Source organism: Coregonus clupeaformis, chromosome 20 (genome assembly GCF_020615455.1).
Source record: "Coregonus clupeaformis isolate EN_2021a chromosome 20, ASM2061545v1, whole genome shotgun sequence".
Classification (NCBI taxonomy): domain Eukaryota; kingdom Metazoa; phylum Chordata; class Actinopteri; order Salmoniformes; family Salmonidae; genus Coregonus; species Coregonus clupeaformis.
The window spans coordinates 866973-1007699 of NC_059211.1; the positions used below are offsets into that span (position 1 = coordinate 866973).

A 140727-nucleotide genomic window follows, 5' to 3' on the forward strand; every position below is an offset into this window, starting at 1 on the left:
GCATCACATCACACACATGTCTCCTACAAAATAACATACAACCCACAACCCACAACCCACGCCAGCCCTTCCCATCCCCACTCTGCAGCCCTCTCCTCTCCTCTCCTCTCCCCCTAAGTGCTGACAGCAATATAACTCAGCCCATTGCTCTCTGTCCTAAACTCAGCAAAAAAAGAAACGTCCCTTTTTCATGACCCTGTCTTTAAAAGATAATTCGTAAAAATCCAAATATCTTCAAAGATCTTCATTGTAAATGCTTTAAACACTGTTTCCCATGCTTGTTCAATGAACCATAAACAATGAATGAACATGCACCTGTGGAACAGTCGTTAAGACACTAACAGCTTACAGACGGTAGGCAATTAAGGTCACAGTTATGAAAACTTAGGACACTAAAGAGGCCTTTCTACTGACTCTGAAAAACACAAAAAGAAAGATGCCCAGGGTCCCTGCTCATCTGCGTGAACGTGCCTTACGCATTTTGCAAGGAGGCATGAGGACTGCAGATGTGGCCAGGGCACTAAATTGCAATGTACGTGCTGTGAGACGCCTAAGACAGCGCTACAGGGAGACAGGACGGACAGCTGATCGTCCTCGCAGTGGCAGACCACGTGTAACAACACCTGCACAGGATCGGTACATCCGAACATCATACTTGCGGGACAGGTACAGGATGGCAACAACAACTGCCCGAGTTACACCAGGAACGCACAATCCCTCCATCAGTGCTCAGACTGTCCGTAATAGGCTGAGAGAGGCTGGACTGGGGGCTTGTAGGCCTGTTTTAAGGCATGTCCTCACCAGACATCACCGGAAACAACGTCGCCTATGGGCACAAACCCACCGTCGCTGGACCAGACAGGACTGGCAAAAAGTGCTCTTCAATGACGAGTCGTGGTTTTGTCTCACAAGGGGTGATGGTCGAATTCGCGTTTATCGTCGAAGGAATGAGCGTTACACCGAGTCCTGTACTCTGGAGCGGGATTGATTTGGAGGTGGAGGGTCCGTCATGGTCTGGGGCGGTATGTCACAGCTTCAGCGGACTGAGCTTGTTGTCATTGCAGGCAATCTCAACGCTGTGCGTTACAGGGAAGACATCCTCCTCCCTCATGTGGTACCCTTCCTGCAGGCTCATCCTGACATGACCCTCCAGCATGACAATGCCAACAGTCATACTGCTCGTTCTGTGCGTGATTTCCTGCAAGACTGGAATGTCAGTGTTCTGCCATGGCCAACGAAGAGCCCGGATCTCAATCCCATTGAGCACGTCTGGGACCTGTTGGATCGGAGGGTGAGGGCTAGGGCCATTCCCCCCAGAAATGTCTGGGAACTTACAGGTGCCTTGGTGGAAGAGTGGGGCAACATCTCACAGCAAGAACTGGCAAATCTGGTGCAGTCCATGAGGAGGAGATGCACTGCAGTACTTAATGCAACTGGTGGCCACACCAGATACTGACTGTTACTTTTGATTTTGACCCCCCCTTTGTTCAGGGACACATTATTCCATTTCTGTTAGTCACATGTCTATGGAACTTGTTCAGTTTATGTCTCAGTTGTTGAATCTTGTTATGTTCATACAAATATTTACACATGTTAAGTTTGCTGAAAATAAACGCAGTTGACAGTGAGAGGACGTTTCTTTTTTTGCTGAGTTTAGTATTCACTTCCTCTCTACACACATAAACAGATATTGATTAGCTAGACAAGACCCTAGCATTCCATTATCTCAATATACTGTAGACAGTCATTAAATAAGTAATGGCTTGTAAAAAAAAAAATGAAAGAAATATAGAAAGAATACATGTATGTCTGGCTGACTAGTGGCCTGGGGGGAGCTATCTCTATACCTTCTTCCCTTGAAGGGTGATTTAGGGAATGGCTGAGTGGTGGTGTTTTGATGCTAAAATATTTACCAGGCATCTGCAGCAAAGTGAATCACAGTCATGCCATTGGATAGGGTGGAGGGATGCGTGTGTGCGTGTGTGCGTGTGTGCGTGTGTGTGTGTGTGAGTGCGTGCGTGAGTGAGTGTAAAGTGTGAAGTGTTCTATGCTCTGCAAGCCCCCATAATTAGAGAGCGGCGGAGTGATCGATCGATAAAGCAGGGTCTGGTATTAAATTAAAGGTAGCTTAGAGAGGCTTGTTCTGTCAGCAGGTGGGGCAGTCAGGGAGGGGTCATATATCACTGTCTGTCTTCCTGTCTGCCTGCCTGCCTGTCTGTCTATCTGTATGTCTGGGTGGGCCAGGGTGGATAGCCAGGATATTAGGCTGACTGGATCAAGCAATGCTAGCAGTGACTCTGCAGGGTATGGAAGTGACTGGCAGAATGATAGACGGTGATAAGAGATTTTTAATCATCGTCTCTCACTACTCAATGTATTTTAACATTTACATTTACATTTTAGCTATTTAGCAGACGCTCTTATCCAGAGCGACTTACAGTTAGTGAATAATTTTTTATTTTTTTATACTGGCCCCCGGTGGGAAACGAACCCACAACCCTGGCGTTGCAAACGCCATGCTCTATCAACTGAGCTACATCCCTGCCGGCCATTCCCTCCCCTACCCTGGACGACGCTGGGCCAATTGTGCGCCGCCCATGAGTCTCCCGGTCACGGCCGGCTGCGACAGAGCCTTTTAACCATTGCTCTATCACTAAATAGTCATCATCTTGACCAGCTGAAAATCTTGCACAGAGGATCTCATACCCACACACCAAGCCAGTTTACCAGACAGATAGAGAGATTCCTAATTGATCCCTGAAACTGTTGCTCCAACCTGGCTTTGAGAGCCAAGATGGATGCCAACTTCACTGTTAAATGTGAAATACGCCTTGTCTCTCACTGTAACTGTCTTCTCTGCCTCATGAAATCCCCCATAGCGCTTCATTTTGACACACACAGTGTCCATCATCGCTAGGGGATATGCAAATAACATGGTAATCATTGTGACTTAGAGTTTTGCCAAGATCTGAGTAGAGTAGGCGAATTTCATTAATATACATATACAGTTAATGTCTAATAGGATGAGAGTTGCAAATTGTGCAATTAGTCCATAGCCACAGTCTCTCTCTCTCTCTCACACAGTCTCTCCACTTATTATAATTATTCGTAATATAACATTTAAATGCTACAAACATGTTAGCTAAATATATACACTACCTGTCAAAAGTTTGGACACACCTACTCAATCAAGGGTTTTCTTTATTTTTACTATTTTCTACATTGTAGAATAATAGTGAAGACACCAAAACTATGAAATAACACATATGGAATCATGTAGTAACCAAAAACGTTTTAAACAAATCAAAATATATTTTAGATTTTAGATTCTTCAAAGTAGCCACCCTTTGCCTTGATGACAGCTTTGCACACTCTTGGCATTCTCTCAACCAGCTTCACCAGGAATACTTTTTCCAACAGTCTTGAAGGAGTTCCCACATATGCTGAGCACTTGTTGGCTGCTTTTCCTTCACTCTGCGGTCCAACTCATCCCTAACCATCTCAATTGGGTTGAGGTCAGGTGATTATGGAGGCCAGGTCATAGGATGCAGCACTCCATCACTCTCCTTCTTGGTAAAATAGCCCTTACACAGCCTGGAGGTGTGTTGGGTCATTGTCCTGTTGAAAAACAAATGATAGTCCCACTAAGCGCAAACCAGATGGGATGGGCGTATCGCTGTAGAATGCTGTGGTAGACATGCTGGTTAAGTGTGCCTTGAATTCTAAATAAATCACTGACAGTGTCACCAGCAAAGCACCCCCACACCATCACACCAGCATCGCACCCCCACACGGTGGGAACCACACATGTGGAGATCATCGTTCACCTACTCTGCGTCTCACAAAGACACGGCGGTTGGAACCAAAAATCTCAAATTTGGACTCATCAGACCAAAGGACAGATTTCCACCGGTCTAATGTCCATTGCTCGTGTTTCTTGGCCCAAGCAAGTCTCTTCTTCTTATTGGTGTCCTTTAGTAGTGGTTTCTTTGCAGCAATTCGACCAAGAAGGCCTGATTCACGCAGTCTCCTCTGAACAGTTGATGTTGAGATGTGTATGTTACTTGAACTCTGTGAAGCATTTATTTGGGCTGCAATTTCTGAGGCTGGTAACTCTAATGAACGTATCCTCTGCAGCAGAGGTATCTCTGGGTCTTCCTTTCCTGTGGCGGTCCTCATGAGAGCCAGTTTCAATATTGCGCTTAATGGTTTTTGTGACTGCACTTGAAGAAACTTTCAAAGTTCTTGAAATGTTCCGTATTGACTGACCTTCATGTCTTAAAGTAATGATGGACTGTCGTTTCTCTTTGCTTATTTGAGATGTTCTTGCCATAATATGGACTTGGTCTTTTACCAAATAGGGCTATCTTCTGTATACCACCCCTACCTTGTCACAACACAACTGATTGGCTCAAATACATTAAGAAGGAAAGACATTCCACAAATTAAATTGAAATGCATTCCAGGTAACTACCTCATGAAGCTGGTTGAGAGAATGCCAAGAGTGTGCAATGCTGTCATCAAGGCAAAGGGTGGCTACTTTGAAGAATCTCAAATATAAAACACTTTTTTGGTTACTACATGATTCCATATGTGTTATTTCATAGTGTTGAAGTCTTCACTATTATTCTACAATGTAGAAAATAGTAAAAATAAAGAAAAACCCTGGAATGAGTAGGTGTGTCCAAACTTTTGACTGGTACTGTTTATTTTTTTATTCCCTCTTGCCGTGAAATGTTTCTCAGCTGAATCTGTAATAAGCTATTTGATGCTTATTTTCCTCTTTTCTTTTCTTTGAGCGTCTAATTGAGAAAAGGTTCAGGTGTGAAATTATAATTGGTTTGAATATGTGAAGATACTGAATGAACATGGAATTCGATTGGATGAGTGAAAAGAAGAGAAGAGAAAAGGAGAAAAGACCTCAGAGCAAATGGTACCCTATTCTCTATGTAGTGCACTACTTTACCCTATTCCCTATGTAGTGCACTACTTTACCCTATTCCCTATGTAGTGCACTACTTTGAGTGCACTACATAGGGAATAGGGTGCCATTTGGGACAATAAACACTTAGTGAAAAGCTTGTTCTGGCTCTTTCTGTCTGTGCCGTTGTATTGCTGTTACTGTAATGTACTGCTCACAGCTTAGAAGAAAGATAGGGATTTTCCAGAGCTGTATTTTGATCCATTCATACCTGAGGCTGAAATTATACTGTGATGCAATGTGTTTGAAAGCCCAATGTCTGTGAGCGTGTGTGAGCATATGTGCATTCTCAACAGATATGTGGCCGCAGGGGGAGGTAGGGGGACAGGACAGCTTGGACAGACAAAGGTGAGTGTGTGTGTCTGTGTGTGAGACATAAAGGACCCGCTGGTTTGACAGTCACACTGTTTACACAGGATGGCTGGTCACTAGGGACAACCCCTCCTCTCCTTCAACCTCCCCTCCTCCCACCTCTCCTTCAACCTCCCCTCCTCCCACCTCTCCTTCAACCTCCCCTCCTCCCACCTCTCCTTCAACCTCCCCAAATGACTTTGCATGTTACTATGGCAAACCAGATGCTGCAAACACTCACACACACACACACACAACACAGAGGGTTATATTACCTTGAACAAAAGACTCTCTCATAAATATCCTCCAGCATGTGTGTGTGGACTGGGAATGATGAGTTACTGTTGGCCCATGAAGCAGCACAGGCAGCAGAAGCCAGAAAATTTATACATCTTCTGTAATAAAATGAAAAGGTGTCCCAGATGACTCCTCTGCAGTAGGCAGGGTGTGTGTGTGTGTGTGCGTGCGTGTGTGGGTGTGGGTGTGTTTGTGACAGCCATAGAGAACTGATTGGATTTTTGTCCCTAGACCAGCCAGGCGTGACATCCAGAGACCCATTTTGCTGGGTTGGGATCTACAGCAACCTGCCCCCCTCTGAAAGTTTCCTGGTTGACTTGGATTGTGGATCCCCAGACCCACCGCCTGATTAGGTTATCCCCGTCAAGGTGACACAAAGCTGGGTAGGGCAAGGACTTAAGCCCTATAGTCCTGGGGGACAGTGGGGTGGAAAGCCTACTGTCTGTTCTGCTCTCCACCTGACTGGTTTCAGTTTCTGTAGCCCTTTTTACACTGGACTAGGTTTTTCCAGGGAATAACATGGGATTCTAAACCCTAGCTGGTAAAAGCAGAGTTTCTGGTAAAAGCAGAGTTTCTTGTAAATGCAGAGTTCCTGGTAAAAAAGCTGCCTTTGAAAAACCTGGCTGATTATTACAGTCTGCCCACATATAATGTAGGAACATTAAATAAACCACCTACACTGGGTCAGATGTTATTACAAATAATTAGTACTTGACGTGTGATGTGTCATTGCACCATGAAAAATATATGGATTTGAACAAACATAATGAACCTACACTCATAATTCTCACAGATACAGTTTTCCAGTACTTCAGTGATCTTTTTTTTTTTTACACACTGTATTGATTTATCATCGACTCAAGGTTTTCCATAGAGAAAGGCTCTAAGTAGCAATGTTGTGACATTTGAACATTTATTCCAGTCTCTCCCTCTTATCTCGTCCTCACTGCAGCTGTCAATCAAGTAAGGAGGAGATAAACCATTATCTTTAGACAGTCACTAGAGCATAGAAAGGCCCAATTTAAAAGGAGCTATCAAATGAGTGTGTGTGTGTGTGTGTGTGTGTGTGTGTGTGTGTGTGTGTGTGTGTGTGTGTGTGTGTGTGTGTGTGTGTGTGTGTGTGTGTGTGTGAGAGAGAGAGAGAGAGAGAAAGAGAGAGCTATCTAAAGAGACTGTAAGTGTGGGACAATAACCTCTATACGCTCCAGGATGTCATTTCAACAAAGCGGCTCTCTGTAATAACAATGTTATTAAATTGAGCAGGGACGAGGTTTTGTTAAAACCCAAGGGAGCCTGGATGTCAGTCTTGTTACACATTTTAGCAAGTCACTGTCTGTCCAAACATGACACGATAGTGGAGCAAAATGGCTAACACAGACTCACAGATAAATACTTCCAACTTAGATAAGGAAACACAAGAAACAAGGTAAAAACAAACTGAGAAACTCAAAATGTAAATGGTTTGGAATGAAAAAGTCACAATACTGGTGCTGTGATCCTTCTGTAAACTGTGTTGTGTCGTGGTTCTGTGATGTCGTGCGGTGCACTGATGTAGCGAGGGGGCCTTATTCATTTTAGATGCATTATTCAGAGTAATGAAGAGACTGGGGAGATAAACATTGTGTTCTGAAGGACCCGTGATAGTGAGGGCAGGGAGGGGGCTGTCTAACTGAGTGCCTGGTTGGATCTCAGTGTGTGGGAGGGAACAGAGAGACAGAACTACAGAGGGAGAAAGAGAGAGAGGAATTACAATTCTGCAAAAACTTAAGTTGACAAACTAAGGCAGGTAGGGAACAATTTATCCCACTATATCAGACGTTGTCCTTCACAATCCAGTACAAACCCAAGATCACCGACCATGAAGTCTATTTAGGTCCTCTTGCTTCATCATAATTGATTTAAAGCAGGTACTACTATCCTACCATGCCCCCATCATTGTCTTTTATACTGCGTACCCAGCTCCAGCTCTGTCTTGGGTTGGGCTGCTACTGAATAATGTAGGCTCCCCACATTTTCTCCTGAACAGAGCGGAGAGACAAATGGTCCCAGAGCTCTCCCTGACAGCCATTATCACGCTACACTGGGCAAAAGGCCCCTACACACACACATGCACACACACACACACACACACACGCATGCAGGATAAGAGCAGCCCTGGATGATGATGCTGTGAGGGGAGAGAATAGTTAAGGAGAGGGGAGGAGAGAGGAGAGGGGATTGGAGAGAGAAGGAGAGGAGAGAGGAGAGGGGAAAGGAGAGGTAGAGGAGAGAGGAGAGGGGATTGGACAGAGAAGAGGAGAGGAGAGAGGAGAGGGGAGAGGCAGAGGAGATGACAGAGGATAGGAGAGGCAAAGGAGAGGAGAGAGGAGAGTGGGGTAGGCCAGACAGGAGCCACTCAAAGGGAGGTTAGGGAGTGTCCATCGAGTCTCAGTTTTAATCAGTCCCGAATTCAACAGTATTTGTTTTCTTTCAGCATTCTTTGAACGTTTGAGTGAGACTGCCTGGTGTGCCAGATGGGAGTGCTTTGCACTTTTGGGACTAATCCATTGTTTTCATTGCGCCAGGCAAGCTCAATCAAGTTCAGCTTGAATATTTGAAAGAAAACAGATACTCTATGAACCTAGGTCTGGTGAGAGGGCTAGCCCAGGGCCATACAAGAGAGATGAGGGAGTGTCCTTCGAATTTCAGTTTAAATGTACCCTCTTTACCAACCTCAAAGACAGACCTGTCTTTGAGGTTGACATGAAACGATGTGGGGGTTGGATGGAACAGTAATTGGATGTGGGGGGATATGGAGTGGGTTGCCAGATTGACAGATGAAAGGGTTCATATGAACACTGGTCTGCTGGTGTCTCAGGTGCAAATGTGAGGGGATATAGTGTGAGTTGCCAGGTGGGGGATATGGAATGAGTTACCAGATTGGCAGATGAAGGGTTAATAAAACTATCCCACCGGTCACCTGTGTGACTCAGGTGCAAATGAAAGCCAAGGGGCTGGGATCTGCTGTGATGTGAGGCAGCTATGTGGAAGGATCTGTTGGGCATTGAGGGGTTGCCCTGGTAACCATAGGTGAGGGTTTATTTTCTCTCCAATAGGTTTTGATTAGGGAGGATGGGGGCTAATGAAAGAGGTGTGCCTCAGGGTGAAAGAGGGAAGGCCTCTTGGGTTCTCTCTCTCTACCTCCCTCCATATTTTCTACATCCCTCCCTCTCTCTCTTTTCTACTGTATCCCCCACATGCATCTCTCTCTCTCTCTCTCTCTCTCTCTCTCTCTCTCTCTCTCCGTCTCCCTCCCTCTCTACTACATCCCCAACTTTCACCTATCTACATACCCCAACTCCACTCCCCTTTACACCCCTCTCTCTCCTTCCTTCCTTCCTTTCTTCCTTCCATTCCCCTCTCTCTCTTCCCTCTCCTTCTTTCCCTCTCTCGCTCTCTCTTTCCTTCCCTCTCTTTCTCCTTCTTTCTCTCTCTTGGGGTGTTTTCTGCTTCATCTGTGAGTCACACCTCATTAATTATTGAATGTGCAACACAGTGGGGGGTGAGGAGCCACACTCTCACCATTCGCACACACACACACACACACACACACACACACACAGTCTCGTTTGCCAAAGGTAAGCAGTGCTTCGAACACTCACGATTTTGGCTAAAAGCTATGTTCAGTGAGCAGTAAGGACATATTACTTTTGGCAGCATGTATCATCCTCTCATAGAAGACCTAAATAAATGTTTAAAAAAAGAAGTATAACATAAAATCTGTTATCAGGATTCACTGTATCTTTTTGCAAGTCGTTGTCAGTTCCTCGTTCTCTGCGCCATGTGCTTTCCCTGAAACACACACAGCTAACAAGAGGGGGAAGGGAAGTGTGGTTGTACCACGCCCTACCTCAGTCCTCCTCTGTCCCAGCATGGGGTTACATTGTTCTCCTCTGCCAAGGGGAACACGCGCATGCACAGACGCAGATGCGCGCACGCACGCACACACACACACAACTCAAATACACACCTCAGCAGAGACCTTTCAAACAGCCGATGCATGGACTCTCGTTTGCCAAAGGTAAGCAGCGCTTCGAACACTCACGATTTTGGCTAAAAGCTGAAAATCTGTGCTCAGTGAGCAGTAAGAACAAGTTTTATGATAAACTACAGCCCAGCACTAAGGAAGGGCAGCGTACACAAGGCAACCATCATCTTATCTTTGGAGAAACAGCTTGAAGAACTAGTTCACTTACTAGGGGCTTGAGCAATGACAGAACGAAGCTATCACATAGTCTGAAGGCAGTTAAAGACAGCAAAGCAAAGGCCTCCTCTCACAGACTGAATGGATAGGGAAGGAAAAAAGACTGACAATATTTCATGGCCACCATTTTACACAAGGTGCCAGAGAATAAATTACTTTTGGCAGCATGTATCATCCTCTCACAGAAGACCTAAATAAATGTTTAAAAAAAGAAGTATAACATAAAATCTGTTATCAGGATTCACTGTATCTTTTTGCAAGTCGTTGTCAGTTCCTCGTTCTCTGCGCCATGTGCTTTCCCTGAAACACACACGGCTAACAAGAGGGGGAAGGGAAGTGTGGTTGTACCACGCCCTACCTCAGTCCTCCTCTGTCCCAGCATGGGGTTACATTGCTCTCCTCTGCCAAGGGGAACACGCGCATGCACAGACGCAGATGCGCGCACACACACACACACACACACACACACACACACACACACACACACACACACATACATACACACACACCCTTCACACATTTCAATCTAATAAGAAAGAAGACTATTCACCAGACTGGGCATTGAAGGGAATTATATGATTTATGTGAACTCAGAATGACTGCAGATTGATATCAAACTAATTAGAAAACCCTAGCAGGGAAGAGTGCTCTAGAGAAAAGATGGCTTTAGTGCTTTTTTGTCATCAGAGTACCTAGCTAGCACCTGAGTCTGACAAAGGATATCTCTTTGGCTATATCCACCAATGCTGCAGACTGCAGTGCACTTAACAGACAGTCGTTTGCTGTAAAACTCCCAAACGATCTCATCGTCAGGGCAGCATTTTACAAACAGGTTAAACAAGATCTTTTAAAAATGTTCAGTTTGGCATTTAAATGTGGTTTAGATTTACGCAGTGCTACTGAACTGTACATAAAACAGTCCATCTTGTTTCTTGGAGTGCTGGTGTGTGTGTGTGTGTGTGTGTGGTTGCGTTTGTTTGTTGTGCATCGTTGGTAGTGTTTTTGTCATGCGGTGTGACGGTGGTAGTGCCACACCCTGTTGTGTTTCCACACAGTCAACGTGAGGGATGTGTTGCAAATGCAGGAGGGATGGAGGGAGGGAGAGGTGGAGGGAAGGAGCGATGAGGAGAGAAAATAAAAGAGGAGAGAGAGCATGGGCTTGTTCTGACACCCAGCGTGTGACTAGGGGAGTTGTCACTTTCCTCCTGTGAGCTACTGAACATGTGAACCCTCCCCCCTCACACACAACCAGCGGGCATACACACACAGACGCTCATAAAAATATGAGAGTGTGCACTGCACATGTATGACATGGAACAGCACACACACAATGGTATTAAAGCACTTAAACCAGCGCACACACACACACACGCTCACAGAGTACTCCCTGAGTATTCATAGAACACTAAACCCAACAGCACTGCAAGTTTGGGCACAGACCACATGACCGTATCACATTACATGTCTACATACAATACATCCAGTTTCTCTCAAAGTATAACGCTTTCAAATGACTTATCCCACAGAGAAAGAGTAGCAAACTGTAGAAAGAGTAGCAGAAAAGCAATAGAAAAAATCTGGGGAAAAATACACATTGGCATTGGTTACCTCTTTAATCAGTTGGATTCATTCACAAGATATACTGGCGTCCAGGGTGTGTCCATTTCACAAATCAATCTGGCACTGAATGTCTTGAAAATCAAATGACTCCGTTTTATTTTAAATCACTGGCAGCCGCAGTGCCAACTGCCAAGATACTTTGCAAGCTCTTAGACAAGCATCTGGGTTACTGCCATCCAGAACATCATTCATTTGTTTCTACCAAACAAAATTTCTGTTTCATTTCCTATTACAAACAAACAAACTACTACATCCATTCCCCAACAGTGTTGTATTTTGTAATGGCAGGAGCAAATTAAACTACTAACGAACAACAGACTCTACATATTGAGAGCTAAAGGATGGGCGGGTTTGAGACTGACTACATTGCAATGTACTACACATCATCACTGATCTACAAATCACCTTGCACACACACGGACGCAAGCACGCACACATCACACACAATGTCACTGATGCACCACATGGACATTCAGGAAGAGAGAAGCTGCTATCTGTACATTGATACTATAGGATGTCTGCAGTATGTCTATGTCACGTTTCAGGAGGAGGCAGTTGGCAGATTACGCATTAATTAAGACTACACGCTGCAGACGCTGTCTCTGGTAATTGCTATTGGAGGGGAGGGCCAAACAGCCATTGATCTTACATCGAAAACCTCGTCCCCTTTTATGTGTGCCAGCATTAGTATGGGCAGATCTACAGTTCTATACATTATAGATCTATCTGGGAGGGGGGAAACTATTAGCAACAAACATTAGGATTTTGTTTTTAGGTGATGAAGAAAGCATTAATATCGCTATTAATATAAACCGTAACTCATCTAGGGAAGTTGAGCTTATTTCTAAGGAGTTCTCTACGTGACAAGTTCCTCCTCATATCCAGCAAACTACTGATTTCTCTATAGACTGCTGCTACAGTAGCTCATACCTACATGGTCCTTGACAGGGGAGGAGGAGGTGTAGCTGTAACACTGTGTTTGTTGCATAACAGCTGCAGCAGCGTAGGGCAGTGTGGGGGAGGAGGGGGAAACGCACACGTTAGCATTACACAGCCCAGGGTGTGGCCATCAGTGCTTGACTTGGCCAGGAGCTGAGTACCGGCACCTCAAATGTTCTACTGCTTGAGCTCCTGTTCCTCTTATAGAATATTAGCTCAAAAGTACCGACACCTATTTCAGTCCAAGTCAATAATAATAATAATAATAATAATAATAATAATAATAAGTCAAGCATTGGTGGCCATGCATGTGGACTCACAGTGCTTTAGTACTGTAGACACATACACACATGCTGTTCCTCCTCCACATAGGAACGCAGAGGAATAACTTGCAATCTTTTTACGTGGTTTCTCACCTATCAAATACACCCATGCAGGAGCAGATGTGGAACTGAGAGTCTGTTCTAATACTCTCATCTTTATTCCCCAAACAATCTCTCTGTTGCATGATCCAGGACTGACATTCTAAATGTTAAATGCTTGTGTTTCACTAACTGCTTCTAATATCATAATAGATGCAGTGGTTAATTCATTCATTTATGACCAAAATGGTAGCCTAGCGGTTTAGAGGTTGGTCCAGTAACCGAAAGGTTGCTGGTTCAAATCCCCAAGCTAGGTGAAAAATATGCCGTTGTGCCCTTGAGCACGGCACTTCAACCTAATTGCTCATGTATAACAAAAACCTATTGAATTCATACCTTATGCTGACAAGACTTCCTGGTATGATATTGTATACGAAACATACTAGTTTGCCTTTCAACTGAAATGGTGCATTCTCTTCCTGTACTACATCTATGTAATTGGTAATGATATTTGGTGTGTAGCACAGACCGAGGAGTCTGGGGGATTCTGTAGGAAGGACTATAGTGCAAGCTCAGCAGGTGTGCTGCAGAAGGGGGTCTGATAACCCCCTCTTCTTCCACAGTTCCTCTCCTCCCTGTAACACAAAATACATAGCAATAAATCACCTTATTCAATAGAGGTCCCCCAACTCACAGGGTGCGCCCAAAATATCACCGTATTCCCTATATAGTGTACTACCTTTGAGCTGAGGGTCCTGGTCAAAAGTAGTGCACTACATAGGGATTAGGGTGCCATTTCAGACTCAGACAAAGTCTCCTTTCTCCGTGCTCGTAAATGCCAAGTTAATTATCAGTATTTACTGGCCCCTTCTGTGTTCATCAATAACGACTGACTTATCCTTGTTTAAGATGCACCGCCACATACACACACACAAAACAAAATATATACATATATATAAATATATAAAAAAACACAGTAATGGGAAGCACAAATAAAACATCACAAATCACTCAGAAAAAAAACAATTCCATTTAAGTACCCAATCAATGCTTTAAATTGCCCGAAAGGCATCAGAACATCACAATGAAATGTACAGTGGGGAGAACAAGTATTTGATACACTGCCGATTTTGCAGGTTTTCTTACTTACAAAGCACGTAGAGGTCTGTAATTTTTATCATAGGTACACTTCAACTGTGAGAGACGGAATCTAAAACAAAAATCCAGAAAATCACATTGTATCATTTTTAAGTAATTAATTTGCATTTTATTGCATGACATAAGTATTTGATCACCTATCAACCAGTAAGAATTCTGGCTCTCACAGACCTGTTAGTTTTTCTTTAAGAAGCCCTCCTGTTCTCCACTCATTACCTGTATTAACTGCACCTGTTTGAATTCGTTACCTGTATAAAACACACCTGTCCACACACTCAATCAAACAGACTCCAACCTCTCCACAATGGCCAAGACCAGAGAGCTGTGTTAGGACATCAGGGATAAAATTGTAGACCTGCACAAGGCTGGGATGGGCTACAGGATAATAGGCAAGCAGCTTGGTGAGAAGGCAACAACTGTTGGCGCAATTATTAGAAAATGGACGAAGTTCAAGATGACGGTCAATCACCCTCGGTCTGGGGCTCCATGCAAGATCTCACCTCGTGGGGCATCAATGATCATGAGGCAGGTGAGGGATCAGCCCAGAACTACATGGCAGGACCTGGTCAATGAGCTGAAGAGAGCTGGGACCACAGTCTCAAAGAAAACCATTAGTAACACACTACGCCGTCATGGATTAAAATCCTGCAGCGCACGCAAGGTCCCCCTGCTCAAGCCAGCGCATGTCCAGGCCCGTCTGAAGTTTGCCAATGACCATCTGGATGATCCAGAGGAGGAATGGGAGAAGGTCATGTGGTCAGATGAGACAAAAATAGTGCTTTTTGGTCTAAACTCCTCTCGCCGTGTTTGGAGGAAGAAGAAGAATGAGGACAACCCCAAGAACACCATCCCAACCGTGAAGCATGGAGGTGGAAACATCATTCTTTGGGGATGCTTTTCTGCAAAGGGGACAGGACGACTGCACCGTATTGAGGGGAGGATGGATGGGGCCATGTATCGTGAGATCTTGGCCAACAACCTCCTTCCCTCAGTAAGAGCATTGAAGATGGGTCGTGGCTGGGTCTTCCAGCATGACAACGACCCGAAACACACAGCCAGGGCAACTAAGGAGTGGCTCCGTAAGAAGCATCTCAAGGTCTTGGAGTGGCCTAGCCAGTCTCCAGACCTGAACCCAATAGAAAATCTTTGTAGGGAGCTGAAAGTCCGTATTGCCCAGCGACAGCCCCGAAACCTGAAGGATCTGGAGAAGGTCTGTATGGAGGAGTGGGCCAAAATCCCTGCTGCAGTGTGTGCAAACCTGGTCAAGACCTACAGGAAACGTATGATCTCTGTAATTGCAAACAAAGGTTTATGTACCAAATATTAAGTTCTGCTTTTCTGATGTATCAAATACTTATGTCATGCAATAAAATGCAAATTAATTACTTAAAAATCATACAATGTGATTTTCTGGATTTTTGTTTTAGATTCCGTCTCTCACAGTTGAAGTGTTCCTATGATAAAAAATTACAGACCTCTACATGCTTTGTAAGTAGGAAAACCTGCAAAATCGGGCAGTGTATCAAATACTTGTTCTCCCCATTGTATTTTGAATTTTGTTCCAGCAATACGGTGCTTTAAAACTAAAAGCTGATTTATTTAAATGCTGACATATATGAGACCAAATTGCTATGAAACTATTGAACCATGTTAACACACACTGACATGTGGTATAGGCCAAATCTAAAGCACTAGTTACAGATGTCTGATCACTCGTTTGTTGCTAAGAATTTTCCTGCCACCGCAGGAAATGCAGATGAGCTTTGTGATTTAAATAAATTGACTGAAAAACTCCACTAACAAACGGTTATATGAACAGTATTGCACTTTTCATGTAGCCTAATTTTGTGCCAGCTAATAGCCTAACCACAGTTTAAGTAACATTATAGACTAAATGCTCAAATACTGTTGCTGCAGGATTATTTTGCTGTGACTGAATATAGGTCAAATTAAGATCCTACATCTGTATGTTATTCCTTAAAATAAGCAATATCTTAAATGAAATCTCTGTATGTACAATGTCCTTAGGCAAGATGGCTAGTCTGGCTAAAGTCAGATAAGCAGTGTACAATATAAGAGGATATACAGGGATTAGTGAAGGACAAAGATACCCATCAGAAATCTTGCTGGGAGAATGATTGGACACAGGGTGCAATAGCATGAATCCTTGTGGCTCAAAAGAGAGAGAGAGAGAGAGTGTTTGTTTGTTTGTGTGTGTGTGTGTGTGTGTGTGTGTGTGTGTGTGTGTGTGTGTGTGTGTGTGTGTGTGTGTGTGTGTGTGTGTGTGTGTGTGTGAGTTGGCCACACTGTAAAGGGGTTACCATAAATTGGACAGTAATTAAAGGCAGCTCGTGGCAAGTAAAATTCTGTATTAAATATTACTGTACACCTACTGTAATATAAACATGGTATCAAAAAGTACTGTGTAATGACACACATTAAAATACTGTAAAATATGCATTCTCACTCATGGGTGCAACAAATATAGCCTCTTTCAAGACACACATCAAAACATGTTAATGAGCCAGAAACAACAATACCATGCACCCACTAGTGGTCAAAAGGTTTTTAGCGCTCCAGAGATATGGTAAGGTACCCTATTCTGTGGGGTGGAATTACAGTACCATTCGAAATACAGCAATTTTCCCACACTGCACCATAATTTACAGTATGCTGCAGTAAAACGTTAGAGTTTTTTTTTACTGTTGATAATACCTAAAATTACCGTAGACAGTTTCCGTTACAGTGCAGAGAGAGAAAATACAGTGGCGCACTTCACACACACTGTAACAAAGAGTACGTTTACATGCACATGGTGGCTGTGGTAGAAAGTAAAAAAAATTCTCTGCATTTATTTAAAGGAGAAGTTTACCCAAAATCCAGAAACTTCCAAGTGATTCCATACATTGAAACTAGTTCAGTGAAGTTTGCCCTCTCCCCGTCTCTCTCACTGTAGCGCTATGCTGAAACAGCTGCAAAAATGGGTCACGTGACTCGTGACGTTGCTGGGTGCAGGCCTTGCTCTGTTCAATTGCCAGTGACTTCATGTATTCAGAAATCCAAGAAGTGTGGACAAATTTGTTGTTTTATTGAAAGCCTCTGGCCAAATTAGCTATTTTTGTCAAAAGTACTTTCGGTTTTGAGTCAGGATATGCGAACTTATTAACTTAAATTCCTCCTTTAAGTCCCATCAGGTAGCCGGATTTACATTTTTACATTTTAGTCATTTAGCAGACGCTCTTATCCAGAGCGACTTACAGTTAGTGAATGCATACATTTTTTTTTTCATACAGGCCCCCCGTGGGAATTGAACCCACAACCTTGGCGTTGCATTGTTGAAGGAGCAGCAGGTAGCCTAACGATTAAGAGTGTTGGGCTAGTAACCGAAAGGTCCCTTTGTCGAATCCCTGAGCCGACTAGGTGAAAAATCAGTTGATGTGCCGTTGAGCAAGGCATTTAACCCTAATTGCTCCTGTAAGTCACTCTGGATAAGATCGTCTGCTAAATTACTAGAATTTAAAAATGGATCGCTTTTTCTTTCATTTTTTACACCATTTCAATGAAACATCAGCAATAAAAAATATACTGGTATTGCTGAGTGCCTGATAGGAGATTTGATCACTCTCTCAAACGTCTGGGAAAGTGATAGTGGGCCCAAAGTGCCACCTACTGGTACAACTGACACGACTGGCACACATAGATCCCCAGTCAAGGATAATCATTTTTGTATATTTTTGTGAGCAGGTGAAAAAGATAAACTAACTAAAACTAAAAGCAATACAAGTAATGCAAAACAGATTTACCACTAAGCTATTAGCTGTCCTCTTCAATAATGTTGACTAAGTTTCAAATACAAGATTTTCATATGATACAAAAATGGAAACCTCATAGCACTATATTTCTACAAGCAAGAAATATGAGTTGGCCATAATAAATCGTTTCAAAAAAACAAAAAAAAAGAATTGTTATAAACTCGAATTTTGATTGGCTGTTGTACATGAATGACAGTGATCTAAGGATCCGCCTACATCACTGAGAACCGACGAAACTACAATTTGTTCTTTGAGAGGACCAATCAGAATGCCAGATATTGTGCGGTCCACTTTTCTTTATTTTGCCCGTACATGCGCACTTCATTTCGAAAATGGCGGCTGTGCAAGATGGTCAGCTCAATCTGGAGGTCGAAAAAGACATAAAAGCAGAAATAACAAACGATGATTCGGGAAATATCAATGCAAACTCTTCGTCACCCGGTTCTACGTCTTCGGGCGGTAAATCGAAATCTCCGGCGGGATCAGGAGAAGATCAACAGACACTGCTCGCGGTGCTGCAATTTCTCAAGAGGAATAAATTGACGGAGTCAGTCGACATTTTGCGGCGAGAAGCGGGCTTATCTGCAGATGCAGATGATTCCCCGATATCCGAGTCGGCGGGAGCTGGATCGAGTGGCGCGCCAAATGTCGGTGCTGATGGGGGTGATGCCAACTCTCTCCTCAGCCGAGTGTCAATCGCCACCCCCGCCGCACTCCCGGCCACCGCACCCCTCGCGCCACCAAAAGGTCTCGTGCGATCATGTTCAAAAGTCATGCGTATTGTTTTTATTTGACTTGTTAGCTAGCTACCCAGCTAAGATACCAAATGCATGATTATAACTTTCATATTCACAAGGGCATGCGATGCAATTGATTTGTTATTGCCAGTTTGCTTACTGTTGAATGAATGAGACACTAGAGAGCTTGACAGGCAGTCCTGAAACTGCTGTTTTTGTTCCTCATAACAGTTGCTGGTAGATGTATGAAAACAGTTATTGCGATAAGACCATAGCCGCGGGAAGTAAAAAAACTGATATTATTTTAAAACAATAGTAAAAAATAGTAATATTTTTTATAAAAAATATTTTCCCACAAAAGTAGTGCACTCGGCCTTTACTAGTATAAGCGGACTGATATAGAGGTCTGTAATGTGGGGCAAACATTTTTCTTCCAGAATCTCTGCTTTGGCAAAAAAGGTAGTTGTATAATTAAGAACAGTATATTGCAGAATTCAATAGTTGGAATTGTAAGAGTTGTTGTCCTGTCTCTTTCTCTGTGATAGTCATTCTAATGGAATCCAGAAAGAACAAAACCCTGTCCTCAAACATTTACATCAAAATGTGCAAAGTTATGGGCAAAGACACAAAACATCCAGATCAAATTAAATATTTTCTTGATAAAATAAAATAGAAAAACCACCATTTACCATCCTTACAAACCAATTAATGTAAATGTACATTACTGTATTGTACATAGGCTGGTCATCTAGGTTTGTACCTGTAGACTTTCCATCACCATGAAGAAAAACAATGAACAATACAGTAATTGAGTACATTGAGACATCAAGTGGTTTCTGATGATGTGGCTCAGTTGGTAGAGCATGGCGCTTGCAATGCTAGGATTGTGGGTTCGATTCCCATGGGGGGCCAGTATGAAAATGTATGCACTCACTACTGTAAGTTGTTCTGTATAAGAGTGTCACCTAAAATGGAAAAGGAATGAATAGACCATTTCAGTTTTCACATAGAAGTAAGTTGCATTTGTATTTCAATAAACTGGAAAACATATTTCAAGCAAGTATTTCTATGTTCCACAAATATCAGATTAACTGTTTTGTACAGATAATGATCAGACTCAAGTAACAAATGCAGGTAAACACTCAAATACATTTAGTTTAAATGTTTTCACAAAGTTAGTGCACTGGGCCTTTACTAGTCCTGTCGGCAAAAAAGAATCGCAGCACCCCATCCCCAAAACGACTTCCAGTGGCTATGGATAAGACCATTAGTTATATTACTATTAGTTAGCTACTCTAATAAACTCAAAAAAATAAACGTCCTCTCACTATCAACTGCGTTTATTTTCAGCAAACTTAACATGTGTAAATATTTGTATGAACATAAGATTCAATAACTGAGACATAAACTGAACAAGTTCCACAGACATGTGACTAACTTAAATTGAATAATGTGTCCCTGAACAAAGGGGGGGTCAAAATCAAAAGTAGCAGTCAAGTATCTGGTGTGGCCACCAGCTGCATTAAGTACTGCAGTGCATCTCCTCCTCATGGACTGCACCAGATTTGCCAGTTCTTGCTGTGAGATGTTACCCCACTCTTCCACCAAGGCACCTGCAAGTTCCCAGACATTTCTGGGGGGAATGGCCCTAGCCCTCACCCTCCGATACAACAGGTCCCAGACGTGCTCAATGGGATTGAGATCCGGGCTCTTCACTGGCCATGGCAGAACGCTGACATTCCTGTCTTGCAGAAAATTAAGCACAGAACGAGCAGTATGGCTGGTGGCATTGTCATGCTGGAGGGTCATGTCAGGATGAGCCTGCAGGAGGGGTACCACATGAGGGAGGAGGATGTCTTCCCTGTAACGCACAGCGTTGAGATTGCCTGCAATGACAACAAGCTCAGTCCGATGATGCTGTGACACACCTCCCCAGACCATGAAGGACCCTCCACCTCCAAATCGATCCCGCTCCAGAGTACAGGCCTCGGTGTAACGCTCATTCCTTCGACGATAAACGCGAATCCGACCATCACCCCTGATGAGACAAAACCGCGACTCGTCAGTGAAGAGCACCTTTTGCCAGTCCTGTCTGGTCCAGCGACGGTGGGTTTGTGCCCATGGGCAACGTTGTTGCCGGTGATGTCTGATGAAGACCTGCCTTACAACAGGCCTACAAGCCCTCAGTCCAGCCTCTCTCAGCCTATTACGGACAGTCTGAGCACTGATGGAGGGATTGTGCATTCCTGGTGTAACTCGGGCAGTTGTTGTTGCCATCCTGTACCTGTCCCGCAGGTGTGATGTTCGGATGTACCGATCCTGTGCAGGTGTTGTTACACGTGGTCTGCCACTGCGAGGACGATCAGCTGTCCGTCCTGTCTCCCTGTAGCGCTGTCTTAGGCGTCTCACAGTACGGACATTGCAATTTATTGCCCTGGCCACATCTGCAGTCCTCATGCCTCCTTGCAGCATGCCTAAGCCACGTTCACGCAGATGAGCAGGGACCCTGGGCATCTTTCTTTTGGTGTTTTTCAGTAGTCAGTAGAAAGGCCTCTTTAGTGTCCTAAGTTTTCATAACTGTGACCTTAATTGCCTACCGTCTGTAAGCTGTTAGTGTCTTAACCACCGTTCCACAGGTGCATGTTCATTAATTGTTTATGGTTCATTGAACAAGCATGGGAATCAGTGTTTAAACCCTTTACAATGAAGATCTGTGAAGTTATTTGGATTTTTACGAATTATCTTTGAAAGACAGGGTCCTGAAAAAGGGACGTTTTTTGTTGTTGTTTATATTCATTCTTCTAACAACTACTTCTGTGCTTTTACAGTGGTGGCAGCATCAGGTGGGGAAGACCAACCAGACGTCAACGTTGTCTTGTCAGCCTATAGCCAGCAGGGAGACCCTGTCCTGTACCCACTCTATTATAATGGCCTGAAGAAGTTTATTGAGTCTGTCCTGGACTGTCACAGAGCCGAACTCTCCCAGGTCTTCTACCCCCTGTTTGTCCACATGTATCTGGAGCTGGTCTACAACAACCACGAGAATGAAGCTAAACAGTTTTTTGAAAAGTAAGTGTTGTGGACTGGCAGTGATTTTGCTCCCTTGCAGCATCCCCCAAGTTCCAAAGTGCCTGCCTGTCAAGTACATGTCTTTATTGATTTTAGGTCCAACTGGTGTATTGATTTGTCAGGGACTTGTATTGTTCCACAATCAAATGGAAAACAACCTGTTCTATTTCTAACGGCATAACTTAGTGATACTGTTACACTATGCATGCATTACTTAGATGTTAGATCCACTAACTCTTCTCCCCGCTGTCTCTCCCTACCTCAGGTTCAGCGGGGACCAGGAGTGTTACTATGAGGAGGACCTCCGCATCCTCTCCAGCATGTCCAAGAAGGAACACATGAAGGGAAATGAGACCATGCTGGACTTCAGGACCAGCAAGTTCGTCCTTCGCATCTCCCGAGACTCCTACCAGGTAGGTAGCCATGGTGGGCCAGCAACCGGAGGGTCGCCGGTTCGAATCCCAGCACTGACTGGGGGAAAAACAGAAATGTCAAGGTCTCTGTGGCAGTTGACAATAACGTATTGTATGTTATCTTACCAGCTGCTGAAGAGGCACCTGCAGGAACGTCAGAACAACCAGATCTGGAATATTATACAGGAACATCTCTATATTGATATATTTGACGGGATGCCTCGGAGTAAAAGTCAGATTGATGCCATGTCGGGCAGTCTGGCGGGGGAGGCCAAGAGAGATGCCAACAAAGCCAAGGTGGGTGGGGGTATGTGTGTGTGTGTGTGTTGGTGTGAGTGAGTGATGCTGGGTTGTTTTAAAGGGATAGTGTTATCAATGTATGTGTGAGCAAGCCAGTGAGCAATACTTTATTTTAGATATGCAGTACTGTATATGCTGATTGAGAGAATGATACTATCTGTACTGACTACCACTCCTGGATGTTGTTGTGCAGGTGTTCTATGGTCTTCTGAAGGAGCCAGAGATCGAGGTACCTCTGGATGATGAGGATGAGGAGGCAGAGAACGAGGAGGGCAAACCCAAGAAGAAGAAACCTAAGAAGGACAGCATGGGCTCCAAGAGCAAGAAACAGGATCCCAATGCACCTCAACAAACTAGGTACATCACCACTGACACATATTTATTAGTCAGGGGTCGTATTCATTAGTGCACACCCTAGCGAAACGTTTTGCTAGGGAAAATAAAAATGTGTGTTTCTTATTGGACCAGTCCAGGTAGTCCCTGTTTCAGTTAGTTTTCATTTGGTGCCTAATGAACACGACCCAGATTTCCTTATGTTTCAGAGACCACAAACAACATTTGTACTGTATTCTGCACTAGAGTTAGCTACGAAGCTTGTTAGCATTTGCAGTCCCTCCCCATTGAAACAACTGTTACTGCCTGACTATGAATGATGAATAAATTGACCATGTTACTTTTTAATATCCTAGAATCCCCCTCCCCGAGCTGAAGGACTCTGACAAGCTGGACAAGATCATGAACATGAAGGAGGCCACTAAGAAGATCCGTCTGGGCCCAGACAACCTACCCTCCATCTGTTTCTACTCCTTCCTCAACGCTTACCAGGTCAGCCATGATTGGATATGTATTTTGAATGTTTGAATGACAAAACTTTATTAGTGTTCAAGTATTACTTCATTTCCATTTAGAAAAAAACCTGTTATTTAATATTGTGAATAAAACTTTTATTCACAGTATTATCACAAAACAGAGGTAACCAATTTGGTCTTGACCTTTGACCTGTAGGGTCTGACAGCAGTGGACTTCACAGATGACTCCAGTCTGATCGCGGGGGGCTTCGCTGACTCCACCGTGAGGGTGTGGAGCGTCACACCCAGGAAACTACGCCGGGTCAAATCTGCAGCAGGTAAATGACAGTGGTGACCACAGAGATAATATACAATACATCACATGTTCATCTAAGCACATGTTATAACCAAGGCTGAAAGTAGAATTCCACAAGCCATTTATAAACATTGTTGAAGTTGAGAGCTAAAGCTTGCACATAAGTTGATAGTAACCATGTCTTTAAATCTGCTCCCTCCCTCCCTCTCTTCTCCCTGTAGACCTGAGTAATATTGATAAAGAGTCTGATGACGTGTTGGAGAGGATCATGGATGAGAAGACGGCCAGTGAGTCTAAGATCCTGTATGGACACAGTGGACCAGTATACGGCATCAGCTTCAGCCCTGACAGGTAAGATGTTATAAAGTGATAATTGGGCGGACACTTTCCCAAACTCGGATTAAACCTGGTCCTGGACTATGAAGAATGCTCAATGGAGAATGTCTAAGGCAGGGGTGTCGAACTGATTTTGCCACTGGGGCCGCATTCGGTCTTCAATGAGGTCTGGAGGGCCTCACTGAAAATGTCTTATTTCCTTGTCATCAACATGTTCTAAAAAATAGAATTTTAGTTGCTCCCTGACTGTCTAGTGATTATTAGCGAGCTGGACAGTCAAGAAACTACACAGTTTTGATGTTTTGTTTGACACCCCTGTTCTAAGGTCTTTTTAGTCCAGGACTAGGCTTGATCTGTGTCTGGGGAAACTGGACCTGGGTGTATCATGTAGTGTGGTGTATTGGACTAATGTTAAAGGAGAGGCAAGGATCCATAGTTTGAATGAATTGTTAACTTCATAGAGATTTAAAACACTAGAGTGACTGTCCTTTCTTGTGTTCTTATTTCTACAGTTAACTTCAATTCTCCTCTAATCATGTATTTTAGGAACTACCTGTTGTCCAGTTCTGAGGACGGTACGGTCAGACTGTGGAGTCTGCAGACATTCACCTGTCTAGTGGGGTATAAAGGACACAACTACCCTGTCTGGGACACTCAGTTCTCACCCTATGGGTACTACTTTATCTCTGGGGGACATGACAGAGTCGCTCGGTAAGAACCCCTTATTAATACCATACCTAATGCTTATATTATATATATAATAAATTAATGTTTTAATGCAACTGATGAATGGCACTCTTTGGGCCTGTTTCCTGGACACATTAAGCCTTGTCCTGGACTAAAAAGGATGTTCAATGGAAATCCTCTATTGAAAGTGCTTTCAAGGCTTAATTTATGTCTAGAGAAAAGCCTGAATGTAATTTGGTTTTGTTTACCTGATGGATCACAAGAAAACAGCCACTGGTCTTTTGAGGTTATGTGTTGTCTTCTTCTGCAGTCTGTGGGCGACGGACCACTACCAGCCCCTGCGTATGTTCGCTGGTCACCTGGCTGACATCACGTGCACCCGCTTCCACCCCAACTCCAACTACGTGGCCACAGGTTCAGCTGACCGTACCATCCGCCTCTGGGACGTCCTGACTGGCAACTGTGTCCGCATCCTCACGGGTCACAAGGTACAAGGAGTTCAAGGTCACCTGGTGATCTGTTCTCTCCCAATAGAATGTCTCATCTCCCAATAGAATGTTTATAGGATGGTTTGGTGTTGTTCAAGGTCATGTTCAGTAGGCATCAAATGGGAGACAACACCTTGAAAGGGAAGAACTACCTGAATTCATTTTATTTCACGACCCTGAGTAACATGTCCTTCTGTACAAATGTATACTGTATGTATATTTTTTTTTAAAGTTATGTTTGTTGCATACTGTACACAACATGAGAGTAATGTGTGATGTTACTGAACCTCCATCTCAATAAACTGGTTTGGTTCCCAGGGCCCCATCCATTCCCTGGCCTTCTCCCCCAATGGGAAGTTCATGGCCTCGGGAGCAACTGACAGCAGGGTTCTACTGTGGGACATTGGTCACGGCCTGATGGTCGGAGAGCTGAAGGGACACACTGACACCATCTACGCCCTCAAGTTCAGCAGGGACGGAGAGATACTAGCCTCAGGTTGGTGTCCCTTTAGTCTACTAACAATTTAACTGGTATACAATATCCTTTTCACATTACTGAACCCTGTATTGTGCTGGCCTGGTCATGCATCCACCATACTTGAAAGGACAATGTGAAAAGAATATCTGAGCAAGCACAGTATGGTTTAGGAGTAATGTATGTTTGTAGTTTTCCCCCCTTATATAATTAAATATTTTCCAGGCTCAATGGATAACACTGTTAAACTGTGGGATACACTGAAGGCCTTTGATGATGTGGAGCTGGATGATTTCACCGCGGCAACGGGTCACATCCATCTACCAGAGAACTCACAGGAGCTGTTGCTAGGCACCTACATGACCAAGTCCACCCCTGTCATTCACTTGCACTTCACCCGCAGGAACCTACTGCTGGCTGCAGGGGCCTACAACCCATGAGGACATTCAGAGAACATTCTTAGAACCCCCCCCAAAAAACTAGGGTTGTGTGATGAAATTATCAATATCCAACCATAGTGAAAGACGGTGGATCAAAACAAATGCCCAACCAGTTGAATCCGCTAACTAAAGTTAATCTACTGTGATGCAGCCCTAAGAAACATGGTTATTGTTCCAAAAGCTGCAGCTCCATCAAGCTGATCTAGGATCTGATTCTAACCCCACCCTGCCTAAAATGGCTCTGGGGTGAAGTTGCCCCTAGATACAGATCCAGGATCAGCTTGTCCCCACAAATCTTAATCCTTAGTAGGGAAATGCAAAACTGACCCAGGACCAGTGTCTAGAGGCAACTTCACCCTACTCCGCTAAAAAGAGTGCCATTACTAGCCTATTAAAGAGACCATGTTTTTGTCACTGCCACAAAGACAGCTTTATGACAAGTCATGCTGTATAGATAGTATTTTATACCAGTGCATATTGTGTAAATAAAACACTTTTTAATGACTTGGTGTGTTAAACTTGACATTGTTTTTATTGTTAATAACACGGTGATGCCAAATAATATGGCCTTATTTCTTACAAGCACATCCAGCTGCCGCTAAACTTCCGACCACTATACTACAGAACAGTCAGGACACCTGTGGGGAAACAAGAACATATGGGAAATATACAGTTAGCTTTCCACCAAGCAGGTACATACAAAGACTCCTTATACCTGATTATAGTCAACTACACATCTAAATAAAATGTCTTCACAAAATGATCCAATCTTAACAGCTCACTGGACAAAATGGGTATGAGAAAAAAAACTGATCCTATCCAATACACTCACATCACTTTGCCGTGACAGCCGCCTGTTTCTTGGGCTTCAACTTGAAGAAGAGGACGATGGTGGCTATGCTTGCATATGTGAGCAAGACACACTGTGGACAGAATATCACATGCATGACCTTTCTGAGAATGTCAAATGATTGTCAATCAACTGTGTAAGATGGTGTACAATCACAACTCCACATGGCAGCATTTCATTCATGCATGAACTTACGTTCCTCCTGCCTGTGATTGTGTATGCATTGAAGTACTTGGCAAAGCCAGTAAACTGGTGACTGGTTCCTGCGTCGTGTCCGCCCATGTTGGATAGTAGCTTGTCCTGAGGGAAATAGATTACTCAGTCAATGACAATGTATTGGTCCATGGGGCGGCGCACAATTGGCCCAGCGTCATCCAGGGTAGGGAATGGCCGGCAGGGATGTAGCTCAGTTGGTAGAGCATGGCGTTTGCAACGCCAGGGTTGTGGGTTCGTTTCCCACGGGGGGCCAGAATGAAAAATACAAATAAATAATGTATGCACTAACTAAGTCGCTCTGGATAAGAGCGTCTGTTAAATGACTAAAATGTAAATGTATTGATAACAATGACAATAGGAGGATTGCAGAGGGCAAGTAAAAAGTAATGCCAACCACTGAAATTATGGATAGGCCTATTGGTAGATATCCAACACCGATGTGCAAGTAGTACTTATTGTACTGGGGAAAAATGATTACTCAAGACAGTTTGCCTGTCAAACATTGAAGCCCAGTAGCCCTAGTTGACAAGCCTGACGGCCTGCAAGCCAGCCAGAAGAAACAAATAGTCTAGCTAGGTACAGCAATTATATAATGCAATTGTATGGTACTATTCAACCCAAAGCGGACAGCTATATTTGTGTTGGTATTGCTTGTTTGTTAGTCGGTTGACTTTCATTCAAAAACAGTAGCTGGCCAGGCAGTAGCTGGCTACCGCCAGAAGCTAGAGGTTAACGTTAGCAAACTATCTGGTTTGAGCTAGCTCGCTAACGTTAGCAATATATTGGCTAGCTAGCAAGATTAGTTGGTACTGACAAACAACTAAACTGGTATTTTAGAGACACCACAAGCAACAGCTTCCTGAACAACGCTGTTATAAAACGTAGGGAAGTATATAAAGCCAGATTTTATATGAATTGTCACTATTCTTACCTTCAACACACAACCCTTGCGCACCGAATTGAACAAGTGCCCTTCAACGAGAGAGGCCGAAATGCAAAATTTACCAGGAAATCCCGCCTACTCTCTACAACGCATGTTCAGTGGTTAGCATTTATTTAACCAATATGTGTGGACGAAGCTAACGTCAGTCAAGGGATAACCCCGCATTTTAAACTAAAATTGGACAATGATAGGTTTGTTGAAACGCCAATCATTCGAAAGACGGACCTGAATGGACAATTAGGGAAACGCCCACTGAAGTCAGTTTCCGGTCTGAAAACATGGCGTGCTTCTGATCCACACATGTGAGCTTGCATACCAACTTCTGAACTGGATATTTAAAAGAAAAAGGTATAATTTGCTGGTGGATGTTACATTTTAATAAACATGTACAATCGAGGAAAACGTTGGCACTTGTTGAATGTTGTATATATATATTTTTAACCGATTGTCTGGTTTGTTTAGCTTGCATGCTAATTTACTGTAGCTTACTAGCTAACGTTAGCAATGCTGCTGATGTTTTGGAATGTGCTAGTGGATGTAACTAACTAGCAAGCCATCAAGATTCTAGCTAAATATTTTGTGAAGCAGAAGGTAAATAATACACCCGATGTGCATGTAACAATGCCAAAGTGTTCACAATCAAAAGCTTTATCATAGGTGTATTAGAAATAGTCGATATATGAAACTGTACAATCATACAATGCTTGACATGTGTTCTAAAAGAGCCCTTGTCACCCCCTTTCTTCTCTGATTGATAACATTCACTGTGTAATTGGTCTCTGTAGACATTTAAATCAGTAAACTACCATGGCATCAACGGAGGAAGACTTCCCTCGTGGAGGGAAAGCCAAGCAGACCACTGAGAGTAAAGCTGAACCTGTGAGAAGGCATACAGAAGTGGACAATCTGTTCGAGGTAAAAAAAAAAAAAAGTGTAGCCGATTGACACCCTGGACCAGAGCTAAGCTTAAATGTGCATCTCAAACAGTATTCTGTCTGTCAGTAAAGATACTATTGTGGTTGACTTTTAAGACACATGAACCAGAAGAATCCAAGAAAAGGAAGGGACAGAAAGAGGATACCTTGAAGAAAGCTAAGAGGCAAAAGACGAGCAAAGAGGAGGCTCTGAAGCTCAATACAACAACCTCTGTAGATATCCTACAGTTAAAGGTAAGTTCAATCAATAACATACTTTTTAACATTTGATATTTCTCTGGCATCTCCTTTCCTTTGCACACACTTTGAATGTGATCTGAACCTGGGTCATGTTCATAAGGGCACACCGTAGCAATAAAAAAAAAAAAAACTTTGTTCAGCAGGGAAGAAAAAACGCATTTCTAATTGGATAAGTCCAGGGAGTCCCTCCCTGTTTCAGTTAATTTTCTTCTGTTTGATCACTAATGAACACAATCCTGTTTTTTTTACCCCCAGAGCCTGAAGGTGGGTACCCTACTGCTGGGCTGTGTGAAGGAGGTGGCAGATTTTGAGGTGACAATTAACCTGCCCAGCGGCCTTTTGGGATACCTGAACATTTCCAATATCTCGGACTCGTACACCAAGACATTGAGTGACCAACTGGACTCTGAAGAAGCAGAGGTAACACATTTAATGTAACTCCTACGAGGGGATTGGGTCTGTCTTATATAGGTAAAATACTATGCAGTTGTTTTGACATGTCTAATAAGGCAGTTCTGAGGGCATGTCTACACTTGACACATAGATGCTACTTCAGAATACGATAATCATTGGAAAGACAAGTCTAGGCGCACAAAAGTTGCATTGAGGTCACATTGGGTTCATATAAGTCTGACCACCACAGAGACGCATTGTGTGCGGATTTCTCCTCAGTCTGGATGCAATCAGGCTACTGAAAGCGCATACAGAGGGCGACGTCATCAGCATTCTAACGGCAAGTCTTTAGAAACTTGTTTTTTGGGAGCGAGAGATACCTTTTCATTATCTCTTAGGACCGACTGACCCATGTTCAACTGCTAGCTTGCTAGCTAGCTACAGAGGCTAGTTGACTAGTTACAGTATTTTGCTACTGCCATCAAGTTGGTGTGTTATCATCTTTTGCCTATGCCACCGTTTGCAGAATGCTTACTGGCGCAGGAAAGGGAATCCGGACACAATGTCGACACGGTAGACACATTTAATTTTAGTGTAGAGTAGATTCATGATGTGTTCGGAATTCCATGATCAAAACTCCTTGATCAGAATACAAAAACTGAATTACCTGTAGTCTACACACGGCCTGAGAGGTCTCATCTTCACATTACATGATCTTTTGAAAAACGATGTGCTCCGAGTTCAAAAAGCTTATATACAGCTTTAATAATTATTTTTTTGCTTGGTGCACCGGGGTCTCCCGACCTCACGGAGTTCAGAAAAAAATACCTGATACTGTACGAATGAGGTGTGAACAACACACCCTAACTGATCCACTTTGTTCTTTCTCTCCAGGAGATCTTCTCTCTCCCCAGCCTCTTCTCCCCGGGCATGCTGGTCAGGTGTGTGGTAGCCAGGTTGGACACTGCCAAAGGAGGATCGGTCAGCATTCAGCTGTCAATCAATCCCAAAGAGGTCAACAAGGGCTTGAGTACTAGCTCTCTGAAGGCTGGCTTGGTGAGTCAACACATACTGTATACGTGATATAGTACAAATTAAAAACAGGCACTCCTCTTCAGTGATGATACGATGACGAGTCGGAACGGGGCACAGTCTGTCTCGGGGGTCACTGAGTCAGGGTCACGTTCTGTGTCTCTGGGTTCAGTTCCCCAGAGCGGTGTGTCTCTTCAGTTGAAGACATAGAGGCATTTGTCTGAGAAGAGCTAAATATGGAAAGCAAAGAAAAGTTGTGATATCCTGTATATGATTTGAGGTAATGTTTTAGGCTGATGTGTCATGTTTTTGTTTCAGATCCTGAGTGGTTGTGTGGAGAGTATTGAGGATCACGGCTACCTGGTTGACCTCGGCATCAAGGGAACCAAGGCCTTCCTGCCAAAGCAGGCAGCCAAAGACAAAACCAATAGTCCCAAAGGTATCTAAAGAGTCTCCTTTCACATAAAATATAATACACATTCTATTCCATGTCATGCTGTCAGTTTCTCCAGAAGTCTTGATACATTTTTTCAATGTACTCAGTAGACGTAAAAAGTTATTGTTATTAACTGCGTTGATTGTGACTTTGCTGGGTCATGTTCATTGTGGCTCGCAACGGAAAATTAGAATTTCTTATGGGACAAGTCCCGGTAGCCCCTTTCTGTTTTTTTCCCATTTGGTGCCTAATGAACACAACAACCCTGGCGTTGCAGAGCTGAAGGTGGGCCAATACGTGACTTCTCTGTTGGAGGAGGTGAAGAACGATGGGCGTGTGGTCCGTCTGTCCGTCAGCCCCACGGCGGTGGCTCAGACTGTTGCCGACACAGAGCACGGCTGGACCCTTACCAACCTGCTGCCTGGCCTACTGGTCAAAGCCCAGATCAAAAAGGTACAATGATTTAAAACTCTTACATTCTAACAACAATCTTTATACATATTACCTGGTCAAAGCATAGAGATGTGTTGGCTTATACCTATAATTATAAATGAACAATTATACAGTTTTGTGGCTTAGTATTGTTGGCAAATGTCTCTTGTTGCTTGACGTATAAACTTTTTGTAATATTTATAGCAACTAGAGAACTTGCCATTTAGTATATCTGAGATCTCTTTTTTTAGGTCAATAATATGTTAATGTCCTGTTTCATTGTGGTTGACCCTGTGGTTCTAGGTGACCCTACATGGTCTGATCCTGGAGTTCCTCTCCTCCTTCATCGGCCTGGTGGACTTTATGCACCTGGAACCAGAACAGGCCTCCACATTCAACGAGGGAGACAATGTAAGAATTTACAGTCTATTAGGCTACTGTCAATCAGTCTGTCACACAGTTAGATGAGACAGAATGGTATAGAATGTGTCAGAATTTGCATCATATGAAAGAGTTTCTCAACAGTAATCGTACATGCACATCTGCAAGAGTTGTACATATTTCTACCTCAAATAACAAAACAAAAACAAGTAATTCATGAGGATTTCATACTGCCGAATTATGACTGTAATCTAGTTCAGATGTTACATTCAGCTGACCTTTGACCTCTTACCCCTTTCTCTCTCCCAGGTAAAGGCCTGTGTCCTTTATGTGGAGCCATCCACCCGGCTGGTGGGCCTTTCCCTGCGCAGCCACTTGCTGCAGCCAGGGGGCGACGTGGAGCTGGTGGCCACTGAGAGGATAGGGGAAGTGGCACATGGCTGCAAGATGACCGCTCTCCATCACCTGTCTGGAGCCATGCTGGAACTGCCTGACCAGACTGTGGTGTTTGTACATGTGAGTCCATGTTAGTAGACCATACTTATGTTGTGTCTTGTGAGTTTAAGTACCAACTCGGGTCTTCGTACATGTTAGTTCCTATTGTTGGTGGACCATATTGGTGGTGTACCATACTAACTATAGCCAAGGCCCTATTTGTAGACCTGGTAGAGCACCTTACTACTGCCAAAGTGCTATAGATTAGCCACTATAGGGAAAAAACAGCCCTATGTGTTGTAGAGAATGTTGCTACTGTTTTGGATGAGGAAGTTCAGCTATGGTGAGAAACTAATGATGAGCCCATGCCCCTTGGATCATGTAACAAAACCAACATTAAAAACAATGCAAAACCTCAAACCCATGACTGTTTTGACCAGACCAGACCTGGCCCAGTGACAGTGGACTAATGTGGTCTGTGACTGGCCTAGTGGCAGTGGTTTGATTTGATCCCTCTGTTTCTCCCGTCTCCAGAGGAACCACATGAAGGAGCCCAGGGAGGCGTTCAACCTGAACCGTGTCATGGCCAAGCCTGAACACACCTGTAGGATCATGGACTTCAGCCCAATGGAGCAGGTGCACCTGGTCAGCCTGCGCCAGTAAGTGTGTGTGTGGATGGACATCCTGTAGTCTAATGATTTACATCAACACTTATTATTATATTATTATTAACCTTCAATTCATTATATTTAAATATTTTCTATCAAAATTAAGAGAACCCAATGAATACATTTATTCAATTAAATTGTATTTTTCAAATTATCTTTCTCAAAAATGTTTGTATATTGTCCCATATAATAATCTGTATTCTTAATTGTTTGTTTGGGGTGACCCCACTGCAATTCCCAAGCGACCCCACTAGGGGTCACGAACCCGACTTTGAATAGCACTGCTGTAGTGTGCGCGTGAAAGCCCTGTTGCAAATGTGTGTGACGTTTTCAATTTCATTCAAGACATCCGTTGGAAAGGATGTATGTTTGTAACCTTGCGGTCTTACCTATAGGAGCATCATTAATGCCCCGTTATTCAGAAGATACCATGACATCCAACCTGGACAGATTGTTCAGGTAAGATATTTTTAGTTTTTCTCTCTCTCGCACAACACCTCTGAAAGGTCTTCAAAAAAAGATACCACATTAGCCCATTAAAGCACAATTGTAATATAATGTGTGTGTGTGTGTAGGGTTGCAAAATTCTGGTAACTTTCCTAGGTTTTCTAGAAATCCAGGTTGGGGGATTCCAGATAATTTCCTCCAGATTCCAGGAACCTTCCAACTGGAATTTCTGGAACACTAGGAATGCACAATTCCCAGGTTGTGTGTGTTTAACAGAACTTGTCCTCCCTCTCTCCCAGGGCACAGTGACGTCCCTCCAGAGCCATGGCATGATGGTGAAGGTGACAGACTACATCAGAGGCCTGGTTCCCCGGACACACCTCTCTGACATCATCCTCAAGAACCCCGAGAAGAAGTACGCAGTGGGCATGACCATCAAGTGCCGGGTCAGTAGTGCTGTGTAACATCTCACCTTTAGAAAGGGTCAACTGTGGTGACCTTTAACCTTGGCGAGCCAACCATTTATTAAATAAACAGATACTCATTATTTTTGTTGTTGCGGATATTAGCTGTGTTTGTGTGTGTACGGTGTAGGTTAATCTATCTAATAAGTAGATGAAAAAGCATCTTGTTAACTTCGTGTGCTTGCTTGTCTGGTTTACTGTGTAAGCCCTTATTTCAAAAGTGTGTGTAACTGTGTCCCTCCCATCTGTCTGTCTCAGGTGTTGTCGGTGGATCCACAGGAGAAGAAGCTGACCCTAACCAGGAAGAGGGCCCTGGTAGACTCCACCCTCCCCCTGTTCCTGACCTACGAAGACGCCCGCCGTGGTCGCGTCTCCCACGGTTTCATCGTCTGCGTCAAGGACTTTGGCTGCATCGTCCGTTTCTACGGCGAAGTCAAGGGGGTGGTGCCCCCCAACGAGCTCAGCACGGAGCCGGTGATAGTTCCTGAGAACATGTTCTACGTCGGACAGGTGAGGGGAAACAAAATGGCTGCCTGGAACTTTTCTGTTTCTTGATCATTTTTATGTGTTGTAGCTTTATTATTTGTATGTGTTCAACTTGCGATATAGGCTAATTGTCCTCTTGAATAACTTTGAAGTAGCCTACTGACAGCTCTTGAACTTTGACACATAAAACAGTCACTTTAAGTAAAGTTCTTCCACCAGTTTGTCTTGCCGGTGTCAGAAAAGGTTGTACTTCTGTTTCAAACTTCTGTATCAAAACAGGGAAGTTTAGACAGGCAGCCAAATTCTGATCTCTTTTTCACTAAATGGTCTTTTGCCCAATCAGATCTGAAAAAGATCTGATGTGATTGGTCAAAATACCAATTAGTGGAAAAAATATCAGAATTGGGCTGCCTTTCTAAACGCAGTCTTAATGGCTACCTTGGTTCTCTGTTCTATTCAGGTGGTGAAGGCTAAAGTGCTGAACTGTGATGTGGAGAAGGAGAAGCTCCTTCTGTCCTTCAAGGCAGTGGCAGGAGGAGACACTGAGGGACCGCCTAAAACCAAGTTTGACTTTGAGGTTGGGAAGGTAGGAAAATGGCAGCACATCCTTTCATATTGTTAACACATATAATCATATTTTTTTTACAAATTCAGAAATGGTCTCTCTTTAAATAGTTGCATGTTCTATGCAGTTGTTAAATGTTTTAGGTTAATCTCGGTTGTTAGCTTGGAGTCTAAACTGATCTTTGCATTCTGTTTTTGTCTTTTTATTGTTTTAGAAAGTGGAGGTTAAGGTGGTGAGTAAAGTCCTTACCGGTTTGGAGGTGTCCATTCTGCCAGAGGAGACCACCGCCTTGCTACCCACGATGCACTTCTCCGACCACGTGTCCAACTGCCCATTGCTGTGGGAGGGGCTGCAGGAGGGTGACATCATCTCTAACATTGTCTGCCTCAGCAAGAACAGACAGAATATTGTATCCTTTTCATACTCTTTTAAACTTCAGATTGTTCACTTACCTTCACACATTGATTTCAGACACAAAGTCGAAAACGTAACAGAACACTCATAAGTGTGGCTGAATGTTGTGTTTGTCTCACCATTGCTGTTGGCTGTCGTGGTTGGTTGTGTTTTCCACCTAAGGCCTGTGTTTAGAATGTAATGGCTATACCAAGGAAACGACTACCTCATACTAAAGGACATCATAACCACTTTTCACTTGTACAACCACTTAGTACTTTAACCCTGCCTGTCTCAAGACCCTGACCAAAAAGCCCACTGTAAAGTCAGTCCTGGAGGAGGGGGACGTGGTGGCTAAGGAGTTCTCTGACATCACAGTTGGGATGCAGCTGATTGGCTGGGTCAAGAACATCATGCCCTATGGAGTGTTTGTGGAGTTCCCCTATGGCCTGGTGGGCCTTGCCCCTAAAGCGGTGAGTTAGTAGGGAAGGAGTTACTAGTGAGCGTTAATGAGAGTTAGTGTGAGTTAGCCACAGGCAATTGGAGTTAGTGGGAGTGCTATGGCATTAGTGGGAGGACATTGGAATTTAGTAAGAGTTAATGGGAGCCAATGGGAGTTAGTAGGGGTCAATGGGAATTAGTTGGCTAAGAATATATTATGCATTTTAAGTTTGTTGAAAAGGTGTAATCACTGTGACAAAGATCCACAAGGATCTGAAGCTCAATCATATGGTGGACCAAAGAAATACAGTCGGAACAGATTTTCTTTCAGGATTCCTCTCTATGTAGAATTTATGCAGCTCACCTCTCCTTTCTCCTTCAAATCATTAATATTGTCTAAAGTCCATTAGTATAGAATAATTTATATTGACATACTCTTTCTCCTCTAGGCCATGAGTGACAAGTTTGTCAGCGACACGGCTGCTCACTTCCTGCTGGGCCAGACGGTGGTTGCCAAGGTGACCAACCTGGACGAGGAGAAGCCCAGGTTCCTGGTCAGTCTCAAGGTGTCAGAAGTCACCTCCCCTGAGAGAGACAGCCAGGCCAGGCTGATCCGAGGCCTGCAGGAGAGGAAGGCCGTGATGGAGATGATGGCAAGCAGAGGTACCTGTGTCGAGTTAGAACGTTGTCAACTGCTCTAGGAACTATTACTTTTCTTACATTCGCTAAATTCCCTTTTCCTAGTAGGTTAAAAAGAGCTATTCCAATCAAGTTGGATCAAATGTATAATGCTAAGAGTTACCTTTAACTCTCGCTCATTTCATGTTCCTCCTCTCTCCTCCCTATGTCTCTGACAGGTGACTCTGACCTGCTCAAGCAGCTGTCTGCGGTGACCATAGGCCAGAAGATGAAGATGAGCGTAGATGAGGTGAGGGAGGACGGGAGTGTCACCTTCAAGTCAGACGAACTCAGCGCAGCCACCGTACTGGCCAACAAGGACCATGCGCCGGGTGAGTATTCACTATCCGTCCAATCAGGGTTGGGCTCAATCCCCTTTCAATTCAGTCAATTCGGGAAGAGAATTCAAATGACAATTGTTTCTCCTGCATTGACTACATTTAAATGGAATTGACCCTGCACCCATTGGAACTACCATTCTTTACTCTTCTACCAGACATAACATGGGGAATGTTTTGACTGTTACACCTTAGTCATCGTGATTAACCCAATAATAGAGCTTTGTTTACCCTTCTACCAGACACAACATGGGGAATGTTTTGACTGTTACACCATAGTCATAATGTAAACTAAATGTGTGTAATGTTTCAGGTAAATTGGTGATGGGACAGAAGTGCATGCCGGTAGTCCTCCACATTGACCTCTTGACCTCTCAAGTCTACGTGTCCCTCTTGGTTAAACTGACCGGCAAGAGGAAAGAGGTGAGTGATAGGCTGCATCTCAAATGACACCCTATTTCCTATATAGTGCAAAAAAAATTTGACCAGGGCCCGTAGGACTCTAGTTAACCTCTATGGGATCGGTGTCCCGTATACGGGATGGTTGAGCTAACGTGCGCTAATGTGATTAGCATGACTGTTGTAAGTAACAGCAAACTTTCCAGGACATAGACATGTCTTCTATTGGCAGAAAGTTTAAATTCTTGTTAATCTAACTGCACTGTCCAATTTACAGTAGCTATTACCGTGAAAAAATACCATGCTATTGTTTGAGGAGAGTGCACAACAACAACAAACTTATTACGGCAACTGGTTTGATACATTCACCTCTGAAGGTAAATAATGTACTTACATTCAGTAATCTCGCTCTGATTTGTCATCCTAAGGGTCCCAGAGATAAAATGTAGCATAGTTTTGTTGGATAAAATCAAGTTTTATATTCAAATGTAGGAACTAGGTTCTACAGTTTGAACCCTGCTGTCTCTGGCTCCACACCCACCTCGCCCGGCCATCTAGATGTGTGAAAGTTAGTGTATAAGCTAATGATCCATCATGTATGACATTCCTGGGAGTGTGTAAACTTACATTTTGTATTACTATATCATTTTTATATGTTCTCTATAGTTATGTACTTGAAAATGTATCAATTGACCAATTTGGCACATTTGGGCGACTTGATACAAAATAGTCCAGTATTGTAATGCTTCACTGGATCAATCTGAAATTTTGTGGTTGGGAGGCTGAAAAGTCAATAGTGGATAATGTGGCTTAATCTGGTATATATGGGCAACTGTTCAATACAATAGATCTGTATTATCCCTCAAGTGGAAACTCCCTGCATCCTTATGGACTAACCAATCTTTTACACTTTGAAAAGCCTTAATCTTGATAGTTCATAAAGTCATAATGATTTTTTTCCTCACTGTGTCCTTATAGGTGGAGGCAGGGTCCACACACACTGCCACAGTGCAGCACGCCGACCGCGACTTCGCCGTCATCTCATTGGGCGACACGGGTCAACTGACAGTCATCCAAACCACCAATCACCCCAACGAGACTTTCCGCTTTGACTCGGAGAAACTGACCGCCGGTAAAACCCTGACGATCACTGTCACCGAATCCTGCTGCGAGGAACTAGAAGGGCTCCCCCTAGTGTCCTGGGAACTCGCCGCGCCCAAACGTGAGAGGTTAATCTCTGACTCCAAGGGGTCAAAGGGCACATATCGCTACGGCGATGTGGTCAAGGGAAAGGTGAAGACAGTGAAGCCTACGTGCGTGCTGGTGACGCTAGATGACGGGAGCACGGGGTGCGTGCACGTGTCGGAGATACAGGAAGTGGTGTGCGTGGGAACGTTCCCCACGTCCCTCCTCAAGATAGGAAGTGAGGTCACCGCCCGGGTCATCGGAGGACGGGAGGGCAACAGTCACAGGTAAGGATAACAATGACTAGGTATCCCCCTTTCCTTTCCTTTCAATATAGTAACATATTTAGGAGATTTAAGTAGACACATTTTTATATAGTTTGATCATTTGAAGGATATTTCAGAATTTATAGGTATTCTCTGTTTTAAATATTTGCGGTATTTCAGAGTTGCAAATGAAATAATATTGTCTTTCTTTTTTAGGTTCTTGCCGTTCTCCCATCCCAACTTCACTTACTCCATGCCTGAACTCACACTTCTTCCCAGGTAAATGTTCTGAACATTTTGAAAAACGTATTCTGTTATTATAGTGCCTTTTTGGTTTCTTGTTATATAATCTTTCCCTCTCTGGTCATAGTAAGCTGAAAGAAGATGCAGATGTTAAGCCTGTCAAGACCAAACAGAAGCTGAAGAGTTATCAGGTCGGAGACAACGTCATTTGCTTTGTGTCAAAGGTGAGTTTGAACAAAAGTTAATCAAAGTTAAGTAACTTGTTATACAGTATGTGTGAAACATGTTTAGTAGTAGTACTGTAGTACTAGTTGTGTTAAACGTGTATGTGTGTGTATTTCTTCCTCAGTACTTTCCAGAGAGGAAGTGTCTAGAAGTGACCACTGGTCCCTCAGTAACTGGAACTGTTGAACTACTGGCCATGACCTCTGACCCTAAAGTACGTTTTATATACACTTAATTCAATGTTTTTCTAATTCCTTCTATGGGAAATTCCCTCAATGACCTCTACATTTTTGTAAAGCTGCAAAATGAAGATGGTGTCATCCCTCAGTTGTCCCTTATACTGTATGGATCTGTATTCACCCTAATTGGTTCACTAAAATATACACTACCGTTCAAAAGTTTGGGGTCACTTAGAAATGTCCTTGTTTTCCATGAAAACATACATTAAATGAGTTTGAATAGGAAATATAGCAAAATGCATAGGAAATAATGATTTTTAATAGAAATAATAATTGTGTCCTTCAAACTTTGCTTTCATCAAAGAATCCTCCATTTGCAGCAATTACAGCCTTGCAGACCTTTGGCATTCTAGTTGTCAATTTGTTGAGGTAATCTGAAGAGATTTCACCCCATGCTTCCTGAAGCACCTCCCACAAGTTGGATTGGCTTGATGGGCACGTCTTACGGTCAAGCTGCTCCCACAACAGCTCAATAGGGTTGAGATCCGGTGACTGTGCTGGCCACTCCATTATAGACAGAATACCAGCTGACTGCTTCTTCCCTAAATAGTTATTGCATAGTTTGGAGCTGTGCTTTGGGTCATTGTCCTGTTGTAGGAGGAAATTGGCTCCAATCAAGCGCTGTCCACAGGGTATGGCATGGCGTTGCAAAATGGAGTGATAGCCTTCCTTCTTCAAGATCCCTTTTACCCTGTACAAATCTCCCACTTTACAACCACCAAAGCACCCCCAGACCATCACATTGCCTCCACCATGCTTGACAGATGGCATCAAGCACTCCTCCAGCATCTTTTCATTTGGTCTGCGTCTCACAAATGTTCTTCTTTGTGATCCGAATACCTCAAACTTCGATTCGTCTGTCCATAACACTTTTTTCCAAACTTCCTCTGTCCAGTGTCATTGTTCTTTTGCCCATCTTAATCTTTTCTTTTTATTGGCCAGTCTGAGATATGGCTTTTTCTTTGCAACTCTGCCTAGAAGGTCAGCATCCCGGAGTCGCCTCTTCACTGTTGACGTTGAGACTGGTGTTTTGCGGGTACTATTTAATGAAGCTGCCAGTTGAGGACCTGTGAGGCATCTGTTTCTCAAACTAGACACTCTAATGTATTTGTCCTCTTGCTCAGTTGTGCACCGGGGCCTCCCACTCCTCTTTCTATTCTGGTTAGAGCCAGTTTGCGTTGTTCTATGAAGGGAGTAGTACACAGCGTTGTACGAGATCTTCCGTTTCTTGGCAATTTCTCGCATGGAATAGCCTTCATTTCTCAGAACAAGAATAGACTGACGAGTTTCAGAAGAAAGTTATTTGTTTCTGGCCATTTTGAGCCTGTAATCGAACCCACAATTGCTGATGCTCCAGATACTCAACTAGTCTCAAGAAGGCCAGTTTTATTGCTTCTTTAATCAGCACAACAGTTTTCAATTGCAAAAGGGTTTTCTAATGATCAATTAGCTTTTTAAAATGATAAACTTGGATTAGCAAACACAACGTGCCATTGGAACACAGGACTGATGGTTGCTGATAATGGGCCTCTGTACGCCTATGTAGATATTCCATTAAAAATCAGCCGTTTCCAGCTACAATAGCCATTTACATCATTAACAATGTCTACACTGTATTTCTGATCAATTTGATGTTATTTTAATGGACAAAAAAAGTGCTTTTCTTTCGAAAACAAGGACATTTCTAAGTGACCCCAAACTTCTGAACAGTAGTGTATATATTTTTTTTCTTCAGGATGCCAAACACCCAGAGAAGCTGTTCAAGTTGGGCCAGGCGGTCAGTGCAAAGGTGGTGACAGTCAGCTCCTCCAAGCCCTCACGCCTCTCATTGTCTCTCACTGGTAAGAACACAAAATAATTGTTTAAATAAAAAAACAACCCTCTTCTAACCGTCAATACAGTGAATATAAGACCCTTCCAACCATCAATAGTACCTTGAATATTACATCAATACATTGAAAAGAGGCCCTTCTAACCAACAATACAGAAATATAAATGTATAACCAACTTCTAAACTTTGAACCATCAATTCAGACATGTCAACTCACCATTTACAGCTCTCTCGCTATGTTGTGGTTGCATTTACTCACTCTAATGTTGGTTGTCAATCATTGTCAGGTGTACACAAGTTGGAGAAGGGCAGTGTAATCATAGGGTTGGTGCAGAAGCTAGATCCCAACCTGGGTCTGCTGGTGAAGCTGCCATTCAGCGCCATGGGAACGGTTGCCGTGGAGGACCTGGCCGACAACTATAAGCCAAAACCTCTGGAGCCGTACAGCAAGGATCAGCTGGTCAGGTCAGTGGCACACTTTAAACCTGGGTTAAAGGCTAACTGAACCAGGCTAAAAGTTAGTCAAGTTAACAAGTTAAAATGGTTTTGGAGTGTTAACTGTAAAGCTGGACTTTATTTATGTAATTCTTCAAGTTCTTTCAAGGTTATACTAAAAGTAACTTAATGTTTTTGTTCTTTCTCTAGGTGCTGCGTTGTAGGCGAGGAGAAAAGCAATTGGCAGTTGTCCCTCCGCCCTTCGAGGTATGATTCCTTCTCAGACTTGGTTTTCATGGACAAAGTGAATTGAAGAGTTCAAGTGTATTAGGAAATGACTCCCAAAGCAATAACGACACCCTATTCAACCCTATACATTTCTCACATCATTCTTCTCCTCTTTTCTACTGGTCCATTCAAACTATAATCATATCTTATGTAAAGTGCTTTGAGCACTGAAAAAGTGCATTATAAATGAATCATTTGTATTATCTTTCAGGATGAACCCAGAGAAGGCCTCAGTAGTGGACCCAGAGATTGTGTCTTTAGACGACCTGACAGAGGGCCAGATCATCAGAGGCTATGTGAGAACTGTCAATGCACAGGGAGTCTTTGTTAGGTAACTCAGTCCACTATCCCTTTATAGAAACTAACCCCGTTATTAAACATTTACATACCTTTATATATAATGTCCTGGAAAGATATGAAACGATGAATGAAAAATATTGCCATATTCTCCTTTTCTCATTACATGTTATACATGTAAGGTATTCATTACTTCTGTATTATACTTAGACAATATATCTCAGATTCACAGTCCCTTTAGTATACATTTACAATGGTCTGGGAAGATATGAAATGATCATGCAGCTTTTTCCTGAAGATCGATTATGAAAACCCAACGTAGAAAAGCTGCTGCTATGGTAATGCAGCTAATTGGAAATGTTGCGTTTTGTTTTTGACAGTTTGTCTAGATCCATAAAGGGCAGAGCCCAGTTCCAGAAGGCCACCAAGTACTTTGTGGCTCGCCACCAAGACTATGCCAAGAAAGTACCACAGACCACACTGCTCACCACGAAGGTCCTCAGGTAAGACCCCCCCCACAATCTGTTGGTACAACCCCACCACCACTGCTAGGGGAATGGTCCGGAAGGGCCGACCCATCTCATTCTAGAATAGGGGTGTTCCATAAAACAAGGAAGTTGTTAGACAAATGTTTTTGGTCACTTTGTGGTTTACATTTTTGCATAATAACCTATATTTATTTGTTTTATTGAACATGTTTGTGACCCACACGGTTAATATGGCGCAAACGAGCGCCAATGTGTAGAAGTTTTTCGTTTTCTACATTTAGGTTTTTAACACAAATGTGTTGTTCCTCTCAGCATCAACAAAGAAAACGGGCTGGTAGATCTGTCTCTGCTCCAAGAGGATACTGGGAAACCAGACGTGCTCCCAGAATCCCTGGGGCTGCATCTACGCCTGACAGGAGAGGCCAAGGAGAAGCGTGATGTCATCAAGAAGAGGAAACGCACAGAGTCAGAAAGCAAGCAGGTGAGTCTATTTATCCCCCTTTTCTTAATACAAGGTAACCTAACGTAGCAGGTGTAAAAGTAACGCCTGAGCGGGCTCACCACATCCAGTTTTCAGAGGAAAAGGAAGCTACGTTGGAGATACTCTATCCCTGAAAACCGGATGTTTCCATTTTCTAGTGACCCCACTGAGCTAATACAAGCTAATCCTTTTTAGTTTGAGTAGACAAAGTGATACGACACCTGCAACAAGAAAACTGAGATGTGCGAGTGCTTTTTATAGTTTTTTTATACAGGTGATAAAATTGAGATGATAAGCTATTTTAAAGGGGAACCTGTCCTCTTCCATTACATTTACATTTTAGTCATTTAGCAGACGCTCTTATCCAGAGCGACTTACAGTTAGTGAGTGCACACATTATCTTTTTTTATTTTTCATACTGGCCCCCCGTGGGAATCAAACCCACAACCCTGGCGTTGCAAACGCCATGCTCTACCAACATCCCTGCCGGCCATTACCTCCCCTACCCTGGACGACGCTGGGCCAATTGTGCGCCGCCCCATGGGTCTCCCAGTCGCGGCCGGCTACGACAGAGCCTGGATTCGAACCAGGATCTCTAGTGGCACAGCTAGCACTGCGATGCAGTGCCTTAGACCACTGCGCCACTCACTGATACTAATACTACTACACAGAATGGCGGAAGCACTGATCACTATATAACTTGGATTACCCTAGCAGTTTGACTGGGGACTGGAATGTCTAATCCATATAATCACTTATCTTCTGTCTTAATGTAGGGACCTGCAGAGAAAGTTTCCAAGAAGAAGAAGACTAAGAAGAAGGGGAAAGGGGAGGACAGTGACAGCGGAGTGGAGGTGTACTTCAGAGAAGAAGAGGAGGATGACGAGGAGGAGGAAAAGAAGTCAGAGCCTGCGGAGGTAGTGAAGCCTGTTCCAGTGCAACCAGCCAGACTGCAGGTGACCGGAGGGTTCTCCTGGGATGCAGCGCTGAGTGCCCTGAAACCAGCCTCCGCTGCCCTGGGGGCAGAAGACTCCAGCGATAGGGAGGACGACGAGGTGAAGACTAAGGTAAGGAGTAATGCTGGGCTTGTACTATGAGTGGCACCTACTAAAGGAAATCACTTAGTAAAGGAATGTTTGCATTGCATTTACTATGAGGGTTATAATGGCTGTACAGCCTCCAAAATGTTCATGGAGGTGTATGTTCGACTTCTCCCTTGGATTATTTCTAGTACTGGTGTTGTTCTTATGACCTTTCTCTCTGTATCTCTCTTTCCTCCTCCTCCTCTTTAACTGCCACTTTCTTCTAATCCTTTCCTCCTTTCTTTCTTTCCTTCCTTGCTTTCATCCCCCTCTTCCACCCAGCCCCAGAAGAAGTCTCGCCACGAGCAGGAGGTGGAGAAGCGGGAGGCTGAGAAGGCCCTGACCAAGCTGGAGACGGAGCTGATGGACCCAGGCCTGCGACCCCAGACGGCGGCCAGCTTTGAGCGCCTGCTACTCAGCTCCCCTGACAGCTCTCTGCTCTGGCTGCAGTTCATGGCCTTCCACCTGCAGGCCACACAGATAGAACAGGCTAGAGCGGTGGCCGAGAGAGCCCTGAAGACTATCTCCTTCAGGTTAGTGGTGGGGAAAGGTGTGTGTGTGTGTGTGTGTGTGTGTGTGTTCATAACACGCTCCTTAGATCCACCTCTGGAGGGTTCTCCTGTGCTGGTGCTGTGGTCTCTCTCTGCGTGCTGCAGCTCCAGCCTGGAGGCCCTCAGCAGCTTTCTGGCTGTACAGTTGGAGGTGCTTGAGTCATTGGTGTGTGAGAGCAGTCTACCTGCCTCCCCAGCCCCCCTGCTGCACTGGCAACCCTCAGTCCTACTGGGGGGGACTCTACCAGCGCAGCTAGGATGGGGGGCGGACAACACAAAGAAGAAGAAAGCGGGTCCTGTGGGTGGGTTGGCGTGGGGGATATGAATGTGTTGATTAGGGCTGGGTGGTATACCATATTTTACGAAATACTGGTATTGATGCACGGACTGGTTTGGGTGTTTACTTTGCCTTCTATAACGGTATTTGAATGTTTGATTTGTTAAATGGGATACGCCTTGTGTAACGTCCATTTTTATAGTTTACTTCGCTACTTGGGTCATCTCTTTCCGCTCTCTCTCTCTATACCACTTTCCACAGACCTAGCCCCGCCCCCTGTCACTCAAGGAGCACATTTGTTTACCACGAGACACTTGCGTTCAGTCTGCATTGGTTAAAAAACAATGTTGATGACAACAATGCTGTTTTTTTCACTTTGCTTAATATAAATCCACTAGCATTCTATAATTACACTTAAGTTTGTTTCTTACATCTGCAAACAGCTAGTTTGTCTTTTCTTAATCTTGTTAGCCGCTAATGCTAATCTCCAGTTAGCTGGCTAGCTAATGAATGTACTGAGTCAGAGCAAATGTAACTAGCTATATAGCCTGATAATACCAGAAGATTATAGGGTCCCCTAGGAAACTTGTCAACACTTTGGTTCCTACCCTGTCACAGTAACTCCTTCCTGGCATTTCCATTTGTTGTCATGTCAAACAACACTATTCAAAGTGCCCACTATTATATTCTAACTATAGAATTAGAATAATCCATTCTATTTCCATGACTCCAACAGTTCACCCAAGTGTTTTGCTCTAAATCACAAGTCAAATCGCAATTGCAACATTTGGTAAAAAATAAGGCCTAGATTGTTAACCCATATCATGCAACCCTATGTGGCAGTGTGGAAATGGTCTGAAATGAGTGCAGGAAATGCAGAAATTGATAAATGCTGCACATTATTTTTGGTTGAATTGAACAGTATAACACAATCAGAATAGAGAAAGACCCATTGAAATCACGTAGAATGTATGTGTTGCTACCCTAGGGTCACGCACTACTCATAAAGCAAATGTAGAACGTTTATAATGCAAAAACATAAAATACCGTCATAACATAATTGTTTTAAAATACAGTGATATTATATTTTGGCCGTATCGCCCAGCCCTAGTGTTAATTGTGTGTAAAGTCCGTGTCCTGTCTGTCATCAAATAATTTCTCATAGAGAAGGAAAGAGGGGGTGGGTGTAAAACGTGTGTATTTCTGGATGTATTCTATAACACGTCTGTATTCTCCCTCAGAGAAGAGCAGGAGAAGCTGAATGTTTGGGTCGCTCTGTTGAACCTTGAGAACCTGTATGGGACAGAGGAGAGTCTTCAGAAGGTGTTTGAGCGGGCCGTGCAGTATTGTGAACCCATGCCCGTCTACCAGCAACTGGCTGACATCTACGCCAAGTGTCAGAAGACTAAGGTAGCTAATACCAGGGCTCATACACATTCATTAAAACGGCTAACATTCCTCAATGAAAAAAGTGATATACGTCACGTATTTACTCGGATCGTATTAGAGCACATTAGATGTTGTATTGTGAGTTTTTTTTCCTGAGCTTCTTGTAAGTTTTCTGTTATTGAATGGTCCTGCTATCTCACTGTTTGTACCGGTACGGTGTGGTGTAGGTTCTCATAAATTGTGTGTATCTGTGTGTGTAGGAGGCGGAAGGTCTGTATAAGACCATGGTGAAGCGGTTCCGTCAGGATAAGGCTGTGTGGCTGAGCTATGGGACCTTCCTGCTTCAGCAGGGTCAGAGTGACGCGGCCAACGCCCTGCTACAGAGGGCCATCAAGAGCCTGCCTATCAAAGACAGTAAGACCCCTGTTATTACCTTTAGGACCCTTACACACCTTTTGGGACCCCCATACCTCAACACTTGCCCTATTCGACATCTAGCTCCCATCCCTCCTCTGGACACTGGGTTGGATAGGTGTAAGCAAGATGGTAATAGCTCCAACTTGTGGAATTTTGGCTGTATTGCTTACGCCAATCCTTCCTGTCCCGATTCTACTCAGTCCGTTGATCTTTCAACAGATCTACTCACCAAGTCATTTTCCAGGTTGACAGCTCTTAGTACCTTTTGTCATAGAGTCAAAAGGTACTAACACCTTACTTACAGTATCTCCATGTTAACCATCCACCTTCTCCCTCCTCCTCTTCTTCAGATGTGGATCTGATAGCTAAGTTTGCCCAGCTGGAGTTCCGCTACGGAGACGTAGAGCGAGGAAAGACCATGTTGGACAAGATCCTGACCAGCTACCCCAAACGCACCGACCTGTGGTCCGTCTTCATAGACCTCATGGTCAAACACGGCTCCCAGAAGGAAGTCCGGTGAGTGGGCCGACGGCACCTCACTGGTTTTGTTTTGTTCATGAAATTACGTCGAAATAGCCTGATCCCAGGTCTGTTTGGCATGACAATGACCATGGGAGTTGGAAATAAAGCACCAACACATCTGGGACCAGGCTAACCTGGTAATATTTCATTTATGAAAACATGTAATATTTGAATATTAAATATTTATCAACTTTAGTATATAGGAAACATGTACATGTAAGTTATTCACCACCTCAACTGCCAAACTTGTATTTACTCATTTGACTTTGGTAACACATAACTAGTCATGAATTGAGGTATTATTGGAGACATATTCTAGCTACCATATACAGTGCATTCTGAAAGTAAAGAACACAACTACCCTGTCTGGGACACTCAGTTCTCACCCTATGGTTACTACTTTATCTCTGGGGGACATGACGGAATCGCTCGGTAAGAACCCTTATTAATAATCATTATTAATACAGTGCATCCTTTTTCCACATTTTGTTACGTTACAGCCTTATTCTAAAATTGATTAAATAAATGAAAATCCTCATCAATCTACACACAATACCCCATAATGACAAAGCGAAACAAGTTTTTAGAAAATGTTGCACATTTACATAAGTATTCAGACCCTTTGCTACGAGACTCGAAAATTGAGCTCAGGTGCATCCTGTTTCCATTGATCATCGTTGAGATGTTTCTACAACTTGATTGGAGTCCACCTGTGGTAAATTCAATTGATTGGACATGATTTGGAAAGGCACACACCTGTCTATACAAGGTCCCACAGTTGACAGTGCATGTCAGAGCAAAAACCAAGCCATGAGATCGAAGGAATTGTCCGTAGAGCTCTGAGACAGTATTGTGTCGAGGCACAGATCTGGGTAAGGGTACCAAAACATTTCTGCAGCATTGAAGGCCCCCAAGAACACAGTGGCCTCCATAATTCTTAAATGGAAGAAGTTTGGAACCACCAAGACTCTTCCTAGAGCTGGCCGCCCGGCCAAACTGAGCAATCGGGGGAGAAGGGCCTTGGTCAGGGAGGTGACCAAGAACCCGATGGTCACTCTGACAGAGCTCCAGAGTTCCTCTGTGAGAACGTTCCAGAAGGACAACCATCTCTGCAGCACTCCACCAATCAGGCCTTTATGGTAGAGTGGCCAGACGGAAGACACTCCTCAGTAAAAGGCACATGACAGCCCGCTTGGAGTTTGTCAAAAGGCACCTAAAGGACTTTCAGACCAGAGAAACAAGATTCTCTGGTCTGATGAAACCAAGATTGAACTCTTTGGCCTGAATGCCAAGCGTCACGTCTGGAGGAAACCTGGCACCACCATCCCTACGGTGAAGCATGGTGGTGGCAGCATCATGCTGTGGGGATGTTTTTCAGCGGCAGGGACTGGGAGACTAGTCAGGATCGAGGGAAAGATGAACGGAGCAAAGTACAGAGAGATCCTTGATGAAAACCTGCTCCAGAGCGCTCAGGACCTGCTTGAGTGGCTCAGCCAGAGCCTGGACTTGAACCCGATCGAACATCTCTGGGGAGACCTGAAAATAACTATGCAGTGACGCTCCCCATCCAAACTGACAGAGCTTGAGAGGATCTGCAGAGAAGAATGGGAGAACCTCCCCAAATACAGGTTTGCCAAGCTTGTAGCGTCATACCCAAGAAGACTCGAGGCTGTAATCACTGCCAAAGGTGCTTCAACAAAGTACTGAGTAAAGGATCTGAATACTTATGTAAATGTTATATTTCTGTTTGTTTTAATTTTATACATTTGCTAACATTTTAAAAATCTGTTTTTGCTTTGTCATTATGGGGTATTGTGTGTAGATTGATGAGGGGGAAAAAAACAATTTTAATTTTAGAATAAGGCTGTAACGTAACAAAATGTGGAAAAGGTCAAGGGGTCTGAATAATTTCCGAATGCACTGTATGTCATTGGAAGCAAGGTGTTTCCTGTCATGTGACCTGATCTAACTTCCTGTGTTCAGGGCTGTGTTTGACCGTGTGATCCACCTGAGTGTAGCGGTGAAGAGGATCAAGTTCTTCTTCAAGCGTTACCTGGAGTATGAGAAGAAGAATGGCACGCCAGAGAGCATCCAGGCTGTCAAGGAGAAGGCCCTGGAGTACGTAGAGTCTAAAGGGCCAGAGGCCGCCAGCTAGACACACATATACACAGAGACACACACACACGTACGTCATTTTGGGGGATTTTCCAACAGCTGTTGTGCAACTGTGGGAAAAGAAGCAAACTGGCAAAGAGCTCAAGGGAAGCCTGACCTGAGTGTCATAACAGCCTCCACACACACACACACTGAGATACACACCCTGCTATTGGATAGTGTTGTTGGATGTTCAGAGAATACATTTATTAATTGCTTGAAAGCTTTCAAATGGTGACATGAGTCACACATGATATAAATAGGTGATATGACTTGCCTGAGTGGCGCAGTGGTCTAAGGCACTGCACGCGTGCTAACTGTGCCACTAGAGATCCTGGTTCGAATCCAGGCTCTGTCGCAGCCGGCCGCGACCAGGGAGACTCATGGGCGCGCACAATTGGCCCAGCGTCGTCCAGGGTAGGGGAGGGAATGGCCGGCAGGGATGTAGCTCAGTTGATAGAGCATGGCGTTTGCAACGCCAGGGTTGCGGGTTCGATTCCCACGGGGGGCCAGTATAAAAAAAGATGTATTCACTAACTGTAAGTCGCTCTGGATAAGAGCGTCTGCTAAATGACTAAAATGTAATGTAAATGAAATGTGGGAGGTCATTCTACCTGGTCGTTTCAACCCATTTTTGTATAAATAGCACAATTTAAACTGACTGGATTTATTAGTTAAAAAAAATGGTGTATGTATGGGTGAAAAATCATGCTGACCTGACTGAATAGAATGACTATCATTTTGTAATAAATAAAAAAGTTACAAAATAACCTTGTATACCATCTACTAATATTTAATTTACAGAAGATGCACCACAGCGAGGATACATTATATTTTATTTAAAAGCAACAAACGATACAAAATTACAAGATGGGGGTCACAACGTTACGTACATACAGGCAAGACTAGCTGTCTATCAGTCTTCGGGGATATGGACCTGGTTTGTGTCTGAAATGGCACCCTATTCCCTATATAGTACACTACTTTTGAACAGGGCCTGCATAGGGCTCTGGTCAAAGGTAATACACTGTTTGGGAATAAGGTGCCATTTAAAACACATTCCTGGATATATAGTTCTGTACATCAGAGTGCTGCTGTGTTGTTGGTATTGGACTGGTCTTGTGGTTCCAGCCCAACTACATCGCAGTCGCTTGCAAGATCTCATTGGCTGCGTTCAAGACCGACTACATTGCAGTCGCCTGCCAGATCTCCACGCCTGTATAAGTGTTTTAACATGTCAGCTAACCGCATATGATAAAGCAATCCGATGCCCGACTGCGCAGTCGATGACGTGGCATAGCACCATCGGTTGCTGCGTGCGGCGCGACTGCAATATAGTCGGCCTGGAACGTGACCAATGTTTTGACTACCTAAGTACAGTGTTACCTAGGTTGGAGTTGGCAGTATTGGACATGTTCTATGTGTGGCACATGGTTTTGAATGGCATGTTTGTGCTGGCTTGTATTGTAACACCCCTGAGGTATGAGAGGTATCCATTTACATCAATCCTGATTCTTGACCAATGACCTTCTCAGAATGCCTGACGTGTCGTTTGTGTTTGGCTGTTTCTGGCAGTGTTGTACCAGGCATCGTCCAATGACTGGGAGGACTCTGTATTCTAAAGTGGCTCCCATTCTTATGTCACTTTCCTCACTGGAGATAATATTAGTACATTTCTGACCTGCAAAATGAATATTCAGGTCAGGAGTGACCGTATAGCCTTTTCCCATTCTCACTGATCTAAAGGGGGAGGATAGACAGGCGCTTTATAAAGCTCCACTGCTAAGCTAGGAGGGCCCAATCCCAAACTGACCTGTTGCGCCCTATCCCCTACCCTATCCTTCATTTCTTGCAGGAAGCCCCATTGGTATGCTAGTAGGGCCACATTCCAAACCCCAAATCCTGATCCCTTGTACCCCATCCCTCAGGGTTAGGGTTATCCTTTCGTTTTTAGGTTCCATTGGTAAACTTAGTAGGGCCAGATCTTGAAACACTCCCTTGCGCCCTATCCCTCAGTCATCGCTGACTTTCTTGATGATCTGAAAGGCCTGGACGGGTGTAATCAACATCCATATACAGCACCCAAACCCCAGCCATATTGATTAATGCTCATTCAAAGACTAACACCAAGGAAGCCACTTTAAGAATATAATCAACCCTGTGTGATGTCCATAAAATGACCATGTCAATAAGATGACTATCAATTCCGTTGTGTGTAAATGTGTGTATGGCGGTCCTGGTGGGCCCTGGGGTCCTTCACACCTCCTCTGGGTCCTGGGGCCCCTCAGTTCCCTGTGTGGGGTCTGGGTGGAGCCTGAGGATGGGCTTGTTACACATGGGGCACACGCTACGGATCTCCAGCCACTTCAGCAGGCACCTGGATGGGACACATAAGAGACTGAGATTTCTTCAAATCTAATAATTGATCTGACAAGGATGTTAACTTCAAGGAAGGGAGGATGGAACCAGAAGGATTTATGTATCATGTTAGTATCAGCTGCCGCTTGAACATTATGACCAAAGATGCGTTGACGTTTCGTAAGCTCTGTCTATAAGGAAAGCAGGATGGTTAACTCACTTCTTGTGAAATGCGTGCGAACACGGACACACAGCTAGCTCATCTCTGGTCCGAAACTCTTCCAAACATACTGCACACGTTTGCTGTAAGGGCAAGAAGAAGGTGTATTAGTGTGTGTGTGTAAGAGCAAGAAGAAGAATGTGTGTGTGTGTATGGGCAAGAAGAAGAATGCATGTTAGTATGTGACTATCATCTGAGTTCACATTCAAACACTCAACACCAGGTTAAATCAAAGGCATTGCATAGCCACGGGGGTTTCCCCAAGTAGCTAACACGAGCCACACAGAAATGGTTCAGAAAATGGTACATTCTTTTCCAAACAGAATCTATCTGCATTGAAATAAAAACATCAGAGAGAATGACATGACTTACTCCTAGAAGGCTCAGCTTCTTGCCTGCCCCTTTAAGAACCACCTATTGAAAATGAAGAAGGAAAAAAGCAGTTGTTTGTACATGTGTTACAGTGAGCTATAAGCTACTTGACACACACAGGTATTGGTACAAATCCAGGTCTAGGGTTGATGTAATGAAGGTTAACTATAAAGAGTAGTGGGTGTTGTGTTTCACACACGCTGACAACAACAGACAGTGTGAAATACTCTGGTAGTATTTTAACCCTGGACAGACCCCAGAGCTACATGTACTGCTGTAGTGATAGGCCTACCTCATTGTAGCTGAACTGCTCCCTCGTCCCTTGCTGTTTCAACCTACAAACAGACAAATACAAAATGGCCGTGTTTAAAGATTAAGTCTGGGATCTAAAGCACTTATGAATTTGAAACATTGTACGAATTGGAATTCATAACATTTCTTATTTGGGGGTGTAACGTACACGAAATGGATGACGTAGTACACAAAACTACTGGCTGGAATTATACAAAACCTCTGTAGCATCACTTTAAAATGCAGGGAATTCCAATGGCCTATCTTATACAGTGCCCTCAAAGAATTCACACCCCTTGACCTAGACAGGCACTGTATGTCTGGCTTGGTATTTACTGCTTACATTGCATGGTGCTTTGTTAAAATGTAGAATATAACAACTGATGCATTAACAGTATAATATACCAATATAATGTAATATATATGTATATAATATCATAGGCCTATAATATGTAATGAAATAAAGGCTCTTGAAGCATAATAAGTAAAGCCTCCATGTGGATAAGTCTACATGTTAATATCCTGATTGCAATGGCAACCGGCCAGCGGCCATCTTTGTTTGGGTCCTTCCCACTACGGTTTCCAATTGCTGGCACAGCCACAAAGTCAAAATTCACTACATCATAGTTCACGAGCACAAAAATTAGCTTTTTGGTCTTAATTTAAGGTTAGGGTTAGGCACAAGGTTAGGTTTAAATTCAGTTGTTAAATTGTAGAAATAGGCAGGGTTTATCACTGTGCTGTTCCAGCTAGTGATGACCCTACATACCTGAAGAGGTAGCAGCAGAAGATGAGGCTGAGCATGAAGACGAACAGGCCGATGCCCAACACTATGACGTAGACATTGAGTGGCAGGCGGTAGGTGGTATCCATCTTGCTAAGTCCACAGTACTTCTCAGAGCGCTGGAGACCTAAACCACAGGCTACCTGGGAAGAAGAAGAATATTTCCACACAGCTTGTTGTCATGAAAGAAGTTGTCAAAACAAAACAGTAGAGGGACTTGAATGAAAACATGTCATAGCTTACCTCTCTTATAATATAATGAGAGTTATAAATAGTAAGATGTTTAACCCTCTCAAAACAGAGGATCCGGGGACATATCCCCACATGCAAACGGCTCACAGCTTCTTGTTTACACACCTTTTAAAACAGAGAGAGAGGGACACTAAAATAGAACACTGATTCTCTCACTGATTCACTTCTCATGGAGGTGTTATAACTGGAGACAAATTTATATATGGAAATATATATTTCAATCTAAATATAGGGCTCTTGTTATAACTGCATTGCTAACTATATGGTATTCCTCCCTTAGATAAATCACCATTATATCCATTATATAACACAAGAGCCACAAACATGTGTTTTATTATCTAGGGCTGCATGTTAGAAAGCCTAGTATTGACAATTCAAACGACAAGGTAAATATTCGGCGAGGAGGGAGGGGGAAGTGACTGCCTGGTATTTGGCTCACATCCCACCCATACTGCTTTGTATTGCTCTGCTCTGACTGGAGCCGAGGCACATAATTGGCAGCAAACTAAACCAACATGGAGTACGGTGGCTCCACTTCCGCCGGTACGCCATCTGTTCCACAGACTCCCCTTCACAGACTAGGTGGCTGGCTGGCCTGTGTGGGTTGTGTGTGTGTGTCATGGGTGGGGGTTGGTTGGGGCTTTAGCTAGCCATTTCATGAACAGACACACGACACTCTAGGGACTGAGGCACCATTTGGCAAGACAATGGTAACCAGGAAGCACCACTTCCACCCATATGCCCCATGTGTTCTGTTCTTATTAATTTGCCTCACCACGGATGAGATGCCCCCTTACCCCCGCTCTTTGCCAGTCTGTTTTAACGGCCATGGCCGTGTCACTTCATTTAGAGTGATTGAATGGGTACAGCTTGAGCACCGTGGGGGGTATGGGGTTATTCATTTGACATTGGGGTAAAGGGGAGGGAGGGGGGAATGGGCATGGGGGGGGCCTTCGAATTGAAACATGGTTACCGGTACATAGACAGTTTATTTTCTCAGATGTAGAATGGACCATATGCAGAGACCGGCTAGGTATTGAATAGTTACACCACTTTTAGTAGTACTGTTAGTTACAGTTACATGATGGTTGCTATGTAGCCTATATACAACTAACTAAACATGACCCTGGAAAATCTTGAGTGCTGTTTCACCATTTCGACAAACCCAACTGAACCCACATGCAATTTCGTCATTTCTAATTTCTCAAGCATATCAATTACAGAAACCCTGTTAGCAGTAAGTAAAGAGTTGAAGGGAGAGGGGAGAGTTATAGGGGGAACACACAGGCTGTGTAAACTACAGACTGCATTACATTGACTTGGCAGAAGGTTGAGGAAAAACACTTACCGTTACACCATTGGAATGGTTGCATGAAATCGGACTCCCAGGACTGCAGCAGTAAATCCAGGCCCTGTCAGGAGAAGGCTGGACCTGGGTGAGGGCCAAACTACCAGGTTACCCCGACGCTCGGAGCCTGGAAGCCCAAAATCAGTCTCTAAACTTGGGCTAAAAGAAGACAAACGAGCCGGTGGGGTGGTTGGAGGTTATCGTCCAAAAACAAAACCATAAAGATTCCGAGAAGAAGATTCTGCAAATTCTGGATGTGCGGTTTTGTCCACTCAGCAGTCCATGTGCGACATTCCCAAATCTGGATTAGCTCCCGAGGGTTAGGATTGTGAGATTTGGGATTTGGAGTGCTGCAGTCCTCATGTGTGCTTCTTCTCCTCTCTCAACATTGACGATGACGTCCAAGTGATGACTGTCAGAGAGAGACGAAGAAATCAGTTTAGTCACATGGCTCTTACCTCATGTGAATGTCCATTGTTGAAGTGGTGAAATCTGCTCTCAACACTGAGCAAAACAACACACATTTCCTTTCCTCACAATCAAAACAACTTGTATTCAGGATAAAAACAGCCACATAACAGTTGCCATCCGATAAACAAAAACCTATCCAGTTCATCACAGAGACAGAAAACCATTCCAAACGACAGTCCCTGCTCTTATTCCAGTGAGGGAGGTATTAGTCCCTGCTTTGTCCCCCTCCAAAGCCTTCTGAACAGATGGATTTTCACAAGCCTTATCCCCTCTGTCTGCCCTCTCTTCTCCTCTACTCCTTCAGTGCTCTGATCTACTAGGGGGGTAGAGCGTACTCTTCACAGCAGCAAAAACATGATTCTCCCAAAACAAACAAAGAACAGTCTTTTAGCTGCGATATTTTGCTAGTGTGTGTGTGTGTGTTTAGGAGGGGGAAGTTCCTACTCTCCCTCAAACCATCTGCTGCTTCGATTGAGAAAAATTAGAGACAAAGACAGTCTCCCACCTCCAGCTGGCCTGATCATGGTGGCAAGGTTCCCTCTCCGTCTCAATCCATAATGGTGGTCTAGAAATCTGCCTCGATCCTCCTCTGCTGCTTCTGCTATTGCTGCTGCTGTTCCTATATTTCTGCCTCTCTCGCTCTCTGGTTTGTAAACAGAGCTCTGGCTGCTGGTCATGTGACCAGTCCTTTGCCTCGCAACTCTGGTTTCCCTCCTCCCCCTCCCTCTCCTCTGGGCCCTCCCCTTCTCCCTCCGTCCTCCAATCCCTGTCTCTCTCCCTCTCTCACTGGGAGAGATTAAAGCAGGCATAGGCAGGAGGGGAGGCAGGGGGGCCAGACGTTGACGAATGAGACGGCTGGATACAGTGTGTGTGTGTGTGTGTGTGTGTGTGTGTGTGTGTGTGTGTGTGTGTGTGTGTGTGTGTGTGTGTGTGTGTGTGTGTGTGTGTGTGTGTGTGTGTGTGTGTGAGTGTGAGTGTGAGTGTGTGAGTGTATGTGTGTATGTATGTGTTTCTCCCTCTGTGTGTGTTGGAGTCTTGCAGGAAAGACGGGGAGGGCCCGGTCAGTGACAGGTGCACTGCTGCTGTCCAGACAACCAAAACAATGCCAGGCAGGGTGAGGGGAAGGCCAGCAGCCAGCCCTTTTAGTCATAACAACAAAACTATCACTGGGCTACAAAACCAACATGGCTGTCACAGCCAAAGAATATAGGGGGATTGGGAAGCTAGCTCCGTCAGTCGAAGCTCTGGTTATTTTCCAGTTTTGTTTATCTTGATCTATATATAAACGTGTTGCTATCATGTTGGTAGAGAGACAGAGCATGGTTGGAGAGAGAGAGAGAGAGAGAGAGAGAGAGAGAGAGAGAGAGAGAGAGAGAGACAGAAGATAAAAAGAGAAAGAGAAAGAGAAAGAGAGATCAAGAAAGACAGCAGAGAGAAAGAAAAACAAATACTAGAGAGGGAAAGATGGCCAGAGACATCGATTCATCCACCCCCACACCGTCAGTCCTGCCAGACCAACAGGCCAACAGGCCTCAGAGACAACAGCTGCAGGATTTGGGTTGTAGGGTAGGAAGCTAGGAGGGAGGAGATGTGCTTTCCTGGCTCCCTGGTTCCCTGGGCCATGTTCATTAGGCACCAAATGGAAGAAAACAGATTAAAACAGCCCTTATGGAAAAAACACATACGAAAACCAAAAATACGTTTTCATGTTATCATGTGATCTTATGTGAAGTTAATGTGATAATGTGACAACATGAAACTACACGTGAAAACGTGATCAAGTGAAGTGTTCCAAAAACACATGAAATCATGTGTTTTTTCTGTAATCTTTTTTAAAATAAAAAAGAGCAAGCAATGCAGATGTAGAAGCATGATGGCTCGGAAAAAAACTCCCTAGAAAGGTAGGAACCTAGGACGAAACCTAGAGGGGTGACCACTCCTCTTCTGGCTGTGCCAGGTGGAGATTATAAGAGTACATGGCCATTATGGCCAGATCGTTCTTAAAGATGTTCAAACGTTCATAGATGATCAGCAGCGTCAAATAATAATCACAGTGGTTATTGAAGGTGCAACAGGTCAACACCTCAGGAGTAAATGTATATTCAGAGGTCGAGACAGCAGGTGTGGTAGAGGAGAGCAGAGAAGAGAGAAGAAAAGAGAGAGAGAGAGAGAGAGAAGAGAGAGAGAGAGAGAGAGAGAGAGAGAGAGAGAGAGAGAGTCGAAACAGCAGGTCTGGGATAAGGTAGCACGTCCGGTGAACAGGTCAGGGTTCCATAGCTGCAGAAAAGCAGAAACTGGATCAGCATCCTGAAAGAGGGCTCGAGAGGCACCTATGCCCTCAAAGACCTGGCAGCATGGTTGCAGGTGAAGGCGAGGGTGAAGAGCATCGCTCACCAGGCCTCAATCACAGCCACAGCCTCTGGGGTAAGGAAGGAGTTTGAACGCTACCATGTACTTAAATAGTGTAGGCGGGGAGGGACCCAGAAGGGAGGAACCCAGGAAGACCTCTCTCAAGAGCAAGAACATCAAATTCCAGCCCTACTGCCCCTATTGCAATTGTAAGGGGCACTTTCTGGGCTCATACCCCAAGGTACAAAAGCTCACTCGACCCGAATTGAAGGCCTGGATAACTTCAGGTGAGCGATGCTACAAGTGTGCCCGTTGCCATAAAGCGGAGACCTGCACATTGAGGAAACCCTGCAATCGATGTAAGGAAATCCATCTCACAGTATTGCATGATGTAATTCCCCAAGCACCGAAGGAACAGAGTATGCTCATGGTAGGAGCCACCTACCTCGACCAGCCTAATCGATCTCCAAGGGTCATGTTTAAGGTGGTAAAGGTCACTCTGCAAAGCGAAGGGAGGAGCAAGGATACATTCGCCGTTCTAGATGATGGGTCTGAAAGAACAATCATCCTCCCAGCTGCCGCCCGGCTGCTTCACCTGAAGGGGACCCCTGAGACCCTTAACCTCACAACGGTGCGACATTATGTTATCCAAGTGAAAGGCTCTGCCATGACCTTCTGCGTTTCACCTTCAGGACAGAGGGACGTGGCCTACAACATCACTAATGCCTTCATGGCAGATGGCCTGAATCTCGCAGAGCACTCCTGCCCGGTGAGTGTTCTACAGAAGCAATATCTTCATCTCAGAGGACTGCCTCTTCCCAACATGGCCAGGGTTGCGCCACTCATCCTGATAGGGTTAGACCACCCACACCTCGTCACCCCGACCGAGCCTATACGAGCTGGACCAGAAGGAGGGCCCGTTGCTGTCCATACATCCTTGGGTTAGGCTGTGCAGGGTCCAGACCATCTACTTCTCTCGACCCAAGCTGTACAGTCACAGCAAGTCCTCTTTACCAGAAGCAGTCCAGCTCCATCTCCCTGTCCAGCCACTGACCTCCTTCGGAATGTGGAGATGCTCTGGAAGATGGACACCTTCTCCAACCGGAAGCTAAAGGAGGTCACCTGCTCAAAACATGACTCCTATGCATTAGACCTTGTGGAGAAGCATACCACCACCACTGAAATGGATGGCGTTCAGACGTGCGCAACCCCACTGCTACAGGTGCCCAACCATTCTACTCTGGCAACCACAACAAGGGCTGTACTCCCACTACTCTGCGGAACGTAGCGGCGACTGGTGAAGAATCCTGAGCTTGCTGAAGTTCATAACCGAGAGATTCATAACCTTGTGAAGGCAGGATATGTCACCAAAGTGACAGCTCATGAAGAGGGAAACCCACTCAGCGATTCCTGGTATCTCCCTCACCATGTTATCCAGCAACACAGTGGGAAGTACTGAATTGTCTTCAACTGTTCATTCCAAGCCGCTGGTCAAAGCCTGAATGACTGTCTGCTCCCCAGACCAACCTTAGGTCCTTCCTTGCTCGGTGTCCTTCTCCGGTTCCAGCAGCACTCAAGAGCCATCAGTGGAGACATCAAAGCCATGTTTCATCAGATTCGTCTTCTGCCTTCTGGCACCACACTGCTCCAGAACAAGACGCAGAGCCCACAATCTATGAATGGCAAGTACTCCCATTTGGCACCACATGCTGTGCCATATACCCTCTGCAGAGACACGCCCGGGAGCACCCAGACAGTGACCAAGAAGTCTGGGATTCAGTGGAGAATGCCTTCTATGTGGATAACTGCTTACAGAGCGTCCCACCCACTGCTGAAGTGAAAGCACTCCTCGACAAAGTCCGGAATCTCCTGTCCAAAGGTGGAGAGGTCAAAGTGGGGAAAACAGAGAGGTTATCCAGCACCTCCCGCCACAAGCCAGGTCAAGTAGCAGTGAACTATGGCTGTCGCAGTCTGGCGCTAACCCACAAGAGTTCACTCTAGGACTGAGATGGATCTACATACTGGATACCCTTGGGTGCAAGCACCGCTCTGCCCTGAATACCGAAACCCCCACTCTGCGCACCATCTATCGGACCCTAGCCAGTCAATACGATCCCCTCGGGTATATCCTGCCATACACAACCCGGGCCAAAGTCTTAGTCTAGGACCTGTGGCAGACCAAGAGGGACTGGATTGAACCAGTATGAAAACGTATGCACTCACTAACTGTAAGTCGCTCTGGATAAGAGTGTCTGCTAAATTACTAAAATGTAAAATGTAACCAATCCACCCAGCTGACCTAGTGGAAAGATGGATCTGTTGGGAAACAGAGTTGTCGAAGCTCTCTAATGTCCAGATGTTAAGGTGTTATGTGCCACTTCATGTGTTCTGTGACGCTTCAGAGTGGGCTTATGGAGTGGTTTCCTATCTCTGAGTGGAGGATGAGGCAGGCCACACCCATGTCTCCTTTGTCATGGCCAGGTCCAGGATCGCACCCAAGAAGCAGTTGTCAATGCCTAGGCTGGAACTCATCGCTGCCCTTTCCGGAGCCCAGTTGGCCTCCACCTTGCGAGCCGAGTTCACTTTGCCAATCCAAAGGGTCATCTACTGGAGTAATTCGACCACTGTACTGACCTGGCTCAAGTCGGAGGCCTGCAGGTATAAGGTGTTTGTCGGAACTCACATTGCGGAAATCCAAGACCTAACAGAAGTCAATGACTGGAGGTATGTTGACAGCTTAAACAATCCTGCTGATGACATCACTCGTGGTAAAACTCTTAAGGAACTGGCTCAATCCCATCGCTGGAGCTTGTCCCAACCAGAGAATGAGTGGCCGACAGCCCCCGTGCCGGCGGTCCCTCCGCAACCAACTGAAGCTCATGAGTTAAGGAAGTCCACCCAATGCTACAACATCTCTACGGAGCCAACAACAGCTCTCCCTGACCCAGCCCAATCTCAAACACTGCAGGATCTGCTCACCACCACCAACTATACCTCAGATGGGGTAGCTTCCATACCCACCTCCCTCGCTGCAGAGACACTCCTCCTACAGCATGCACAGGCAGTCAGCTTCCCTGAGGAGCTAAAAGCTATGAAAGACAGTAAGGAAGTGGCTAAGGACAGCTGTCTTCTCTCTCTTGCCCCAGAGTACGACCAAATACTCTGAGTGATCAGAGTCGGAGGGAGGCTGCGCCAAGCAGAAGTCTTGGATCCCGATGCTATCCATCCAATTATCCTTGACTCCAGACACCCTCTCACCAGCCTTCTCATCAAGAGTTATGATGAGAGGCTTCTCCACCCAGGGCCAGAGAGAGTCTATGGGGAGATGAGGTGGAAGTACTGGATACTTGGAGGAGCCATTCTCAAGCACCAATACACCTGCATGGAATGTCAGTGATGGCGGATTTGCCCCCTGCTCGCTTGCGCCTCCTCAAACCCCCCTTCTGGTCAACAGGAGTAGATTGCTTTGGGCCCTTTACGATCAAGCTAGGTTGTTGAGTGGAGAAGCGCTGGGGCATTCTGTTCAAGTGCTTGACAACTAGATGTGTCCACCTGGACCTACTGGAGAGTTTGGACACTGAAGCCTTCCTCATGGCCTTTATGGCGGTTTATCTCCCGATGGGTGAAACCCTACAAGATCCTGGCTGACAGGGGCACAAACATCAAGGCAGGAGAAGCCAGATTGGAGGAAGCCTTCCAAGCAATGGAACCAACCCTCCAGGATCAACTGATGGACCAACAAATCTCCTTCAAATTCAATCCTCCAGGAGCTCCTCATTTTGGAGGAACATGGAAGCGAGAGATCAAATCTGTGAAGACGGCCTTACAAGTCGTTCTGGGGGACCAAACTGTCAATGAAACTGTCTTGCTTTCACGAGTGTCAGTGTAATGCGGTGGATCGAAGTCAGGCGCAGGACACAGAACTCAATGAAAACGTACTTTACTAACAAGTAAAGAAACAAATACAAAATACCTCCACACAGGGAGGAGTAAACCCGCTCACCAAATGACACACGAAACAAATAACAAACACGCACAAAACACAATGGGAGCCACCGGGTTAAATAGGGAAGGAGTAATTGCCTGATGGGAAACAGGTGTGAGACAATCAGACAACAACAGGTAGAACATAGAAACATAGAACATAGATCGGCAGCAGCTAGTACTCCGGTGACGACGAACGCCGAAGCCTGCCAGAGCAAGGAGGAGGGGCAGCCTCGGCAGAATCTGTGACACTTGCGGACTGTCCTGATAGAGATGGAAGGGATACTGAACTCCAAACCCTTGGGATATCTCTCTACAGACATTGCTGACCCAGATCCAGTCACACCGAATCTGCTCTTGATGGGGCACCGAGACGCATCACTTCCTCAAGCCATGTATGCTGATACCAACCTCGTTGGCAGATGCCGGTGGTGGCACAGCCAGGTCTTAGCTGACCATTTCTGGGCCTGATTCATTCGGGATTACCTACAGCACAGAGGGAAATGGTGGAGTGAAAAGGCCAGCCTGGACACTGGCCAAGTAGTAATGATAGTGGACCCTCAACTGCCTCAAGCCTCCTGGCGGATGGGCCATATCACCGAAACCATGCCTGGGACCAACAGTCGTGTTAGATCAGTGGAGATCCAGGTAAAGAACCAGACATATATCCGGCCAGTTGCCCAACTAATTCCTCTCCCTGAGATGACAGAGGATGGGGAGCGATGAGCCTTTTGAGGAATGTGGAATTTAACACATTTCCGGGGTGGCTGTAGAAAAGGCCCATGGAATTGGTGGAATCGCCCTTTAATTCATGGCCACTTGCGCAGCTGGGCCAGAGCGCTTTAATTAGGTCAGGTGGAAATATCCGACAGATCTCAACTCATTAAAAGGAGGAAATCGCCACTGCCCGACCTCGCTGCTTTCTCTCCCCCAACTCCGTCTAATCGAGACATTCTGTGTGTCCACAAATCAACGTAAGTCCACCAAATCTGTTATCTTTCATCTGAACTATCTGTTGCGATTGGGAGAGCGGGCCATCAGTTATTGTTTATAGTTATTATCACGGAGCGCGGCTTGGAGCGCCTATTGTGTTATGTCAATGGACAATGATCATGGCCCTACAGATCATCACAGGCCAATTATGCCATTGATATATGGTTAAAATGTAACGAAATGACATGTACATATGAAGACAAACCTGGAAGGATGAAATATGAAACTTAATCATTGGGTTCTTGGTCACCTCCCTGACCAAGGCCCTTCTCCCTCGATTGCTCAGTTTGGCCGGGCGGCCAGCTCTAGGAAGAGTCTTGGTGGTTCCAAACTTCTTCCATTTAAGAATGATGGAGACCACTGTGTTCTTTGGGAACTTAAGTGCTGCAGAAATGTTTTGGTACCCTTCCCCAGATCTGTGCCTCGACACAATCCTGTCTCGGAGCTCTACGGACAATTCCTTCGACTTCATGGCTTTTGCTCTGACATGCACTGTCAACTGTGGGACCTTATATAGACAGGTGTGCGCCTTTCCAAATCATGTTCAATCAATTTAATTTACAACAGGTGGATTCCAATCAAGTTGTAGAAACATCAAGGATGATCAATGGAAACAGGATGCACCTGAGCTCAATTTCGAGTCTCATAGCGTAGGGTCTGAATACATGTAGATAAGATATTTCTGTTCTTTATTTTTTATAAATTAGCAAGAATTTCTGGGGACCTGTTTTTGATTTGTCATTGTGGGGTATTGTGTGTAGATTGCTGAGGAAAATGTTTTATTTGGTCAATTTTGGAATGGGGTTGTCACATGGCAGGGTGTGGAGGGGGTCAAGGGGTCTGAATGCTTTCCGAAGGCACTGTATGTAAATACCTGATGACACAAGGAGAGTAATTTGTTTCCATGTTGGAGGAAAGGATGGAGGAAAGGACGGGAGGAATCGAGGAACTCCAATTGAGAGAGGGCCTGAGTGTTCTTCGCTGCTATAACATAGCAAAAAAAAATAAAAAATAAAAATATATGAAACGTAATTATTATTTGCTAAATTGATAAATCCTGATATCAAACTGATTAAGATTATAGATAGAATAATTGATAACTGATCGATTTATTTGCATGATCATTCTCATGATTATGATGAATGGTTATGATCCTAAATGACTCAATCATGCTTCATATTGAATTTCTATTGAACTGAATGACTGAATTACCTCATGTTAATAATGAGAATGATTGTTATGATTTGACTTTTGTGATTATGAATTTGCTTGGATACATGTTATTCTGTTTCCTTTGTTATGCAGCACAGACAAACTACCCAGTAAATATACCACCTTGTGGTTAAAGGAATTACTGCCTCAGTCTCCTCCATTTCTCTCAGTCACCTGACCCGTGACCACCTGTTCACCTTCACTATTGTCAGTCATCCTACCTGGCCTGCTACCCACACAGATTCCAATAATCTTTCAGATACCGTAAGGGGTCGGGGGACACTGTGGCCCCGTCCAACAATACCCTGCTCTCCCATAGCATACCAGGGAGGGAGTGACTCCCTGGACCTGTCTAATGACAAACTGTTGTTTTCGTACTAATGAAAATGACCAGTGTGTGGGAGGATACCCGGTTCCCAGATATGCTTTATAGCCAAGTCCTATGGTCATACCAGTTGGCTATACAACATAAACTGATTTGGGACCAGCTGCTATGAGGAGGAAGTGGAGGCTTCTGTGGGATCCAGGGGATTCATTACATTCTCATCGTCCTATAATTATGACATCATCATTATCCAGAGCACAGCTGTATCGTCTGTCGGTCCAAAATGAATCTCTGCTCCCAGAACCAGATCAGCTACTCTGTTCAAGCTTCAACGAGAGCATAGTGCAAAACAAGATGAAGATGTTCAGTCGATATGGATGTTTTTGATTTATGAGGATGTGCTAGGTTCCATTAACATCCTGGTATCTGGTGTCCTGTGATTTAAAAATGAGCAGGGTGTTGACCATTATTTTATTTCTCAATGGTGTTGACAAGCAGTTTGGGGGGTTGGATATGGTATTTGTAGTTTTTATACCCTCTAGTGGTATGCTATGGGAGAGCAGTGTTACATCAAACCGTCAACAACTCACTGATACATGAGGATAAATGTAATCTATCGCCATGCATATGTAATGAAATAAATAAATGGCGTTTTAAGAAATGTTATTTTAAAAGCTTTATGACAGATAAAGGCTACCTGACTGATTGAAAAGCACTTTACCTGAAAGCTTGGGGAAAGGAAGGAGAGAGAGAGAGAGAGAGAGAGAGAGAGAGAGAGAGAGAGAGAGAGAGAGAGAGAGAGAGAGAGAGAGAGAGAGAGAGAGAGAGAGAGAGAGAGAGAGAGAGAGAGAGAGAGAGAGAGAGAGAGAGAGAGAGAGAGAGAGAGAGAGAGAGAGAGAGAGATGCAAATGCTGACCTTGTTTCTATCCCATCATGTAAATTGTTATGGCTGTGTGTGTGTGTCCAGTTTGCATACAATGACTGGACAGAGTGAGATGGAACATCTGGTCACCATGACTCATGAGGACACTTGTCATGGTTGAGAGAAGGCTTGGACTTCTGATTAGTGTTAAATAATTTATTCACATCTGTAAATACCATATGCAATTACATACAGTATACTGATGTTTTAGTATCTGGGTCACAGTTGACAGATGTTCTTCCTTTGTAAATTCTGTTTGACATTTATAGAAATGTGACACTCAATCAATAAGAGTTAATTTTGAGTGTGTCAGAGAACATTCCAGAACAACAATGTAACACTATCGGTCAGCATTAGAGTATAAAAGGAAGTTTAATCATTGATTGTTTGCAGGATGCCACTAATACAAACAGTACTACTCACGGTAGCCTTTAAACCAGCATTCAGGGCATTCTGATTCTACAATGGTTTAGCAAAGAAACAACAATGCTTCTGAGGAAGACAAAAGTTGATTCCGCAAGTATGAGGCACACCCAGCAGCATAATTCTGACTCGAAGGTTCATTCGTTTTGAAATTACAATATCTTTGTTGTGGAACCTCTCTGAGCCAAGTTGATCACACCAATAGTGCATGACCATTTCCAGATAGGAAAACTAAATAAAATCTTACAAACACATCTTTTTTGGGGGGGTTGACCTCAGAATTATGCTTTTTATGTAATCTACGATGAGTAAAAAGTAATGAATTTAGGGTGCCAAAGTAACGAGAGGCCAAAGGAAACATTTCATCAAGATTCTACAAGGAGCCATTTGATGTTTGGTTTAATTTAAAAACATATTTTTTAAAGTCTACACATAGCAGTAATAACAACAGACAGACACACTGTACATCATCATAACATTTCTGAGACATTATGTACAAAAACTCAAGTAAGGTTCCGCCATTGGGTACTCTAACAAAAAATACAGTCGTGGTCAACAGTTTTGAGAATTACACAAATATTAATTTTCACAAAGTCTGCTGCCTAAGTTTTTATGATGGCAATTTGCATATACTCCAGAATGTTATGAAGAGTGATCAGATGAATTGCAATTAATTGCAAAGTCCCTCTTTGCCATGAAAATGAACTTAATCCTCCGTACTTTCAGGCTCTGATCAGTCCCTACACCCAAACGAGGGCATTGCGTTCATCCACCTCTGGCCTGCTGGCTCCCCTACCTCTGCTGAAGCACAGTTCCCGCTCAGCCCAGTCAAAACTGTTCGCTGTTCTGGCACCCCAATGGTGGAACAAGCTCCCTCACGACGCCAGGACAGCGGAGTCACTCACCACCTTCCGGAGACATTTGAAACCCCACCTCTTTAAGGAACACCTGGGATAGGATAAAGTAATCATTCTACCCCCCTTACCCCACCCCACCCCCCCAAAACAAAAAACAAAAAATAACTAAAAAATACACAAAAAAATATAAAAGATAAAAAATAAAAATATATTGGTAAAGTGGTTATCCCACTGGCTATAAGGTGAATGCACCAATTTGTAAGTCGCTCTGGATAAAAGCGTCTGCTAAATGACGTAAATGTAAATGTAAAAGTAAAAACATTTCCACTGCATTTCAGCCTTGCCACAAAGGATCAGCTGACATCATGTCAGTGATTCTCTCGTTAACACAGGTGAGAGTGTTGACGAGGACAAGGCTGGAGATACTTTGTCATGCTGATTGAGTTAGAATAACAGACTGGAAGCTTTAGAATGAGGGTGGTGCTTAAAATCATTGTTCTTCTTCTGTTAACCATGGTTACCTGCAAGGAAACACGTGCCATCATCATTGCTTTGCACAAAAAGGGCTTCACAGGCAAGGATATTGCTGCTAGTAAGATTGCACCTAAATCAACCATTTATCTGATCATCAAGAACTTCAAGGAGAGAAGTTCAATTGTTGTGAAGAAGGCTTCAGGGCGCCCGAGAAAGTCCAGCAAGCGCCAGGACCATCTCCTAAAGTTGATTCAGCTGCGGGATCGGGGCACCACCAGTGCAGAGCTTGCTCAGGAATGGCAGCAGGCAGGTGTGAGTGCATCTGCACGCACAGTGAGGCGAAGACTTTTGGAGAATGGCCTGGTGTCAAGAAGGACAGCGAGGAAGCCACTTCTCTCCAGGAAAAACATCAGGGACAGACTGATATTTTGCAAAAGGTACAGGGATTGGACTGCTGAGGACTGGGGTAAAGTCATTTTCTCTGATGAATCCCCTTTCTGATTGTTTGGGGCATCCGGAAAAAAGCTTGTCCGGAGAAGACAAGGTGAGCACTACCATCAGTCCTGTGTCATGCCAACAGTAAAGCATCCTGAGACCATTCATGTGTGGGGTTGCTTCTCAGCCAAGGGAGTGGGCTCACTCACAATTTTGCCTAAGAACACAGCCATGAATAAAGAATGGTACCAACACATCCTCCGAGAGCAACTTCTCCCAACCATCCAAGAACAATTTGGTGACGAACAATGCCTTTTCCAGCATGATGGAGCACCTTGCCATAAGGCAAACGTGATAAATAAATGGCTCGGGGAACAAAACATCGACATTTTGGGTCCATGGCCAGGAAACTCCCCAGACCTTAATCCCATTGAGAACTTGTGGTCAATCCTCAAGACGGGTGGACAAACAAAACCCCACAAATTCTGACAAACTCCAAGCATTGATTATGCAAGAATGGGCTGCCATCAGTCAGGATGTGGCCCAGAAGTTAATTGACAGCATGCCAGGGCGGATTGCAGAGGTCTTGAAAAAGAAGGGTCAACACTTCAAATATTGACTCTTTGCATAAACTTAATGTAATTGTCAATAAAAACCTTTGACACTTATGGAATGCTTGTAATTATACTTCAGTATACCATAGTAACATCTGACAAAAATATCTAAAAACACTGAAGCAGCAAACTTTGTGAAGACCAATACTTGTGGCATTCTCAAAACTTTTGACCACGACGGTACAGTTAACAATCCTGAAACCAAGGAACAACAAAAGTGCCAATGTGGGAGTGTTTGATGTTGGAGGCCAGAAAACATTTCCAAGTAAGCCCATCCATCAAAATATACATTATTATAAATGATCACACCACAAAAAGACCTTCACTTATATCTTTAAACCACAGCCTAAATCTAAAAGGACAATCAGTCTTATCAGTCTAAATAGTCAATCAGTGCTTAATATCCATGCCACGGTGAATGGTGCTTTTTCCTCTTTTTAAATGTTCAAACCTTGCTGTAGTATACTGCCCATTCCCTCTTAGGCAAGTCGTGAGCGTGACCGTTGGCATATCCATTTGGCCCTCCGCTGACTCCATGGTCCTCTCCATTTGGTATGAGCCCTTCATGGGATTCTCCATCCGGCTGTTCCTTCCTCAGTGCCAGAGGCGGCTTACACGTGTGCCAATTCCACAGAACTTTATTCATATCGTCCTGGTCACGGATCCCTAGAAGCTTGTCCTCGTCGCTCTTCTTCTTGTCATCATCATCATCATCGCTATCGTCTTTGCTTGACCGGTGCTTGTGGAAGCTGCGCATCTCGCCACTGATGCTCTCGAAGTACTGCTGGATGCAGACCTTGGCGAAGGTCTTGGCGTGCTCTTTGCATGTCTCGTCGAAGAGCTTGCGTTCGACGTCGACGTAATGAGACCAGTATTTGGTTTTGAGGAAGGCAGCTTGGGTGAAGCAGGGTCGGATGGCTCGTATCATGAAGGCTGCAAAGGTCATCATCAGCAGGAATACCCAGCCAAATGCCTACAGAGAAACACATGATGATAATACATAAACAAAGACCTTGCTTTACCACTACAACAAACTTACTTTGAACCAATGGCCCGGTTCACACTTAGGTTGGACAACTGATGTACAATGGATTTAACACAACAGCTGTCATACAACAGATATTTTTAAAAGAGTTTGTCTGCACCTAAATGTGAACTAGGTGAATATGGTAACTATCAAGGACAACTTACCTGGGATATACACTTGATGTATCTCGATGCAGCTTCTCTCGATATCACCTCGGGCTGATCGAAGATATTCTTGCACGGAATCTTCGCTAACAATTTAACAATCTCCACTTCCGTCATTCCCTCAATGAGGGTAGAATTCCCAAACTGACGAATGTCCAAGTTCACGCTGAATGCACACAAGAAGCTCTTGCCATCCATAAGAGTCACAGATATCCACACCATGGGCGCGATCAAGGACCGCTGCGTGATCGAAACGAACATGTAACGAAGGATTGTCGGATCCTTCACCCTCTTCCCTGTCGGTCTTTTCCACTCCTCAGCTAACATCGAAACATTGTTATTCAACACAAACCCTAGTAGGAAGAACCATATAGGTGGGATAACCAGTAGTCCAATCCCATAAGCGTAGTTGTACTCCGGGATACAAGGGCAGCTAATCTCGAAGGCTGAGTAGAGCTGGGCGCTGGCTAGGGCCATGATACCACAGATGCCGTTCATAAAGGACTCCTGGTTGGATTGGAGGAACTGGAACATCATACGGAACTTATCCATCTTGAATGATCTGGTGGTAGTGCCTCTTTAAATGTACTGAGATCTGTAGAAAACGTAGAGGCAGTTGTTAGAATTCAACTCAATAATGTGATGGGGCCCAAAATGTGAAAGGCACTCGGTCATATGATGTGGGAGAAATCTTGTAGCCCTGTGTCCGTGTAAATTTGCAACTCATACAACGTAGACAAAGAAGTAAATGAAGATGTTGTTTACAAGCAGTACTGACTGAACAATTGAATCAATCTCGCATTGCTTTATAATGAAACATCAATGGTTTGAGTGTCTGAAGACCTCACAAATCAATCAAGAATTACTTGACATTTTTATTGAACAACTGGTAAATCAATGTTCAGTTTCTTTCCAGCAAGCAATCAATTATTTGAGTGTCTGAAAAAGACAACAAAATAGACAGTGAGAAATCAAGAATCTCAGTAACTGAAAAAAGGCCAACTTACGTCACAATAGGCTTTTCTCCTCTTCCAAGTATGCAGGTGATGAAATAATCTCAAACAATGATAAGGCAACAAATGGATGATGATGTATATTTCCTCAACTTCTCTTGATACACTCCAGCTTTGCCAAACCTCTTGGTATACTAACTCTGCTCTTTCTAGTATGCCATCTTTGATTAAATCAAGTTCAAGTTCAATGATCTCAAATGATAAGGCTGAAAATGTATGGCAAATAATTATCCAGGTACTTTTGGAATAATGTTGATTCTGATGCTCACTCAACCCTTCTAGAACAGTCTATGGGGATGTAGAACAGTAGAAAGCAAAGGCAAGATCACATCATCTGTCACCAGCTAGGCCCCTCCCTGCAAAGGAACCTGCACTCCTTTCTCTGTTGTACTGATGTAACAGGTTTCCCATCTCCCTCTCTCCATTGTCCCAAGAGCAAACATGTTACAGTCCCTAGAAAATACTTGGGCTAATGCTTTGCAGACTTTAGTCTGCCATAAGACAGTAATGATTCATGACTTTCAAGAAGAGGTGAGAACCATCTCAAGCTAGAGCAACTAATATTTATTGTCTTTTTATTCTACTATATGTCGGTCTGTGAAATGCATTTTTTTTTTGTCTACCTTTATATGCCTATTTATAATCATATAAAGAAGAGGTTTGATAAGTCTATTTGCAGTTGTCTGGACAGGATGAAGTGGCTTTCTGTCTCTTACCAGAGTGACACAGCTGAAATTCCCACAGCTGAGATGCAAAAATAGTTTCAGCCCATTCAAATGATCTGTGTTCTTCGCTCTGAAATATTTGTTCACAGATTAATGAATCACTGTTTCCACTTGAGAATCACAGTGGTGTGACTGGCATCTCTGTATTTAACAATATTATTTATAGACCAAATACATTACTTTATAATTAATTATACCTATAAACATACAATATACTGCTGTCATATTATATACCCTTAGTCACACGTGACTTTTACCATATATTACATAACATTTAGCCATCCTCTGGCCTGCCTTCTTGTGTTGAGTCTTACCTATACAATAGTAATGGGCTTTATGTGGCATCCAACTGCACATAGGAGAATGAGGCAGAGCCGGACAAACCAGTTAAAACTAGCTAATACCAGTTCATACCCCACAGGACCATATAAAAGCCTGTGTTTAGTCCCTTATTGTGGGACTTGTAATTCTCCATACATTGTTAGCTTTTGTTTGAATAGCATTGTTATTGTGTGTGTATGATCAAAAACATGGAGTATTCTATGATTCCACTCATGGCATCACATAATGATACTGTATATTACTATTATCTGGTGTTGTCCTGCTATCCAGTAGCTTTAGATGTATATCAGTTGTAGTATCTTTCTGTACAGACGGCAAAGGAATTTACTCAAACAAAGTTCAGTTTACTCTGGATTTACTCTGACAGCCACAGAAGAGAAGGATGTAGCAGACTTGAGAACTTTGGAAGACAACTGTCTTCTCCCCGGCTTTTTAAATGATTGTTGATCAACAATTTCAGAGACAATTAACATATCGCACAGTAGACTTAGTTGAGCATGAATTAATATAGTTCAATGAATAATTATTTATGCTTGTGCAATGAAAAAACATGGGTTGCATCAACCCAGTTCTGTTTTCACGCTTTTATTTTAACTCTGTATTGCTTAATTTATAAGCCCCCTGAAATAATTTGCTAAATCATCTAATGCGTATCAAATGCTCATAGAATAAAATCAAAAACATGGAAGAAAGGAACATATAGAAGCATTTTCAGAAGCTAAGCAAGAATGTATGAGCTTTTGAATGAATAAAATCTAAAGTCAAAATCCATTTTTGAGTCATCCATTGACTAACCAAAGAGATTATAAATGTAGTCTTGGTTTTATCTGAAACAGTATGTTTTACCACCAACTAAGTGTGTGTTTTACTTTTTTTTAATGAATAGTTATTTATTGATAAGATTTCCCATTAGACATTTTTATTTATTTTCAGATTGTTTCAAAATTGCTTTATTGGCATGACAAACATTGAGCTAATATTGCCAAAGCATCACTACAACTGCATTGAGTCATATACATAGTAATAAATAAAGATACACTAGCAGCAAATAACAATAAAAAGGACAATAGGCTAAACATGTTAACAATAACATGCTACCACCATTACATCTCACTCAGAATAGCTACCGTGACGATAAGGCAGGAAGAACATTCTGTTTTAGAATACTGTAGTGCAGATGGTATAGCCCCGTGTTCTACTGTGCACGTTCTGTATGCATGATAGCCGCTCATTGGTTAGTGGGCGTGCCATGTTGACGTTAGCCAGTATTCCCACAGCTAGAAGGTTTGCTCGTATGCTCATCGCACGGACATGGACATCGATCTGTGCCCGAGCAAGAGTGCCTAGACATATACTGGTGATAACACAGGCTAAGAACAAATCTACTGGATGCCAGTATCGTCATGTGAATTCCCATCATCATCATCATCATCATCATACCTGTATCATCTGCAGTGATTGACTTGGGCAGGAGCTCACTGGAGTGGAGTACCGGCACCTCAAATGTTCTACTGCTTGAGCTTCTGTTCCTACCGTATTCTACTTGAGATACGTCTGTAGTTGGCTCTGCTTCTTCATGTACATGAAGCTCAAGGTCAAAAGTACATACAGTGGGGGAAAAAGTATTTAGTTAGCCACCAATTGTGCAAGTTCTCCCACTTAAAAATATGAGAGAGGCCTGTAATTTTCATCATAGGTACACGTCAACTATGACAGACAAATTGAGAAAAAATAATCCAGAAAATCACATTGTAGGATTTTTTATGAATTTATTTGCAAATTATGGTGGAAAATAAGTATTTGGTCACCTACAAACAAGCAAGATTTCTGGCTCTCACAGACCTGTAACTTCTTCTTTAAGAGGCTCCTCTGTCCTCCACTCGTTACCTGTATTAATGGCACCTGTTTGAACTTGTTATCAGTATAAAAGACACCTGTCCACAACCTCAAACAGTCACACTCCAAACTCCACTATGGCCAAGACCAAAGAGCTGTCAAAGGACACCAGAAACAAAATTGTAGACATGCACCAGGCTGGGAAGACTGAATCTGCAATAGGTAAGCAGCTTGGTTTGAAGAAATCAACTGTGGGAGCAATTATTAGGAAATGGAAGACATACAAGACCACTGATAATCTCCCTCGATCTGGGGCTCCACGCAAGATCTCACCCCGTGGGGTCAAAATGATCACAAGAACGGTGAGCAAAAATCAACGGTCACGCTCACGACTTGCCTTACAGTGTGTGAAAACCTTGTGAAGACTTACAGAAAACGTTTGACCGGTGTCATTGCCAACAAAGGGTATATAACAAAGTATTGAGAAACTTTTGTTATTGACCAAATACTTATTTTCCACCATAATTTCCAAATAAATTCATAAAAAATCCTCATTTTGTCTGTCATAGTTGACGTGTACCTATGATGAGAATTACAGGCCTCTCTCATCTTTTTAAGTGGGAGAACTTGCACAATTGGTGGCTGACTAAATACTTTTTTCCCCCACTGTATAAAGGGAATGGTCTGTGAGGTGGTAGAGAAATAAGTGTAGCCGATCCTACACCACCCCAGGTTTATACAAGAGCTTGGGTTGAGTGGAAAAATAAAGTCAACAAAGTTGCACGTTTTATTAGTTTCTCCTTCACCATTAGTCAAAACCTCAGACTATCTTTTATGCCTGGTCAAAGAGCACAAGGATCACACAGGAAACACTGTGAAATATACAAACTAACAAAAACAGATTTTGGTTGGTTCAGGGTCTAGGGAATCACTACCTAAACATTAATTCAACTTAAAGTCAAGATACATCAAATACATTCTCTCAACTTAGTCAGTCAAACACTAACAACAAGCCACATGGCAACTTCCCGCTTACCTACACCTTTCCCCCAGGCGGCCATACCTCAAAGAAAAAAAGAGACCCTATTTAAAGAAACAGTCAGCCACTGATATTACAGGATCAATGATTAAATTAGCAAGGCAGAAGCATGCATGATAAGCAATGGAGGCTCATTGTCACACCTGTGACAAGTTCAACCATACTACCTTACAGTGAGTGTCAAGTCAAAGTCTTCAGATTTTGCTGCCTTAAAATAAAAATAAAAATGGATTACATTGGATTTTTTTCCTACCGATGTACACAACCCACTCCACATTTCCAAAGTGAAAGAACAATTATAGAACATTTTCAAAAAACATTGGGGGGAGGGAGTACTCCATTTAACGCAAACTCATTATTTATCTATTTAGTTTTCTCCCCTTTTGTGCATATTCACATACTTTACCGTCAACGGGTAATACAGTGAGGGAAAAAAGTATTTGATCCCCTGCTGATTTTGTACGTTTGCCCACTGACAAAGACATGATCAGTCTATAATTTTAATGGTAGGGTTATTTGAACAGTGAGAGACAGAATAACAACAAAAAAATCCAGAAAAACACATGTCAAAAATGTTATAAATTGATTTGCATTTTAATGAGGGAAATAAGTATTTGACCCCTCTGCAAAACATGACTTAGTACTTGGTGGCAAAACCCTTGTTGGCAATCACAGAGGTCAGACGTTTCTTGTAGTTGGCCACCAGGTTTGCACACATCTCAGGTGGGATTTTGTCCCACTCCTCCTTGCAGATCTTCTCCAAGTCATTAAGGTTTCGAGCCTGACGTTTGGCAACTCGAACCTTCAGCTCCCTCCACAGATTTTCTATGGGATTAAGGTCTGGAGACTGGCTAGGCCACTCCAGGACCTTAATGTGCTTCTTCTTGAGCCACTCCTTTGTTGCCTTGGCTGTGTGTTTTGGGTCATTGTCATGCTGGAATACCCATCCACGACCCATTTTCAATGCCCTGGCTGAGGGAAGGAGGTTCTCACCCAAGATTTGACGGTACATGGCCCCGTCCATCGTCCCTTTGATGCGGTGAAGTTGTCCTGTCCCCTTAGCAGAAAAACACCCCCAAAGCATAATGTTTCCACCTCCATGTTTGACGGTGGGGATGGTGTTCTTGGGGTCATAGGCAGCATTCCTCCTCCTCCAAACACGGCGAGTTGAGTTGATGCCAAAGAGCTCGATTTTGGTCTCATCTGACCACAACTCTTTCACCAAGTTCTCCTCTGAATCATTCAGATGTTTACTGGCAAACTTCCGACGGGCCTGTATATGTGCTTTCTTGAGCAGGGGGACCTTGCGGGCGCTGCAGGATTTTAGTCCTTCACGGCGTAGTGTGTTACCAATTGTTTTCTTGGTGACTATGGTCCCAGCTGCCTTGAGATCATTGACAAGATCCTCCCATGCAGTTCTGGGCTGATTCCTCACCGTTCTCATGATCATTGCAACTCCACGAGGTGAGATCTTGCATGGAGCCCCAGGCCGAGGGAGATTGACAGTTATTTTGTGTTTCTTCCATTTGCGAATAATCGCACCAACTGTTGTCACCTTCTCACCAAGCTCCTTGGTGATGGTCTTGTAGCCCATTCCAGCCTTGTGTAGGTCTACAATCTTGTCCCTGACATCCTTGGAGAGCTCTTTGGTCTTGGCCATGGTGGAGAGTTTGGAATCTGATTGATTGATTGCTTCTGTGGACAGGTGTCTTTCATACAGGTAACACGCTGAGATTAGGAGCACTCCCTTTAAGAGTGTGCTCCTAATCTCAGCTCGTTACCTGTATAAAAGACACCAGGGAGCCAGAAATCTTTCTGATTGAGAGGGGGTCAAATACTTATTTCCCCTCATTAAAATGCAAATCAATTTATAACATTTTTGACATGCGTTTTTCTGGATTTTTGTTGTTGTTATTCTGTCTCTCACTGTTCAAATAAACCTACTATTAAAATTATAGACTGATCATTTCTTTGTCAGTGGGCAAACGTACAAAATCAGCAGGGGATCAAATACTTTTTTCCCTCACTGTATATGTATATCAAAATAATGTTGACACTAGCATATAAAAGCGCGCTGATGTCATTGACATTGAGATAATGAGTCAGATCTGCCTCTGTGTGCCATTGTATTTTCAAGTTTTGTGGTGGCAGCTTCATGTTATGTGTATGCTTGTCACCGGCAGGGACTGAGGAGTATGTCAGGATCAAAAGAAATATGAAAGAAGCAAAGCCCAGGTAAAAAGTTAGAGGAAAACACACCTCAGTCTTCTTAAAAACCCTGGGATAGAGTTGTATTTTTCAGTGGGATAATTACACAATCTTCTATGCAAAAGACACACCAGAATGGCTTTTCCAAGAGGTGTTGAGTGTTCCTGAGTGGTCCAGCCTCAGTCCTGACTTACATTTCAGAGACAAGGTATGAATATTGCTGTCCATCAATGAATTACAACTGCATTTACTGAACTTTAGCAACATTGACAAAAACAATGGATAAATGTTGCCCTAAGACAGCTTTTCCCAAACTCGGTCCTGGGGACCCCAAGGGGTGCACATTTTGGATTTTGCCTTAGCATTACACAGCTGATTCAAATAGTCAACTTATCATCAAGATTTGATTATTTGAAGCAGCTGTGTAGTGCTAGGGCAAAAACCAAAACGTGCACCCCTTGGGGTCCCCAGGACCCAGTTTGGGAAAGGCTGCCCTAAGAGTTGTTTAAAGTCGGTATAATCTTATTCAAAACGATTCACAGCTGTAATGGCTGCCAAAAGCGCTTACATTAAGTTTCAACTCTGGGGTGTTTAATTTTGTAAAACATTTATTTGGAAAATGTTCTATAGTTTTCCTTCACTTTGAAATTGTGGAGTAGGTTGTGTAGATGTAACATTTTTATTTAATTATTATTATTACTTTTTTCTTCAATTTTAAAATGTGGAGTAGGTTGGGAAGATTACATTTTGAGGCAGCAAAATGTGAATACTTTCACCAGCGACTGTATCTACAGTAACTCTATGTACCTCTATATTTGGCCCTGCTGTGTTGTCTGATGACCCTGAATCTTATCTGAACACTAGAGGAAGTGTGTGTGCTATCCGGTTTGCTCTGTGTATTGCAGAGGAAAGTGTCGCACAGCCACAGCACATGAGCAGGGTACTCACTCAGGAAATAAGCCAACCTACAACTGCATCTAAAATAGGAAGAGATAGCGGTGTTGCCGTGCAAGGAACTCTTATTCGTTTCCTCCTCTACGGTACATTCATAACGACCATTGCCGAGTACAACTAGACTACTTATTCCAGCCAGGTAAGTGTTATTATTGCAACTTTTATTTTGATTGAGAAATAATGCTGTTTTGTGTGCATTCTGAATGAATTTATCAAACATTAGATGCTTTCGAGCCAACAAGGAAGTCCCCATCTCGGTCTCTCATCCACTCACTGTTCTTTATGCTTAGCATTGTCATTTTTCAACTGATATGATACATCATTATGGATTTCTGCTAAATCAGCATTTCACAGAAACTATCTGTACCTTTGATTTCATTGTGCACATTGATGCATGTGTCAAAAGTTTGGTATAATTTATCATACTCTACGTTAAAATATCATACTGGATTTCAAGTGCATTATGAATGAGAAGGATGGGAAAATAGATAGATATCAACATGCATACCGTAGAATAGAAACTGACATTTCTCATATGTCTTATTTTACTCCATAGAGACTAAGTTAAGGATGCAAGATACCATTCTCCGGGTGTTTGTGCTGGCAGTTAGTCTACTGTATCCCATCCCCAGAGAGGACAGAACAGGACAGCAGGATGATCACATAATGGGCATGCAGGAGCGTGAAGATTGGCTGTTGAGGGAGAGGGCAAAGATGGAACAGGAAGTGCCCCTCATCAATCAGGAAGGGCCCATCGACCACAAACCCTTACAACTTGAAGTACAACAGGTCTATCAAATCAACCAGAACCATTATCAAAAAGGCTTGGAAGAGACTCTTATCGAACAGAAACATTCTCAAGAGAACAAAGAGGAGAAAGATGAAGAGAAAGAGGAGGGATCTCACATTGACCAGAAGCTTTCACAAGTACACCAAGATGTAGCTAAGACAGAGCAAAACCTCTCACCAGAGGACAAGGAACAGTCTACCATTGACCTCAGCCTATCATTAACCCTTTCACAAGGAAACCAGGAAGTGCCTCATGACCAAGAGCAGCCTGATTCGGACACAGAGGCATCTCACATCGACAAGAAGCCATCCCACTTGGACAAGGACATGGTGAATGTCAATCAACAGTGGCCACAAGATGTCCAGACTGGTAGTTGCCATGGTGACAAACAGACATCACCAGAGCATCAGGAAAAGTCTCAGGTCGACCAACAGCAGTCTAAAACAGACCAGGAAGCAAACCAGGAGGTGCCACCCATCTTCAGTGAATCATCAGAGGGGAACCAGCAAGAGCATCTCAAAGACCAGCCGTCTAACACACATCAGGAAGTAAAAGTACAACCTAATCTCAAAAAGTCATCAGGTGACCAGCAACATCTCACAGAACAGTATAACACAAACCAGGAAGAGACACCGATTCTCAGCGAATCATCAGAGGATGACCAGCAGCAGGAGCATGTCACTAATATCATAGACTGGGAGAGCGACTACACCTGGTACCTATGGAACGCATACTCCCTCATCTCCTTTGTCCATTTCTCCATTAAATTATTCAGAAGACATTCACAGAAGAAGCCCCATCCAGGAGAGATCAATTTATGAAGATATGGAAAACATCTCTGTCATGAAAAACCTCTCGGCTGAAGTTCCGCTACCGGACAGTGATACACTCAACCGTTTTTACAACAAATGTGTCAAAGTCTCGCCCAATGAGAGCTGGAGGGTGAGTGAGTTTGTGGAGGGTTTTGCTAATGACCTATTAGAAGCCATGAGGAGCATGCATGACGTGGAGGTTGGCATGGGGATTGAAGACTTTGTGGTGGAGGGCGGGATCAGTTCCCTTGTATGTAACATCACAGTCCCCATTGCCCCACTGGAGCCATACAGTTTCCAGTTTCAACTCTGGTGTAACCAAGCTATTGATGATATGTCACCTGAAATGCAGGGCTGTGGTAGAGTCAAAATGGTGGATGGTGGTGTGAACCAAAATGGCTGCCCATGTCGCACAGCTGCCATAGAAGATGATGATATGCTATGCCTGCTGTGTGGTGACAATGAGAAAGTCAAAGTGGTGAAAGTCACTGATGTATTGAATAGCGCTCTTTGCTCAAAAAACACCCCTTACCTGGCCAAAACCCAGGTTACCAAATGGTTCCAGACTGCGATTAGAAAAGCTTGGGGACAGATATCCCACAAATACGAATTTGAGCTAACGTTTCGCAACATGGACGCACCGGGAGCTCTGATGGTTCGATTCAGATCAGGGAAGGTGATAACCTTCAATATGGCCCCCGTGGTGAAACTCAAAGACATTGAAGCTTATTTCACCATTTCTCCTTCCACCCCAACTAGGAATGCCTTGGACACGTACTGGAGCCTCTCATTGGCCACTTACGAGGACCACTTCCTGAAGTATCTGACCAATCACCTGCCTGAAAACCCCTGCCACATTCACTGCCTTGAAATTTTAGCATTCCTTCACAAAAAGCAAACAGGTCTCACAGGCAAAAGTGTCCTTACCGATTATCACTTCAAAACAGTGTTAATTCACTTGCTTTTGAGTAAAGAGCCTTCAGACTGGTACGCTGAACACTTGGCTAGCAGGCTACGTGATGCATTGAGATTCCTGGAAAATAGCCTTCAGGGCAGGAAGTTGCATCACAGCTTTATTGGAAATCCTCTGGTTCCAAGTGAGATTGGACTCCCTGCTGTATTTAGTGATGCAGAGCCTGTAAATCTCTTCTGCCCCCTTGGGGTACAAAATGGCAGCTACACCAAAACTGTAAAGCACTTGCAAGAGATGCTCAGGAACACTTCCATGCTGATACAAGAGTACTTGCCAAAGCCAAAGGAATGCAATGGCCTGGACAAATCTTAAACTGGTATAGAGGACAGTGTTGAACAATTTGAAAGGTTGATACTGGACAATTAACTGCAAAGGGAGACCTTTTTGGCATTTTTAAATACAGAGAAGTGCATTACATTTACATTTTAGTCATTTAGCAGACGCTCTTATCCAGAGCGACTTAGTGAGTGCATACATTTTTCATGCATCATGAGGAAACATGCATCTGCTTAAGTGGTTTAATGTTAAAATGCAACAAAAAAGTTCCCTCTGGACCCAAATAAATGCTTATTTGATAGTTCTAAAATACTTCGCGTTTCAGCATTCAAATCAAGTTAAAATATTTCCAAATACATTATTTCATACCTGGGTTCAACTGCATGGGAGTATTTACACTGAATACAAATAAACGCAACAATTAACAATTTTACTGAGTTAGAGTTCATAAGGAAATCAGTAAATTGAAATGCATTCATTAGGCCTTAATCTAATCGTGGTCCTCTGTAGCTCAGCTGGTAGAGCACGGCGCTTGTAACGCCAAGGTAGTGGGTTCGATCCCCGGGACCACCCATACACAAGACATTTATGCACGCATGACTAAGTCGCTTTGGATAAAAGCGTCTGCTAAATGGCATATTATGATTATTTATCTAGGTATTTCACATGACTGGGCAGGGGTGCAGCCATTGGTGGGCCTCGGAAGGCATAGGCCCACCCACTGCAGAGCCAGGCCCAGCCAATCAGAATGAGCTTCCCCCCCCCCAAAAAAAAGGGCTTTATTACAGACAGAAATACTCCGGTTTCAGCAGCGTCCAGGTGGCTGGTCTCCAATGATCTATAATATAATAATTAGCCATTTAGCAGACGCTTTTATCCAAAGCGACTTAGTCATGCGTGCATACATTTTTTTTTTGGTGTATGGGTGGTCCCAGGGATCGAACCCACTACCTTGGCGTTACAAGCGCCGTGCTCTACCAGCTGAGCTACAGAGGATCTACAGGTGAAGAAGCCGGTTGTAGAGGTCTTGGGCTGGCATGGTTACATGTGGTCCGCGGTTGTGAGGCCGGTTGGACATACTGCCCAATTCTAAAATATTGAGGCAGCTTATGGTAGAGAAATGAACATTCAATTATCTGGCAACAGCTCTGGTGGACATTACTGCAGTTAGCATGCCAATTGTGCACTCCTGCAATTTAGACAGTGGCATTGTGTGACAACACTGCACATTTGAGTGGCCTTTCATTGTCCCTAGCACAAGGTCCACCTGTAATGATCATGCAGTTTAATCAGCTTCTTGATATCCCAGGTGGATGGATTATCTTGGCAAAGGAGAAATGCTCTAACAGGGATGTAAACAAATGTGAACAAAATTTGAACTAAGCTTTGTGCGTATGGAACATTTCTGGGATCTTTAATTTCAGCTCATGAAAACCAACACTTTACATGTTGCGTTTATATTCTGGGATTTTAAAATGCACCATTAAAGTATTTAACTTCACATGCCAATAAATGCCAAGTGCAGTTCCAAATACATTCCAATAAAACATATCCAAATACTTACGATGTCTGAAAGTAATCAACTTAAATAATATTTTAACCCAGGTCTGCGTGGACCTCTGCAGCCATTTTGAATTAACTCAATACACATGATAGTTTAAAAAAGTTTATTTTATCAAACAAATTGTCCACTTCTCATTAAATCCTTCCAACAGCACCTAGAACCATGAGGAAAAATATGCAGAAATTAGTGCTCATACATTAACATAACATTAAGAATTAAACATTCTTAAGAATTAGGCAGAGGGACTGACACTACCTTTAGTAGCCCCATCCTTGAAGGTCTTCATGCTCCATTTTTAGCATGTGCCTCTACCATGCCATTTTTGCCATGGTCAATCGTCAGAATATGACTGGTCACAGTCCGCGCGTGAGCTATGAGAGCATTATCAGATCAGTATTGCATTTACCACAGAGAGATTAGGGTCAAACAAACCATAACGTTGAATATAAAATGGTGGTATGAATGCATGCACGTGTTAGGTCCTCAAAATGGCTTCCCATTCCCTTCTCTAATGCTCCCAGATGAAAGTGTTGATAAAGAGACAGGACAATGAGACAAGCCATGACTGGTCATGAACCAGGCCTATATGCTCACCGGATGGTTGTGGAGAAGGACAAGAGCTGACACAGCAGGAGCAAACCGCAGCGTCACCACACAGTTCAATCCATCTAGGACAATCACAATAAATATTAGTTAGACCTCATAGCTAGGAGTCCCTCTGAACTCATGTCATCATTCAGGTGAACCTACTTTTTAGTCTTTGTGTCATAGTTGCAGGATTTGGAACTCGGAGTTGGTGTGACATTCCCAGTAGTTATTTTACAGTGCAAGTAGAGTTTCTGCTAAAAATAAATGTAGGTTCTTTATTACTGTAGGCTTACATAGTATTAAAAGAATCAAAAACATCATGATTAGGTGTTTAGAGATTCACACATTTGAGTCAGACCTGATTGTCCAGTTCCTGGAAGATGAAGGCTCCGACACTGAACCTCAGACCGTTGGTGGTATGTGACAGGAACTTTGACTGGACAGTATTCTTGCCATCCACCATGCATCTAGTGAAGAGAAGATTGTACTGAACACACTAGTCCCTCCAACTCAAGACAAGGTTCACCCGCTGGTTCTTATTAGCGCCTTGTAAACCAGGCACTGATTTAGACCCAAGACACCAGGGCTGTTTTTACACAGGCAGACATTTCTGATTTCTCTCGTCGTTGAGGTTTAACGGCAGTTGGCGTTCAATGTTGCATTACCGCCCCCAACTGAACTATCCCTCTGTGCTGGCACAAATATACCATTCACAGGGATCTCTCAGAATCACTCACCCTTGACCCATCCTCTACGTCACTCCCTCAGCATACGACACCTTCTGCACTCTGACTCTAGCCACCTCCAGCGCTGAACACTTCCGATGCCCAGCAACATGTGCCCCCTACAGTTGACACCAACGAAACTACACAATACTCGATCCCATGCCCTACTACACACTGATGCGACATGACCATGAATATTGCACCTGAAACAGTGCAGTGGATTTGCCACAAAAGCTCTAACAGGATAACTGATATATCCTAACATGACTGTAAGGTAAAGACTGACTCAACTCAAAAAGGACTGGCAGTGACTCAGTTTCACCACTAGGGCTGCATTGTGCCAAACGGCAAGCATCACAAACAGGAATCTTCAACTTCAATTGCGCCACCTCCATACTTAATGATACCCCAGAAATCACTATATTCAATGGTGCCCTGTACCTAAGCGCAACGCAAGGCTATCCCAAGTTACATCACACGGAGCGCCTGCTCCCTCTGATCTGAAGAAACACAATCACAAGTCCACATCGGGTTACCTTCACTGACTCAAAAGCATCCACCATCTTTCCCACCAAACCTAAAACCACCCATGGATTAGTAAAAAGGCCTGGTTCCACCCGCTACAAAAATGCACTCCCACTGGACCAAGTGCATGTCCATCAATGCAAGGCTTGTGCGCAGAGCTCCTCACAAAACCTACCCCTCCCATTTCACCTCAGAACTGGCGTCCGGCTCACTCTGAACTTCAATCTTCCGCGACAAACCCTTTTCCCTGTTATTGCTAGCGTCATATTCAAACCCAGCCTCTTCCGCCATCCGTCTTTACAGCTTCTTTCCCTCCAATGCTCTTCCCTTAACCAATTACCCAACTCCTGAACATTCTACTTTTCCCAGCCGAAATATCGTCAGCCTCTTTGAGAGACATGGTAAGCCCTGTACTCCCACCACGTCAAATGCCGATTTTTACTAATTGGTCTTTTAACCAATCAGATAAGCTCTGAAAAAGACTGATTAGTTAGAAGACTAACTAGTGGAAGAGAACAGAATTGGGCTGCCTGTTTAAACAACCCAGGTGTGGAATCTAGCCAATTAACAATCAAGCAATTAACTACCAGGGAGAACACCAAACCAGCCCAAGAGATTGTAGTTCTATAATAAAGACGTTTTACCCATAGTTATCGACCACACTGTATTTGGGAGTGGATCTAGGGTTGGGGCTCGCAGTCACATAACAGTTGTTAACATACACCCGCCGATGCCTAGAAATAGTGGGAACTTTGGCCTCAAAGTACATTGGTTGTCCCAGGATATAGCTTTTATCTGCAGTGAGCATGTTCCATGAATCTGAAGAAAAAGCATAATGAGTTAAGGTTCTTTAACAGAAAACAATGCTCCCCAAAAGTACATTCTGATTTAGGTCATATTTGTCAAAAGTCAACTCACCATCATAAGGTGTGAGCGTGACACCGGCCTTGGATTTAAGGGCCTTGAAGACTTTTCTTCCCTCCAAACGAGGATGAAAGCCAACCTTGTAAGAGTGGTGGATCCTGCAGAAAATGGCCATTAGTGCAGTCACACTCCAATAATGTCCAGACTAGCATTCTACCTAGTATGGAGCCATGTATAGGATATGCTAGTGTGGACATTGGAATGTAGCCACCAAATGTAAAATCATGTAAAGTGGTAGTTTACCGATTGTAGCGGCATTCAAGGTAAATAGAGAATGGCAACTCCCTCACAATACCGCCGATAGCCTCTGGCTCATACTTCAGCACGTTAGAGTATGAAATATAGTCAGCGGTACACTAGAATAGGAGAAACACACCTCTAAAAACTACCAATACATCTGAACAAACTCAAAACATAACAGCCATAGAAATACAATCCCTTCAGACCATTGCAATTTGACAGGATCACTCAATGTCTGATAGTGACAGGGGATTGTATTGGTAACAGACCTTTCTGTGGAAGCCACAGCTTTTGATGTTGTAGAGCATGTAGTGGTGTTCAGCTGTGGATTTGTTGACAGTGCAGTTGTGGAGTTTGAGGTACTTGCAGGCGTTGGGGTTGGTTAAGGCGTCCTTTCTAATTCTCACATAAATCCTGTCAAGGTGGCACAGGACCTCAATCTTCTTAGAGTGAAATGGAGGAGTGGTCGTCGGAGGTGTGGTGGGCAGCAGGATGTGCTTGACGGAGTGGGGCAGCGGCCTGAAGTTCCCTTCAGGCTTGAAGAGGTATGCTTGGTCCTCAGAAGCGCGAATAGGGATGTATTCTGGTAGCTTCAAATAGTCTGGCTTATGAGAATGTTTCAACATGAGAGTGTCTGTAATTTGAGAATGAGATCTGACCTTGGGTTTAGATGCATCATCAAACCCCAATCGCTCCATCTCATCCCACAGAACCTCAGTGTCATTCACATCATAATCAAAAGGGAAGCCCTGACCTGGCAAACCATAAACTGCGTAGTAACTCATGAGCAAAAGCACCAGTGCCAATTTCACCACCATCTTGCGCTTCACCACCAACTCTCCCTCAACTAATCCAGAACAGTGACAAGGTGACTGAGCAAACAGCCATTTGCTTGTGTGGTTTATATAGCTGCTACAGCACCCAAGTAATTGCAACACCTGGTGATGACGTTAATCAGTAGCAGAATCAACCAATCAGCAGTCACCAGGGCCCAGTTTTTCAAAAGTTATGTGATCAGATTTCTTTTTATTCTGATCCAATCTGACCTTTAATCAGGATTAAATGTTGTTTTTGCGTTTTTCAAAGGTGATTCGGATAGTTTTAATGCCAGAAATCTGGATTATCTTGATCCCACTGGAAGGGTGGATTCATAATTTCATTTTAAAACAGCCATAAATCGCCTTGTGACGGGGAATGGAAATGTGATATGTGCAACAGGGAGGGGCAATTGAAAGTAAGATTCACAATTAAAGGTTTTATTGTTGAAACCTTTCTAGCCTGTCTATCTATGGGTAACAGGGTTGACGGTATGTTTGACCCACTCACTTTTCCACCACAAAATACCAGAACATGGGCAAAAAGAGTAGAACCAGCTCAAAAAGGAATAGTTTCACCACATTAAAATGAGAGTTCAGTTCAGGGTTGACCTTAAATGAGGGACAAACGCAAATTATTCACATTAAATAAATAATAATCTTCAGAAATTACTTTGTCAAAGCAACAAAAATAACTAGGGCTTTACAATGATGGTGGACTCTTGGAGAAATGTTGGTATTAAGTGGGTTAAAATCTTCCTAGAAGTCACAGAGGGTGCACGGAGTGACATGTCAAAATGATGAATTTTGGCACTTTAGCAAGTCATTATTCATATAAAAAATATGTTTATTCAATTCTCCATGTTGGCTATACTAAAGGGCACTTCAAATAAGATAACAGGTTTTTTAAGTGCAATATTGGTGCACAATTTTCACCCTACTTAAAATATCAAAGGGAAGCTAAAGGCACTAATTTCGTGGAACGACCCAACTGCAGGTGCCAATAAATCGCCAACCTTGGCTTTATACCTGTTCAAACAACACATTCCAGGTGGCAGTATGCACCCTTTCAGTTTGTTTACCAACTCAAAGAAGAGGTAGAATAAGAAAATGTACTACTTCAGAATGGAGATGGCCTCAATGGTGCTACCCATGCTCTCACAGACACCATAATGGGAGAGATACAATGTTCCGTCACTGATAGAACAAGGAGCCAGATATTTCTCCAGATGTATAAATCTGAAGCATCCAGTTGGAATTTCCACTCCCCACCAAATATGGCGAGGAGAGGAAGCCCAGTGGCCGGCAGTGGGAGAGTATGGAGCGAGATGGAACTGGGCTAACATTTTACTGATTTTCTCATCGAAGAAAAGCCAGATCTTCCGAGTGGGGGGGCTCCCGAGTGGCACAGCGGTCTAAGGCACTGCATCTCAGTGCTTGAGGTGTCACCACAGACCCTCTGGTTCGTTTCCAGGCTGTATCATAACCAGCCGTGATTGGGAGTCCCATAGGGCGGCGCACAATTGGCCCAGCGTCGTCCGGGTTTGGCCGGTGTAGGCCGTCATTGTAAATAAGAATTTGTTCTTAACTGACTTGCCTAGTTAAATAAAGATAAAATAAAGATCTCAATACAGTTTTCTGTTCCCAAAATTATGATCTGTTATGAACAGAGTGCACTGTTTTGTAGATGTGACCCTTTACCAAAGTTTCTAAATATTGCATTGTTTATATCAAATTGTTATTGCACACTTCACAGAAAAGGCGTTTCTCTTCTTCTTCTTCTTCTTCTTCTTCTTCGTTGGGGTTTATTGGTGGTTGGCATCCAATATGTTGCATTACCGCCCCCAACTGGACTATGGTAGAAATCCATGACACTTTCTGATACAAAATAATTACCAAAAAATGACCACCCTTCCAACTAACCCTACACTCATTAAAAACCCACTACCCCATTCCACTACATTGACCCTAACTGCTCCTGCACCATGCCAACGGCCTGAAAGGAAGGGACACCACCACTCAACACACCCTGTAACTCTTCTGAAGTCAAATCTCGTACACCCAAGTACTTCTCTGCAGCTGCCACCACAACATATATTTTCTGTGATTTACATTCCATTTCTGCGTTACAGTTGATAACCATTGCTATGAACGCTAAGAAGCCAACCTTACTGAAGCATATATCACTTGTTGGCCTATCCCTCTGTGCTGGCACAGATCTACTACTCACAGGGACCCTCTCAGGATCCCTCACCCTTGACCCATCCTCCTCTACTTTCTTCAGTGCCTCAGCTTACGATACCTTCTGCACTACTCTGACTGGCCACCTCCACATGCCTCTCTCGCACCGGACACTTCTGATCCCCAGCAACATGGGCACCCCTACATTTGACACACACAACTTCTTCCACCAATTATACACAATCCTCTGTCCGATGCCCTCCTGCACACTTCCCACATCTTGGAATCTCCCCCCTATGCACTGCTGCAACATGAACATAAACGTGGCACCTGAAACACCGCAGTGGATTCGGCACAAAAGTTCTAACAGGATAACTGATATATCCTAACATGGCTTTCTCAGGTAAAAACTAAAAAGGACAGACTGTGATACCTCTGTTTCACCATGCTCCCCACCAGGTCTGCGTCGCACAAACACCAGGAATCTTCATCTTCAATTGCTCCACCTCCACACTTAACGCTACCACAGAAATCACTCATTTCAATGGTGCCCTATTCCTAAGAGCAAAGCAAGAAACAGATCTTGACCCGAGTTGCGTGGCACGGAGAGCCCACTCCCTCTGGACGGAAGAAACACAAACAAACATCCACTTCGGGTTACCTTCACCCATTTAACAGTACCCAACATCTTTTTCACCCAACCTGATACCACATATACATCAGCCAAAAGGCCTGGATCCACTTTCTCCAAGAATCTCATTCTCACTGGGCCAAACTCATCTTCATCGTAACCATGTCCATCGATGCAAGGCTCGGACTCCGAGCTCCTCAACACACCTTCCACCTCACTTAAATCTCCCTCATTCACTTCCATTTCACCTCCAAAGCTCAGTATGGAGGACATCTCACTCTGTTTGTACTTGACTCCAGTCTTCTTCGACACACCATCTCCCTTTTTATAGCCACCTCTTCTTCGTCTTTTTCCTCCTCCATTCCTCCTCTGAAATCCACCTTTCCATGTTCCTGTCCCAATATTCCTCTTCTCCCGGCTTTGCTAGCGGCCCGGTGGCATCCCGACATAACTCCATCTCATCGTTCAACCTTCCAGGCGTTCCCTTCTTCTTCTTCTTCTTCTTCTTCTTCTTCTTACTGTACTGGAGTGTGAGGCCTATTCATCTATTTCTCTTATCTAGCGCTGTGTTTTCTGCCTACTGTTTTGGAATGTGAATTCATTACACCTTGTGACAAAAGGGGAAGGGAAAAAGGACGGGGAAAAGGGAAGCAAATTTGCCCTACCAACTAACCCTACACCCATTAAAACTTCACCACTATTCTACTACTTGGCCCTATCTGATCCTACACCAGGCCGGAAGCCTGGGAGGATGGGACACTATCGTTCAACACACCTTGTAACTCCTCTGCAGTATTAAAATCTCGTACACCAAAGTACTTCTCGGCCCGGGCTTATGGTTTGCGTAACATTATAGCCTATGTTTGAGACCAAAGCGTGGCCGTTTGTCACGGATTCTGCCGAGGCTGCTCCTCCTCCTTGTTCGGGCAGGCTTCGGCGTTCGTCGTCCCCGGAGTACTAGCTGCCACCGTTGAATGTTTCTATGTTTGATTGCTTTTGTCTGTCTATTGCACCTGTGTCCGTTTGTGTCTGATTATGTGTTCTATAAGTTGCCTGTTTTGTATTGGTTAGGTTGTGTGTTGTTTTTCGCATGTCAGTTAGTGCTGCGTGTTTGCTCTGTTTGTTGTTTTGGTGTTTACGCACAGTTTGCGTAATCGCTCGCCTCTGTGTGTTTTTGAGGCCGTTTATTGTATTTTTGCCTAGTGGTTTACTAGTAAACTTTGTTGGACTAAGCTTCGGTGTCCTGCGCCTGACTTCCACACCATTATGGAGTCAGCAGGAGCAGCGGCGGCACCCAAGTCGCTGGAGGATCGGATCAGCGATCAAGACACCATGATCCGGCAACTTGGGGCCGCCATGAACGAGGTGTCCAACACTCTACGCCGGTTGGTTACGGGAGAGGTGCCCACGCCTTCGCACACCTTACCATCACCATCGGCCAGTCCTCCTCTCCCAGCACCGGAACCCAGTGGCATTCGGCTCTCGCTCCCGAGGGCATATGATGGTTCTGCAGCCGGGTGTCAGGGGTTCCTCCTGCAGGTGGAACTATACCTGGCCACCATACACCCGGTGCCCTCGGGATACAGAGCGTCTCCGCCCTCATCTCCTGTCTATCCGGCAAGGCGTTGGAGTGGGCCAACGCCGAATGGAGGGGAATAGACGCCGCTACCATCACCTACGCGGAGTTCTCCCGCCGCTTCAGGGCTGTGTTCGATCATCCACCTGAGGGGAAGGCGGCGGGGGAGCGTCTGTTCCACCTCCGACAGGGGAAGAGGAGTGCACAGGAGTTCACCCTGGAGTTCCGGACTCTAGCGGCGGATGCGGGGTGGAATGAGAGGGCCCTCATCGACCATTACCGGTGTAGCCTACGAGAGGACGTTCGTCATGAGCTGGCCTGCAGGGACACCAACCTATCCTTCGACCAGTTGGTGGACATTTCCATCCGTCTCGACACCCTGCTGGCTACCCGCGGACGTCCCGAGTGGGGGTCGTCCATTCCACCCTCCAGCACCTCCGAGCCGATTCCCATGGAGCTCGGGGGTGCTGGCGCTAGGGAGAGGAGGAGAGAGAACCCGAGGGGGGGGCCGTCCCCTGCACCAACTGTGGCCGTGGAGGACACACTGCGGCTAGGTGCTGGGGAGGGTCTCCTGGGAGAGGGGACAACAGGTCACGCACCGGGGAGTCATTTCAGGTGAGTAGGCGCCCCACTTACCCAGAGCTCTCTGTTGGTCACATGAGTATACCTGTGAGATTTCCACAGGTGGTACCTCATTCCCAGCATAAGGCGCTAGTAGATTCAGGCGCAGCTGGGAATTTTGTTGATCGTGAATTTTGTTATAGGCTAGGAATTCCCCTTCGACCGGTAGAAGCCCCTTTTCCTGTTCATGCCCTAGACAGCCGGCCGCTGGGGTCGGGGTTGATCAGAGAAGTCACAGCACCACTTAAGATGACGATGCAGGGGGGTCATGAGGAGATCATTCAGTTTTACATGATCGACTCTCCTGCGTATCCCGTGGTGCTGGGGCTTCCCTGGTTAAGCGCCCATGATCCTACCATTGCGTGGCAACAGAGGGCTCTTATGGAGTGGTCTGCCCAGTGTGTAGGGAAATGTCTAGGTGTTTCCTTAGGGGCGACCTCGGTGGAGAGTCCGAACCAAGTGCCCGCAATGCGCATTCTCCCTGAATATGAGGATTTAGCACTTGTGTTCAGCAAAACTAGGGCAACACGGCTACCACCTCATAGACAGGGGGATTGTGCGATAGATCTCCAAACAGGAGCGGCACTTCCGCGGAGCCGTGTGTATCCCCTGTCTCAAGAAGAGACAGCGGCTATGGAGACTTACATAGCCGAGTCCTTGGCACAGGGATACATCCGGTCCTCCACTTCCCGGTTTCCTCGAGTTTCTTCTTTGTGAAGAAGAAGGACGGGGGGTTTGCGCCCGTGTATTGATTACCGTAGTCTCAATCAGATCACGGTTAAGTACAGTTACCCTCTTCCTCTGATTGCGACTATGACGGAGTCATTACGTGGAGCGCGGTTCTTCACAAAGTTGGATCTCAGGAGCGCGTACAATCTGGTGCGCATTAGGGAGGGGGATGAATGGAAAACAGCATTTAGCACCACCTCGGGTCATTACGAGTATCTCGTCATGCCATACGGGTTAATGAATGCTCCTTCAGTCTTCCAATCCTTTGTTGACGAGATTTTCCGGGACATGCATGGGCAGGGTGTGGTAGTATACATTGACGACATCCTAGTGTACTCTTCTACTCGAGCCGAGCATGTAGCCCTGGTGCGCCGAGTATTGAGGAGGCTGTTGGAGCATGACTTGTATGTTAAGGCAGAGAAATGCCTGTTTTTCCAGGAGTCCATCTCCTTTTTGGGTTATCGATTGTCCGCGTCTGGTGTGAAGATAGAGGTTGACCGTGTGTCGGCCGTGCGTAATTGGCAAACTCCAACCACTGTAAAAGAGGTGCAGCAGTTTTTGGGTTTTGCTAATTACTACCGGAGGTTTATCCGGGGCTTTGGACAGGTGGCAGCTCCCATTACGTCCCTGCTAAAGGGGGGTCCGGTGGGTTTGCAGTGGTCAGCTGAAGCGGACAGGGCATTTGTTAGACTGAAGAACCTGTTCACTTCGGCTCCGGTGCTGGCGCATCCGGACCCCGCTTTACCATTTCAAGTTGAGGTAGACGCGTCCGAGGCTGGTATTGGGGCAATCCTTTTGCAACGGTCCGGCACGCCACCCAAGCTCCGCCCCTGTGCGTTCTACTCTAAGAAGCTCAGCTCGGCGGAGCGTAATTATGACGTAGGGGACAGGGAGCTGTTGGCTGTAGTCCAGGCCCTAAAGGTGTGGAGGCATTGGCTTGAGGGGGCTCAACACCCTTTCCTCATTCTGACTGACCACCGTAACCTGGAGTACATCCGGGCAGCTAGGAGATTGAACCCTCGTCAGGCTAGGTGGAACATGTTCCTGACCCGGTTTGTTTTTAAGATCACATACATCCCAGGGTCCCAGAACGGTAAGGCAGACGCCCTGTCCCGGCGTATGACACAGAGGAGAGGTCCATCGAGCCTACTCCCATACTGCCGGAGTCTTGTCTGGTGGCTCCGGTGGTGTGGGAGGTCGATGCGGAGATCGAGCGGGCACTGCGTACCGACCCTACTCCCCCCGAGTGTCCTGTGGGGCGGACGTACGTTCCGCTCGAGGTTCGTGACCGCCTTATTTATTGGGCTCATACATCACCCTCCTCTGGACATCCAGGTATTGGCCGGACAGTGCACTGCCTTAGCGTGAAATACTGGTGGCCAACGTTAGCTAGGGATGTGAGGGTTTATGTCTCCTCCTGCTCGGTGTGCGCCCAGTGTAAGGGGCCGAGACATTTGCCCAGGGGAAAGTTACATCCCCTGCCCGTTCCACAACGACCATGGTCCCACCTCTCGGTGGATTTTGTGACCGACCTTCCCCCCTCCCAGGGGAATACCACCATTTTGGTCGTTGTGGATCGGTTTTCCAAGGCCTGTCGTCTCCTCCCAATGCCGGGTCTCCCTACTGCCCTACAGACCGCTGAGGCCCTATTTACCCACGTGTTCCGGCACTATGGGGTCCCCGAGGATATTGTGTCTGACCGAGGTCCCCAGTTCACCTCCAGAGTCTGGGGGGCATTCATGGAACGCTTGGGGGTCTCGGTGAGCCTTACCTCGGGGTACCACCCAGAGCGCAATGGGCAGGTTGAACGAGTCAACCAGGATGTGGGTAGGTTTCTGAGGTCCTATTGCCAGGGCCGGCCGGAGGAGTGGTCTAGGTATATCCCCTGGGCAGAGATGGCCCAGAACTCTCTCCGCCACTCCTCCACCAATTTAACACCTTTCCAGTGTGTTTTAGGGTATCAGCCGGTCCTGGCACCATGGCACGAGAGCCAGATCGAGGCCCCTGCGGTGGATGAGTGGATTCGGCGCTCGGAGGAGACGTGGGACGCTGCACATGTCCATCTGCAGCGGGCCATCAGTCGACAAAAGGCGAGCGCCGATCGCCACCGTAGTGAGGGACCGGTATACGCACCGGGAGATCGAGTCTGGCTCTCGACTCAAAACCTGCCCCTCCGCCTGCCCTGCCGGAAGCTGGGTCGGCGGTTTGTGGGGCCCTTTAAAGTCCTGAGAAGATTGAACGAGGTGTGTTACAGGTTACAACTGCCTATTGATTACAAGAATATTAACCCCTCGTTCCATGTGTCTCTTCTCAGGCCGGTGGTAGCTGGCCCACTCCAAGAAGATGAGATAGGAGAGACCCCTCCGCCCCCATTGGACATCGAGAGGGCCCCGGCGTACAGGGTCCGGACCATCTTGGACTCGAGGCGCCGGATGAGTGGTCTCCAGTATCTCATGGAGTGGGAGGGGTACGGTCCGGAGGAACGGTGCTGGGTGCCTAGGAGGGACATCCTAGATCCATCCCTCCTGACTGAGTTCCACCGTGGGCATCCCACGCGCCCGGGTCCGCGTCCTCCTGGCCGTCCCCGAGGCCGGGGTCGGCGCACGGCTGGGCCGCGCGTCAAGGGGGGGGTACTGTCACGGATTCTGCCGAGGCTGCTCCTCCTCCTTGTTCGGGCAGGCTTCGGCGTTCGTCGTCCCCGGAGTACTAGCTGCCACCGTTGAATGTTTCTATGTTTGATTGCTTTTGTCTGTCTATTGCACCTGTGTCCGTTTGTGTCTGATTATGTGTTCTATAAGTTGCCTGTTTTGTATTGGTTAGGTTGTGTGTTGTTTTTCGCATGTCAGTTAGTGCTGCGTGTTTGCTCTGTTTGTTGTTTTGGTGTTTACGCACAGTTTGCGTAATCGCTCGCCTCTGTGTGTTTTTGAGGCCGTTTATTGTATTTTTGCCTAGTGGTTTACTAGTAAACTTTGTTGGACTAAGCTTCGGTGTCCTGCGCCTGACTTCCACACCACACTTACATCAGCCCTTGACACCGTTGCTGTGGTGAGAGAGAGAAGCACACCTGTATCTCTCACTTTCTATGACCCCCCCCACCCCCCCCCACCCCCACCTGCTAGACATGAGCCTGCAACTCTCCTCTCTCCAGCGTTGCACTTCATCATTTATTTCTGTATAAAAGGGTGTTGGATGAGCTGCAGCATCCCTATTAATTGAAATACATTTGCCAACGTTTTATAATTACTGCTGTCTGTTCAGAAAGAAATTAAATCATTCAGAAATCCACACCAGGAGTGGGACTATAATTTTGCCACAGAGGACCAATAGCTTATTTTAAAAATAGCCTAGCTGTGGATTGTGTTTATGTAGCCCAATAACAAGGCATATATCCCAGGAACGGTGGCAAATCTGTCATTAAACAGCATGCAGACAGCATTTCGCAATATTTCAAATACAATTGCGGGAAAACACAGGTTGGAAAGCAAATGGCTCCTGCTTAAAAGAGAAGACTTTAATCTGACTATAGCCTTTCAGCCATCGCCGGCGAGTGAGCTGCGCATCATTAGGTGAGTCAGTGAAAGTGGCCTAGGCTATTGATGGATTCAAGACAAGGTTGTTTTTATTGATCTCAGATTCTCAGTTTGTCTGTGTCAAAGTAGCCTGTCATTTCGATCATTTGTGTGGTATGAAAATAAAAAAATGTATGTATAATTGCATGAAATTTGTTTATAAAAGGCCAAATTCTTCTTGGACCCAAGTATAAAACTGTTTCCTCATGTGTGCAACTTCTGTAAGCGTCTCTTCTTTAATGCTCTGTGCCAGTATGCAAATGCGATGATATGCATGCACTGCTTTTATATATATATATATTTTTTCGTTCCCAGAGTCCCCCAGGTCACCCCTCTCTCGTGCTCACTTTTAGCACTGGCTATGAACGCTAAGAACCCAACCTTACTGAAGCACATGTAATTCCTATCACTCTCTATTGGCCTCAGCCTACTCACAGGGATCCTCTTAGGATCCTTCACCCTGGACCCATCTTCCTCTACTACTCTCTTCACTGCCTCAGCATAAGACACTTTCTGTACTACTCTGACCCTGGCAACCTCAACCTGCCTTTCCCTCACCTGACACTTCTGATCTCTAGCAACATGGGTACCCTTACAGTTAACACACACAGCTTTTTCCACCGATAATACACATTCCTTTGTCTCATGCCCTCCGGAACACTTCTCACATCTAAGAATCTCCTACACACTGCTGCAACATGACCATAAGCTTGGCACCTAACACTGTAATGGGTTTGGGACAAAAGCTCTCACGGGATAACTGACACATCCTAACTTGTCGGGTAAAGACGGTCTGCGCCATACCAAACGGCGGGCATCACAGACACCAGGAATCTTCCATTTTAGTTGATCCTTCTCAACACTTAAGGCCACCCCAGTTATCACTCCTTTCAATGACGCCCTCCTCCAGAGAGCAAAGCGTTCCCTCTGGACTAAAGACACAGGCCTCACAAGACTCGTCTGAGGGTCCCCCTGTCACGGTTTACTACGCCAGAACCCAGAAGCAGACCAGGACAAGGTACTTAGAGAAAAAGGTGAGTGTTTATTAATTGACTCCCGAGTGAGGTTGAATAATCCAGGGACAGAGCGGGTGGCGTGGATGGGTTGTTGAGGGTGCAGTGGTAGGTCCAGACATGGCTCGGCAGCCGCCGACCATCAGGCAGAGGTTGGGTGAAGGTTCCGGGTGAGAGACTGCAGACAGAACAAAACGGAGGTGAGTACACAGCAAATCAACAAGGTGCAAAACAACAAAAACTAACGCTAGAACTCAAGGCTGATACGCTGACAAACATACTGTTCATGGCTAACGATCCGGCAGGAACTGGATGTTAGGCCAGAGCCTAAGAAGGGTGATGATCAGGACCAGGTGTGCAGATTGCTGATGGGATGCAGGTGCGGAAAACAAGAGCGCTCCCCGGAGCGTTCCCGAACCCTCGGGAAACTGGAGATTACGAACAGGAACACTAGTCACCAGCCAGGACCCGACTCAGACAGCCGGGATCGTTACAGTACCCCCCTCCGACGAACGCCACCGGGCGGACTCCCCGGAGCGCCAGGATGGAGGCGGTAGAAGTCACTGATGAGATCCGCATCTAGGACCTGTCGCCGCGGAATCCAACTCCTCTCTTCAGGGCCATACCCCTCCCAGTCCACGAGATACTGGAAACCCCGGCCCCGCCGTCTGGAATCCATGATGCGACGCACCGTGTAGGCAGGACCACCTCCGATCATCCGAGGAGGAGGAGGAGGAGGCGGAGGGAGGCAACAGAGGACTGAGGAAGACAGGCTTGAGGCAGGAGACATGAAAGGTGGGATGGACTCTGAGCGTCCTCGGTAGTTTGAGTCGAACTGCCACTGGATTGATCACCTTCTCCACCACAAACGGACCAATGAACTTGGGTAACAACTTCCTAGACTCAGTCCGTAACGGAAGATCCCGTGTGGCCAACCAAACCCTATCTCCGATGGTATAGGTGGGAGCGGGGATCCGGCGACGATTCGCCTGGAGCTGATACCGGTCCGAAACTCTAAGGAGTGCCTTTCTGGCCCGATGCCAGGTCCGGTGGCAACGACGAATATGGGCCTGAACAGAAGGCACTGAGAGCTCCTTCTCCTGAGAAGGAAACAGGGGAGGTTGGTAGCCATACAGGCACTGGAAGGGAGACATCCCAGTGGCAGATGTAGGAAGAGTATTGTGGGCATACTCAACCCAAGGCAACTGAGAGACCCAGGAGGTGGGGTTGGAAGAGACCAGACAACGTAGCGTGGATTCCATCTTCTGGTTGGCTCTCTCCGCCTGACCATTGGATTGGGGGTGAAAACCAGATGTGAGACTGACTGTAGCTCCAATGGCCAAACAGAAGGACTTCCAGACAGCAGAGGTAAACTGAGGTCCACGGTCGGAAACGATATCACTGGGCAAACCGTGGACCCTGAAAACCTCCCTAACCAGGATCTCGGACGTCTCCGAGGCAGAGGGAAGCTTGGCAATAGGCACAAAGTGGGCGAACTTGCTGAATCTGTCCACGATCGTCAGAACGACCGTGTTCCCCTCAGAAGCGGGCAACCCAGTGACGAAGTCCAGGGCCAGATGCGACCATGGTCGCCGGGGAATAGGAAGGGGGTGAAGTAGTCCAGAGCTGGGCCGATTGGTACTCTTATTCTGCGCACACACTGGACAGGCAGCAACAAAACCCCGAGTATCCTCGGCCATGGCAGGCCACCAAAAACGTCTGCGAAGAAACGCCATTGTCCGAGCCACGCCAGGGTGACAAGCCATCTTGCTGGCGTGGGACCATTTGAGGACAGCAGGACGAACCGACTCAGGCACAAACAACCGACCGGGTGGACCGTTACCGGGACCGGGCTGAGTCCGAAGGGCCGCCAGCACCTCCTCCTCAATCTTCCACATAACTGCTCCCACGACGCAGTTCCGGGGGAGGATTGTCTCGGTCTTGGACCCACTCTCCTCCGTCTTGGAGAACATCCGGGACAAGGCGTCCCGCCTTGCCGTTCTTAGATCCAGGTCGGAACGTCAGGGCAAACTTGAATCGTCCGAAAAACAACGCCCACCTGGCCTGGACGGGAGTTGAGACGTTTAGCCGATTGCACGTAAGCAAGATTCTTGTGGTCAGTCCAGACAATAAACGGTTGCTCCGCCCCCTCCAACCAGTGGCGCCACTCCTCCAAGGCAAGTTTCACCGCGAGAAGCTCCCGGTTACCCACATCGTAATTCCTCTCCGCAGGCGAAAGGCGACGAGAGTAGTAGGCGCAGGGATGGAGTTTACTGTCCGTGGAGCATCGCTGCGACAGGATGGCGCCAACTCCCACATCAGACGCGTCCACTTCAACGACGAACTGACGGGCCGTGTCCGGTTGAGAGAGAATCGGTGCGTTGGTGAATCGCCTCTTCAAATCCAGAAACGCTCGATCCGCCTCCGGATTCCACTTGAAGGTCCTGATACTGGAAGTCAAGGCAGTTAACGGAGCGGCCACACGGCTGTAATCCCGGATGAATCTGCGGTAGAAATTCGCAAACCCCAAAAATCTCTGGAGCTGCAATCTCGCACCGGGCTGGGCCCATTCCAGAACCGCTCTAACCTTCTCCTGGTCCATCCTAATCTCTCCCCTGGAGATGATGTACCCGAGAAAGGATGTCGTGTGGGCGTGAAACTCGCACTTCTCGGCCTTCACGAACAGGCGATTCTCCAACAATCGCTGCAGAACCTGCCGGACATGCTGGACGTGGTCGGAAGGTTCCTTCGAGAAGATCAGAATGTCATCCAGGTAAACAAACACAAAGAGACCGATCATATCTCTCAGGACGTCGTTCACCATACTCTGGAATACCGCTGGAGCATTGGTCAGTCCAAACGGCATCACCTGATACTCGAGTGACCCATCGGTGTATTGAAACCCGTCAACCACTCGTCCCCCTCTCTGATCCGGACCAGGTGATACGCATTGCGTAGGTCTAGCTTGGTGAACACCGTAGCACCCTGTAAGGAGTCGAAGGCAGAACTCATCAAGGGCAGGGGATACTTGTTCTTGACCGTGATGTCATTCAACCCCCGATAATCAATACACGGTCGAAGAGAGCCATCCTTCTTACCCACAAAGAAGAATCCTGCCCCCAGGGGTGATGACGAAGGACGAACGAGACCAGCAGCTAGGGACTCCTTGATGTAGGTCTCCAACGCCTCACGTTCAGGTCGGGAGATACTGTATAACCTTCCCTTGGGGTAGACAGCTCCAGGGACCAGGTTGATGGCACAATCATATGGTCGGTGGGGAGGGAGTGACAGAGCCTTCTGCTTACTGAAAACTTCCCCAAATCGTGATATGTCTCGGGAACCAGGGACAAATCTGGGGGTTTAGCCTCAATCACCTGACTGGGAACCGAATGGGGGCAGGCAGTCTTGAGACAGTTAGCATGACAATCAAGGCTCCAACTCGTTACCTTGCCCGTCACCCAATCGAACGTGGGATTGTGTTCCTTCAGCCAGGGGTATCCAAGGACCAGAGGAACATGGGAAGACGGCAGAATGAAGAATGAAATCATCTCAGAATGATTCCCCGACAACCGCATCTTAACCGGTTCAGTCCTCATCGTGATACGTGCCAGACTACTGCCGTTCAGAGTGGTCGCTTCAATGGCTTCCGGCAATTGCTCCTTGGAAAGCCCCAGCTGTTCCACCAACTCGGCATCAAGAAAGCTTCCATCGGCACCTGAATCGATAAAAGCGTTAAGCGCTAAGCTCTGATTCCTGTTCACAAGGGTAGCCGGGAAACGGGGTCTGACAGAGGTACTGAGAGGTTGAAACTGGCTCGCTAAAAGTCCTCCCAACTTTAGCGAGCCGGGCAGTTTGACGACCGCCGGGAACAGGTGGAGATGTAATGTCCCGAGCTACCACAGTAGAGGCAGCAGTTGGTCTGACGTCTATGTTGACGCTCCTCCTTGGTTAACCCGTGCCGCCCCACTTGCATGGGTTCAGAATCGGGAGAGAGGACCTCTCCACTAATCCATTGTGGTGGAGAATGATCGACGTGTTCTGGTCCACCACCCGACCCGACTGGGAACTGAGAAGCTGATCGATTGGACGGACCCCATTGCTTCTCCCTCCTTCGCTCTCGGACTCGATTATCCACCCGAATAGACAAGGCTACCAAGCTGTCCAGGTCACTAGGCTCCGGATAGGAGATCAACTCATCCTTGAGCTGCTCCGACAGACCCTGGTAAAAGGCCGCTTGCAGAGACTCCTCGTTCCACCCACTCTCCACAGCCAACGTCTTGAACTCGATCACGAAGTCGGCCACGCTGCGAGTTCCTTGGTGAAGCGAAAACAGGCGCCTAGCTGCGTCCCTCCCTCGGACGGAATGGTCGAAGAGCTTCCTCATCTCGGCCGTGAACCCCTGGTATGAAGCCATGCAGGGGTCTTGTCGTTCCCAAACGGCTGAAGCCCACTCCAGCGCTCGACCACGCAGCAACGCAATCACAAAGGCTATCCTAGCCTTGTCTGTGGCATAAGAGTAGGGCTGTAGATCGAACACTAATCCACACTGCATAAGGAAGGAACGGCATCTTCCCAGCTCCCCCTCATATCTATCCGGCGTCGGAACCTCGGGCTCACGGAAGGACACAGCTCCCGAAGCGGCAGGCGAGATGGGTGAAACCGGTAGTGGATCCTCCACCGGAAACTTGCGTTGGTTCTGGACCTCCGTCAGACCGGTAGAAAGGTTCCGAACTGACAACGCGATCTCCTGTAGTACCGTGCTATGATGGCCCAACATCTTCTCCTGATGGGTAATGGCATGGCGAACAGAGTCCAGGTCCGCTGGGTTCATTACTGGCCGGATCGTTCTGTCACGGTTTACTACGCCAGAACCCAGAAGCAGACCAGGACAAGGTACTTAGAGAAAAAGGTGAGTGTTTATTAATTGACTCCCGAGTGAGGTTGAATAATCCAGGGACAGAGCGGGTGGCGTGGATGGGTTGTTGAGGGTGCAGTGGTAGGTCCAGACATGGCTCGGCAGCCGCCGACCATCAGGCAGAGGTTGGGTGAAGGTTCCGGGTGAGAGACTGCAGACAGAACAAAACGGAGGTGAGTACACAGCAAATCAACAAGGTGCAAAACAACAAAAACTAACGCTAGAACTCAAGGCTGATACGCTGACAAACATACTGTTCATGGCTAACGATCCGGCAGGAACTGGATGTTAGGCCAGAGCCTAAGAAGGGTGATGATCAGGACCAGGTGTGCAGATTGCTGATGGGATGCAGGTGCGGAAAACAAGAGCGCTCCCCGGAGCGTTCCCGAACCCTCGGGAAACTGGAGATTACGAACAGGAACACTAGTCACCAGCCAGGACCCGACTCAGACAGCCGGGATCGTTACACCCCCGGTACAGGGCTTAGACTGTTATGGGTTAACATGATCTTTATGAATTATCAAGCCTTTATGTGCTTTATATTTTTTATTATGACATAAATGCTTCAAAATTCACAAAACGTATAAGATCTCCTAAGCCTGTGTTAACCACAGACCTTATTTTCGCCGTTTATCCAAAAACCCTACAAAAATGCCATTCATTTCACCATAGGCTTTGTCCAATGAACCATGGCAGAGTTAGTGCCTACAAAAAGACGCCATTACTATTTCTCTATATTGTCAGCCAATCCAGTAGGGGCTGGAAGCTATGGTGATCTTCGATTGGTCACTCGCATCACGATATCACAGATTATTTGAATAAAGTTCAGCTTTCTACAACTTTAGTCCCGCCCTGTTCAGCTTCCTCGCCAATGCTCGCATTGCTCAATGGTACTCCCGCCCACTCTGCTTTTCTTGCTTTCCTTAAATTGAAAGTGAATGGGCTCGTTTGAGACTAAAGTCATATGAAATCAAATGTTATTTGTCACATGCTTCCTTGGCGTACAAATCACTGACAAACTGAAATGGTCCACCCACGCAGACAGTGTGGTGAAGAAGGCGCAACAGAGTCTCTTCAACCTCAGGAGGCTGAAGAATTTTGGCTTGGCACCTAAAACCCCTTACAAACTTTTACAGATTGAGAGCATCCTGTCGGGCTGTATCACCGCCTGGTACGGCAACTGCACCAGCCACAACCGCAGGGCTCTCCAGAGGGTGGTGCAGTCTGCCGAACGCATTACCTGGGGCAAACTACCCGCCCTCGAGGACACTTACAGCACCCGATGTCACAGGAAGGCCAAAAATATTATCAAGGACCTCAACCACCCGAACCACTGCCTGTTCACCCCGTTATCATCCAGAAGGCGAGGTCAGTACAGGTGCATCAAAGCTGGGACAGAGAGACTGAAAAACAGCTTCTATCTCAAGGCCATCAGACTGTTAAATAGCCATCACTAGCACATTAGAGGCTGCTGCTGCCTATAGAAATCAAATCAAATCAAATCAAATCAAATTTTATTGGTCACATGCGCCGAATACAACAGGTGCAGACATTACAGTGAAATGCTTACTTACAGCCCTTAACCAACAGTGCATTTATTTTAAACAAAAAAAGTTAAAATAAAACAACAACAAAAAAAAGTGTTGAGAAAAAAAAGAGCAGAAGTAAAATAAAGTGACAGTAGGGAGGCTATATATACAGGGGGGTACCGTTGCAGAGTCAATGTGCGGGGGCACCGGCTAGTTGAGGTAGTTGAGGTAATATGTACATGTGGGTAGAGTTAAAGTGACTATGCATAAATACTTAACAGAGTAGCAGCAGCGTAAAAAGGATGGGGTGGTGGGGCAGTGCAAATAGTCCGGGTAGCCATGATTAGCTGTTCAGGAGTCTTATGGCTTGGGGGTAGAAGCTGTTGAGAAGTCTTTTGGACCTAGACTTGGCACTCCGGTACCGCTTGCCGTGCGGTAGCAGAGAGAACAGTCTATGACTAGGGTGGCTGGAGTCTTTGACAATTTTGAGGGCCTTCCTCTGACACCGCCTGGTATAGAGGTCCTGGATGGCAGGAAGCTTTGCCCCAGTGATGTACTGGGCCGTACGCACTACCCTCTGTAGTGCCTTGCGGTCGGAGGCCAAGCAGTTGCCATACAAATCACTGGCCACTTTAAGAAATGGAACAGTAGTCACTTTAATAATGTTTCCATATCTTGCATTACTCATCTCACATGTATATACTGTATTCTATAATATTCTACTGTATCTTAATCCATGCTGCTCTGTCATTGCTCGTCCATATATGTATATATTCTTAATTCCTTTCCTTACTAGTTTTGTGTGTATTGGGTATATGTTGTGAAATTGTTAGATATTACTTGTTAGATATTACTGCACTGTCGGAGCCAGAATCACAAGCATTTTGCTACATCCGCAATAACATCTGCTAAACACGTGTATGTGACAAATAAAATGTGAGCGTCGCAGCATAGCTATTTTCAGGTCTCTCCAGAGATTTTCGATCGGGTTCAAGTGCGGGCTCTGGCTGGGCCACTCAAGGACATTCAGAGACTTGTCCCGAAGCCACTCCTGCGTTGCCTTGGCTGTGTGCTTAGGGTCGTTGTCCTGTTGGAAGGTGAACCTTCGCCCCAGTCTGAGGTCCTGAGCGCTCTTGAGTTTTCATCAAGGATCTCTCTGTACTTTGCTCCGTTCATCTTTCCCTCGATCCTGACTAGTCTCCCAGTCCCTGCCACTGAAAAACGTCCCCACAGCATGATGCTGCCACCATCATACTTCACAGTAGGGATGGTGCCAGGTTTCCTCCAGACGTGACACTTGGCATTCAGGCCAAAAGAGTTCAATCTTGGTTTCATCAGACCAGAGAATCTTGTTTCTCATGGTCTGAGAGTCCTTTAGGTACCTTTTGACAAACTCCAAGTGGGCTGTCATGTGCCTTTTACTGAGGAGTGGCTTCCGTCTGGCTACTCTACCATAAAGGCCTGATTGGTGGAGTGCTGCAGAGATGGTTGTCCTTCTGGAAGGTTCTTCCATCTCCACAGAGGAACTCTGGAGCTCTGTCCTTCCCCAGATCTGTGCCTCGACACAATCCTGTCTCGGAGCTCTACGGACAATTCCTTCGACCTCATGGCTTGGTTTTTGCTCTGTCATGCACTGTGGGACCTTATACAGACAGGTGTGTACCTTTCCAAATCATGTCCAATCAATTGAATTTACCACAGGTGGATTCCGAACAAGTTGTAGAAACATCTCAAGGATGATCAATGGAAACAGGATTCACCTGAGCTCAATTTCGAGTCTCATAGCAAAGGGTCTGAATACTTATGTAAATAAGGTATTTCTGTTTATTTTTTTAATATAAATTGGCAAAAATGTCTAAAAACCTGTTTTTGCTTTATCATTACGGGGTATTGTGTGTAGATTGATGAGGAAAAAAATATTTAATCAATTTTACTATAAGGCTGTAATGTAACAAAATGTGGAAAAAGTAAAGGGGTCTGAATACTTTCCGAATGCACTGTATACGGCTTGTTGCATCGTGGCTATAGACATATAATCCATAGAAGGGTTTTGGAACCTCTTACCCTGGCAATTTGACTATCAATCTCATGGGTACACTAGCAATGGCTGCCAGTCCTGACTTGAATGGGAATTATATGTCTATGGTTGGGTACAGCTGTTTGCCTTTTGCAAATTTCAAAATACAAAAAAACGTACAGTTTGGAAAGCAAAAGCCTACTTCTGAAAAGAGAAGACTAACCTGTCTGTAGAACCATATAGAAGAAAAAAAATCTCAACAACTCCCATTATTTTGCAAATAGCAGCACTGTTTTTCAAAGAAGGTTAGCTCATCTTGAGACAGGCTATTGCCAAGACGCCTGCATCGGCCATCACCGTGTGTATTAGCATATGGCTTCATCTTTATTATTAGGTGAGTCAAATGTTATTTAGGGGGGAAGGCTATCACCGAGGAGAATGAAGAAAGGATCCTTATTATCAACCCGCACAGTAGGTGGTTAATGCACATCAAATTGTTGCGAATGCCAGAAGAAGAAGAAGAAGAAGAAGAAGAAGAAGAAGAAGAAGAAGAAGAAGAAGAAGAAGAAGAAGTAGTAGTAGTAGTAGTAGTAGTAGTAGTAGTAGTAGTCTTGGCCAAAGCATCCATGGAATTGTTGCTTGAATCTAAAAGTGCGTCAAGTGAAGTGTGTGACAAAGAGTGGAAAATTGTGAAATCAAAGACTGGAACGAAACGAGCAAATCAAATTGTATTGGTCGCATACACATATTTAGCAGCTATTATTGCAGCTGTAGCGAAATGATTGTGTTCCTAGCTCCAACATTGCAGTAATATCTTACAATACACAACAATACACACACATCTAAAAAGTTAAAGAATGGAATTAAGAAATATATAAATATTAGGACGAGCAATGAATATATGATGGGATGTATAGCCATTATGGACAGTATATGAATAGAATATGTAGTATATCTCTAGAACCTGGCATCTTTTCACTCCCTCCTCCATTTTCTTCATCTGTTTCTGCTGCTAAAACCACTTTCTACCACTCTAAATTCCAAGCATCTGCCTCTAACCCTAGGAAGCTCTTTGCCACGTTCTCCTCCCTGCTGAATCCTCCTCCCCCTCCCCCCTCCTCCCTCTCTGTGGATGACTCGTCAACATCCGATCCTCATTTGTTAAGTCAAATGACACTGCTGGTCCTGCTCACACTGCCCTACCCTATGCTTTGACTTCTTTCTCCCCTCTCTCTCCAGATAAAATCTTGCGACTTGTGACGGCCGGCTGCCCAACAACCTGCCCGCTTGACCCTATCCCCTCTTCTCTTCTCCAGACCATCTCCAGTGACCTTCTCCCTTACCTCACCTCGCTCATCAACTCATCCTTGACCGCTGGCTATGTCCCTTCCGTCTTCAAGAGAGCGAGAGTTGCACCCCTTCTCAAAAAACCAACACTCGATCCCTCTGATGTCAACAACTACAGACCAGTATCCCTTCTTTCTTTTCTCTCCAAAACTCTTGAGCGTGCCGTTTTTAGCCAACTCTCTTGCTATCTCTCTCAGAATGACCTTCTTGATCCAAACCAGTCAGGTTTCAAGACTGGTCATTCAACTGAGACTGCTCTTCTCTGTGTCACGGAGGCTCTCCGCACTGCTAAAGCTAACTCTCTCTCCTCTGCTCTTGTCCTTCTAGACCTGTCTGCTGCCTTTGATACTGTGAACCATCAGATCCTCCTCTCCACCCTCTCCGAGCTGGGCATCTCCGGCGCGGCTCACTCTTGGATTGCGTCCTACCTGACCGGTCGCTCCTACCAAGTGGCGTGGCGAGAATCTGTCTCCGCACCACGTGCTCTCACCATTGGTGTCCCCCAGGGCTCAGTTCTAGGCCCTCTCCTATTCTCGCTATACACCAATTCACTTGGCTCTGTCATATCCTCACATGGCCTCTCCTATCATGGCTACGCAGATGACACACAACTAATCTTCTCCTTTCTGATAACCAGGTGGCGAATCGCATCTCTGCATGTCTGGCAGACATATCAGTGTGGATGACGGATCACCACCTCAAGCTGAACCTCGGCAAGACGGAGCTGCTCTTCCTCCCGGGTAAGGACTGCCCGTTCCATGATCTCGCCATCACGGTTGACAACTCCGTTGTGTCCTCCTCCCAGAGTGCGAAGAGCCTTGGCGTGACCTTGGACAACACCCTGTCGTTCTCCGCTAACATCAAGGCGGTGACCCGATCCTGTAGGCTCATGCTCTACAACATTCAGAGAGTATGACCCTGCCTTACACAGGAAGCGGCACAGGTCCTAATCCAGGCACATTGTCATCTCCTGTCTGGATTACTGCAACTCGCTGTTGGCTGGGCTCCCTGCCTGTGCCATTAAACCCCTTCAACTCATCCAGAATGCCGCAGCCCGTCTGGTGTTCAACCTTCCCAAGTTCTCTCACGTCACCTCGCTCCTCCGCACACTCCACTGGCTTCCAGTTGAAGCTCGCATCTGCTACAAGACCATGGTGCTTGCCTACGGAGCTGTGAGGGGAACGGCACCTCCGTACCTTCAGGCTCTGATCAGTCCCTACACCCAAACGAGGGCATTGCGTTCATCCACCTCTGGCCTGCTGGCCCCCCTACCTCTGCGGAAGCGCACCCCAATGGTGGAACATGCTCCCTCACGACGCCAGGACAGCGGAGTCACTCACCACCTTCCGGAGACACTTGAAACCCCACCTCTTTAAGGAATACCTGGGATAGGATAAAGTAATCCTTCTACCCCCCTTACCCCCCCCCCCAAAAAAAATAAAAATAATAATAATAATACATATTGTAAAGTGGTTATCCCACTGGCTATAAGGTGAATGCACCAATTTGTAAGTCGCTCTGGATAAGAGCTTCTGCTAAATGACGTAAATGTAAATGTAGAATACATAGGATAGAATAGTATACGTACAGCAATTGTTGAATAGGATAGAAAAGCAGGGTGATTTTGTTTAGTTTTTTTTTAAAAATGTTTTGATAGTTCGTATGATTTTTCACTCCGCTTTGTTTCGTTTTTCGGATCCTTATTATCAACCCGCACAGTAGGTGGTTAATGCACATCAAATTGTTGCGAATGCCAAGAAGAAGAAGAAGAAGAAGAAGAAGAAGAAGAAGAAGAAGAAGAAGAAGAAGAAGAAGAAGAAGAAGAAGAAGAAGAAGAAGAAGAAGAAGACACTTGTATAAGATTCAGGAAATGGTGGGGACAGGGAGGTCCTCAGGCAGAGAGAAAAGGGTGGAAAGGGTAGTCATAAAGCTGAGACTGGGACACACAAGGCTAAATAGTACATTGAAAGTGGTGGGGAAACATCAGACTGGGATGTGTGATCATTGTCAGGAGGAGATGGAGACAGTGGAACTTGTTCTATTTCAGTTCCAGAAATATGTGAGAGAAAGGGAGTGATTGTTATTAGATTTGAGGAGTAATGGGGTTGAAGAGCCAGGATTAAGTGAACTGCTGGGGAAATCTTCAGGGGATGTAGTATTTAATTATGTATTTCGTTTCTTTAGGGAGACGAGATTATTGGGTAGGATTTAGACCTTCACTGGCTCTGGTCCACACTCCAGTCCAGTTGGTGGCGGTAATGCGCCTTAAAGTTGGTTGCCAACCGCCATATAAAATCCACAGAAGAAGAAGAAGCCCGGCAAACCGGATGTTGATGCTGGCAAAGGCAAAAGCCAGGTTGTAATTATTTGCATAGCTTAGCTACTAACGCGTACTCGAAGGCAACTCATGGTTATTTATTTATGAAGTACCATTTTCGTTTTGAATTAACATTTCAAAAACAGATGTTTACCTTGTAGAGGACATTTGGTTTTAGAGGCAGAATGGCTCAGACTAATTAACGTTGTTTTCGTAAATTAGTTTAGGTTAGCTAACATGGTAGCTAACGTTAGCAAGCTAGCTATTAGCAGGGGGTATTTTTCTTTCACATACTAGATAGCTAACTAGATAGCTAAAGGATTGTCAAAGAAAACACGATGGAATTTGAGATAATTCGTGCTCAACGCTCGTATTTTTTGTAACTAGTGATGCGCGACACTGCTAGCTAGTAACCTCAATTTCCCAGTGGCTAACGTTAGCTACAGTAATGTTAGCTAGTAAAAAACGTCGTTAGCCCTTAGTGTTTGACAAGGAATTCCACACAGAAATTCTCCCACCCGCAGTCCCAGCACAGTAGTGGATCTCCAAACTCGGTCTTAACTTGGTACCAATGCGTGGGATGATGGCTACACAGGGCAGCCCTGTCAAGAGTTATGACTACCTCCTGAAGTTCTTGCTGGTTGGAGACAGTGATGTGGGGAAAGGAGAGATCCTAGACAGTCTGCGGGACGGTTCAGCAGAGTCTCCCTATGCCTACAGCAGTGGTGATTGTATGTAACTAGTTAGAATATATCAAATGTATACATTATATGAAGTATAATACATACTAGTCAGTGGGTTGTACTCTGGAATCAAACTGGCCAGTTACAATTATACTCTCTGTCCTAGGCTATCAAGCTTGTTTTAAGATGAAAACCTCAAACTACAAGGGATTGATCTAAGGTTGGGCTGGCGGTCTGATATGATCATGTTTGTTTTCTCAGGGATTGACTACAAGACTACCACGATCCTGCTGGATGGGAGAAGAGTCAAGTTAGAATTGTGGTACATGTAGAAAATACTTGTATAATACTTGTAGAAAACTCATTGACAGAAAGCTAAATGGAATGTAACAGGGTCATTCTTTGTTCAACAGGGATACGTCTGGACAGGGTCGATTCTGCACAATTTTCAGGTCATATTCACGTGGGGCACAGGTGAGTTAGACCCTTTAATTCAAGATGCTTCAGGTTCTAGGCTATATCAGGGACAAGTGGACTGTTTACTGATTTAAAGATGTAATGCTTGTTCATGTCACCCACTCCCCCAACCCACAGGGAATCCTGCTAGTTTACGATATCACAAATGGCTGGTCGTTTGATGGCATTGACCGCTGGATCCGGGAGATTGATGAGGTAAGCTAGTTTGCTGACTGATCATTAACACTGCACATCTGACGATATGACTCAAGTCCTCATTCTAAACAGCATATCTGCCTCATCATGCTGCAGTAATAGCTCAAATGAAATCCACCATAGCAGTTTGTAGGTGGTAGAATGACTAGACATGTAGAACTATTGTCAGGCAGACAGGCTGTAGTCTGAGGGTCTGCTGTTGTTATCAAAAGACTCCCCTCTGGCAAACAGTTCAGGTCAATCACGACCAAAACCTCTCGCCACCTGAATAGCTTTTTCCGCATGTTGCTGGCCCATGTTGGCTTCCCACAGTTGTGTCAAGTTGGCTGGATGTCCTTTGGGTGGTGGACCATTCTTGTAACACACAGGAAACTGTTAAGTGTGAAAATCCCAGCAGTGTGAAAATCCCAGCAGCGTTGCAGTTCTTGACACACTCAAACCGGTGCACTTGGCACCTACTACCATACCCCATTCAAAGGCACTTAAATATTGTCTTGACCATTCACCCTCTGAATGGCACACATACACAATCCAAGTCTCAATTGTCTCAAGGCTTAACAATCCTTCTTTAACCTGTCTCCTCCCCTTCATCTACACTGATTGAAGTGGATTTAACAACTGACATCAATAAGGGATCTTAGCTTTCTCCTGGTCAGTCTATGTCACTCAGTGTATAGTTATAATGTAGCTTAGTGTTAATAATATAGTCTGTAGTTTTTAGCTTCAGTGGCCATAGTGTACACACTGTACATGGATTCTGCCTCTCTATATTTTGTATTTTCTGTCTGTCTGACTCTGTAACCGCACTATTTCACCAAGAACAATTCCTGTACATGCAAATGTATTTGCAGAATAAAGGTGATTCTGTTCTTCCTGTTTCCTTCCTGCCTTGAGAAGGCCAGCAGCATTGTCCCTGTGTTTCCTGTTCGGACAGGGTTTGTGTGCGAGAGAGAGGGTGTGTGTGTGTGATTTGATAGAAGGAATCGTAAACAAGATAGGAGTTGTTAACCAAAACAATCCCTTCACTCAATATCATCCTCCTATTGCTTGCTTATCCCAACCCTTTCTCTCTCTTCTTTCCCCAGCATGCCCCGGGGGTGCCCCGCATCCTAGTAGGCAACCGGCTCCACCTGGCCTTTAAGAGGCAGGTGCCCACGGAGCAGGCCCGGGCCTACGCAGAGAAGAACGGCATGACCTTCTTTGAGATCAGCCCGCTGTGCAACTTCAACGTCATCGAGTCGTTCACGGAGCTGTCGCGCATCGTGCTGATGAGGCACGGCATGGAGAAGTTCTGGAGACCAAACCGAGGTGAGGAGACCAGGGAAGACTAAAGTTACAGCCACTATAGGGTCTTGGATTGGGAAGCCTTAGGGTACAGTAAAACAATGGGAAAGGTCAAAGGTTATAGTTGGTGTGAGGAAACTTAGGCTTGTTTGTTATTTGATTTTGCGACCCTTCAATTATTTGATTTGATTGATATGTGGAATATATTACATTACATTTTAGTCATTTAGCAGACGCTCTTATCTATTTGGAATAATGAAAGGTGGTTGTATCTCGCTTGCCGTGTTCTGATTTCATGGGAGGAAGCACACTGGGCTCTCCTCATCATTGACACAATAACAGCTGTCTCCCCTGCTAAACAAACCAGTAATACAACTAGAATGTTGTCAAGTCCTATGCTATAATGTTATCGCATGTAATACAACATTACTATGGCCTTCCCTGTTCATCCCCCTCCCCACCAGTGTTCAGCCTCCAGGACCTGTGTTGCCGGGCCATCGTCTCATGCACCCCCGTCCACCTCATCGACAAGCTGCCTCTCCCCGTGGCCATCAAGTCCCATCTCAAGTCCTTCTCCATGGCCAACGGCATGAATGCTGTCATGATGCATGGACGTTCCTACTCCATGGCCACCAATGCGGCGGGCGGCAGCGTGAGCGGCAGTAGCAATAAGGCAAACAGTCTGAAACGCTCCAAGTCCTTTAAACCGCCTCAGAGCCCCCCCAAGAGTAGTAGCAGCAAAAGTAACTGTATGATCACCTAGTGAGGGGCGAGGGAGGAACTTCTGAGGCCTCCCATTGGGCCTAATGCTATCACTCTATGGGGCGCTCAGGGACCCCGATTTGGAGATGCATAAATGCACAACAGGAACTGTAAGAGCTGTGAGTGAGTCAGCTATGGCGTTCACTCTCTCTGAGCCCCTAGCGCCATCTTGTGGGTCACCGTTAAACCCACAGCTACCACCTGCTGTGACCAATAGAGCTCGCCAGTTTGAAGTCCTAAAACCCGGAAGTGAGTTGCTTCTGGTTCGTTCAGTCATCCCTATGGGGAAAAAATAGGGGTTTGGGATAAACACAGAAAATAAGGTCTGAGGTTAACACAGGCTTAGGAGATCTTATACAGTACATTTTGTTCTATGAGATAATATCAGTCAGTTAACATAACCTTTATGAATTATGAAGCCTTTATGTGCTTTTTTTAAGTACCTAAATGCTTCAAAATTCACAAAGTGACATTAGCTGATGAAGATGATCTCATAGAACAAAACATATAAGATCTAAGCCTGTGTTTACCACAGACTTTATTTTCGGTGTTTATACAAAAACGCCATTCATTTTCTCCATAGGCTTTGTCCAACGAACCATGGCGGAGTTAGTGCCTACAAAAAGACAACATGACTATTTCTCTCTATACAGCCTCTCGGACTTCATCAAGCTGTGTTGTCATCACTCACCTTACTGTCAACACTACAAGAGAGTATGAGGACTCTGAACACTTCTTAATGAACCGACTCACTGGGTATATTGATATTTAAGCAAAGACTTATTGTACATACATGCTAATCGGTCGGCTTGTTTTCCAGTGGATTTCTTTGCACTGACATCTTTCGTACTTCGTCTTGAATGTTTTGGGAGTTTGTGTTTGGATTGTATTATAATGCCTCTCAAAGAGACTTTGTCCCGCCTCTTCAATACTTATAGCCTATGTCTGGGTCGTGTTCATCAGGACATGCGATGGAAAACGTTTCAAAACGTTTTGCAGCGGAAACCGAATATTAGAGTGTTTCTTATTGGACAAGCTCAGGTTGGACTTTCTTGTTTGTCTATTTTATTTTCATTTGCTGCCTACTGAACATGACCCTGGTTTGATATGGCTCAGAAACACATTGAGAGATTATTCTTTCCAAATCTCTCACGGATTTGCCTACAACTAGAACACTTAAAATATTGAAACTGCAGCTAATTTATTTTTATTTTTTTACTCCTGTGTGTGTCCGTTTGAATGTGTCCATGATGCCCATCCATCTGTTGATCTTCAGTCATTAGTGTGTTGCTCTGTCTGTTGACTTGTGTCCTTGTCCTGTTTAGCACCAGAACATATAACACCAGTCTGGTCTGTGCTCATATGATAGATTCAAAGTAAATAGGGTAAAGCTGTTATAGCAAAGGGTCATTGTAGATTACACTGGTTTCATTTCAGAATAATGGGTGCAATATCAGATTGCTCTCCCTGCCTGTTCGCATTTTAAAGGTATACTCAGCAATATGACGTAGATGCAGAAAGTAATCCGTATAGAGGGGGGAAACGTTCATAACATCTAAGAGTGTTGAACTGTGAGGCTCAACTTCTATGCTGTTTTGGTCCCGTGGCTACCAGGCTGTGAACAGCGTGAAGCGAACCTGTGCACAGGCACCGATACTGTGTAAGAGCGAAGTCTTGCATCTTGATCATCTCCATATGTGCGGTGCTGCTCGTGGCAATGTCATTTAGCTGAGGCTACCTTTAATGCTGAACGGAGAGCACAGAGAGCCAATGGTGAAATCGTGTGTTGATCCAAGTCTGTCTGCTCATTCATGGCCCTTTGCCCTGTGAGTAACCAATATGTGCCTGGCTTTTTACCGGTATCTTGATTTACCTTGAGGTATAAGTAGGATTTTGGGGAATGCAGCACAGGGCTAAAATATCTTTCATCTGAATCACTTTGTTAAGGGGTTGTTATGTTAACTTGAGACTTACTGCCTTTGGACTCCAGTGAACTTCAATTTCTCCATATAAAGCACATTTCACACAGACTTAGTAAAAAAAAGAGTTAATATTCACAATTTTATTTATACCCATTTGTTTATGAATGTAAATAATATTCTTTTTTTTTTGGTGTCTTATATTTTTATAAAGGGACAAAATTCTTAGAATGTATTTACACTGAGACATTCCCTATGCTCACTGCAAGAGATGAAAACAGATGCATGCAATTTTTCTATCTGTTTCTACGCCCTTTTATTAAATAAAAGGGAAAGGAAAAGAATCATTATTCTGGGTATTATAAGCACTACCTGTATGTGGTATAAGCTGCTGAGTTGATTGTAAGGATGATGATCATTTTACATTTTAGTCATTTAGCAGACGCTCTTATCCAGAGCGACTTACAGTTAGTGGGTGCATAATTTTTTTTCTTCTCATACTGGCCCCCCGTGGGAATCGAACCCACAACCCTGGCGTTGCAAGCGCCATGCTCTACCAACTGAGCTACAGTTATTTTTGAAAATAAATGTTGCTTAATAGTTGCCATGGAAAGCAATGGTTTTCCCTTAATTAAACTCTTGTATTTTTTTATTCAAATGATTTATTACTGAATAACTTTGTTGTATATTTTTGCTCATATTTAGTATTTATTTATTAGGATACCTACTCTTCTTGGCGTCCAAACAGGAAACAAAACACAACAAATAAAATGCATAACACTACATAATACCATATCACCTGTTTCTGCCTCATGCTTCAGAAAACAGGAGATGGCTCCTGTCCTATGAGCCGTTCTGGCTCGCATAAGTCAAGGCTCGTGCAAGGCCACTTACCTACATAATACAGTGCAAATTACAATACAAATATATATAAAAATGGCTGTGCCTCTTCATAGTCCCCGTTGTGCCATAAGGTGTCCTTTTATCTGTTTTTTGAATCTGTTTTTATTGCTAGCTTGAATTTTGTGGTGATATTATTGGCTATTCAAAGCTTAGGCAAGGTCGGTGCGCGAGCGGTGGGAATTTTTTGTTTCTCTTTGTCCTCTTCGACCCCTTGGCTGTCGGTATCATGCTCAAGTGAAGTAAAACGGTGGGGGTTCTGAATTGATTAGTCGCCCCCGGGTTATAGGCTCGGCAGCCCCTGCCCCTGGCTCGCGGCTTCTTCGCCGCTAACCCAAGGACTTCTCCGCGGCGGCTCTGAATGCCGGCGGTCAAAAGTCACGCGAAGGTTGAAGGGTCACGTTCAATGAATGCGAGGGGAGTTTGCTTCTCATAGCCCTTTGAGCCGCGTCGAGACAAAGATGAGTCGCACACCATTGAAAATGTGGCGCTTTACGTCTTGCCACCTGACCGTGGCATCTCTGAGCTTTGTGTGAATGATGGGTGGAGACTGACCGACGCGTCTAGACTTCGACTTGAACACAACCAAACGTAAACAACATGTTTAAATGCATGCACAATCAGTGTCAAATTGCACATATTTCTTGCCAGTTCTGCTGTGCGCGCCTCCTCAAAATGTTTGATTATTTCTCATTCAGATAGCCTATCTTGTCTATTAATCCCAAATTAAAAAAGTTGTCTATATTCATCATGACATATTCAATATCAACATTGAATATGTTCTAGATAAACTGGATGAAATTACACCATAGCCTACTCATTGCGTAAAAGTGGAATGCGTAAAAAACGGAATTAGCCACTTATTTCAACTTATTTATCAGTGTGCATGATGTTCACTAGCAAACAAAAAGTACCTCTTGTTAGGAAACTTCTCAATCATGGCCCATTTTATATGAGCATTATATGAGCAACACTTCTATAAATTATGTTTGGACCCATGAAACGTTGATGGATTTCTCACCGGAATGTTTGGCCCGGTGCGTAGGTTGTTGGGACAGCTTGACAACACGGACCTATCACGATTCCTTTGATGTCTTTACAATGTTTGTCCAGTTGCTTAGCGCATGGTGCTCCTTCATAAAAGTTTCAGACACTGGACAACCATGGGGGCGGTCAGAGGGGCTGCCCTACCTCTAGTCACACCAATATTGCGTCTCTCTATCTCTTTGTGTAGTGAGTTGACTCCGCACGCCTTGGAAGTCAGTATAGATAATACCTATGATTTTGTGCAGTTCTTGTTGAATTCTAACGGTTTTGCGATTTTATTAAACCAGAGAGTGGTTCCACAGATCTTATTTTTTCCCTCTTATTCGAGGCTACTTGTTGAATCAATGTCCAGCGCACAGGGAGATATTTTTGTTGGACAATGGTTTATTCATCTGAAATTTGAGAACGGTTTCTCTTGCACCGCGAGCAACAAATTGGCACTTGTACACAGATTGGTTACGCACAAACTGGATGGCTGCATTTGAACAGAATGTACGTATTTTCTTGAGGGGCTGCACGGAAGTTATTGAACTTGTTGATGGATGACTTTCATGAAACGTTCCTTTAAAATGAATAGAACATCCCTCAGCCGTCGAGGGGTTGGAGGTGGAAAGAACGTGGACAAGCACCAGCCAAAAGCACTTACATACCCAAAAGGACTCTTATCAGGACGCGTTGGTTGGTCCTCTCTTGTGTTTTTGGTTTGCCTCTGCACATTCCCACAACAGACGTGGAGTGCAAGTCTAGCTGGTTCCAAAGTGGAACATCCAGGAGTTTGTCCCAACAAGCTGAATGCCAACCTCTGGGTTGATGCACAAAGCACCTGCGAACGGGAATGTGAAGTTGACCAGGTGAGGCATTTATATTTATTCATTATTTAATTCCACAATCCATTGTCTGTCATTTGTTTATGACAAACTTAAACTATTGTAAGGAAATGTGTTACACTGTATGACTACAAGTTCATTATATTTTATATTTATTGTATTAGGCCTACCACTTGCTATTAGTTGTATTGAAATATACTATGCATTTTTGCCTCAGTAAATGCCTGTTGTTATTCCCCAGGACTGTGCTGGCTTTGAGAAGTGCTGCACCAACGTGTGTGGACTTTTCAGCTGTGTGGCCGCCCGTTTCTCTGATGGCACCCCTGCTCAGCCGGATGGCCAGGGCGGAGGAGGGAAGGGCTCCGGGGGCCAGGGTTCCATCGCCACCTGCCAGGGCTTCATCTGCAGTCAACAGGGGGCCACCTGCGACATCTGGGAGGGCCAGCCCATCTGCAAGTGCCAGGACCACTGCGAGAAGGAGCCCAGCTTTACCTGTGCCTCCGACGGACTCACCTACTTCAACAAGTGTTACATGGACGCTGAGGCCTGTACACGGGGTGTGACACTAACCGTGGTGACCTGCCGGTTTCATCTATCCGGGCCTCAAACAAGTCCACTCCCCCAGGACACAACAGCGAACCCCACGCTGACATCCTCCCTGGAGGACCCCATTCCCCCAACGCTCTTCTCCAACCCCAGCCACCAGTCGGTCTACATAGGCGGCACGGTGAGCTTCCACTGCGACGTGATGGGTGTCCCACGGCCTGTCGTGACCTGGGAGAAGCAGAGTGAGCGCCACGAGAGCCTGGTAATGCGGCCCGACCGGATGTATGGCAACGTGGTCATCACAAACATCGGCCAGCTAGTCGTCTACAACGCCCAGGTGTGGGACACGGGCATCTACACTTGCGTTGCCCGAAATGCCGCCGGGGTCCTCCGCGCTGACTACCCTCTCTCCGTCATCCGTCGGGCCGAGGAAGACGTCTTCTCCGAGGAACCCGAGATGGCAGGCATGCCCATGGGGCTACCGTTCTCGCCCGCTGACTGCCTGGCGGAGGTGGACCGGCGGGAGTGCTCCACCGAGCGCCACGTTGACTGGTACTATGATGCCGAGCAAGGCACCTGCCTGGCCTTCTCCAACGGGGGCTGCGATGACAGCCGCAACCGCTTCGAGACCTACGAGGAGTGCCGGGCATCCTGCCAGAGGGAGGGGATGGGGATCTGTTCCTTACCCGCGGTCCAGGGCCCCTGCAAGAGCTGGGAGGCCCACTGGGCCTGGAACTCCCTCTTGAAACAATGCCAGGCCTTCGCTTACGGCGGTTGCCAGGGCAACGACAACCGCTTCCGATCCAAGAAGGAGTGCGAGGCCAACTGCCCGCAGTCCAAACGACGAGCCTGCAAAACATGCCGGGTCAAAGGTAAAATCGTCCCGAGCCTGTGCCGGAGCGATTTCGCCATCGTCGGTCGATTGACGGAACTGATCGAGGACCTTGATTCTGGGATCGCCCGGTTCAGTCTAGAAAAGATCCTCCGCGACGAGAAGATGGGCTTGGCGTTCTTTAACACCCAGCACCTGGAGGTGACCCTGGCTAAGATGGACTGGAGCTGCCCCTGCCCCAACATCACCATGGAGGAGGGCCCCCTATTGGTCATGGGGGAGGTGCAGGACGGCATGGCCGTGATACAGCCCGACAGCTATGTCAGACCCATCTCTGATAAGAGGCTGAAGAGGATTCATGAAGTCTTGGAGAAGAGGACCTGTGAGATGCTGCAGAGGTTCCGGGACTAGGGGCTCTATTCAATTCGTATCGCGGAAGTTCAGCGTTACAGTGCGATTGAAATTTAAAGGCAATGTTCTCGCATTAGCAGACTGCATTCACGGTAAACACTGCATATGTCGGCTCAATAGGAAATTACCTTTACATTTCTATCACGCAATCTGTAACGCTTCAGCAATACAGATTGAATAGAGCCCTAGGACTGAACACCTCAACGTGGACTGTCATAACAAGACTAATATACAATGGCATAGCCCCACAATGACAGTTGCTGAAATGGAATGCACCGTACAGGTTGTGAGAAACTCTTGGGTGGAGTTTGTGCCATGATGTACTGAATCAAATTACAGTGCATTTCTTTCTGACTGTTCTCATAGCCAAAAAAATCAAGCACTGACTTTCCAAACAATGCCAATGTTGTACATAACACAAACAAATCAAGATATGTAAATACCATTATTCAAATAGATTTATTCAAATGTAATGTTTCATGTGTAAGCTAATTTGTATTCAATGTAACGTGCTGTACTATTTACTAGTGTTTATTCTATGCTGTAGTGTAATGTTTGTCCTTCTTTGAAATCCCATAACTTCAATGCATACTTCTTAATAGTAAATTAATACTCCAGGTTGATTGAACAAATGAAATACTTTTTTCTACACTTTTCTGATGTGGGTGTCATGCAAAAGCACCTTCCTACAACAATCCTATTCATTTTAATCAATAAAAGTGAGCACCATACATTTTGAAGTTACCAAACAAATCACCTGTGTGTAGATAGCAGTTGGGAGGTGAGGGAATGATTGGAAATGGCATTGATTCAAATAAGGTATCAGTTCAGGTTCATTTTCAACAAAGTGTTAAATATACATTACTGGTCATGTTACACCCTGTACAGACAGGAGCGGGATGGTACATTTGTGATGTTGGAATGGAACCCCAGAGCCAGCAGAAGACTTCACACCAGACTCTCCTTCCGGAACAGAAGGCACTTGTTGTTAGCTGGCATGTCAACCTAACGTTACGAGGAGAGAAAGTGGTTATAAGCAGGCATCACAAAGTATTTCACCCATTTTGAGGTAAGAAATGGGTAATGTATATTTCAATGTTGCATCTTTTACTATTATAATACATTTGGTCAAACACAGTTCATTTAACATGTTTGTGTTACTTATGCAGAGCATTGGGTTTCATTCACACATTATGAAGATCCTAAATGACTGATATTTGGAGTATCGCTTCTTACCATTTTCTCCAGGAACAAGCCACTCTTCTCTGCCACAGACCTGAGCAGGGTGACGTCCCTTAGGCCCCACTCTGGATTTCTATAAGACATCAACAGTGTGAGTTGTTATTTGCTTCAATAATGTGAGGTCAAAAGCAGAGATATTCAGATTCCGGCATTATTGTAGTTCTCACTTACCTCGACCTTAGACTGAGGTCAAAGTCGATGTTGCTTTGTGGAGTGATCTGTCCATTTAACGCATAGGGCTAGAGACAATATTAGAAGACGTAAGATAAGTTCATGAGGGCAATTTTTCACAGTGAGTTCTAAATGGGACTCCCTAAAAACACGCCACTTTGATACAAGTTACTTTTAGTAGCAGTTTAGGAGAGTATATTCCCTCATCCTTTTCCTAACCTTAACCTAATTCTCCTAACTTGCTACGTTAATTTTCCTGACCTGCCCGAGTAAGTTCTCCTAACCTGCAACAAAAAGTCGTAGCTGTATCGAAGTGGCATATTTTTAGGGAGTTCCAGTTCTAAATATGGGAAATACACAATATTGCTTCCAACATGCTTTCTTCTACATGCTTATTTACTGCAAACATCAGGTTGAGGATATAGTCAACACAGTGCTTGTAACACCATTATAATATACCCCATATGTCAGCAGTACTCCTTGTGGTTTCAGGATGGTTCCTGCTCCTTTGAACAAACCCTGTGAGTAAAAACATAACATCACACGATAATGAGTAGTGTAATAATGAGTAGTATGCAATAAAAGTATTATGTATCATCAGTTAGTGGACCATTAACTTTGTATTTAAAAGAGCATCTCTCTGGACAATATGTAGGCCTAACCAGTATTTACCTCAGTGCAGGCCATAGGGGAGATATGGATCATGTTGATGTTGAGTACCAGGTCCAAGGACTCGGGCTGGATCCCACCCCAGTTCTCACAGGGTAGAGAGGCGTCGAGGTGGATGGCAGGCTTCACGTTGGGCAGGTTGTGATGCGCTCTGTATGCGTCTATACTGGTGCCGGGGACAAAATAGATGGTTCTCATTGTAAGCATCAACAAAAAACAATACAATAGCTGCTGATGTAGGCCTAAAGAAAGAGTTAGGCCTACTATGAATTCATAATAACCTATTTTGAATAATTTAAACTCACCTGGCTAAAGATTGTCTGTCAAATTCTGACGGCTGCCAGGTAATATTTCGTAAACCCTGTGCGAAGTGGGTGACATGTTGCCCGGTACCAGACGATATCTCTAGAGCATTCAACGGTTTCGCCGTATCCACACTCTCACGGAGCACAGCAAGGATGGGCTCCTTATTTCTCTCGGCGGCAGGTGCATTGAGCATTTTGGCAACTCCTGGATACACTCTCCGCGCTAAAAGATAAAATTGTTTCCACCACTCCAGTTGAACTAGTTAGCTGCGCAAGTTAGAGTCACAACAGAGCTCTGAACAATATCGCTGCTGGACTGCAACAATGTAACAATATTGACCGACTTCCGCGTTTTGTCACGTGATTAACTACGTCACCCGGCCTGGGGTAATAACTGCAACGTTTCAAAAAGCTGCACAATGTGCTATTTTCTGAGATCGCAGTTCCTTAGGATGGAGTAGCTACATCATATTGATGCTCTGTTACATCATGCGCAGTGAGTGGACAACTCACTGCGCATGAGTTGTCTGGCTCCATACTACTGCCTCTGTAACGTTCGCATATATCATAGTACAATGTTACCTGAACAAATTCTCTACTACACGTGTGTTCAGCCTCAGTCATATACGATTGCATTGGCATAAAGTAGCCCGCCTCTGTCTAAAATACTATTATTTTCTGATTGTTATTGGTGAACTATTGTTAGTTTTGTTTGATAAATAACAGACAATAGGACTCAAGAATATATCAAATTGTAATTCTGTTTGTCTAACCAACATGGAATGCCTATAGCCAGAGCCTTTTATTGTAATAGAAGACTGCCTGTACAGTTCTTTAAATTCTCTATTCATAGCATCCTTTTCTGATGGCTCTATTTCACTCGATAGTCGAATATGGTCAAAAATGAGTTGTTTTCTGAATGCTTTGTACACATGTGCAAGTTTGTGTACAAAGCACTGAACTGGAGAGATAGGACAAAATGACTATAGGCGCGGGTACGCGCACACTGCCCAGGTGAGGAAAAGCGTAGGGCTGAGGGCACTCATTTCGTGCGCTTGTTCCGCCCTTTTACGCACGGTCTCTTTGTAGTGATGCATAAACATTGTTAGGGTGTAAAGACACTAGCTTACTCGATATTGTATAATCAATAAAAAATGAAAATTATTTTCATTTTGTTTATGACCAGAGCGTGTGGTAAACAGAATTAGAATTCCATTCCGATTCGAAACACTCCAGAACCCAAGAGATAGATATGTTCAGAACTCTCAAGAAATCTTCAGATCTTGATCGACAAACGAATTATGCCGAGCTTTTCATTCATCCTCCCTGAAGACAGACATTGTTCCATTAAGGACAACGAAGTAAATTCAGGTAAGAACAATAACATACATTTCCGTCTTTAAATTCAAATATGAATTAAAGGTGTAATTCTTAGTGGAAAGGACATTTAAAAAACGTAGGAGAAGATACGGCTTTAGGCGTTTGTTGTTAGTTACCAAACAATGTAACCGTGCAAAATGAGGTTTTACAGCTGCAAATGGCTTTACTTATGCCAATGAAAATACTTTATGTCGCAATTATCTCTCCTTCCACCCAAAATGTGCACTTGTACACTTCCCTTCACCTGATTTGAAAGGAAATGACTGGTATATTAAATATGGTTAAAACTCTCACTAGCCCCGACTAGCCAATGTTTTTAGACTTGTGGGAAGTAGTGAACGAGTGCACACTTCAGGAGAAATGAGATGTAATTGGGATGCATGAAGAGTGTGAAGAATGAAGAAGAACATCCCTTGCTTATAATGCTGACATCCGTTTTGTTTACCCTGTGATGGTGTTTATTTCAGGGTGGCTCTCAATGGTGACCCAACTCAACGCCCTTGACAGTCCAGAGTCAGAGAGTCAGAACATTCGTCAGAGCTTTGCAGAGGTACTCGGTGACAAGTACCACTACGCGAATGTCATCGACAGCTCTCTGCTCTGGACTGAAAGAAAGAAGCTTCCCCTCTGTCGTGAGCTTCTTCCTGGATGAGTGGGAGCCACTGACACTCCAGCAGACTCCTCAGGTTCTGTCCACCAGTGTTTCCATCGAGGAAGACTACCTGATCCAGTCTGCTGCAGGCCTAGTATCTCAGGTTCTGTTCACCAGTGTTTCCATTGTGGAGAATGACCTGATCCAGTCTGCTGCAGGCCTAGTATCTCAGGTTCTGTCCACCAGTGTTGCCATTATGGAGAATGACCTGATCCAGTCTGCTGCAGGCCTAGTATCTCTGGTTCTGTCCACCAGTGTTGCCATCATGGAGAATGACCTGATCCAGTCTGCTGCAGGCCTAGTGTCTCAGGTTCTGTCCACCAGTGTTGCCATCATGGAGAATGACCTGATCCAGTCTGCTGCAGGCTGCGTGTATCAGGTTCTGTCCACCAGTGTTGCATGATGACTCCACACTGAGAGCCTCCAACCAACCTGAGGTCCATGTGGCTGGTGTCTCAACCAAGAGAAGAAGACTTACCATCACTATTTCTATGGTTTCAACCAAGAGTTGCAATGCTTCGGTCCATGAAGTTGATGCTTGTGCTACAAGCCTGGAGCAGTCTGCTGAGAAAATGTCTACCTCTACCACTGATGGCCACATTGTTTCATCCACTGCTGTTGCCAAGCAGAATAAAAAAAGGTGTGGATTCTTCTCAGCTCTACAGAGATTGTTTACAAGAAAGAACAAGAAGCCTGTCAGTAATACTTATGTACTCTTTTGTACTGTAATATGTTATCATTTATTAACTATTGTTATATGGGGGATTGGAAGTGATGCAGACAATTACATTGATGGAAGTTACAATCTATCTGCAATATTAAAGCTGATCTACCCCCTACAAAAAAGTAAACTGAAATTCAAATTCAAATTTTTTCTCATAGGAGGCAATGAGGAAAATTTGATTTGCTATTGGAACTTCAGTTTACTTCCTGAATTGACTGAATTGAAAATGAATTGACCCCAACCCTGATCCCTAACCCACATACCCCCACCCCATCCATTTCTATCTTCAGTACATTTTTTAGCATTTCATTTGAATGTGTTTTGTATCTTCGTTGAAACCACAATACATCTCTAATGAGGGTCACTCATGTTACACATCTAGATTGATCATAAAATCTCATAGAATTCAACCATAGATGCAGGGGTTTAGCAGTTCAACTTCAGTACTTGTCAATGAGTCACTGAACTGTGACCTTCAGAAACATGTAACAATGTGGAAAAACTGAAAACATTTGTTGACATTGTTCTGTTACAATGTAACTACACTGAACAAAAATATGAACGCAACATGTAAAGTGTTGGTCCCATGTTTCATGAGCTGAAATAATAAATCCCAGAAATGTTCCATACACACAAAAAGCGTATTTCTCTCAAATTTTGTGCACAAATTTGTTTGCATCCCTGTTAGTGAGCATTTCTCCTTTGCCAAGATAAACCATCCACCTGACAGGTGTGGCATATCAAGAAGATTAAACAGCATTGTCATGACTTGCCCTCATGGGTTGAGGATCAAACATGACGGCTAGGCAAAGGTTTGAACACCCCCTTTCCTGGGGGCCAGTTTTATGACCGGTCGTAAATACCGTGCAGACTTTCTCTTCCTTGCCATGTATTGGGAGAAAGGACCCCTTTGTTAACAAAGGAAGTCTGCCCGCCAAAACTCCAACATGCACTCACTAACTGTAAGTCCCTCTGGATAAGAGAGTCTGCTAAATGACTAAAATGTAAATGTAAAAAGTGGATAATGAAACAATATTCCTACTTAAAAGAATGTGGGAAATGGTTGGTGGGGACTTAAAGAACAGTCATGTCAAATTCGTTACTATGTTGTGATGTCATTAAAGACGGTGGAACAACATAGATGTATCTCTGGGGGGCTACACTTCCCAGTTATGAGGTTTGCATCTAATTGTTGTACAAAATGAATGATTAAGTATAATAATACTTTTGTGAAGATAACAATGTGATTTTAGCATTCTAGATGAGATGATTGTTTTCCATATTGATTTGTTCACAGTCAGTGGCCACGCCCAGATGAGCACAAACATGATGGAACGCCCCTTTTACCCCGAGTGCATAAAAAGCCTTGTGACGAAATTCACCTCAGACCAGCAGACGTGAAGCGTGAGCCAAACGTTGCAAATGGTTGAATATGTACCAGACCAGCAAGCCCCCAAGGCTTAAAATGGTTGAAACTCTTTAGACCAGCAGACGTGAAGCGTGAGCTAAATGTTGTAAAATGGTTGAATTTCTACAAGACCAGAAAGACCAGAAAACGTGAGACGTTAGTTCACACGTTTGAAATTGAGAAACTCTGAAACTCATAACCTCTACACGAGGTGAAGAAGACAATGCACTAGACCTTATCATTTCAGTCTGCAGCTGGCATGTATAGTCGTCTAGAGAACTTTCACTAAAGACACGAGAGGAGAGGACAATCCCTCTCAGACAACCGCTGGTACATCTGAAGTATCTATTCTAACCACTACTACAACCAGAAACTCTACCAATGACATTGGGATCTCTGGTGGGAAACCAGAGTCCTACATCATCAACTCAACTATCAAGGACAGCTACACGTAAATACATGTTGCATTTCTAATCCGAATGAGTGTTTAGTGAGGGTTTTAAGCATTTGTATTGCCGTGTAGCATAGTTTCCAAAGTAACCCCGATAGTCTTAATCTCCGCCTCTCCCTTCCATTCTGACCCCTCCACTTTAAAAGAGGCCACTTTAAAATTAGCAGTTTTGTCACACAACACAATGCCACAGATGTCTGAAGTTTTGAGGGAGCGTGCAATTGGCATGCTGACTGCAGAAATCTCCACCAGAGCTGTTGCTAGAGAATTGAATGTTAATTTCTCTACCATAAACTGCCTCCAACGTCATTTTAGCAGTAGAATTTGGCAGTATGTCCAACTGCCCTCACAACCGCAGACCACGCCAGGGGCTGAGGAGTAGTTCTGTCTGTAATAAAGCCCTTTTGTGGGGAAAAACTCATTCTGATTGGCTGGGCCTGGCTCCCCAGTAGGTGGGTCTGGCTGCCAAGTGGGTGGGCCTATGCCCTCCAAAGCCCACCATGGCTGTACCCCTGCCCAGTCATGTGAAATCCATAGATTAAGGCCTAATGAAATTATTTCAATTGACTGATTTCCTTATATGAACTGCAACTCAGTAAAATATTTGAAATTGTTGCATGTTGCATTTATATTTTTGTTGAGTATACAATCAGTTCAGTATCAATCACATTTTCTTGAGAATTACATGCATTCTTGCTTATAACCTCTAGAATAGGAAATCAAAACAGACTACACATAATATATTAAAGGAATGATAAAGGGCTTTATTCAACATATATGTGGCTCCCTGAAGTCCGGCGCACATTTTAATTTACAAGGTTTATTTACACATTTAGACATTTTCACTGAGGACAATCTCAGTATTTGATGTTTGCCGAGACAATGACGCAGAGACAATGAAGCAGAGACAATAAAAAATAAAAAAAACAAAACAAAAACAAAGTCCCCACATCACATGACATGACACATGATATGACACACGACATGACACATGACCGAAGAACCATATAGGTGCGTTTTTCCTAATCAGATGCTTACTGATTTTGTTTGTTATTATAAGTTCACTGTAATGTCCAGAGTTCTAAACTGACATGGAAATGTACAGTGCCTTGCAAAAGTATTCATCCCCCTTGGCGTTTTTCCTATTTTGTTGCAGTACAACCTGTAATTTAAATTGATTTTTATTTGGATTTCATGTAATGGACATACACAAAATAGTCAAAATTGGTGAAGTGAAATGAAAAAAATAACTTGTTTAAAAAAAATTCAAAAAATAAATAACGGAAAAGTGGTGCGTGCATATGTATTTACCCCCTTTGCTATGAAGCCCCTAAATAAGATCTGGTGCAACCAATTACCTTCAGGAGTCACATAATCCACCTGTGTGCAATCTAAGTGTCACATGATCTGTCACATGATCTCAGTATATATACACCTGTTCTGAAAGGCCCCAGAGTCTGCAACACCACTAAGCAAAGGGCACCACCAAGCAAGCGGCACCATGAAGACCAAGGAGCTCTCCAAACAGGTCAGGGACAAAGTTGTGGAGAAGTACAGATCAGGGTTGGGTTATAAAAAAATATCTGAAACTTTGAACATCCCACGGAGCACCATTAAATCCATTATAAAAAAATGGAAAGAATATGGCACCACAACAAACCTGCCAAGAGAAGGCCGCCCACCAAAACCCACGGACCAGGCAAGGAGGGCATTAATCAGAGAGGCAACAAAGAGACCAAAGATAACCCTGAAGGAGCTGCAAAGCTCCACAGCGGAGATTGGAGTATCTGTCCATAGGACCACCTTAAGCCGTACACTCCATACAGCTGGGCTTTACAGAAGAGGGCGCAAACCCAACACCTCTCATCACCCCGAGAATACCATCCCCCACAGTGAAGCATGGTGGTAGCAGCATCATGCTGTGGGGATGCTTTTCATCGGCAGGGACTGGGAAACTGGTCAGAATTGAAGGAATGATGGATGGCGCTAAATACAGGGAAATTCTTGAGGGAAATCTGTTTCAGTCTTCCAGAGATTTGAGACTGGGACGGAGGTTCACCTTCCAGCAGGACAATGACCCTAAGCATACTGCTAAAGCAACACTTGAGTGGTTTAAGGGGAAACATTTAAATGTCTTGGAATGGCCTAGTCAGAGCCCAGACCTCAATCCAATTGAGAATCTGTGGTATGACTTAAAGATTGCTGTACACCAGCAGAACCTATCCAACTTGAAGGAGCTGGAGCAGTTTTGCCTTGAAGAATGGGCAAAAATCCCAGTGGCTAGATGTGCCAAGTTTATAGAGACATACCCCAAGAGACTTGCAGCTGTAATTGCTGCAAAAGGTGGCTCTACAAAGTATTGACTTGGGTGGGGGGGTGAATAGTTATGCATGCTCAAGTTCAGTTTTTTGTCTTATTTCTTGTTTGAATCACCCCCAAAAATATTTTGCTTCGATTTTAATTCCAGGTTGTAAGGCAACAAAATAGGAAAAATGCCATGGGCAGTGAATACTTTCGCAAGTCACTGTACATGTTGTCTACTAGTCTGTATGTGATAGCTCTCCGTCCAAAGTGTTGATATGGTTTTTCGGTTGAAGGGTATAATGTGTGTAACTAGGCCTACTGTATAGGGGATAACAAAAAGTACATATGAATAGGGGGTTTAAGCATTTGTAGACTGACAGCCTATGAACACAAATAAAAACACAAATCAACGCAGGCTTATAAATACTAATAAAAACATAGGCTGCATAATACTGAAAACTTTTGTCAAACAATAAAGGAAGATTGTCTATGTGCTTTTTGAAAACAACAACCTATTCCCTAAAAGTACCTTTTATTTACATCTTAATTTGGACTAAATATACAAATCTGTACATTAGAGAAACAAGTATAGTATGTGCATGTGTCTTCGTATGTTTTCAGTTCATCTTATCATTATATACAGTCTATTATCTCATCCCAAAAACAGAGATCTTATAATACTGTATAACACAACGATATAATGACTAGGACTGCGTGCCTAAAACAAAAACATCACTACTTAAAAAGCACCTATAGGGAGAAGAACAGCTATTGCATCAACACAATAGCAAATCATTCTGATGTTTGCTTCTCTTTTAAGCAATGTTGGTACTACGTTGGTAATGGTTGGTACCGACATTCACAACTACCTGTTTCTATTGCAGAACTCAATACAGGACCGTTTACATGCAACTACAAACTGCTTGTCATCAGCAATCAGCACTGAGTGATTTCCACAGTATCACTCTCACAGTCCTCATGTCCTCCATTTTGGCTCTGTACATTCTCCATGTGTCCCAGTGCCGTGCCGTTAGTAGACTCCTGCCTCAGGGGAGGGCAACTGACGTTACGCACCAGATCTGGGTTCAGACAGAGGAAAGTCTGGTTCTTATCATTATTATTGCTGTTGTTACTGGTAGTGGTGGTGACTACCGACTCGCTAAAGATAGTGTCTGAGAAGACAGAGTCTAGGTTGAACGGGGTGCCGCCGAAGAGGGATTCCTGGCAAGTGGATTTGGGCCGGTCGGTGGCTATCGCTGGGTCTCTGGGGGGTTTGCTTGGTGGTGGTGGTTGATTAGCAGTGTCTGGTTCTTCTGGATTGTTCTGCTTGTTCTGATACGGATTAACCGTGTCCGTCTCCTGAATCAGGCTCCCATCAGATTCCATGATAGGTAAGGGATCTGTTTTCACCATCACCCTACAGTCGCTGTTGACACTGGATCGTCGAGAGGAACCCTCGGCTGTTGAGATGACGCTACTAGCCCGGGGTAGAGAGGTAGGAGACCGTGGCCCTCTTAGACGCGCCTCCTTCCCCAACGGGGAGGAGAAGCAGTTGAGACACCCAGAAATCGAGGAAGATTTACCCTGGACGTAGAGCACCGTGATTGGGGACATGGCTGAGGCTCGGGTGGTGGTGGTCTCTGGAGCTTTGTTCAGACCTGATCCAGATCGAGGTAGTACGGCAACCTGCCCCTGAGCTGTTTTGGGGACATTCCCATCGGAGGGGCGCTGGGGGGCTCTGCTGCCACTGGCGCACCTCCTGAGGACACTCCTTCTGGGCCAGGGGTCTTGGGTGCTACCCACCTCCCTGCCCCTACAGGGAACTGAACCCTGGGTGGTTGCTATGGCAATAGGTGAGGAGTTGTTTACTCCTACCCTCTCCTTGTGTTTGTTGCTGCTGGTGTGTGTTAAGGAAGTGGATCGCTGCTGTGTGTGTGTGTTTGGCGAGGGGTTCTCCTGTGTGTGTGTGTTCGGCGAGGGGTTCTGCTGTGTGTGTCGGGGGGTAGAGGTATCGCTAGGCGGGAGGCAGGAAGAAGAGGAGCGGCGTGATGACGGAGGCGGCTGGACCGGGCTACTGCCGTTGGACCAGGGTTCGTTGTCTTGGCTGAGGCTGAACTCTCCGCTGCTCTGGCTCTGGGCACGGCTCGGCACGCCATTCAGACCTGGGGGAACCGTGGATGGGGAGAAAGTCCCTTTAGGTTACATTAACAACAGGCTACACTCTTGGTTACAACTGTCCGGAAAATGTATACATTTTCACAATGTACTATAAACACTTCTTATGTAACATTGCATTGACTACAATACAAGCTAGTAAATGCATTTTCTATAATTATTTCTGCCTATAGAGGGCAGTATTATCAAGTTGTTCAGACTGATGCCTACTTTGAGCAAAATAAGAGATTAACTTGAACAAAAGGCCATGTTAACAGTTATATTGATTTATTCTTCATTTTAATTCCTTATTCATCTGTATACATGATCTGCATCCCAAATGACATCCTATTCTCTACATAGGGCTCTGGTCAAAAGTAGTGCACAGTGTAGGGAATAGGGTGCCATTTGGGGATTCATGAGTTAGTGGGGTGTTGTTCACCGTGGCTTTTGTAGTTCATCACCGTCATCAAAGCCAGCTGCCACAGCACTGTCATTAGAACCCTTGTCTGTGGAACACAAAATGGCAGGGGACAGAAAATGAGACAACGCTGTATGGGTTTCCAGGAGTGAGGCGGTGTTGCGGTCAAACTGGTCAGGTTAAAAGCAAGAGAAGCATATGGGAAGTGGTAGTGTTCATTCAAACAAACTCAATTGCAGATGTATGAAGCAACACATCCCTATAGAGACGTTGTAGCTCAAGCCCCTTAGCAAATGTACCCTTGTAGCGTGATTCTTAAAACTACAGCAAAGGTGTTCATAGCAGATAGCTCATGAAGATGGCTAATGGGAGGATGTAATATGGCTGGTGGAATGACTCTACCTGTCAAACATAGCTCAGTGCTATCAGTGGCAGCGGCAGTGGTGGTGGGGAGATAAACCAATGGAGTGGTGGTGGGCTGGTGTTGATGGTTGATGATGGACAAGATGGAGTCGCTCGTGGATGAGGTCATAGACTCCTTCCTGGATCTGTCATTCTTGACCTCTGACCCCTCTAGCTGCACAGGGTCCTCAGACAGGGTTGAGGGGTACACCAAGTCATCCAGTTTGTCCAGGTCATTCAGGGCTGGGGGTGGAGGTGGAGAGAGATGACTTGAGTTGCCTCTGGTAATGGGGAAGTCCTATAATTTTTTATTTTCTTAATATTTTTCTTAATTTCTTTCTTTCCCTTCCTGTCTTTCATTCAAAGGAGAGAAGATTCTACACAGTCTTCCTGCCTTCCAGCAATCTGGTCCTGAGAAACTAGAGCATTATGCAGTACCAGTGTTCTGCAATGCAGTATTCCCCTGACCTCTTGTGTAACTCTACAGAACTGAATAGAGAACAATAGAGTGAAAATATCTATTGTGTCGGATGCTTATGGGAACGGCGAGAAAGAGTGGGTATGGTTATCAAAATTGCAATATATAGCAAAATTATGTCTGAACTCAATTATAGGAATGTTGCCAAGCTGCACACTCTGCAGAATTCTACACAGAATTCCAAGAGTATTGTCTAGAAGGATTTCTGCTGCATTCATTAAGACAATGGTAGACTAAAGAATAAGGTAAAGCATAGTTCACTAGCCTGGGTCCCAGATCAGTTTGTGCTGTCTTGCCAACTTCTTACGGAATTGTCAATCCTAAGAAGTTGGCAAGACAGCACAAACAGATCTGGGACCCAGGCTAATAGTTTGCTAATGATGAGAAAATAGGCAGGTTGCAGCCAAGATGAGGTAGTCACTAGACATCGCTCCATCATGTTTCTTACACATGGAACGACGGAAGAGGGACTTGACTTTGTCCTTATCCTTCAGTCTGTTCCTCATAAGGGGAAAGATTTTCAGAGTGGATACTTTACAGTGTGGGACAACAAGGGACAGGGGAGGGAGAAACAGGGGAGGATGAATGGAGGGGAACGGAGAGAACACGTTAACACACACACACACACACACACACACACACAAGACATACAGTCGTGGTCAAAAGTTTTGAGAGTATTGTTCTTCACAAAGTTCGCTGCTTCAGTGTTATGAGATATTTTTGTCAGATGTTACTATGGTATACTGAAGTATAATTACAAGCATTCCATAAGTGTCAAAGGCTTTGATTGACAATTACATTAAGTTTATGCAAAGAGTCAATATTTGCAGTGTTGACCCTTCTTTTTCAAGACCTCTGCAATCCGCCCTGGCATGCTGTCAATTAACTTCTGGGCCACATCCTGACTGATGGCAGCCCATTCTTGCATAATCAATGCTTGGAGTTTGTCAGAATTTGTGGGTTTTTCTTTGTCCACCCGCCTCTTGAGGATCGACCACTAGTTCTCAATGGGATTAAGGTCTGGGGAGTTTCCTGGCCATGGACCCAAAATGTTGATGTTTTGTTCCCTGATACACTTAGTTATCACTTTTGCCTTATGGCAAGGTGCTCCATCATGCTGGAAAAGGCATTGGTTGTCACCAAACTGTTCTTGGATGGTTGGGAGAAGTTGCTCTCGGAGGATGTGTTGGTACCATTCTTTATTCATGGCTGTGTTCTTAGGCAAAATTGTGAGTGAGTCCACTCCCTTGGCTGAGAAGCAACCCCACACATGAATGGTCTCAGGATGCTTTACTGTTGGCATGACACAGGACTGATGGTAGCGCTCACCTTGTCTTCTCCGGACAAGGTGTTTTCCGGATGCCCCAAACAATCGGAAAGGGGATTCATCAGAGAAAATGACTTTACCCCAGTCCTCAGCAGTCCAATACTTGTACCTTTTGCAGAATATCAGTCTGTCCCTGATGTTTTTCCTGGAGAGAAGTGGCTTCTTTGCTGCCCTTCTTGACACTAGGCCATCCTCCAAAAGTCTTCGCCTCACTGTGCGTGCAGATGCACACACACCTGCCTGCTGCCATTCCTGAACAAGCTCTGCACTGGTGGTGCCCCGATCCCGCAGCTGAATCAACTTTAGGAGACGGTCCTGGCGCTTGCTGGACTTTCTTGGGCGCCCTGACGCCTTCTTCACAACAATTGAACCTCTCTCCTTGAAGTTCTTGATGATCAGATAAATGGTTGATTTAGGTGCAATCTTACTAGAAGCAATATCCTTGCCTGTGAAGCCCTTTTTGTGCAAAGCAATGATGACGGCACGTGTTTCCTTGCAGGTAACCATGGTTAACAGAGGAAGAACAATGATTTCAAGCACCACCCTCCTTTTAAAGCTTCCAGTCTGTTATTCTAACTCAATCAGCATGACAAAGTGATCTCCAGCCTTGTCCTCGTCAACACTCACCTGTGTTTACGAGAGAATCACTGACATGATGGCAGCTGGTGGCAGGGCTGAAATGCAGTGGAAATGTTTTTTGGGGATTAAGTTCATTTTCATGGCAAAGAGGGACTTTGCAATGAATTGCAATTCATCGGATCACTCTTCATGACATTCTGGAGTATATGCAAATTGCCATCATCAAAACTGAGGCAGCAGAGTTTGTGAAAATTAGTATTTGTGTCATTCTCAAAACTTTTGACCACGACTGTACATGGGGATAGACAGAAATAGACAAAACACGAGTTTAGCCTTATTGAGGGAAGGATCCACATACATGCAGACATATCCATAGTGCAACACTATGTAACAACTGTTTCTGCATGCACTGTCTGTCATAGAAACCCACTTATACTATACAGCCCTCAAACTCAACTCTGGACCTTGAAGCCAGTTCCACTGCATTTTTAATTGTTCCCCTCTAATCAGGGACTGAATTAGACCTGGGACACCAGGTGTGTGCAATTAATTATCAGGTAGAACAGAAAACCAGCAGGCTCCGGACCTCGTAGGGTAAGAGTTGAGTACCCCTGCTATACAGGATACATACAGACAGAGCAGCCCTACATTTTACCACTTCAAAAGTCAAGTGTGTATGAAGATTTGCTACCCAGGAGACTCCTATACAATGGCACAGCAACAGATGAGCTTTCACCAGATAATTTTTTTATTCCTTCTCATAGATCTTGGTGTGAAGAGCCTGGGAGGCGTGTCTATCTTGATACAGATAGGAGGAGTCTGTCTTGTAGGGCCGTTCAATAAAGATGTAGCAATTGAGTGACTTCTGTCTCCCTGTCCAATCGGTGGCGGATGTGGGAGGGCCCTGCAGTAACTGGCTCCGCCCATATCTTTCTGTTCTATCCCTGATGTCCGTGGCGGGGGGAGGGGCCTAGCTGTCGCTCTCTCTTCTTGACCTATGGCTCATAGCGGAGCGGGGGGGCCTGCGGTGATGGTGGAGCGTGATTGGACAGCCCTTTTCTGCCTGGCCTATCAGGGCTCTCAGACTGGACCAACGAGAGGGGTTAAGGAGGTCATACTCACTGCTGCTCCTCCGGGGGGAGGTGGTGGACCCACCCGAGCCGTCCGAACCCACGAAGGAGCCGTTGTCCTGGCAACAGGAAGCAGAGGGGGAGGTGGGCGGGAGGGCCTCGAAGGAGCCGGAGCGTGTGGGGGTGAGGGAGCGTTGGTGGTCAGAGGAGGAGGCGGGGCCACAACGCTCGCGGCTCTTCGGCTTCATCAGCTTCCTCATCTTCAGGGCGATCCAGTTCCCACGCCTCGGGAAATATAATATATATGTTCAAATCGATATAGAATAGGATAAACTTTATTGTCCCTGATGGGAAAATTGTCTTAAAAATAAACAGGTAAAACTAACTAATACTTTATCAAAACGAATGAATCTTGTCACTTTGACAAGATTCAATTGATTCCTCTCCAAATGGCACTGTACCTCCGTGGGGGTGAGGGGTCATAGAACTTATACTGATCCATGATCTTCTCCTCCAACTTCTCCTTCTGTCTCCTCAGCTCATTCAGCTTGTCTCTGAGAGAGGAGAGAGAAAAACACCATGTTTCACACAGAGAGGTAACATCAACAGAAGAGGTGTCGCTGCTGCAAAGATGGCTGGTATGTTTACATCTTAGAATAAACCCTGACTGAACTGTCTCAATGTCCGACCCGGCACCTTTAAAAACCATCAAACCCCAAGGTCGTATTTATTAGGCACCAAATGGAAGAAAATGGACTGAAACAGGGAGGGACTACATGTACTCATCCAATAAGAAACTCTCATTTCTGTTTTCCATTGCAAAGCGATTTCCATTGCATGCCGCAATGAATACGACCCAGGTGAAAAGAATGTGAATGTTATATTTCCTTACTTTCATACATATTACACATAGCTTAGTATGCCCCATATGTCCAGAAGATAAACTCAAAATGGGGGAGATTTATTCAATATAGGCCAATGTTGACACTTACAGAGATGGAGAGGATTTTTTTTAGGTCAGTCAACTTTTTTTCTAAACTGGCACTACAGATGGCAGACTACATCAATAATCCACAACCCCGCTGCACTCCATCAGTGCAGAGCATGCTCTGTCAAACTCAGAGGCCCAGTGGTTTTGGTGCTCTAAATATGATGGGATGCACTGTGTTTTTGGTGCAATGGTGCTCTATAGCTAAAACAATGGCTTTTGTTTTGTGCTGATCTGGAATGCCTCCTATGTGAAGCCCATTGTTTCACCATAATGTGAATACATTCCATAAGTCTATCATTATGAGAAGTACTATACTGTGGGTGTAGCTACCATTGTACTAAATATGTTCTTATATACTGTAGATATACTGTACAGCTGGTGGAAAATCAATTCTATATGGTTCAATTAACTTCAATTCAGTCCATTAACTGCAAGTTGGATTGCAAGGGGTTAAAGCCCTATGACTTGGCACTCAGAGAGATAGATGGGTTTCTTACATGTGCTGTCTCTGTTCTACGTGGAACAGGTCTTTGCTCTCCATGGTCTGTTCTAGCAGGGTGCGGTTCTGCAGCATCAGGGTCTGGATCTGGTCCAGCAGGTGACGGTTCTCCTCCTTCAGGTTCCCCTTCAACTGACTCAACAGCTAGACACAATCACACGTATTATATGTCAATGACTTTTCTAATGATATAATTACTACAACACATAAACCTGGCACAAAACTGCTTTGAGAGCAAATACAAATGTGTATATCATCACATGGCCTCTTTGTATAGTGCTTGGGGAATACAAATCCAATTACTTTGCTAGCAATGCTGTAACGACCCTGGGTTTATAAGGGTGGAGATCGACTTTGCCACATGAGCATGCTTTTGTGGCACAGTCGATGGCGCGCTGGGCTTCGGGACAGAAGGTTGAGGGTTCGAGCCGCACTCCCTTCCTGTTTCATTACATTGGTGTCAGAAGTGATCGGACCTTGCATCCACGAACGTAAGTGTGCTTGGCCGGTAGCGCGTTCCTGTAAGACGTTGAGGCGTAGGCTAGGGCGAGGACGTGCATTTTGAAAGGAGAGAGTTGTGTAACGACCCTGGGTTTATAAGAGCGGATATTGACTCTTCCACATGAGGATGCTTTTGTGGCACAGTCGATGGCTCGCTGGGATTCAGGCCTGAGGGTACGAGCCTCATTTCATTAAAATACGATCAAAAACAGCTTTATTACAACTGTACAGATTATTAGAATTTTGCTAAAGTTTTGACTGATTTAAAATGGGTGCTTTTAGGTAAACATATTTTTAATTATAACTCAAATGAACCTGGATGGTGAAAGTATTATTATAAACTGGGTGGTTCGAGCCCTGAATGCTGATTGGCTGACAGCCGTGGTATATCAGACTGTATACCATGGGTATGACAAAACATTTATTTTTACTGCTGTAATTACGTTGGTAACCAGTTTTTAATAGCAATAAGGCACATTTACATTTTAGTCATTTAGCACCTCAGGGGTTTGTGGTATATGGCCAATATACCATGGCTAAGGTCTGTATCCAGGCACTCCGTGTTGCGTCGCGCATAAGAACAGCCCTTAGCTATGGTATATTGGCCATATACCACACCCCCTCGTGCCTTATTGGTTAAGTATATCCTTCATACCTCACACTGGTTGGTGAGCTTGGTGTTGGTGATGTCTAGCTGTTGGTACTGCTCTCTGAGCTTGTTGAAGTTGGACTCTTGCTTGGTCTGCTCCAGCTTGGTGCTGTTCAGCAGGGTCTTCATGTTCTTATGGTCCGCCTGAAGCTCCTCCTGATCCTTCAACAGCTGACGGTACGTCTTGTTCAGCCTGGGGCACGTAGAAATATTCATAGAAGAAACACTGATAAAGTAAAGCAAAAACATATTCATAAAAACACTTATACAAGCAATGTCTCTGAACTCTAGGTCAAAGATATCATCCTAAAACTCTCTTTATTGTGAGCTTATGTGTGTAGTGAGCTATGCTGTGTGGGAGTCTTTGTGATCTTTAGGAGATGCTGTGTGTGTGTGTGTGTGTGTGTGTGTGTGTGTGTGTGTTATGCTACATGTGCCCCTCACCACTCCTTCTCATCCCGGAGCTGTCGACACTCTGAGGCGGTGGTCCTGTGCTGCTCCTTCTCCACAGCCATCTTGTTCTCCTCCTCTCTCAGAGCCTTCTCCAGACCCTCTAGAGTGGCCTTCTGCTGCAGCAGGGTTTTGTACCTACAGCAACACACCATTGTGGTTATTTAGAGAGCTTTCCCCTCAGTTGCTGTTTTTTGTTGTTGCATGGATGGGAAATGAGTGTCACAGCCGTTGATGAGTGTCTTTGATAGAAAAAGAAATGGGTAGGACGGATATTGGCACGTCTACTCCTTCTCCTCCCTTCCGGCGTGCGACGTCGCCGGAATACTAACCACCGGTCCTGGCATCCATCATTACGCACACCTGGCATCCATCATTACGCACACCTGGCATCCATCATTACGCACACCTGGCATCCGTCATTACGCACACCTGGCATCCATCATTATGCGCTCCTGCAGATCATTATCATTCACACCTGGACTACATTACCTTCCTCATTACCTCTCCTTTATATGTCCCTCCCTTACGTTTAGTCCTCAGTAGGTATTGTTCCTGTGTGTATGCTATATCGCCCCTGTTACGCTGTCTCCTTTCATGTTTTATTAAACGTTTCACCTGCACCTGCTTCTCGACTCACAGCGTCATTGGTACAGATATACTGCAGTTCTAAGATCCACTTGATTTTGTGGCACAACAGATATCCTCATTGTTGCACGCGAACATAACTAAAAAATACTTTTATGTTGAGAGGTGGAATTTAAGCAACCATTAATCAAGCATTCATATTGTATACCATGAACCATTACTTAGAACCAGAATGGTCTCTGGTCCCCCTCCTCTACCTGTCTTCCAGCGTTCTATGCTCCAGCTCCAGTGTGCGGTGGACGTTCTTCAGACAGCCGTGTTTTCCCATCAGGGCCTCGTACTCTATGGCTTGTCTCTCGTGCAGCGCCGCCAGCCTCTCGTGGTCCCTCAGGAGCTGATCGTGCACGCCACGCAGCTCCTCGCGCTCACGCATGGCCACCTCCTTTTCGCCCTCAGTGCTGGATTGTTGGCGTTGGAGCTGGGCGTTCTGGGCCAGGAGTGATGCACTCTGGGAGTTCAGAGTGGACTTCTCCACCTGTGGATGGATAGGCGTGGAGATGATTATTATGTAATTCAAAGGTATGAGTTTATACTGTATAAGATTAAATACTACTCATACCATGTATGAATGGACTCTATAGGAAGTGGGTTAGTCCTAGGTATAAAAACAAGATGAATCCAATGCAGAATGGATATCTGCACACAGATTTCACTTCAAAATAAAAGTATTCACTTCAAAATAAAAGTTCATATTTTGGAAGTACTAAATCAGTGTGTGGGTATTTCTGTATTATGAGTATCTTATCAGTATACTAGGAGTATATTAGTATATCAGGTCTTGTTGCTCCTCTGACCTGCAGGTTAGCGTTGTGTGTCTGCAGAGCCGTGTTGTTCTCCTGCAGGGAGGCGGTCTGTCTCTGCAGGGCCAGGATCTGAGCCTGCAGGCCGTCTGACTGGGTCTCCAACTGTCTGAGCTGGGCCTGCAGCGCCTGACGCTCTGCCTGCAGTGTGGCATTCTGCAGTAGGGGAGGGAGGATGAAGTCAATAATACATTGACAAAATGTGAAGCTGGTGTTGATCTATAGTAAGAGAGTCTGGTTGAGATGGACAACATTTGGCAATGTAATGTAATGAAGTAATGAAGCATCTGCTAAATGACTAAAATGTAAATGTAATGTAGGTTTGATTTGTATCATCCAATAGTCATTATTTGGAGGACTTTACACAAAGTCAGATGCATTTCAGAAAATATTAAAATTGAAATAAGAGCATCAGTGCTTAGTTACAACATGATGACACAAAGTTCTCCACTCACGTTCCTCTCCACCTCGATGAGGCGGTCCTTGACCCTCAGCAGCTCCCTGGTGGCCTCCTGGCTCTCCCGCTGCCATTCGCTTACCGCCATGTCACTCTCCCTCTGGGGGGTGGGGCTACGGGCCGCATGCTCCTCCTCCTCCCTCTGCAGCAGGGCCTCGTAGTTCAGACGCACCTGTAGGGGGTCAAGATCAAAGGTCAGATATCGCCACTGAGTGAAGTCATTTTTAAACTTCAAATTTCAATACACTTTGACAAAGAACGCCAATGTAAAAGTGAATGAATGTAGAAAAGGTATAGTTTCCCTTCGAAACTGAAGAACTTTAGGCCAGACTCACAGTCTTGAGCTCTTGACGTAGCTGCTGGTTGAGGGTGGAGGACTCCTGCAGCCGGGCCTCCACGGCAGCCATCTTGTCTTCTTTGATCTGTAGGGACCTCTTCAGAGATGACTCCAGCTCAGACTCCAACATCTTGAACCTACTGGGGAGAGGGAAAGAAAAGTAAAGGGGGATTTAGAACAATATATGGAGAAATAAAAGTTGACTAATTTCTCTGTATTTTGATTGGTTTTTTACAAGTCACTGATTGATGAATTGATTTCCTTGAAAAATAACTCACCAGTCTATTGTCATGTTTATAACGCAGTCATTCACAAACTTAATTCAAGATATGTGTAACTATCACCTATCCTGGTTTTTGGGGTGTAGACTAAATCAGTTGCATGAACCTCGCTGTGTCCAGTTTTTACCTGTTATCTGGAGTTTCCTCGTCACTCTGTGGTGATGTGTCCTGGTTGAGGACTCTCATCTCCAGCTCGTGGGCCAGCCTCTCCAGCTCATTTTCCCTCTGCTGGGTCTTCAGCTTGTCACTCACCAACTCCTACAGAGGAAAGACGGTCAGAAATATCTGTTTTTTGTATCATAACAACATATTTCAGTTCAGTGATATCTCTTGCAGCCATGTAAAGCTATTTTGACCAATTACCTATTTATCAATTACCTCTTAATCAGAGAGCTGATAAATCAAAGCAATTTATATATATATATATATATATATGCATGATATGTGATCTAAATCTCCATGACTTCAAGCTAGCTTAACTTTATCTTTCCATAAGGAAACTTACAAGTCTGTCATGTCAGGCACACTGAAAAACATGAATATCACAAATAAGAAGCTAATGCTGATCTGAGTAGCTTCACCTCTCTCAGGGTGACCAGGGCCCTCTGGTTGATCGCTCCCTGCTTGGCCAGCTCTCTGTTATCCCTCTCCAGCCCCTTGACCCTCTCCTCCACCTCCTTCAGCCTCTCCACCTCCTTCCCCATCTCCCTGTTACGATATAATAGAAATATAAGCCATTTAGCAGATGCTTTTATCCAAAGCGACTTATATTACAGTGAGGGCATACATTTTTGTATATTGTATTGTATATGAGTGCATACATTTTTTATACATGTGATCCCAGCAGGAATCAAACCCACAACCCTGACGCTGCTAGCACCATGATCATACTATGGTGACCATTAGCATCATACCTGTTCTCTCTCTCCAGACTAGCCACCCTCAGGTTGCTCCCATCCAGGGTAGAGTCCTGGATCTCTGCCTGTTGCCTCAGCCTGCGGTTCTCCTTCTCCAGCCTCCTCTTGTCTCTCTCCAGGCCTGAAGCCTCCTGCTCCAGGGTCTGCTTCTCCTGCTCCAGCTGCTCCATGCGCCGCGAGGAGATCCTCAGCTCCTCCAATCCAGCCTGCAGGCTCTGGTTCTCAGCCTCCAGCTCGTGGACCTCGGCCTCCAGCCGCTGGAGCTTCCGGCCTGGGGGTGAGTGGATGGATGGATGGATGGGTGGGTGGGGTGGATGGGTGGGTGGATAAAAAAAACTATATACACTACCGTTCAAAAGTTTGGGGTCACTTAGAAATGTATTTGTTTTCGAAAGAAAATGATTTTATTTGTCCATTAAAATAACATCAAATTGATCAGAAATACAGTGTATTTACAGTTCATTAAATAGTACCCGCAAAACACCAGTCTCAACGTCAACAGTGAAGAGGCGACGCCGGGATGCTGACCTTCTAGGCAGAGACTGGTGTTTTGC

General features: G+C 44.9%; 11 protein-coding genes and 2 non-coding genes across 18 annotated transcripts in view; 7 read left to right on the plus strand and 6 right to left on the minus strand.

Moving 5' to 3' along the window:
* The first annotated feature begins 18073 nt into the window (after nt 1-18073).
* On the plus strand, nt 18074-26317 carry taf5 (TAF5 RNA polymerase II, TATA box binding protein (TBP)-associated factor). The gene is made up of 12 exons (XM_041838880.2): nt 18074-18510; nt 21329-21569; nt 21835-21982; nt 22112-22279; nt 22476-22639; nt 22972-23107; nt 23288-23408; nt 23608-23737; nt 24269-24433; nt 24720-24897; nt 25216-25393; nt 25598-26317. The coding sequence occupies exons 1-12, from the start codon at nt 18096-18098 to the stop codon at nt 25810-25812; spliced, it is 2259 nt and encodes a 752-aa protein (XP_041694814.1). The 5' UTR covers nt 18074-18095; the 3' UTR covers nt 25813-26317.
* A 4-nt stretch (nt 26318-26321) lies between these two features.
* On the minus strand, nt 26322-27914 carry atp5md (ATP synthase membrane subunit k). Its single transcript, XM_041838881.2, has 4 exons — nt 27810-27914; nt 26858-26962; nt 26645-26735; nt 26322-26450 (listed from the first exon to the last, which is right to left on the minus strand). The coding sequence occupies exons 2-3, from the start codon at nt 26942-26944 to the stop codon at nt 26646-26648; spliced, it is 177 nt and encodes a 58-aa protein (XP_041694815.1). The 5' UTR covers nt 26945-26962; nt 27810-27914; the 3' UTR covers nt 26322-26450; nt 26645.
* Nucleotides 27915-28091: 177 nt separating this feature from the next.
* Nucleotides 28092-49619, plus strand: pdcd11 (programmed cell death 11). Its single transcript, XM_041838882.2, has 35 exons — nt 28092-28169; nt 28607-28736; nt 28853-28990; nt 29252-29416; nt 30284-30445; nt 30740-30860; nt 31135-31310; nt 31593-31700; nt 31980-32186; nt 32640-32764; nt 33169-33232; nt 33520-33666; nt 33943-34194; nt 34631-34756; nt 34950-35144; nt 35428-35601; nt 36019-36232; nt 36427-36579; nt 36899-37008; nt 37963-38456; nt 38652-38714; nt 38806-38902; nt 39028-39117; nt 40878-40983; nt 41261-41438; nt 41619-41675; nt 41908-42027; nt 42374-42496; nt 42794-42962; nt 43739-44029; nt 44327-44577; nt 46114-46282; nt 46522-46675; nt 47029-47194; nt 49184-49619. Exons 2-35 carry the CDS (start codon nt 28629-28631, stop codon nt 49353-49355), a joined length of 5445 nt encoding a protein of 1814 aa, XP_041694816.1. The 5' UTR covers nt 28092-28169; nt 28607-28628; the 3' UTR covers nt 49356-49619.
* On the plus strand, nt 30502-30650 carry LOC121534369. Its single transcript, XR_005994601.1, has one exon. It is a non-coding gene; the product is annotated as a small nucleolar RNA SNORD15 (small nucleolar RNA).
* Nucleotides 44629-44869, plus strand: LOC121534390. The gene has a single exon (XR_005994621.2). It is a non-coding gene; the product is annotated as a small nucleolar RNA SNORA53 (small nucleolar RNA).
* Nucleotides 49620-50173: 554 nt separating the features above from the next.
* Nucleotides 50174-56129, minus strand: zgc:175214 (uncharacterized protein LOC557610 homolog). 2 transcript variants are annotated; one of them, XM_045205212.1, is made up of 7 exons: nt 55956-56129; nt 54980-55391; nt 53365-53518; nt 52597-52639; nt 52305-52346; nt 51933-52015; nt 50174-51731 (listed from the first exon to the last, which is right to left on the minus strand). In XM_045205212.1, exons 2-7 carry the CDS (start codon nt 55002-55004, stop codon nt 51611-51613), a joined length of 468 nt encoding a protein of 155 aa, XP_045061147.1. In that variant the 5' UTR covers nt 55005-55391; nt 55956-56129; the 3' UTR covers nt 50174-51610. The 2 variants fall into 2 exon arrangements, with proteins under 2 accessions (XP_045061147.1, XP_041694820.1); XM_041838886.2 differs by having other exon boundaries at nt 53365-53522; nt 54980-56126.
* Nucleotides 56130-68483: 12354 nt separating this feature from the next.
* LOC121532530 (calcium homeostasis modulator protein 1) lies at nt 68484-69781 on the minus strand. The gene is made up of 2 exons (XM_041838337.2): nt 69230-69781; nt 68484-69011 (listed from the first exon to the last, which is right to left on the minus strand). The coding sequence occupies exons 1-2, from the start codon at nt 69779-69781 to the stop codon at nt 68484-68486; spliced, it is 1080 nt and encodes a 359-aa protein (XP_041694271.2).
* Nucleotides 69782-78838: 9057 nt separating this feature from the next.
* LOC121533112 (inositol 1,4,5-trisphosphate receptor-interacting protein) lies at nt 78839-80659 on the plus strand. The gene has a single exon (XM_045205213.1). The coding sequence runs from the start codon at nt 78962-78964 to the stop codon at nt 80231-80233; it is 1272 nt and encodes a 423-aa protein (XP_045061148.1). The 5' UTR covers nt 78839-78961; the 3' UTR covers nt 80234-80659.
* Nucleotides 80660-81849: 1190 nt separating this feature from the next.
* On the minus strand, nt 81850-85626 carry zp3c (zona pellucida glycoprotein 3c). Of its 2 annotated transcripts, none has more exons than XM_041838889.2 (9): nt 85033-85626; nt 84767-84879; nt 84518-84621; nt 84244-84418; nt 82708-82816; nt 82512-82600; nt 82356-82429; nt 82017-82132; nt 81850-81915 (listed from the first exon to the last, which is right to left on the minus strand). In XM_041838889.2, the coding sequence occupies exons 1-8, from the start codon at nt 85579-85581 to the stop codon at nt 82044-82046; spliced, it is 1302 nt and encodes a 433-aa protein (XP_041694823.1). In that variant the 5' UTR covers nt 85582-85626; the 3' UTR covers nt 81850-81915; nt 82017-82043. The 2 variants fall into 2 exon arrangements, with proteins under 2 accessions (XP_041694823.1, XP_041694822.1); XM_041838888.2 differs by having other exon boundaries at nt 82512-82603.
* Nucleotides 85627-108041: 22415 nt separating this feature from the next.
* On the plus strand, nt 108042-111806 carry LOC121532624 (ras-related protein Rab-40C). The gene is made up of 6 exons (XM_041838414.2): nt 108042-108754; nt 108968-109028; nt 109120-109180; nt 109301-109378; nt 110464-110686; nt 111127-111806. The coding sequence occupies exons 1-6, from the start codon at nt 108595-108597 to the stop codon at nt 111423-111425; spliced, it is 882 nt and encodes a 293-aa protein (XP_041694348.2). The 5' UTR covers nt 108042-108594; the 3' UTR covers nt 111426-111806.
* A 3287-nt stretch (nt 111807-115093) lies between these two features.
* Nucleotides 115094-117993, plus strand: wfikkn1 (WAP, follistatin/kazal, immunoglobulin, kunitz and netrin domain containing 1). The gene is made up of 2 exons (XM_041838890.2): nt 115094-116141; nt 116359-117993. The coding sequence occupies exons 1-2, from the start codon at nt 115833-115835 to the stop codon at nt 117904-117906; spliced, it is 1857 nt and encodes a 618-aa protein (XP_041694824.2). The 5' UTR covers nt 115094-115832; the 3' UTR covers nt 117907-117993.
* A 353-nt stretch (nt 117994-118346) lies between these two features.
* mettl26 (methyltransferase like 26) lies at nt 118347-120722 on the minus strand. The gene is made up of 6 exons (XM_041838891.2): nt 120294-120722; nt 119992-120154; nt 119779-119838; nt 119320-119387; nt 119143-119221; nt 118347-118911 (listed from the first exon to the last, which is right to left on the minus strand). The coding sequence occupies exons 1-6, from the start codon at nt 120485-120487 to the stop codon at nt 118855-118857; spliced, it is 621 nt and encodes a 206-aa protein (XP_041694825.2). The 5' UTR covers nt 120488-120722; the 3' UTR covers nt 118347-118854.
* Nucleotides 120723-129277: 8555 nt separating this feature from the next.
* LOC121533116 (girdin) overlaps nt 129278-140727 on the minus strand; it is a 33467-nt gene continuing 22017 nt past the window's right edge. For 2 of the 4 annotated variants that reach the window (XM_041838895.2, XM_041838894.2), the window contains 15 exons: nt 140171-140444; nt 139838-139964; nt 139384-139514; nt 138974-139115; nt 138637-138810; nt 138176-138337; nt 137579-137856; nt 136728-136871; nt 136290-136509; nt 135132-135277; nt 134105-134197; nt 133696-133928; nt 130190-130432; nt 129809-129875; nt 129278-129374 (listed from right to left, as the gene is read on the minus strand). In XM_041838895.2, the coding sequence (XP_041694829.2) occupies nt 129284-129374; nt 129809-129875; nt 130190-130432; nt 133696-133928; nt 134105-134197; nt 135132-135277; nt 136290-136509; nt 136728-136871; nt 137579-137856; nt 138176-138337; nt 138637-138810; nt 138974-139115; nt 139384-139514; nt 139838-139964; nt 140171-140444 (2525 nt within the window). In that variant the 3' untranslated portion in view covers nt 129278-129283. The remainder of the gene's footprint in view (nt 129375-129808; nt 129876-130189; nt 130433-133695; nt 133929-134104; nt 134198-135131; nt 135278-136289; nt 136510-136727; nt 136872-137578; nt 137857-138175; nt 138338-138636; nt 138811-138973; nt 139116-139383; nt 139515-139837; nt 139965-140170; nt 140445-140727) is intronic. The other 2 variants (XM_041838896.2, XM_041838897.2) reach the window with 2 other exon arrangements.

Excerpts from the sequence above, each read along its gene's own strand:
- atp5md (XM_041838881.2), bottom strand. The coding sequence starts at position 26,944 with ATGGGCGGACACGACGCAGGAACCAGTCACCAGTTTACTGGCTTTGCC. Across the intron at positions 26,736-26,857 it reads CAATCACAGGCAGGAGGAAC|TGTGTCTTGCTCACATATGC; the intron begins GTAAGTTCATGC and ends TTCTGTCCACAG.
- mettl26 (XM_041838891.2), bottom strand. The coding sequence starts at position 120,487 with ATGCTCAATGCACCTGCCGCCGAGAGAAATAAGGAGCCCATCCTTGCT. Across the intron at positions 119,839-119,991 it reads CCCCTATGGCCTGCACTGAG|GGTTTGTTCAAAGGAGCAGG; the intron begins GTAAATACTGGT and ends TTTTACTCACAG. Across the intron at positions 119,222-119,319 it reads GACCTCAGTCTAAGGTCGAG|AAATCCAGAGTGGGGCCTAA; the intron begins GTAAGTGAGAAC and ends GATGTCTTATAG.
- LOC121532530 (XM_041838337.2), bottom strand. The coding sequence starts at position 69,781 with ATGGATAAGTTCCGTATGATGTTCCAGTTCCTCCAATCCAACCAGGAG. Across the intron at positions 69,012-69,229 it reads ACATCAAGTGTATATCCCAG|GCATTTGGCTGGGTATTCCT; the intron begins GTAAGTTGTCCT and ends GTTTCTCTGTAG.
- zp3c (XM_041838888.2), bottom strand. The coding sequence starts at position 85,581 with ATGGTGGTGAAATTGGCACTGGTGCTTTTGCTCATGAGTTACTACGCA. Across the intron at positions 84,622-84,766 it reads CTTGAATGCCGCTACAATCG|GATCCACCACTCTTACAAGG; the intron begins GTAAACTACCAC and ends CATTTTCTGCAG. Across the intron at positions 82,133-82,355 it reads TCCTTCTCCACAACCATCCG|CTCACGCGCGGACTGTGACC; the intron begins GTGAGCATATAG and ends ATGCTCTCATAG.
- pdcd11 (XM_041838882.2), top strand. The coding sequence starts at position 28,629 with ATGGCATCAACGGAGGAAGACTTCCCTCGTGGAGGGAAAGCCAAGCAG. Across the intron at positions 30,861-31,134 it reads CAAAACCAATAGTCCCAAAG|AGCTGAAGGTGGGCCAATAC; the intron begins GTATCTAAAGAG and ends CTGGCGTTGCAG. Across the intron at positions 35,145-35,427 it reads GCAAGAACAGACAGAATATT|ACCCTGACCAAAAAGCCCAC; the intron begins GTATCCTTTTCA and ends GCCTGTCTCAAG.
- LOC121533112 (XM_045205213.1), top strand. The coding sequence starts at position 78,962 with ATGGAAAACATCTCTGTCATGAAAAACCTCTCGGCTGAAGTTCCGCTA.
- wfikkn1 (XM_041838890.2), top strand. The coding sequence starts at position 115,833 with ATGACTTTCATGAAACGTTCCTTTAAAATGAATAGAACATCCCTCAGC. Across the intron at positions 116,142-116,358 it reads GGGAATGTGAAGTTGACCAG|GACTGTGCTGGCTTTGAGAA; the intron begins GTGAGGCATTTA and ends GTTATTCCCCAG.
- LOC121532624 (XM_041838414.2), top strand. The coding sequence starts at position 108,595 with ATGCGTGGGATGATGGCTACACAGGGCAGCCCTGTCAAGAGTTATGAC. Across the intron at positions 108,755-108,967 it reads TGCCTACAGCAGTGGTGATT|GGATTGACTACAAGACTACC; the intron begins GTATGTAACTAG and ends TTGTTTTCTCAG. Across the intron at positions 109,029-109,119 it reads AGAGTCAAGTTAGAATTGTG|GGATACGTCTGGACAGGGTC; the intron begins GTACATGTAGAA and ends TTTGTTCAACAG.
- taf5 (XM_041838880.2), top strand. The coding sequence starts at position 18,096 with ATGGCGGCTGTGCAAGATGGTCAGCTCAATCTGGAGGTCGAAAAAGAC. Across the intron at positions 22,640-22,971 it reads AATGCACCTCAACAAACTAG|AATCCCCCTCCCCGAGCTGA; the intron begins GTACATCACCAC and ends TTAATATCCTAG. Across the intron at positions 23,738-24,268 it reads ATCAGCTTCAGCCCTGACAG|GAACTACCTGTTGTCCAGTT; the intron begins GTAAGATGTTAT and ends CATGTATTTTAG.
- zgc:175214 (XM_045205212.1), bottom strand. The coding sequence starts at position 55,004 with ATGCAACCATTCCAATGGTGTAACG. Across the intron at positions 53,519-54,979 it reads ACCATTCCAATGGTGTAACG|CCTGTGGTTTAGGTCTCCAG; the intron begins GTAAGTGTTTTT and ends CTTCCCAGGTAG. Across the intron at positions 52,016-52,304 it reads AGAAGCTGAGCCTTCTAGGA|CAAACGTGTGCAGTATGTTT; the intron begins GTAAGTCATGTC and ends TTGCCCTTACAG.